The sequence below is a fragment of the Acanthaster planci genome, linkage group LG16, assembly GCF_054643075.1.
Source record: "Acanthaster planci isolate LZ-2023a linkage group LG16, COTS_SCS, whole genome shotgun sequence".
NCBI lineage: Eukaryota > Metazoa > Echinodermata > Asteroidea > Valvatida > Acanthasteridae > Acanthaster > Acanthaster planci.
Window position 1 is genome coordinate 4,309,386 of NC_141792.1, and position 134,188 is coordinate 4,443,573.

General features: G+C 41.0%; 4 protein-coding genes, 4 long non-coding RNA genes and 2 pseudogenes across 33 annotated transcripts; 5 read left to right on the plus strand and 5 right to left on the minus strand.

Annotated features, from left to right (window-relative positions):
- Positions 1 to 19,261: 19,261 nt before the first annotated feature.
- On the minus strand, positions 19,262 to 32,168 carry LOC110984284 (uncharacterized). 20 transcript variants are annotated; one of them, XR_015427936.1, is made up of 7 exons: positions 30,874 to 32,165; positions 29,859 to 29,926; positions 29,134 to 29,474; positions 22,656 to 23,846; positions 21,340 to 22,281; positions 20,563 to 20,646; positions 19,262 to 20,352 (listed from the first exon to the last, which is right to left on the minus strand). It is a non-coding gene; the product is annotated as an uncharacterized LOC110984284 (long non-coding RNA). The 20 variants fall into 20 exon arrangements; XR_015427947.1 differs by having other exon boundaries at positions 22,656 to 22,715; positions 23,337 to 23,390; positions 23,796 to 23,846; positions 29,134 to 32,161; XR_015427945.1 differs by having other exon boundaries at positions 22,656 to 22,731; positions 23,337 to 23,390; positions 23,796 to 23,846; positions 29,134 to 32,161.
- Positions 32,169 to 32,262: 94 nt separating this feature from the next.
- LOC147796413 (uncharacterized) lies at positions 32,263 to 35,070 on the plus strand. Its single transcript, XR_015427949.1, has 2 exons — positions 32,263 to 32,656; positions 33,387 to 35,070. It is a non-coding gene; the product is annotated as an uncharacterized LOC147796413 (long non-coding RNA).
- On the minus strand, positions 34,295 to 54,043 carry LOC110984266 (uncharacterized). Of its 4 annotated transcripts, none has more exons than XM_022244276.2 (12): positions 53,905 to 54,043; positions 51,126 to 51,321; positions 50,367 to 50,494; positions 48,579 to 48,717; positions 47,886 to 47,986; positions 46,214 to 46,420; positions 45,627 to 45,753; positions 44,885 to 45,075; positions 44,238 to 44,348; positions 37,964 to 38,170; positions 36,692 to 36,811; positions 34,295 to 36,118 (listed from the first exon to the last, which is right to left on the minus strand). In XM_022244276.2, exons 2-12 carry the CDS (start codon positions 51,304 to 51,306, stop codon positions 35,900 to 35,902), a joined length of 1,731 nt encoding a protein of 576 aa, XP_022099968.2. In that variant the 5' UTR covers positions 51,307 to 51,321; positions 53,905 to 54,043; the 3' UTR covers positions 34,295 to 35,899. The 4 variants fall into 4 exon arrangements, with proteins under 4 accessions (XP_022099968.2, XP_022099969.2, XP_022099967.2 ...); XM_022244277.2 differs by having other exon boundaries at positions 53,862 to 53,929; XM_022244275.2 differs by having other exon boundaries at positions 53,793 to 53,915.
- A 122-nt stretch (positions 54,044 to 54,165) lies between these two features.
- Positions 54,166 to 69,387, plus strand: LOC110984271 (protein brambleberry-like). Of its 3 annotated transcripts, none has more exons than XM_022244283.2 (12): positions 54,166 to 54,550; positions 57,945 to 58,073; positions 58,660 to 58,845; positions 59,324 to 59,428; positions 59,828 to 59,945; positions 61,788 to 61,904; positions 62,607 to 62,786; positions 64,435 to 64,641; positions 65,836 to 65,983; positions 66,592 to 66,792; positions 67,103 to 67,288; positions 67,870 to 69,387. In XM_022244283.2, the coding sequence occupies exons 1-12, from the start codon at positions 54,269 to 54,271 to the stop codon at positions 68,009 to 68,011; spliced, it is 2,001 nt and encodes a 666-aa protein (XP_022099975.1). In that variant the 5' UTR covers positions 54,166 to 54,268; the 3' UTR covers positions 68,012 to 69,387. The 3 variants fall into 3 exon arrangements, with proteins under 3 accessions (XP_022099975.1, XP_022099976.1, XP_022099977.1); XM_022244284.2 differs by having other exon boundaries at positions 66,682 to 66,792; XM_022244285.2 differs by lacking the exon at positions 64,435 to 64,641.
- On the minus strand, positions 69,359 to 74,215 carry LOC110984272 (uncharacterized). The gene is made up of 2 exons (XM_022244286.2): positions 71,302 to 74,215; positions 69,359 to 69,857 (listed from the first exon to the last, which is right to left on the minus strand). The coding sequence occupies exons 1-2, from the start codon at positions 72,654 to 72,656 to the stop codon at positions 69,359 to 69,361; spliced, it is 1,854 nt and encodes a 617-aa protein (XP_022099978.2). The 5' UTR covers positions 72,657 to 74,215.
- A 78-nt stretch (positions 74,216 to 74,293) lies between these two features.
- LOC110984257 (immunomodulatory peroxidase-like) lies at positions 74,294 to 84,852 on the minus strand. Of its 2 annotated transcripts, XM_022244249.2 has the most exons (11): positions 84,697 to 84,852; positions 83,916 to 84,052; positions 83,015 to 83,153; positions 80,730 to 80,926; positions 80,338 to 80,511; positions 79,721 to 79,957; positions 78,551 to 79,223; positions 78,196 to 78,366; positions 77,726 to 77,895; positions 77,161 to 77,290; positions 74,294 to 75,728 (listed from the first exon to the last, which is right to left on the minus strand). In XM_022244249.2, exons 1-11 carry the CDS (start codon positions 84,708 to 84,710, stop codon positions 75,572 to 75,574), a joined length of 2,199 nt encoding a protein of 732 aa, XP_022099941.2. In that variant the 5' UTR covers positions 84,711 to 84,852; the 3' UTR covers positions 74,294 to 75,571. The 2 variants fall into 2 exon arrangements, with proteins under 2 accessions (XP_022099941.2, XP_022099943.2); XM_022244251.2 differs by lacking the exon at positions 79,721 to 79,957.
- A 5,486-nt stretch (positions 84,853 to 90,338) lies between these two features.
- On the plus strand, positions 90,339 to 98,848 carry LOC110984255 (uncharacterized). Its single transcript, XR_002598840.2, has 3 exons — positions 90,339 to 91,298; positions 96,338 to 96,454; positions 97,257 to 98,848. It is a non-coding gene; the product is annotated as an uncharacterized LOC110984255 (long non-coding RNA).
- Positions 98,849 to 103,632: 4,784 nt separating this feature from the next.
- Positions 103,633 to 106,355, minus strand: LOC147796414 (uncharacterized; annotated as a pseudogene).
- A 4,069-nt stretch (positions 106,356 to 110,424) lies between these two features.
- LOC147796415 (uncharacterized) lies at positions 110,425 to 113,016 on the plus strand (annotated as a pseudogene).
- An 11,941-nt stretch (positions 113,017 to 124,957) lies between these two features.
- Positions 124,958 to 127,280, plus strand: LOC147796416 (uncharacterized). The gene is made up of 3 exons (XR_015428092.1): positions 124,958 to 125,138; positions 125,719 to 125,952; positions 126,352 to 127,280. It is a non-coding gene; the product is annotated as an uncharacterized LOC147796416 (long non-coding RNA).
- Positions 127,281 to 134,188: the final 6,908 nt, after the last annotated feature.

Genomic DNA, 134,188 nt, shown 5'->3' on the forward strand with positions numbered 1-134,188 from the left:
ACGCTTAATACGATCAGACAAAGGAAAGTAAGGAGTCAAGACACAAAAGACGTAAAGGTATGTTAAATTCAGACTTTCCAGGCTTCAACTTTTTGTGAAAGAGTCTTTCAGGATGACTCAACACGTAAACTAAAAAAATATAATAAAAATAACGGCAATTTACCGCGTACTAACGTACCTGCGATGGTCTTGTATCTTGTGCAGTGGGCGTGGTTTAAACTGAAGTGGCGCCACGCTTACGAACCGGATACTGTGTGAACTGTGTCGACGCCGCGGTCGCGCGCGATGAAGTTCAACACAGAGAGCCTCGTTTCGATGCGGATATGCGCAGATGGAGCTAATGTGAAATCTCTCTATGGATATTCGCCGGTTATTCGGACTGAGCGATGCACTGCTGATACAGTACGGTACATGCAACGCACTTACAGTTTACACATTTTGCCGAGATGTACTGTAGTCTAAAAGCCTGTAGACTTTTGTTCTTGAGTTGTGAAGCGAGCATCTGCTCCGACTGTGCATGGATGGATGGATTTCACATTAGCGCTATCTGCGCACATCCGCATCGAAACTGAGGTTCTCTGTGTTGAACTTCTTCGCACGTGCCCGCAGAGTTGACACAGTACATGCAGTTCGTAAATGTGGCGCCACTTCAGCCTAAACCACGCCCACTGCACAAGATAAACGACCGTCGCAGGCACATTAGTTCGTGGTAAATTGCCATTATTTTTTTTTCTTTTGATTTCACGTGTTAAGTCATCCTGAAAGACTCTTCCACAAAAATTTGCCGCCTGAAAAGTCTGAATTTAACATACCTTTGTGTATTTTGTGTCTTGACTCCTTACTTTCAATCGGCTGACATTTAGGTTTAATTAACAATTAAACCTTACACATACAGCCTCGTTTTCAAACGCGGAAGTGCGCAGATCGACGCTAAAAGCGTCGTATTGGGATCCCTCTATAGACCTACGTCAAGTCAAGTTCAATAGGTCATGGATCGCGTGCACGTGTGTGAACCAACAATACCACCACAACTCCGTTTGTAATCATCCGTAACTATTATGTTAATTATGGTGAATGCCTGTACTTTGTACCTTACCAAGTTCAGCTGTATTTGCTCACAGTTCCCACTTACTGCTTTTACTCCAGTTTCTGTCATGAAATTGTATCCCCTGTCAAAATATATTCATATACATATTAGTGACTTAGTTACAGGTATAAAAAGAAAAATAAAATGATTCAGATTTATACTTCTAATTTCCATGAAGAGAATAATCATCTGATTTTATTTGGTAGTAAATCACCTGCCATTTCATTTGGAAATATGCATGTTATCTCATCATTTCGTCGGTGAGAAGAAGATCAGGGCATTTGCAGTAATTTCATGAAAATGGCAGCAGTTGATTTAAAGCCAAACGTTGTCGCAAGAAAGGAATAAATTTTGATTTTTGACATTAAATAGTATATGCAATTTCATTTACTCGGCAACGTACAGTGTGTATGTATTTTAAACACGGCAAAAAAGCGGGTCATTGAAATTTACTGCAAAGGCATAAAACTTGCTTACCACGTCATTGTACCGGTTTGCTGAGTGGAGGCTTAGCTAGAGCGATAAAAATAAAAACGTCACGGGCACGTACTGACTGGGGGCCACAGGTCTATAGTACATGTACTGTACATGTATATTGTAGGTCTTAAGTGCAGCGTGTACATTGTTTCCTTGCTGGAGGGGCGTCTGCGCTGGCGACGTAGTCTCTTTCCAGCGCACTTTTGCAGTTTTAGGGCGCAATGGCTAGGCTGTAGTGTAAAAAAACGCGCGCCGTTTAAGCCACTGGGTAGCCTTTCGTCAAGGCCTTCGCGGCTTTGTTTATGTGTAACTGCAAATTAAAGCGGCTGGACCGTAGACCACATGTACGACGGGCTCAGCCATGAGGCCTGTTCCAACTTGTCAGGAATTTCTTATGTTTTTCTTTATGTTTTCGATTTAAAAAATCCCGAGCAATCATAAGCGAAGGGGTCCGTATACATTAACCTGTACCTATTATGCAAATTGAAAGTACATGTATACGAAAGATGGTGAGCGTGTCAAGTGTGTCGGCGGCCGTGAGTGCAGGTCAGCTGTCTGAGCAGTACATGTATTCGAACAGTTCTTCTGGAAAACTTAATTCACCTTGCCGAGTTTAAACTGTTGCAGTGTTAGGCTATTGAAGTCTCTGTACGCAGACTAGTCTAGGTGGTAGACGTTGTTATCATTTGGGTGCGCGATAATCCCTACACACGATCCGCTAGCCGCCTAGCCACGCACGCACGCACACACCCACGCACGACTTGACTTTGATACAACAACGTCTAGGTGATCTCCGAGTTCCCCCTTCTCCGAAAACGGGGAAATTTCACGCACTCGCGCGCACACACGCCACGAAATTGTACAATAGCCTGGCAGCTGCCTAGTTACGCTTCTGGCTGGAAGTTTCAGAGTAGTTATACACTCAAGCTCTGTTGCAATTTTGCAACAGAGCTTTTGCGGCAAAAATAATGCCGGTGGAGCAGCCAGTGGGCGTTGCGGGCGGTGTAGTGCATGTACAATGTACATGTATATGTACAGAATACTGTACCATGCACTGTGATATAATATCTGTGTATTGTACGCGCGCGGTAAGTCCAGGGATCAGACATATGAATATGCACAGTTTGAATAATTACGCAAGATATATATACGCGCATTCAGCATTATATTAGGCAGGGTAGGTGCGGGGAAATCGGAGATCACGTAGATGTTGTTACCGAAGTCAAGTCCGACGTGCGTGCGTGGCTAGGCGGCTTGCGGATCGTGTGTAGGGATTATCGTGCATCCAAATGATAACAACGTCAAGCATCTAGACTATACGCAAGCGTGACGTCTTCGTCTCTGCCCACGGGATATGGTAAAACTAAGATTGAGCAAGAGCTCCGTGTTTCAAGCACTGCCGTTTTGCTTTGACCATTCGGCCTTCATGAACTGCTACTTGCTAATGTTAATCCAACGTCAGCACCATCCCCACCAACAAGTATCATAGCTGTCATCTTACCACTTATTGCCCTCATGAAAACCAGACAGAACACTGCCTAAGCTTTGCAGTTGATGCCGTTTATTTCGGAGACTCTATGCTTCAACCATTTATAAATAATGCATATAATAAAGCTTATGAATAATTCACCACAAAACCTCAAAATCAAGTTGGAAAAGGCTCTCCTGTCCTGTCCAGTCGCTTTGTAGTTACACACACAGCCACGAAGGCCTCGACGAAAGGCTAGCCAACAGGCGGCCATATTACTGTACCATACCGAACAGCAAGGCAGTTCAAAAGCTTTTTCGCCATCGTTAATCGTCAAAAATTCGTTTCTGGAGTCGATCCATAGTTACATTAATACGGAAGTACGGAAGCGTATAAGGGCCACTCCCCCCCAAAAAAATCGAGATACTGTCTCCCTTCTGGCAGATGGTGAATCCAAAAAAAAAGTTGCAAGTGGCCTTTATCAGCTCCTGTACATTAGCAAGCAAGCCAACAGTCCTCTTTGTTGTTGCATACCAGTACCAGGGTAAACAGGTCCAAAATTGCCTGCGCTGACCGAATCACGATTTGTAGGCTGTCAAATTCTCTGCCATATAGAGCATTTCATGATGCAGAACTACCAGCTTGTATATTACTGAAAGCATCGGACCAAACAAAGCTCTACCAATCGCTCTATTTTTCAATGGAGTGAAGGAATTAATTTTCAAAATGGCGATGGATCTTATGACTGTTTTGAGGGGTGTTTTTCTCTGGTGAGCACTATCTTCAAAAGACATTGGTTAAGCCACTGATAATTGAAAGGAAAATGAAAGATGAGGAAGTGAGCTTTAATTTGATATGTGTCTTGAACACCCGTAAGGCGGGTGAGCATTTTTCCTGATTTTCTCGAAGTGGAAATATTTATCGCTGTTGATTATGGTAGCTTACTTACTGGTCGGTACCCTTATGGCTGCAGACCACAAATTCAAGTGAGCATTTCTGGCCATCTCATTAGCATTAAAAGTGCCCCTGCAGTATCTTTTGAAAAAGGAGACTGTTTGGCCCCCAAAATGGTGAGATTGTGTAAATCGTTGCCAGGATGAACTCTCTGGGTCTTTGAGCTTTCATATCAGAGCTTGATGGCTAAAAACTACGGTTGGAAAATGGTCCTATAAGTGCCCGAGATAGTTTAGGGTTGCCACTTTAAAATGGCTGCAATCGGACTTCGGAAAAAACACTTTTTTGGGGTGATTTTTTTGTGGGAATAATTAAAAATGTAATTGATTAACTCAAAAAAATTAAAAAGAAATTGAAAGATTAGGGACTAGACAATGATTTTATTTGTGTTTCAGAAATCCTAGGGATATTCGTATGCATGTTATTGGGCCCTGATTTTACACTGTTTTCAATGGGGCTTGAATTAGTGGACTGTACCCTTATATTTAGCATAGCAATATGGCCACCGGTGGCTTTGTTCGGTACACAGGCATCCTGGTTACGTAAAATGACGAGGTGTAAACCATTTTCTATAAAGGGGTGTAACCCAGGAAATATTTAAGTCAGTTTACAGAACCAGAATGAAAGGGGTCCTGTGATCTCTATTTCATATGGATTCACTTGAGCCAATATTCCGCAGTAAAATTTGCAAAATCACTGTGGGACTTTGAGCAACAAATTCTTCCCAAAGTTTGACATTTTCCCTACCCACGCCTCCTGCTTACGAAATGTGCATATCATTTTTGCTCAATGAAAAGCCAGCCAATTTGACAGCGACCGACAGTTGTACTTGTTGAAGGCAGCAGAGGAATAACAACACACCGCATATTCAGAGAAAAAAACTACAATTAGTTGGACTGAATGTGTGAGAATCTTGCCAGACTGACATGCAATCTCGATATACAGACAGCGAGTGGAGCCCTGATGATGATGAGGGGAGAATTTCCAAAGAACGCTAGTACTAATTAAGTTGAGTAGATGTCAATAGTAAACTTCACGAAAGCCTACATAATAACATATTATACGTAACACAGAACTTTGAACGATTATCATATCAATGGTTTTCGAACTCGAACGCAAGGCGACATAACATTGTCCCAACAAATCTTCATCAGTGCGTGTAATGACTTTTACGGTCACAATAATATTTACAAATAGGTTATTTGGGAGACATTTTGTGGTAAATTTTTTAGCATTAGGGAGACATCGACTTTTAGGGAGACATTTCAGTGTCTCCTTATTTTCAAACTACAAGAAGGAGGCCGAATTTTGCAGTCCATATTTGAGAGACGATTGTTTAGGGCCTACAATGAAAACATACAAAGTTTCGTTCAGATCAGATTAGGGAATACTGAATTATGGGACAGTAAAGTTGGAAAAAATTTGTGCATGTTCTTATGGGAATGTCTCCCTAATGACCCATTAGCGGTAATCTTAATTTTAGGAGAAAACTTCAAGAAATGATTCACCCAAAACTCATGGATGCCGACAAAAACCTGAGTTGCAGACCAACATGCTGTTTCTCCTGTTAAGTAGCTCTATCCCCGCTCTCCTGCTACATTGCCATGATTGCTTTTGAGGAGTTAAGGAATGTTTATTTTGTCACACAGGCCTAATAATTATTATACACTAGACCAAAGTGGGTTTGACCATAACGAAACCCAAACAAGCGTTCATCTGCTGCAGCTGCTTGGACTCTGACTTCATGTCTTCCAGTTGGGCAAAAGGCGCGATATTTTACATGACGAGAAATACCCGTTTGTACAATCACATTTTAATACACGTAGTTTCCACATCCGACAATGGCTGGTTCCCTGGCATAACAATCCATGACGCATATCGTGACGGCAGGTAACCATCACAATACCATAAATAGTCAAAATGCATGCGTAGGGTATGGAATACAACGGACTTGTGGCTATTTGCCTTTGTTTTTGCTTTATGTCACCTGACCTCACTGAGATTCTCTAGGGAAATTTGAGATAAGCAAGAGAGCGTCATTTATCGGGAAATACAGATAAATGAAAACACAATTAAGCACATTATTGAGTTATTCTATCAAGACTGTCACTGCTTCCACTAATAATTTTACAAAAGTCTTCGCCTCGATCATTGAATGAATTCAGCCTCATCGTTTGAATTGAACAAAAGCTTGAATAATAGCCTATTAAATTAAAAATGACAATTAAGCGTTTGTGCTATGATAACGTGTGCACTGTATCCGATTTCAAGTTGTTCTTATGCAATGCCCCCCACCTCGAAAAGAAGCGAAATGATGGAGTGTATTTCCTTTTGTTTTCTTAAAACATCGTAAACAATAGATAAATCCTGTTTGACAAACCGACGTGGTCTTCATGGTGTTTAAACGCAAGTCAGTACGCACTCTTGATGTCCTATTTTCTTACCTTCAATGGAAACTTAGGCATATCAATGCTCTAGTCCTATGTCTATTTCAATATTGTTGGACCAACCTAAATTTCTAGCGTCTAATAAATTCGACTCAAATGAGGGGGGGGAGCGTCACAAGGGCTTTGCCCTACTAAGCCCCGTTTAAGTCGGTTCTCCGATAGCCCGAGGGTCCTGCACTCCCAGGCGGCATCCCGTGTTACAAATGATAAAGTAGTAACCAACCGAAAATGTATCACGAATTGACCGATAGTGTAGTAAACTTTCTAACCGATAATGTATCACGAGTCGACGGATAATGTAGTAGCAAAAATACTTTAACCGATAATGTACCACCACAGAACAGATAATGTATCAACCGATAATGTATCAAACTATCAACCGATAAAGTATCAAACTATCAACCGATAATGTATCAAACTATCAACCGATAAAGTATCAAACTATCAACCGATAATGTATCAAACTATCAACCGATAATTATCAAACTATCAACCGATAATGTATCAAACTATCAACCGATAATGTATCAGTGCTTATTATGTTCTCTGTAAAACCGCAAATGACTTGAATTGGCAGGGTTTCTTAATCATAATATCATTAGACTGGCAGTTGTTGTGGGGACAGTTTTTAAAAAATCGTTTCGATGTGTTCTATAATCTGTTTTATGGAAATCCATCAGTTTTTCTTCCATGTTTGAATCTTGTCCCATTAGTGTGTTCGTAGTCTAGAAAGTGATAGCCGGCACAGCGTTTAGCTTTTGCTTTTAAGTGCTGTCACGTCTTCAAACCGAAATTTACGCGCACCTAAGAATTTGTCGGTGGGGGGGTGTTCAAAGAAAAATTTACTCAATGGACCGCAAATTACATGAACCAATGGTGACTAACCCGGATTGGTGAACCTCTGGTGTCCTTCTCTAGAACAGTATCATATAATATCACGCGCAGCTGATTACTTGTAATGGTTTAAGTAAGGCCTTAAAGTCCACTAAAATTGGTTGCTGGATATGGTCGTTGTCAAGGGCAGATCAAGAACAACCCTCACACTTGTAAATTGTAAATAAGACCAAGTGATTGGTAAAGAGTTGAAGGTAATAATTTGTAAATTGTTGGTAAATTATCGAAGAGAAAGACTTGAAATAACCGAGACGAAGTGTTCAAAGATAACCACGTTTGGCAACTTATAATTGAAGAGTATAATTTGAATTATTTCAAGTTGGGTCCCTGAAAAAGCCTTGTAATTAGTGGTATATGAAAATTGTCAAAACAACCCCTAAGTTATGATTGGTTGTGTTTGTCGGCTTATCCTACCTGTCTGGTATTCCATATATCATTATTCAGGCTATTTGTTGAGTTTTTAACAGGGATCAGCATTATCGAAAGTAGTCGGGGCGGGTCAGTTGAGCATACTTTGACCTTGAAATATAGCACAATTTGACCTTTGGAGATGGTGGCATTAATATGCATAACTTTAATAATAATATGATATTGATATGAATAGGAATGAGGTGTAGGGTGAAAAATTCTGGCACAGGTTGACCTTTGGTAAGTGGTAAGCATAAGGTCAGAAAGTCTTGCACAGGTTGATCCTGGTGTATGGGATAAAATAGGAATAAGGTATAGCACGGGGTAAAAATGTTTTTGCACAATTTGACCTTGCTTATGATAAAAAATTGTGGATGAGTCGAAGGTGTGGCGTCATGGAAAAATACCGACTGGCCTACAGGGCGGTCCAGAAGTAATTAGGAAATAGGAAGCGATAATCCCTAAACAAAAGGACCGTACGTGCCGCCGTGGCTGACGAGGACCCTATGTGGGGGCAGGTTGTTCCCCCGCCCGCACAGCACCTCACGCATAGCCCGTGCATCCTGCCAGTTGGGAAATGGGTAAATAACGTTCATTATCAGTGTCACAATCTCATAGTCTGTTAGAAATTAACGGCTACCTATGTTCCTTCCGTATGTTTATGGCTTCTTTCTTTTCTTGTAACACGCAGATGCTGCTTATCATGTCCAAGGTTTCGAAGAAGAGGCGGAAGTCATCGATCTGACCCCGTCCGATGACGGTAAGTTTCTTTTTATGTACACGTACGTGTATTTATTCGTCTCTGTTACTGTCTGCGTAACGCGAGCGATGTATTGGAAAACTTGAGTGAAACAGATTTGTGTCGTTTCCTTTTATACGCAGACGATGTATTTCTGCTGCCGTCTCTACCCGTCGTCCCGGCTCCCACTCCAAGCCCGGCAGTCAGCCCATTACCGGACAGCCCGGCTCCGGCGATGCCGCCGTCTCCACCCTTCGCCCTGGCAAGCCCAGCCATGGCCCCCGCGCAAGAGCCACCAGTCGCCCCTCTACCTAACCAGGCCCCCGTTCCCGTCGCCCCAGCCAATGATGACCTCTACACGGAGGTGATCATTTTAACGTACATACACGTAGCAATGTGTATCAATGCAATGTTCAGGGGATTTGTCGAAAGCAGATGTGGGGGGGGGGGTGAGATCGACCACCCGTCACAAATACAGCATAATTGCATTCTGGAGGTTAGAGAAACGTTGTTAGATTGGTACTAAATTGACATGTTGGAGGAGCTCTGTGACAACAGACTTGAAGAGTGCATTGATACCTGGGTAGGCCTACATGAAGTAGAGCAGAATGAAGACTTTACGATACGTTTATAGACCGCCGGACCTTTCGACATTTTTGTGTTTTGAATTACAACAACCAAAAAAATTAGAAGTGCTAAAACAATTTATTTTACATGACTAGGGGTTTTCTTCAGGGCTGTTTTCACACAGTTTCTCCTTTTTTACTTCGTTTTTTTCCTTTCTTTGTTTTTGGTTTGGTTTTCTCTTTATAAGTTTTTAAACTTCTCATTTCATTCACTTATGTTTTGTTTGTAATAAAATGGTTGTGGTTTAAATTTTTTTTTTTCAAACTTCGAATTTAATTAAATTCTGTTTTGTTTGAAATGTTTTCTGTTTTGTTTGAAATGTTTTCTGTTTTGTTTGTTTGTGGTTGTACTTTGGAATTCTTGGCCCTGCTGCGTTGTTTAATACCTGTTTGTATTGTTTCATACTTCAACTAAAATGAAACTAAAAATTTAAACGTAGAAAGAAAAAGTAAAAGAAATTATAAAATAAAGAATATTATTAAGAAGGAAACAAATAAATTTAGGCATAGAGAGAAGGAAATAACATAATAATAAATTTAGACATAAACAAATTAATCTGACCGGGCAGCCCTATTTTCGTTCATTCGATCGTTTGTTTGACCCTATAGCTTGGCATTTTTTATTCTATCTTTAATACGTTCATAATAACACTGTACACTTTCGTTCTTGCCAGTTTTGTAACAGCCAATTTTAATTCCCTACAAACACAACAGACAATCGCCATGACAAACAAAAAATAATAAAACAAACAATTGCTGATTGATTTTTTTTAAATAACATGCCAATGATTCGCTATGGTTCTTACGTGGAATTCTTTGTGTATATATCTGACACTGATAATCCCTTTCACTTCAATTTGAAAATTTTATGCCAACAATTTCAACTAGCATGCTTTAAATTATTGTAACACGCAGTAATAGCTCCTTGGTAAATCTTTTATTTAACCTACAAAAGAAAAGGTTAATATTGCTTTTCGTGCTAAAATATTGAGAGATCATCCATTTGGCACATGTTTTACATTTTATCCTCGTGCCTCCATTCTGCCTAAACAATGTAAGTGTAGAGAGGTCTCAAATCTGTTAAAATGGTAAATGAAAACTAGGCAGCCTTCCATGGATAAACGTCCTATTGTGTTGAATATTTTGTTCCAAATTGAAACGTGTATAAATAAATAAATGAAACCTGTAATGGCATGGGCATCCGTGCCGTCTTTATTTGGGCCCGTTTTCGTTATCCAATCCTTAATTGTAGTCATTCGTAGGTGGCCACTGCATAGCCGGGTATCTATTTCGTCTTTTGTTGGCATTCTTGTGTGCCTATTTTAGTCTTATGCGCGTGGGACTCATTAAATAGATTTAAAGTACCTATGAGAAATGAACAATGACACTACTTTAAACACATAATAGACACGAATAAGACGTAAGAGTTAAACAATCAAAAATATTACCCCATAATAAAACACCGAGAAATAGTGACAACCGTATATAGAAAAATACAACAACCTGCCAGATACAAAAAAAAACAAAAGCAAAATCCTCGACAGTCGTACTTTCAGGTGCTTATTTGTGCAATACCCTCATGTTATACATTGGTCTATATTTACAAATAGGTCATTTGGGAGACATTTTGTGGTAAATTTTTCAGCATTAGGGAGATAGTGGCTTTTAGGGGGACATTTCAGTGTCACACTATTTTCAAACTACCAGAAGGAGGCCGAATTTTATTGTCCAGATTTTGAGAGATGATAGATTAGGGCCTAAAATGAAAACATACAGAGTTTCGTTCTGATCAGTCTAGGGAATATTGAAAGTTGGAAAACATTTGTGCACGTTCGTATGGGAATGTCTCCCTAATGACCCATTAGCGGTAATTATTACCTTTTACTTTATAATCATTGCTATGATATCTTAGTTTTCAAATGTCATGATTTATACATGTTGTTTAGTTTCTTTTGTCTTCATATTTATGCATTTAATTTTTCAGTACGGTTGTAACGTTTGTAATTTAATTTTTGGCAACATTTTGTTTTACTTTTAGTTTGTATTTGTAAAACAAGACTTATAGACGAATACAAAGTTTGCGTATCTAGTATAGAGTTTTGTTACTTAATTAATGTTGTTTACACCCAAGCAAGAACCAAGAAACCAAGTAGATGCATACACACGTTCACCTGTGAAAGTGCGTGCACTGCACTGGCACGTACATCCGTCAATCATTCATTTAAACCCATTACGGTACTGGTGTATAAACTTCGTAGTATCAATTCAAACGTGACAAAATTAAGCCATCCTACAAGGCTCAACCGTGTGCGAGTCTCAAGATGAGAGTTTATACTTTGGGTGTTTTGTAATTAAACAAAATGCTGTTTTAATGTATGCTCCACATTAAACGCGTAAAAATCATATTTTTCCAGGACGGACATTCTGGCTTTCTACATCCTGGTGTCGAATGTCAAATTTGTGGCCATTGATCCGTTGCCGTGGTGACTGACCAGTTTGACCCATGTACAGAGCTCTGGGGCATTGTTGACAACTTTTAACAAACACCACATTGGATGAGTTGCAGGCGTGTGATCCCTTGATAACAAAGGTGGCATTGTTGGGGCCAGTTATATGAGTGCTGGTGTTTATGTGGCAACAAAGCTGGCATCTTGAGATTCTGCGCAGGGATGTTCCATTGTTGGCAGGGGGAGTGAGGCTGCTCTTGACGAGATGGGCGCGGAGATTAGGGAATTGTCTGTTCCCCTTCGATCTGTCTTAATTCATCGTCTTCTTGTAGTATGGGGTTGAGCCTGCTTATGATTTCCTGGAGTGGTTTCAGTTTGAGGCTATAGGTGACTACAGGGGGTGTTCTATCTCCACGGCTACGTGAGTTGTACTGCAGGAGCTCCTTCACTGATGTAAAGTATACCGTTTTGTGATGGTGAAACTCAACCCCTCTTCAGTGCTGCTTTCTGTTGGTTGCAAATTTCTCTGCCAATTCTCCCAAATAGTGTCTCTGTGAATCTGTTAAATGATAAAATACATAGTTAATACAAATAACACATTAAATGCACTTAAAACAATACGTCACATATACGTAAATGAAAAATTGACAGCGCGATGTAACGAAGTGACCTAGGGAAACCTCTACAGGTTTCAAATGTGATGTGTACACGCATAATTCTATTGCGGACGTCGTATTTTGTCGAAATGGTAAGCCTTAACTGCTAATTATTTATTCCACACGTTGTGACTGGTTGAGAGCTATTATGCCAGATGTCACATCAAATCAATTATTGGTGAGGTTTATACGCCAATATAAATAATCATAAATAAACCAGCGTCCAATCAGAATAGAACTCTATATCTCTGCACCATTCATAAGCCGGATAGAGGAGGAATAGCGACTTGTTTTGGCCCTGAATGACTGCCACCCGCGCCCACTTTTTAACTTTAAAATGTTCACACACTAGATTGGACCAATCGGCTGCAATCATGCAGTGTGTCTAGCAATTACCATCCGTTTGCATATTTGATCCAAGTCAACGTCATGATTTTTTTTATTTTACCACGTTTTTAAAACTCTGTGCAGCGTTGTATGCTTGTTCCGCATTGTTATACCATACAGTACTTTGAATTATAATGAAGCAAAACAAACTTCTCGTATCCTCATGACCAGATTCAAGTTTTTAAGTATAAAGTACAACCTTTGGTTACCTTTAAAGATGTAGCCTTTGTTTAACTCGCTATTAACACAATATGCATTCAGTAGGATGAAACACTTTCCTCGTTCTAAGCTATCGTTTCTTTTACTTTCTTTGCGTTAACAATGCATGATTTGCCTTGCACCGATTTTCATGGGAAGTGATAGGAGCGTGATCCTTCAATGATTGGATATTCTGTATCCTTGAGTCATTAGAGGTACCAAATGAAAAGGCACAGCCTTGGAGGTGTAAACGCGTCTTAGCACGTTCAAATGACAAAGATATAACCTAGAGCCTTAGGTTCGTTAAGGTGAAATGCATGGGTGATCGAGAAGATGTGTAATTTGTTAGAGCTGGGTTGTTCGTAGTTCTAAAAATTTAGACTTCCTTTCCGACCGAATTTTGAAGGACTATTATATTTCCAACAATTAATTTGCTTTTCTGTATTTGCCTTTAAACATTAAAAATGTTTTAAAATATTGCGCTGATAGTGAACTCCGTGTGACTGTGGTACAGAACTTTTCGAACGTAATGCTATAAATAATTATATCATTGACTTAGCCAGGCTATAAATAGTGCAATGTGTACGTACGACAGTGTATGCAATACACCAACAACCCGTCATGAATGAAATGGAAAAAAAATAGATTGTCAGTTCATAGGCTTCATTGTTAGTGTTTTAGCCTTACAGCTATAGGATTGCACTTGTCCAGAAAAAAAAACAACTCAGAAAAAGCCGAGAATTGTTTCTTCAAATGACGGCACTTGGGTTCCTCAGAGTTGGCTGCCCTTGCTACGTAAAGGAATAGCTCGCAAGAATTCAGTAACCTCTCGTCGAGAAAAATTCTGTGTGCTAATGGTTGGTTTGGCGATTCTGAACTCTGAGTTCGCACATTTTAGACATTTAAACTTGCAAACTCCGTTGGTATATAATCTGACATGAAAGATACAGATAAGTTCGAGGACCACAGGAAAGTGGACATGGCTGAAACGGGAGAAAAACGCGCTGCCACAACTATAGAGACGTATTTTGTTGTAATCAGTCACTTAACTTCGCTGTATCCCTAGACAAGTGCATTGTAAAAAAATCCATCCTATGCCTGACCTTAATTTAAAATGTAGCGTACATCGAGTTGACGAAAAACACCATTTTGTTCTGCCAATGTGTTTTCTTTTCGACGGCTTTCAAAAGACACAAATGTATTTTTTTCTTCAAACTAATAATTATAACATCTCAGTCCGTTTTTATGATTTCAAATTACATTATTTTAAAAATAATTTGCGAATATTTATGCAATTTTTTATTTCAAATTTACAACGATTTTGTCTGTTCACTAGAATACAAACTACTCTTGTTTCTAATTTCACTACATGTGTACTAAAATATCTTTAGTGTTGTTAATAAAGGTGTTTGATTTTACAGATTAAGAAAGTAAAAAAATCTTTGAAGAGGTTTTTAAGGTTTAAATTAAAATTAAAAGCAATAAACTTCCCCAAAACAATTTTATACAGAATTTAAATGTACAGAATTATTGCATTTCTAAACGATAAAATACATGCAACTTCGAAAAAGGTCCCAAATATTAAAATTGTACTATTGATTTAAAAGTTTAACAATTTCAGGTTTTAAACTGTATTTTACATTTTTTCACATACAGATTAATTTCAGCTTTGTACGTTGATCTGTCCACCGTCGATCATTGAACTCGTTTTTCAAGAAATCAACAATTTACTGCAAAATGATTTTAATACCTCCTGCTTTGATCTCATCGTTATATTCTTTCGTGTGCATGTATCCAACGTTACTTTTTTTGCTTCGCAGTGCAGTGCCAGATTTGTCGCGTCTGGGCATAGTGTCCGGCTAAGCGTGGTCGAATTCATATTACTCCTTTATTGTGTACTTCGAATAGAATTAATTTTGGCATCCACTCTATACATGATTGTTATACGCAACAAACAATACACAAGTCATGAAAAGAATACATTAAAATTAAACCCAAGTACAAAACCGATTTTGCTTTGCCAAAAATGAACGTGTGACCAGCAACATAATTTACAAGGTCATGTCACTTAGAAACGCCCAAAAGAATTCGAAAAAAACCACATGTGATTGCAATAAAATGCAACGATTTCCTGGTGTCCTTTCCTTTCACCCGACACATTGAATATCATTGTACATGTATACGAAGGCCCTATCAAGCCATCCAATGCGTGCATGTCTTGACACAGAAGCAAGAAAGGTCTTGAGCATAGCACTGCAAGTCTTGAGCACTATAGCGGAAGAACCCAATTTTATAAATTTAACAGCAACCATGTTTTCATGTACTTGCACGGTGCATATTACTCGGTCTGAAGTTGGTCATGAACCCATCTGTTGGGGTGAGACTATTGGGGCAAAGATGTCACAGTTACAAAGATAGCAGTTTTGTTTTCCGAAACAGCAGTTTTTAGTATAATACCAAAGGCAACAAGTACAAGCAATGTTGTAATTTTTCAAGAGATGAAATTGTGCCAAAAGGACCACAGGCCATAAGGTAAGATATACATGTACATGTAATTAATCAAAATTCAGTTTTGGGTCTGATTTCCAATTTTCCTATCCAGAATGTAATAGTTTTCGCAATACGCAGTCAGTGGAACCCCTCAAGACCAGCATGACAATTCAAGCACCGTTTATGCAGCATAGTGTAGCCATCTTGGATGTCTATAAACACAGGAGACATTTTATATCCATCACCAAGACCATTCATTACATGTACGCTTTCACAATGAGACATAATTGCTTATACTAATATCTTTAAAAAATCGCTAAATAAAAAGGAATTGGAGCACATTAAAAGATAAGAATACCGGCTGCTGGTTACTGAAAACACGTTCATCATTATGAAATGTTGAGATGAAAAATTATTTTGCAGCTAACATCGAGCATTTTGTGATCTTTACATCCCAACATAAGCTAAGTCAAATTCATTTTACTTATGGATGCGTCAATTTTCTAACCGTATTTCTACTGAAGAGACACATTTTTGAATCACGCACTGCGACTACACTCAACTCGACACTATGACACAACATACTGATTACTCTATGCAAGAGTGTGAGCAAAACTTTACCTTGTGAATTCTGATCCAATCCTCGCCAGATTCCTCACGGCACAGTATATAGATTACAGGGTCACTCCCTCCACTTGCTCCTTGGCAACTCTGCTCAATCTTGTTTATCAAAGCAAATCTTATTATTCCACGTCCAAATGGTCCTGAACACTGTTCCTGTATAAACTTCTTTCCCTTTTCTCTTTGGCAGCCATTTAATAGCAAACATCCGACAATCATACTGATACAACATCGGATTGGATGACTGGTCGATGATACAATCGTGCCTGGCAATAATTTTGTTCATTAACGGCAAAATACGTTTCTTGTGTTGGTGGGTTGTACATGTGATAAATACCAACAAATACTACGCAAAGAAAGAAATTAATTTAAACAAAGAAAGAAAGAAAAAATTGACGGGACACAGACTTTTTAAATAACCGAAGTTATCTTTCGACTAATTTCATTTTCTACGTTCTTTCCGAATAGACCTGTGACTTTTGCAATGTCAGAGTACCACTAAATCTTTCCCTTCCAGGGCCAATGCACACTTGTACACGTGTACGGCCAGGGCTCGTCTTTCTTATTTGGGGGGGGGGGTTCTCGGTGTTTTTAGCAGTGACTCGTGTCCGTTACGATCTTGTGTGTCCTTCTTTCCTTAAGACAACCCGTGGCGTTTGGGGTGAGTGGGCACTGTTCGCCGGTTATGGCGCTCTTATTGCAGAGTGCACAGGCCGGTTTTTGAGCGGTTGGTACCAAAGTTTCACCCGTCAGTGTTGCCTGAATGATGTAGGGTTTCATGACTCTTCAGCCGGGATTATTCTCATTCGTTCAATTGAACTGAAGGATTTCATGGGTGCAATGAACTTGAGGATACCAGGCACGATATGTGGGAAAGGGGGACCCCCTTAAGGTGATGCACAAGCTGTATACCCTAAGGCTATTGTGCCTACTGCACCCCCCTCCAAAATCTGAAAGGAATTCCAAAGATTTCATCAAAACAAAAGAAGACACAATAGAGGGGTCCCCCTTTCCCACATATCTTGCATCATATGGACTTGAAAAACTGCTTCTGTATTTTGCGAGACTCATGTTCACAATGGAAATCAATTGAATTGTCTAGTTTAATGACATCATTGTCAGTGGCCCACTTACCCCATTTCGCTATAGTTCCAGACGAATAGGCCCTATTTAGGTTAAAGTATTTTTGTTGTGATTCAAGCGGAGTTCACGAAATGAAGTCTTTTATCTTAAAACGGTGTCCCCATGCGCTTAAGTGTCCCACTTACCCGCTAAGTAAGGGGTAAATTTTAATAGTACCGGGAAGTCGCATCACGCTCCAATCGTAGATTACCTTTGTAACGACACTGAAAACGCGTTGGCCAGATCATCAACATACTGAAAAGAAATAAACTTTATGAGCAACATTTCAAAGGAGCAAAGCTACAAAATGTAAAGAATGCATACGTAACCCCTCTTGTAATCCCCTTTACAATCTTTAAATCCAATTTACGCCCCTAACACGATTTAAAGGATATGCAAAAATGATAACCTTAGAAATGTTTTACCTATAGTAGCACAGTGTGAACACTAGTTACATATTTTTAAAACTTAGATAGCTAGGCCTAGTTGTTATCAAAATTAATAGTTGGATAAAATTAATTATAAGCAAATTGAAGTCTGCAAAATTAATAACACGTAAAAACAAGCATCACCGTCACTAAACTCTATAGTCTAATTTGATCATGAAACGAATAATGTTCCTTGTTCGGATCTTAAATCAAGTCGGACTGAGGTTACTTTCCCCCAGTCAAACACTTCACTATGTATGCGCACGGTAGCACTCGGCCACTCCTATATTAACTTCTTATACAAGGCGCCCTCATTTTGACATCTAGAACGCGTAACCATAATTCTCGACTCAAACGGTAATATGTGGACATAAGAAGGCGCGAGGCGAGCTTGAGATAGTCAGGTTTCCATCCCCTATGTCGTCTTCAGACGTCTGCTACATAAGGGCGTCCCTTTTTTATTCTATGGCTCTCATTTTTTCACCTTGAGGGAGGGTCGGTCGGTGGAAAAAAATGTGGTGGAAAAAAATCTGGCCGTATACACAAAAACCTAGATGAAACGAAGCGTTTTGTTTTTTATTTTTGTGATTAGAAAATATATCAAAGAAAATAAACAGATCTTCATGGCAAAATGAAATAAAATGGAATGTTGATTTGATGTTGTGAATTGATCCGAGTGTGATGGTTACTGAGCAACACGTCAAGATAGTTTTTTCCTGGAGTTAATCTGCACCATGCTGCTCACGAACGTTTTGATCGTGGTCGATGTGGACGCCGCCATGATTGAATGCAACAGATTCGACTTCGAATTGCTTCCATTCACCCGAATTCCAATCTGTTTGTGCACCAGGTTTCCATATCTTAAGTCCGTGGATTTGGCATTTTTAATTTAATTTAATCCATGCTTGTTCTTCTAATTTTCATAGTTATAAAAAAGAAAAATTTTATGTCCAAGTGGTATCTCTCGCGTCGATCCAGGAAAAACAAAGCCTTTTGAGGACTTTGAACACGTTAGATATAAATTGAAATTGGTCCCACACCTTAACTTCATTGGATGTACACATATACACATTTTACCGGGTACCGGGCGCCAAGGCCTTCTCCGAATGAATGGCTGTGGCAAACACACCTATGGAGGTTATGGAGGATCCCGACTTGAGTCAAGTCTATTGACTTGGAGGCGTACGCGTCTTGTATTCTCGGAATACCGGCTAAAAGCACCTTCATTTTCTACCCCCGACACATTACACAACGACAACTGATCAAAACAAGCCGGGACGTTCCTCAGAAGATGGGTTAAACTTCAATTTACTCCTTTTCGAACGTAGGACGTGCTTTGGATTACAGGAACAGCCTCTCACCCAGTTTACGACCGTTTCAAAGCAGCGTAGTGCAGGGCGTGTCAGTCTACCGTTGATTATATATGTATCTCTATTACACATTTTGGTCACACAATCTCACCGTTATCGACAAATATTAATTGTAAATACCACAGGCGTCACAAGGGGAGACAAGGGGCGCACCCCCCCCCCACGGGGGGATATGAAACAAGCAAAAGGCATCAAAAATTGAAAGGAATGAAAATCACCAAAATGTATTTAAAATAAAACCCCTTAAAATAGCCGCATTCCAATGTTTATCGTTTATCAGTTCGATGCTGATGAATGCTCCCCCAAAAAATCCCCGACAAAATGGCGACGCCCATACATGGATATATTTAAATAACCATCAGCTGCAACAAGAATATGAGAACGGGAATATACGTCACCTGAAGAAGCCAGGTATACATGTAGATCTCAATGCAAGCTGTGGTACATTACTTGACATTTTATTCTTTGGCATAAATACATTTCCAAGCTTATACGATAATACAAAGTAGGCATACAGTGTACTTTCAGTGTAACACAACATTTAAATGGGGGGAACACTGAAACTCAGAGGATGTAGTCTTGCAGTTAATGCTTTTACTCATCTACTAAAGAATTTCTGAATATGAATGTTTCATTTGCATTAGGCAATAATTTAGCACTGTGTCCTTGGTGGATGGTGGAGTAATAAGTAATGGCAGTCAGTGTTGGTGTTAGTATTAAGTGGTTGTGTTAGGGTGAATGAACTTTTGAGGATTGTTGCCTATGTCAAATGTAACATTCATCCTTCGATTTCTGATACTAAGAAATAGTTACGCATGCTTCAATTTCGTCCAAGTTTCATTGTTCCCATCTAAAATCGCTTATACCTATTACTCCTAGTACATTCCTCTAGATGTTTGTAAATCGAAATATATCGGGAAAACCAACTACCTGTCAATGGGTTCTTTAACACAAACTATAAAATAGCACTGCTCATTTTCTAAGTCCAGCATTAGTCTGATTGTTTTGCTATTGGGAATATGCTCATTGATAACTGGAATGAAGTCAGTGCCGTCTTGTGGTTGGCTGATGGAGGCAAACGAGTAGAGCCCTCCTTTCACAAAACTCCGCATCTCTTGAGTCCGACACCACAGCAACCAAGCACCAATCTGACCGAGCCCGATGACCATAAACCTCGGGTGCACACGAAATTGTTTTGGAAACTGCTAATGGTAGTAGAAAGTCTTGAAAACTCTATTCAAACAAAAATGAAATTAAACTGTTTTCATGGTCCATCGTGCCTTTACATTTTAAAAGTGAGTTTCTTTACTTTTGCCAGATCACAAAAGACTCTTGATAATAACATTATATCGCACAATGTGTGTACATCTTACAGTGCATACTTTATGGAAAAAAATAAGTTGGCAACAAAATAAAGCAATCTAACTATTACGTAATGAAATTCTCCAACCATAATGCTCCGATAACTCCAAGATGGAAAGTGTAGACCGATGCGTTGTCTTCGAATGTCTCTATTCTTCGCAAACATATACCCTGGACAAATAGACGGAAAAACAGTACACACAATAAGCATCTTCTAAAACAAATTTTAGATTTGTTTTTTCAAAACCTACAAGCGTCAGTAACAAAGATACACTTCTCACAACAGAATCTGTGGAACCTAGACTACGTTTGCATATCAGTAAGAAACAAGGGACAAGAATGTGGAAACACTAAAAATACAAAACACATAGGAAAAACTACCAATCGGAATGGATTGTCGCATTATCTTCGGTGGTCATGCCAAGTTCACCCACTAGGTAATAACTTGCTTCCTGGATTTAGTCCCTGGAGAGCAGAAAAGAAATGGAAACAAAGTTAACTTCATGTCCGCAGTAGTGTTAATTTGTCATTGAATCAAACTCTTCTGTCCTTTTTAAAAGGATCAAAAAGGTTTCACTCTACGAATAGGCTTTAGGTACATGTTTTTTCTGTTTAGTCTTCAAGTAATTCTGTGGAACAATTGATGTGGTTGAAGATGATCAAGTCAAATAGCAAATTCATCCATGCGAGTGTACAAAATGTATTTTCAACAGCGATGACATTGACTGATGTATGATGCCTCCGAAGTTTGCTGCAGTTATTAAAATGCTTCCATTATCCAGTGCCTAGATATCAAAGACAAAACTCTAGAGAGAAAAATCAAGATCAAGGTAATTCGTTGTCAATTAAATTAAACAGCGATAATCAAAACAATCACGATGTATGATGTCTCCAACGTTTGCTTCAGTTATTAATTAAAATGCTTCCATTATCCAGTGGCCTAGATGTCAAAAGACAAAACTCAAGAGAGAAAACTCAAAATTAAGTTAATTCATTGTCAATTAAAATTAAACGGCGATAATCAAAACAAACAAAAATCAAATGCAAAAAGCCACTTACAAGAATGCAAAACCCACAGGCTTGAAAGCACAATTTAAAGGTCGTCGAATAGACATAATTACACTTCAAAATACGTTTTATTTTTATTTAAAAACAAACCAGTCGAAGTCCTGTGTCCGGTCCTTGTCATTTTACTCCCTGGTCACAGTTTCGGGCCTCAAAAGACAGAAAGTAAACGAGAAAAACCATGAGCACATATCAAAAACTGCGCGAACGACACACACAGCCATAAAAGCTACCATCGGAAACGAACATGGATATCTAAAGCAGAACTCCTTAACTTTATTCGCAGTTCGAGTTGATTGATCAGTTGTCTACAGTCAGCTTCCTCCATCGTCAGAATCGTACATCTGCTCATCGGAGTTAATGATGACAAATGAACTTGTTTCTTTTGTCAAAAGAAAGAAGACGAAAATACAAAAGACGCATAAAAAAGAAACAACCTGCAAAACGACAATCAAACACAAATAGTGGAAGCCAACAATACGCCATGGAAAAGAAAGCACGAAGAGAAAAAAGAAACTTAATATCTCACCTTTCGTTGAAGAGGCCAAAAAGTTTTGCTAAAACTGAAAACTTACTTATCTTATGCACTTTAGTGAGGCACGTCTCATTGTTAAGTGACCAGTCATTTTCCGATCACTTCCTCCTGCTTTGCGCATCCATACCCTATGAATCAATAGACACCATCTTGAAACAGCTAACAAAGTAATTAAATTGAAATCCGCAGGTCAACGAAACAAGAAGAAAACCGAGAGCTAACGAAACGACGGGACGAACGCGACAAAAACGACGGCAAGTAAGGTCTAGCGCACGAACTGCTATGAAGAAAAACCATGAAAATTCCCTCGAAATTAAAGAAAATGTAGCTTCGGTACCTGTTTTGTTTGGGGAAAATTGTGAACAGTTTTGATCATATTTGGATTAAACAAATAAAATTAGGGTGACTTTTTTTCAATGTAACAGTTGTCGTCGAAGCAAACTAACCAGTGTCTTCAGCTTGATTCGGCTATCTGTCCAGAAGCTCCATACATCATTTTTCTGGACATCAAAACACAGACACTAACGAATAAACGACAGAATGCGTTAATTCCACACGAAAATTATCAAACCGAATCCAAGGTTTTGAAGTCTCAGCACAAAAACACCCTCAAGAGCTCGAAAACGACGGTAAAACGCGACGGTTAACGACAATTTAAAAAAACGGTATAACTGTTAAAATCGATTACTTTAACGGTTATCAAAGAAAATAAAGATAAAAATGGCACAAGGACAAGGAACGATACGAAATGGAAACTACTAAAGCAGAAAATGCAGAAAACAAAACCCCCGAACAACTACAAAACAGCAAACACAACATACAGCAAAACAGAAACAAAATGACAACAAAGAAAGTTGACCAAAAATGTGTTTACCTATCAGGTTCTGTACGTTTTTTTTCCTTTGTCGAACACTTGTGTCATACAATCCTGAACCTGAAAAGAGAAAAAACTAAAAAAAAAAAAAGAAAAAAAAAAAAAGAAACGTTACTTTGAAATCAAAATCATGAAACGAAATGCCAGCCCAGGTTACAGTTTCGGACCTAGAAAGATAGAAAGTAATTGAAAAAAACAGAAGCACATATCAAAAACTGCGCGAACGACACACACAGCCACAAAAGCTACCATCAAAACGGAAAACGAACATGGAAACGAAATAATAAGATAAAACGCGATATACACGAGCCACGGAATATAGCGTAGAGTATTACCGGAGAAAAAAAGGAATGACCAACAAGAGACGAGAAGTTTGAAAAAATTCCTAAGATAGAACTCCATTAATTTAACTTTGTTGCAGTTTGAGTTAACTGATAGTCGCCTACAGTCCGCTTCCTCCATCGTCAGAATCGTACATCTGCTAATCGGAGTTAATGATGAACGCGACAAAAAAAAGGTACGTCCGATGAACAAAGATCTAGCCTACCAACTGTTTTTGACGAAAATGCAAAGACGGCACAGATAGAGACACATTTCCCTCAAACTTAAAATAAAGTTAACAAATAAAATAAAGCTGACGTTCATTTCAATGTAGCACTTGTCCTGTCGAAGCAAACTAACCAGTGTCTTCAGCTTGATTCGGCCATCTATCCAGAAGCTCGATACGTCAATTTTCTGGACATCAAAACACAGACACTAAAGAATAATAGACAAAGTGCATTAATTCCACATGAAGAGAATCAAACGGAATCCAAGGTTTTAAAATCTTAGCACAAGAACACCTTCGAGAGCTCGAAAACGACGGTAAAACACGACGGTAAACGACATTAAACGACGATTTGAATACCGGTATAACTGTTAAAATCGAGTACTTTAACGGTTATCAAATATGGGATAAAAATTGGCTATGGACAAGAAACGATACGGAATGGAAACTACAAAAGCAGAAAATGTGCAAAACTAAAACAAAACAGAACCCTAACCCCCAAACAAATACAAAACAACAAACACCACAACACACAGCAAAACAGAAAGCAAAACAAAATGACAACAAAGAAAGTTTACCAAAGTTGTGTTTACCTATGTTCTGTGCGTTTGCGTCATGCGATCCTGAACATGAAAGAGAAAAAACTAAAAAGAAAGAAACGGTACTTTGAAATCAAATTATGAAATGCCAGTCCATAATAAAGACACATGCAAGAAAGTAAACACTATTTATGGGATCGAAAGCAAGCTCAAAAAACACCGACCAGAAGTGTGTTACAAAGACGCTCGTTTATGAATAGTTAATTAAGGGAAACAGGAAGGGGTTAAAACTTGCATTCAAGCAGAATGTCCGTTCAAATTCATTAGAAATACATCTAAAATATAATTCTTTATTCAATAATATAAAAAGTTACTACTAATTGTCGTTTATAGTTTGACACCCCGTGGATCGACAAAGCTTATAGATTAGATTCTTCCTTTCCCTTCCGTTTATATTTATTTAGCACTTCCTGAATGCACAATAATAATCACATTAGAGTAACGATGTCAAAAACATTTGCCAAGCCATGAAAACAGACGGGAGATTTCACATTGCTTGTCTTTGTTACATGTGTATTTAAATAAAGATGACTTTTATCAAGAAATGTTTCAAACCTGACATTCATGATTTCTTTCTGAAAAACTTGAAAACAACAACACTGAAAGTGATTTTCCGGCGGTTGCACTGAGTAAATATGCTTTCGGCTGTCGTTATATTATAAAATGAATAAATATTGGATTTTTTTGCTTGTATTTTTAAAGATACTTGTTTACTGGCGATTTCGAATGGCCAAGCTTACGCAGCTGAAAGCTGAACATGGATATAAATGCTAAGATGCACACTTTTGAAACTGAGTGACCATTTTTATTACATTCCATGGCTGAATTGGACACTTCACGTCTGAACTTTGAAAACAGTTTTTACATCCCTTGTGGTTTGCTTTGAAACTGGACTTTTTCTTGAACAAAGAAATATTTTTCAATCGTTTCTTCACATCTGTTGGTGCCATTTCTGTGACGTCAACCAGGGAGTAGGCTATTTATATTGTGATCCCATTTCTGAATGACAATCAAACTGCACTGACACTGCTCTGCAATAGTTTACCATGAAATACTCCGTAGAAATTGATTTAATTGAACAATGCAGGTACCCTATGTGACATACGGAATAAGCTTGTATGTGCATCAACAAATCGCCCGTATGAGGTGACTACAATACAGTAATCTATCTGGACCTACTTCATAACTTGTGAACATTATAAATATTGAAGAAAAGCACTGAGAAACCAAGACAATCCCAAACGACAATCCGCATAACCTGTAGCACAACTGAAATCAGACTCCAATCAGCCTCAATTAACCGTATAACCTCACCTGCTTGAGACATCAAGATACGAAGACATTAAGACGTCAAGACATCGAGACATCGAGACATCAAGACATCGAGACACCGAGACACCAAGACATCAGGACATCAAAGCGTCAGGACATCATGACACCAAGACATCAGGATATCAGGATATCAGGGAAAAAAAGTCAGAGGTTGAAATGACTTGGAAGGAAGAACTCCAACCAGTCCAATCCAACCAATCTCATCATCCACTTTCCAAAGACATCAGGATATCCAGACAACAAGACATCACGACATCGAGACACCAAGACATCAGGAAATCAAGACATCAGGATATCAAGACATCAGGAAATCAAGACATCAGGACGTCAAGACACCAAGACACCAGACAATCAGGACATCGTGACACTAAGACGTCAAGACAATCAGGACATCAAGACATCAAGGCATCAAGGCATCAGGACATCAAGATACTGAGACATCAAGACATCAGGACATCAAAGCGTCAGGACATCAAGACATCAGGATATCAGGATATCAGGGGAAAACGTCAGAGGTCGAAGTGACTTGGAAGGAAGAACTCCAACCAATCCCATACAACCAATCTCATCATCCACTTTCCTAAGACATCAGGATATCCAGACAGCAAGACATCACGACAACGAGACACCAAGACATCAGGAAATCAAGGAAATCAAGACATCAGGATGCCAAGACATCAGGACACCAAGACATCGGGACGTCAGGACGTCAAGACATCAGGACACCAAGACATCAAGGCATCAGGATATCAAGACACCGAGACACCAAGACTTCAGGACATCAAGACGTCAGAACATCATGACATCAAGACACAGAATATCAGGGGAAAAATTCAGAGGTCGAAGTGACTTGGATGGAAGAACTCCATCCAATCCCATCCAACCAATCTCATCATCCACTTTCTTAAAACATCAGGATATCCAGACAGCAAGACGTCACGACAACGAGACACCAAGACATCAGGATATCCAGACATCAGGATGTCAAGACATCAGGACACCGAGACATCAAGACAATCAGGACATCAAAACGTCAGGACATCATGATATCAGACATCAGGATATCAAGATATCAGGGGAAAACGTCTGAGGTCGAAGTGACTTGGAAGGAAGAACTCCCACCAATCCCACCCGACCAATCTCATCACCCACTTTCCCAAGACATCAGGATATCCAGACAGCTAGGCATCACGACATCGAGACACCACGACATCAGGACTTCAAGACATCAGGATATCAAGACATCAGGACACCAAGACATCAGGACACCAGGACACCAAGACATCAGGACGTCAAGACATCAGAACACCAGGACACCAAGACAATTAAGACATCAAGACATCAAGACACCAAATCATAAGGACATGGAGACATCAAGACTATAGAATATTAAGAGACCTGGACATCAAGACACCAATACGTCAGAACTTCAAGGCCTAGAGACATCATGACATTAAGACCATGCGTAGTTGCAATTATTTTTTCAGACAATTTTCTTCAACTTTCCATTCTACTTCAATGTACAACAACTCTTTTACTTTCCTAGTTTGTTAATTAAATACATTGAAAATCTGTATGCTTTTCAACAATTAAAATTGTCCATAGTTTTTCTGACAACTGAGGGCGCCGTTGCTTTGAAGTCATTCAGGGAAGACGTGGTTCAGTGGACAAATGTTTCTGTTCGAACTGTGGAGCCAAAATTTACCAACTGAAAACATTTCTTAGGGAGGGATTGGTGCTTTTTTATTGATATGCACATAAACAACAATTAATCAGCAAAGAAGAAAGAACCGAGTCCAGGACTTTTTGTGTTCAAGCCAATGTAACATTGAAGCTTTCTCGCTGGAATGACATCACAGTTTTGTGGAAATGCTTATAAGCATAAAACCACAAAAGTAGTGTACAACCCTTTGAAATAGTGGAACAACACTTGAAATAAGGTAGTAACTGAGACACATCAGCACAGAAAGAGGCCCGGGGACTTTGGAAAAGAAACTCCAACGAATTTTTACAAGCATTTCAGTATTTCCTTTGGTTACTGTACAAGACATAGGTCTAACTCTAAATGTTTAATGAATTATTTAGAATCTTGTTGGTCTGGATTTGAGACGGTTAGGGTTGAGAACGGAATAAATAATTTGATAAATTGTGAAATTGATCAGCCACTTTTTGCTCTTATTCAGCATTCCGTTTCAGCATTTTCAGTAAAAAGTCTTTCAACACCGTAAAATTTGCCGTTCGAATTCGCCAATGGCCAGATATTGAAATATCAGCAAAAATATGAAAACTGTGTCAAAATACTTCCGAATTAACTTTCCTTTTTGTTTGCAATTTGTGTCTTTTCTTGTCATGAATCTTTACCTTAGTAATGGAATAAAGACTGTGTACGAATGATGAAATAACGATTTAAATGTAATATTAACCATGCAAACTAAACTAAATATGTTTTGTAAATTTATAGAGTTTGCATTCTTTGTTTCATTTCTGTATATCTCGTCCCCATTTCATTTCTTTTTTATATTATTATAAAGAATTTGACAACAAGGTTTCCTAAATAATATAGTTTACGAAACAAAGAACTTGTAAATGCATATCCTATCATCTTGCCCAAGCTTGCATCCCTTTTTCCGATTCAAAACTTAATTATCAGAAAGTGTGAAAATAAGGATTTTAAAATAACTTTCCACTGAACGACACTTAAAAACACTGAAAAGATACAAATGTATCGAATTTTCTTAAATGATGCCTTAAAAGTGAATTAGAACGCATGAAATTTAATGACGGATCAGCCTCGGACACGTCAGTACATAAATTCACTTCGACTTGGCCACGACAAAAAGACGTTTTATTTGAAGGGTTTGTTTTCAAAATGAGCTATATGGGTCATTCCATGTCAGACCAGTGCTTCATTTTTAAAATGGGGCCAAAGGTCACAGATGTGTGTCAAAGGTCATGCAGCCCTTGATTCTCAAAGCTAAATCTTCGCAACATCAATGCAATAGTATGTTCTGATTATTTTGAAACCAAATTTGCATATATTTGATAAAAAAAAGAGACGGTTATGTTCAGTTGCACTAAAAGGGCGAATTTTAAGTGAAAACTGTCCATTTTTGTTGATCTTTACCCCGACCACATGGAAGGGCAATTTCCGCTGATAATTGGTACGTATTTATTATTCATTGATCTCTGCATGTACATGCACAGCAATTTTTATCAAAATCTCAAGCCCTAGACTTAAAAAGGTGTGTTGGTCTGACATGGGATGACCCATATCCATTTGAAAAACATACATTTTTCACAATTATGAAAGCAGTGTATATTTATCTTTAAACTTCTTTTCACTATTTTGACTTACTTATTGAAGTTGTGTTTGGCTGTATGAAAGCTGCAGAAACTGGCTGTACGCAAATGACAGAGGGTAGGATTCGGAAAGGTTTTGGCGCTTATCGCATTTGGGAAATAAACTCCTCATTTATTTTATAACGCATACAATAAGTAAAACGTTTATAACTCATAACATTTACAATTACGGTCATCAAAATACCATCAAGCAACGCCCAAATAACGCAAGATTGCTGTGGTATAGGAGCAGTATTGAAGGGGCTGTAAACTGTGGCCCCACATGATTACATGTGCCTACAAGGTGAAATAGTCAAGTTTAAATAGTGCTGGATATTTATTTCCCTGTTGTTGGATACGATTAGATTACTTAAATGCGTCTATATATTAGCAAATCGTGAGCAAAATGTCGCCAGCCAGAGTCTGGAGTGTTGTCAGAACATGGAAGTAGGAATGTATTCGTATATTCGGGTGAGTGCACATCCGATGCCGTCGACCAATTTATGACACTCGGCCACATTTTCTCCAGCCAAAACTAACAAAATTATGCACAAAATATCTGAACAGAACTGTCTACTCCTTCCCCCACACTTATAGCTGCACAACCACAGGGGGAGGAAGGCGATTATTCACCGTTCTGCGAAATGTTAGCACTACTTACGGGAACACGACACCATTAGGTGTCCATTTCTTGTGGTGGGCACATCTCTGACGCTCAACCTGTCTTCACTACACGTACTCCATCCCCCATACTGCTAACAACATAGCACGCCGTATCCCTCCGATGATGCTACAATAGACTTATTCACACAATCACCTGTTCGCGAGCGCATGGCTGCGCAGTTGGCATTCTGGATCAGACTTGTGATTGTCTTCGAAAACGCGCTGCTTCTTCAACGAAAACAATGTGGCTGTTTCCCAGGCAAAATTGAGTCCAATCCTGTGTCTGCAGCTCGGTCAACGTTTTATGATGGAAACTCTGATTCAGACTAGGCCAGTACCCTTGAAAGAAATTTTCAGAAATTCGTATGTCAATGCTACCGGGCTACTTGCACTTCTTATACTTTTATTAATTTCAACTTAACTGTTTCGAGTATTTTATGTTTTGATCTTAACTTGTTTCCGTGGTTCGTTTTTTTATAATTAATTCAAATTTTTCTGTTTTTATAGAAGTATTTATATAAGAACAATTTTAACCACGTTTATGCTCAGATTTAATTCCCACCCCGTCCTATCTTCAGCCCTTTTAAATCTTAGTTTTATAATTGCAGGGATCCAATGGAAATCAGCTTCCGCTGTTTGGATTTTCCCTAAAATAAAAGAATAATAATAATATAGTAGTAATAATAACAATAATAAAAAAGGGGCTACAAAATTAATTAATACCTCAGTGCGCGAAACTCGTCTTATCTTGGAACTCATAAACTAAAGAGGGAACAGGAAAAAACATATATCTGCAGGGAGAGGTAGGAAAAAGGAAGAAATTGTGTGACCTTCTCCAGCGTGGCGGTGTCTCATCTGGCACAGTGTGTCTAAATTGCACTGCGCGTTAGAACCTTCACGATAAATGCACGCTGTTTTACGACATGTATCAAGAAATCCAGCTAGAACTTTTGGGTAAGTCTCCAGGTGTAAATATTATGGCTAAAAAGAGGCCTTCAGTTGGAACTCCGGTTCGTACGCTCGGAAATCCACAGCCTTCTCCGTCAAAAATTGCAATCAGATACGTGCAGTCTAATTCACCAGTCAAATACTTCAATCTGGATTATCACCCCGACTCCTCAGCTCATCAATCTCTCATGAAATGCGTACAGACATGGCCAGAAATACCCGAATATCAACGGTGCTATCCGAATGTGGACGGGACGAGTTCGGAATATTTCGGTCACGTTGGCATTGAGTGGTACCGAACTCTTGACTCGACGAGAAAAGTCGGAATTATCGGGTCTAGTATTCACACTGGCGTGCTGGCCTCCGTCCCAAAACGACCTGTGGTGTTTGGTAAATGTACGTGTTTCGCCAGTGAGGACTCCTCCAGATAAAGTGCCTGCAACTACTACACCCGGTTTAGACAGGCGTTTTAGGGTCGCGCCGAACCAAATAGGATTAAGACCGACCTGGGTCGACCTAATTAAATTTGGATTCAGACAGACGACCTTAATACATACATTGGGTTCCAAGTCGCTGTGACTGTGTCATTCCGAGTGCCACAGTCGATCTTTCGCCTGCTAGCACGCCTGGTCGCTCCTACTTGTTTTAGACAAACTTTGTTTTTCAGGGTTCTGCGCGACTGTAGAACACCTGTCTGAAACAGATGTTAGGTAACTTGTGTATGGAAAAACTGTCCAGATAAAGAGTCTGTCTTTATCCGCACGATGTCATGGTCATTCGTTTCCTTTACCATGCAGATTAAGTCGTTGGGCATTGCTGAGGAAAAGCCAGATGCAACTATCTCTGCAGGAAATCCCGATCAGTGTTGCTATTCACCGATTGTTGTGTGCCGTAGGCAAGTGTCGACGGGAAAAGTTAAGCCACCAGTAATGTTAGCAACCCCTAAATGCGAAACAAGACGACTCTAGAGATTAACATTTTATCTTTTTCGTCGTCAAGTTTTCACCACTGATATCTAAAATCTCTTTTTTGTCTAAACCAACCTGTAAACCTTGAGACACAAAAAAAATGATCCTGACTGGGCCATATCCCTGATCATAATTAATATTAACCTCGGAGGTATTATGTGCCCTCCGTTTCAGGTTGACCTGTAGCTATTTACGTCTTTGGTTTCACCACTAAGTGTCAGAAGAAAAAACCTGGACTACAAAACATTTAACCACTCATCATCAGCATTTTTCAAGTCATATCATTTCCTGCGTTCTCCGGCTTTCCGAATCGACTTGTGATGTTTGAGATTGTTTTTGCTATTCAACAGAAAACCTCGAACAAATGAATTTGACAAGTGAACCTTCGAAATTCAACCCACAGTTCTACATGTCCAAGGTCAGGGTTCGTCTTCCTGTTTGCTTTTAGGAGCTTTAGCACTTACGCATTATCCAATCCGATTTTGTGACGAGGCGTTGCTTTAATGATTTCGTGGACCTTATAGGCTTTGACGAATCTTGTCCGGGACTATTCTTGGTCGATAACTGAACTGGGGAACCTTTTGTGCAAGGAATGTGGACTGTACAGCTTGTACTAAGATCTATTTTGCGAAATGTGGGCCTACCTGTTCACAATGGAAATACGTACGTGTGTATTAATTGTTGGTTAATGTCCTATTGAAGTATATACCCCATGCATTCAGACGAATGGGACACAGTTTAGGTCATCATATTTTTATATTTAACTGTTTTTGTCAGGACAAAAGTGTGATCAGCATTTAATCTGATGATTTGAAAAATGAGAATAACTTTATAGTTGATGGAATCGACATTTATCTTAAAATGGTATCCCCAAACGTGTCCTACTCACCTTCCTCACTAAATTTCAATTTCAATATAGGGAGACAAACACTCCACTTGCAGATCGGAGTTAACCTGATATAATGATATTGTGACGACCCTGCTGTATGCGCTCATCCCTTGTTCATTATGTCATTGTAGAATGGTTATAAATGTCGTCGCTGTGGTAAACTGTGCATCGGAGAGACCAAGCGTCGCCTTGGTGACCGCTTCGCGGAACACTTTCGCAGTGTGCGCCAACAACTGTCTCACTGTTGCGCAGCACTTTTGCGCGCTGCCACATTCCCTCGGTGACGTAACCGTCTGCATTCTGCGGAAAGTGTCATCTGATGTACCGCGTCATTTTCGAACTTGGAACGCTGCATCCAGGAGGAATGAACGGGGATTTCTCCGCGTTCATTCTGAACTGAATCTGCTTGTCGTGAAGAAGTTACTCAGTTACCGAAAGCTCGGCAATCATATATTTCAGAGCACTGATTTCATATTATATTCCTGTCGATATTCTGATCACGGTGCTACGCAGCCCTTTCATATTTCTCGGTTATAAATAGTCTTTGCGAAGCCCCGGGGATGTCCGTTGACGTCAGTACGCATGTTCGTTTGGTGCGAGTCGTGCACTTTTCCACCCGTGGGAAATGGGTGTGGCCACGCGTGACCCGGTACGCGTACAGTACAGTGACCAGCCGGCGCATACCCGTACGGCACACAACTTTCAGCCAACCAGGGGTAAGTGTATCAGGCGAGTTATCCAATCGCTTTTAAGGGGCGGGGTTCAGCATTACTCGGGATAAGTTTCCTAGTTAAGAAATTGTGTTGAATTTAATAAATCTAGAGAACTGGTTTGGACTTGAAACGAAACAGACGTGTTCAATACTGAAATAGTGTGTAGTAGTATTGGCATTAACTTACAGTTTGATGATGTCACAACACTTGGAACAACGCTGAGTATTGTACCGGCTATAACTTTTTAGGCTACGAATATAGTAATGGGACAAGTTTCAAACATGGAAGAAAAAATAATAGATTTCCATAAAACAGATTACACAACTCGATCGAAACGAATACAAGTCCCCACAGCAACTGCCAACAACAAGTCATTTGCGGTTTCACAGAGAACATAATAGGCACTGATACATTATCGGTTGATAGTTTGATACATTATCGGTTGATAGTTTGATACATTATCGGTTGATAGTTTGATACATTATCGGTTGATAGTTTGATACATTATCGGTTGATAGTTTGATACTTTATCGGTTGATAGTTTGATACATTATCGGTTGATAGTTTGATACATTATCGGTTGATACATTATCTGTTCTGTGGTGGTACATTATTGGTTAAAGTATTTTTGCTACTACATTATCCGTCGACACGTGATACATTATCGGTTAGAAATTTGATTACACTATCGGTCAATTCGTGATACTTTTTCGGTTGGTTACTACTTTATCAGTTGTGACATCCCACCGTCTGCTGGTCTCTCCTGGAGTATTTTTTCTCGTACCCTGCTGGCAATGAGAACTGGGACATCCCATCAGCCGGCGGAATCCCCTTGCAACAAAGGAAAGTGTGCTCCTTTTCGTCAGGAAAGAGACGCCCTTTTTGACGAAGAGTATATAAGATTGACATTAATAAGCGCTCCCACAAATTGTTCCCCTATGCATGTAGATTACAGCATACACAAACGTACTTACCCGCAGGCAGTTATGTGGTACTGGAATATGGGGTACTCCTGCATGTATAGAATGTCCTTGTGGGCCGAGGAATATGGGGTACTTTGTTATACCCCACAGGATTTGATTTTTCTCCCATAAAATACCCCAGAAAACTACTTTATATGCACATTAACAATTCCCCACAGGGTTAAATCACAAAATGCCCCAGAAGGCATCTGATACATTTCTTACACTCATGAAATTATGGTCAAGATGTAATAAGAGAAATGTTTATAAAGGGGAATCATTTTTATTGTTCCATATTGCCCTGACATATAAAGTTCAAGTTTTGGACTGGTTACAAGGTTGGTATATTTTTTTGCATCAAAACCAAAAATTCACAGAACCGATTTAACTGTACAGTCAAGGGTGAAAGTCAGTTGCTGATTATCACTGAAATATGGAGCCCATCCAAAACTTACAGTGTATTCTGTCAACTTACATATAACAATGATACTGCATGTCAACGTGCATTCCTAGAAATTATACTTCCTATCTCATGTCACTGCACATTGCATACTGCATGATACTGAACATCCAAGGGAAATGCAATTTCAAGCTGCTCATCACTCTCAACCCTCACCGGTACTCGTTTTTTGTTTGCATTTGCACTGTGTAAGAAGTAGACAGAGAAGATGCACACACATTTATATGCTGCTTCAAGAAACTCTTTTAATACAGAAATCAGAATGGAAATGGAATTAAACAGATTCCTAATCAATAGGCAAGACTGTAAGAATGAAAAGTACCCTGTTTGAAAAAGGTACACCATTTAGAAAAAAACAAAAATGAGGTACCACAAATGTTTTGTGGAAGCACTCACGACACATGAAATTGAGGTTTCACCTTAGGAGCTGGCAGTGTTTGCATTTTTAATGGTCACTGTTATAAATCTGAAAGAGCACATATTTTGAAAATAGTGAATTTCGTATTTTGCATTGCTACCAGCAGCTTAAGGTATAAAGGCCTACAAAGGGGAGTTTTTTCAATGGGATCGAAACCTATTGCTTTTCTTTGGTAAATGAGATTTGCCATTTTACAATATTAACACCAGTAAGGCTGAATCCTCTGGTTGCAATATTATTTCACACTCAACCTCAGAACTACAGTTAGTATTAATTATGCAATCATGTTTTGTAAGATTTTAAGTTCAATCACTTTGAATATCTTACATGTACATGTATCAGTAGGTAGACAGCATTTATGTTTTATTATGAATTAAAAAAGATTCTGCAGTCTAAGTTTTTGTCTATAAATTAAGCGAACAAGTAAAGTAAAACCCCCCAGATTTTTCAGGATATTATCTTGAGTGTTTATAACCTACAATGCTGGATGAGGTTGGAATGAAAGTCTACATGGATGATGTACTGATCAAATGAACTCAATAATTAAAGAAAATACATTTTTGGAGGAATCTGTTAATCTTCAGTTGTTTAATGAAGTTATTTATGCTAATTCACCTTGTCATATGTTTTCAATTTGCTTTTTATGATTAACTAATATTATGGATATATTGTCTCTTCCAAAAGCAGGTCAATTTTTTGTTTACATGAGCATTTTCTTTTTGAAGATTCAAATCCAGCATTCCGACCTGGCTTCCATAGCAATAGGTGCATGTTCACAAAGTCTGACATCATAAGTTTATTGGCTAACTACAGCCCTGATGTCACACCTCTAGAGGACAAAGCATTACACTTGGTCAAAATCACATTTCAACTGGCTGCTGCTTTGTTAATTGTGATTGGGATAATAATTAAAAAAAAAACTGACTTGGTAATTAATGTTGAGATCGTTCTACTGTCAATCTCATCCCACTGAATTAAATTCATTCTAGGAACTGGTGGCAGGTTGACAATCACTGTTTGATAGAGCTTTGTACTGCATTGCGTATGATAGACACACCAACAAAAGGGCAGGTATGATATGGAAAAATCCAAATCCCTGTTCTGTTTTCTGACAGATGAAGTAATTTTGCAACAAATAAGTTTTAATGATATATGCTTATAAATAAAACACGTCAACTAACAAAAGCCACTTGGAAGACCCTTCATTATTTGCCTGAAACTTATACTTTGCCTTGTACAAATTGGTTGTGGAATAATAACAGCCACAAGTGATTGTGAAACTGCCAAATTGCTAAGGGAGATTGACTTCAACTGCCACAGATTCACTTGTTCCTCATTTTAACAGACACACAATTACCTTTGTGAGGTCAGCTATATTTTGGGGGGAGGGGTTGGTTTGATGTGTTTCATTCCACCTGCCACTCCTTGAAGAAATCATTACCCTTGTCATCTACCACAATGAATGCTGGGAAGCCCTCTACCTCCACACGCCAAATGGCCTCCATGCCGAGCTCTGGGTATTCTAACACCTCCACCTTCTTGATGCAGTTCTGGGCAAGGATAGCTGCTGGACCACCAATGGAGCCCAGGTAGAAGCCACCATGTTTCTTGCATGCCTTGGTTACCTGAAAAAGGTGAAAGTTAAGCTTCAAAATCTCTATAAAACAGGACAGATCCCAAATATGCAAGAATACGGGGGAGCAAAAGATATACATGTACTAGAAGATGAGTCATTCAGAATCTGATCACATTGGGAATCCAGGCCTTGAAAAGCCCATGTTCTTTCAAAATATAAATTGTAAGAAACTGTATAATTTTTTTCGGGGGGAGGGGGGTTCTTTTGTAAAATTTGCTAGAAAGTAAAAAAAATGCAGTAAGCAGTGTGCTGATTTTTGTAGCTGGTAATTTCCAGTGATATTGTAACTTTGAAGACAGTCACCACTTCAGTGATGGCTTGCTGCAACCAATCCTCAAACATGTCCACACGTCTCAGTGGTACCATGACACTGGTTCTGTCACAAACGGTTTCAATGCAATGTTTTTTACCCAGGTCCATGCACTGTATGTTCAAGTACAATTCACCATATTCTGTGCATGCAACAACAGCTCAGCTAAAGGTCTTGGTTTATACTAGTTGGCAAGAGTACATGTACATTACCTCTGAGTTTGCCATGCAAGTCTATTGACATAAACTGTACCTGCTGACTCCTGTTGCCCTTAGCTAGCATGACCAGGGAACCACCAGCGGCCTGGAAGGACTCTATGTAAGAGTCCATCCTACCTGCTGTAGTTGGGCCAAAGGATCCCGAAGCATATCCCTGAAATAAACAAAAACACAACAATTCACAAACATCACAATACACTGTATTCATGTGTTGGCCATCCTGAATTGAAAATGAGATAAAACTTTTCATTTCGGGAACATAAAGGTTAAAATAATTGTTGAATGAAAGTTTAAAACAAATTCATACTACTTTTTGTTTAGACTCAATAAATATTTGTGACCAATTATATATAGTGGAACGTCACTATACCGAACACCACTATACTGAACATTCGGCTGTAGCGAAAATTGTCCTTGGCTCCCAATATTTTGTGCACAAAACCTACCAAACATTATGCAGGTGCAAATCAACCGAGCTTCGCCACAGCATGCATTAGAGCTTTTAGGATATACTAAATATCAATTTTGTAACTCAAGATTTAATAAAAAACAAAAATAGTAACAGATGCATGTACATTTCTAGAAACCTCGACCATGAATGCAACAGCAAAACATAACGAAAACAGCGAATCACAATATCACAAGAATATCTTCAATTAGACAAAAGAGGGTGCTATTTAACATGGCAACGAAATGTTTGGCAGTTAATTTGGCTATACCGAACAACCGTTGTTCCGAACATTTAGCGTGGACCCCGTCGTGTTTGTGATAGCGGCATTCCACTGTATATGTTTTAAGCCACATAAAAAAATTAAAGGGAGGTTTGGAACCCCAAACTGGTATAATTAAACCAGAATACACTGAATGTGATACATGTAGATTCAGAGAACAACATAAAAATGGTTTCCCAGTAAATGACGTCTATTCCTAAACATCCACAGACTTTGAGACAGGAACAAAATTTTACTACCTCCCATCCCTTTCTCAGTGCACTAATACAGTTCAAGTGCACATGACGCGTCAACTCCAATTATTCTTTTTGATTGTTGGTATATTGCACGGTTAAAAACATCACTTAGTTTCATTAGACATGTTCGTTAAAAACTTTTAAATACGCAATAAAATTGTTAATTGTACAAGATTAGCTAGAGGCTTGTTGTTAAAGCAGGTTTTCAGGGCTTGTACAACTTTCTACTTTTGAGGATCACTGCCTTTGTGCCCCCAAACCAAAATAACAACAAGCTGTAGAGAAATAATGATAATGATGACGATGATGATAATGATCTTGATTATCAGAAAAAATTACCTCAGGTGTCTTAGCAGGTCCTGCATAGTACAGCGGGTGATCCTTGATGTACTGTGGTAAACCTTCCCCATTGTCCAACCGTTCCTGGAGCTTGGCATGAGCAATGTCTCGAGCTACGACCAATGTCCCAGACAGGCTAAGACGGGTCCTGATTGGGTAGGCTGTAAGAGTCTGTAGGATGTGACTCATAGGCTGGTTCAGATCAACCTGGTCATGCAAACAAGCATGTCATTTTGAACAGCCAGAGAACAGATCAATTTTTGATATCTTTATGTCACTGCTCTTTCTCACACCCATTCCTATTGGTCGAGAGCCACAATTTTGAAAAGATTATAAAAGTAACAACTGGTTTCAAACACTATACAATGCATACAGAAACTCACAAGACTAGAAAAAATGTTTCAATTACAAATTTCAATGTTTCAGTGTTTCCATGTGAAAATGGAGCGTTATATCGGTAAGAGTGTTAAATCAGGGAGCGCCATAACAGGAATCTACTGTATGCCCCTATTCTATGATAATGCCCCGGCAGCTTTTTTATTAAGAACATCCGACGTTAACTGGTTAATTTTGAAGTTATTGCCAAATTATTAAAGTCAGTGACAGGTTTTAGGCTTACAACTTCCAACATAGTACAATTAATATTCGCAATCGCACCGTGATATTGTGGAAAAGCATGCGGAGTGCGATCAGATTGTTAGGTCCACTCCCATATATGTTTCATGGTCATCATGGGACAAGTCTCGGATCTTCACCGTTTCATGCATACTTTTCAAGGTTGATCTTATAAAAAGACTGAGTTGCCTGCCTTTTTGCCAAAGTAAAATACTTTTGAATAGCCAATGTAAGTTTGCAACGTACACTAGTCAATGATTACAGTGGAACTACACAAGGGTGAGTGCCCAGAAGACAGCAACCAGGGTGGTGGTACTATAGCTAAATATTGAAAACAGTCACAGGTCTACAGATTTATCATCGTAAACCATCAAGATAGACTGAATAGTTTGTCGCTAAAACCCGTTTGTCACCTGTCTTTCTGTGTGCAGGCGGTTCGTATTCATGAGTTGTCCCCACGGCTCATGTTTATTCACAGCTCCCTTTGTCTGGATGACAATTACTGTGATTAGTCCAGCCCCGGTTCAGCTCATTAAACTCTGCCATGCTTGAGTGGGCGCTCCCATGCAGGACATGTGTTCTCGCCCTCCTTGACAACGCCCGACCGATCGAGAAGAAAAAGGCAAGTCAATTTTGCGTTCCCGTCTTAATCAACCCGATTCTTTGGCATTCAGTGAAGCTCATGCAAAGCTTTTTTTTTTTATTTGATATAATTTACTTGCACTTGCAGAAGTTCGTCTTATGCCGTAAAGTTGTCTTTTACTTAGATTTGATATTTAGTTTGGTTTTGTTGTCTTTTGCTGATTATTCGTTTACTTTTGCTTAGTTCCATGTTTAGTTTCGTTTAATTTGGGGACAACCAAATGCTGCATTGTGTTTAACGTGCTTTGTGTATGGATGCTTAAGCTGATTTGATTTTGCCAATTATGCAAGACCAATGGATTTAATTTGATTACTTTGTAAATACTTGTAAATGTTTAATTTCATTTCTTTAATAAATTTATATTTGCATTTTTTAGTTCAAAGAGGTTCTTCCCTGCTTGCTTTATTAAGGTCAAGACAGAGCTAATTTGGATATTTTGGGTATTTCTGGGGAATTACTTGACACCTGCAACACAAGTGGTTCCAATGTGATGACTTGAAGCAAGGTCTTGCCGTGAATTTTTCATTTTTAAACGATTTGACAGTGTGTTTTGATCGGTGTCACAAAAACTTAGAGATAACTGGATGTAGTGTTGTGGACAGTTACAGAGGTATTTTTCACATAAAAGCTTTTTTTTTGGCAAGAAATAGTCGGCCTATGAGATAAACAATCTTTCTTCTTAACCGACTTCGAGTAAAACCTATCAAGATTTTATTGTATGTTCCCAACTGGATAACTTTTGCTGCCAACTGGAAAAAAGGGCAAGATATGATGCATGGCCTGCAAAGGACAATCATCCAGCCCACAATAATTATTAAATTAAAGGACTTAAAATTCACTTTTTATGGTTACACTCGTCTGCATTTCTCTTACTTTCATGAAGACTGCATGTGAAGTGGAACCATTGACGTACTGTACATGGTGCATTGGCACTTCAGCATGCAGCATGATCACCTTCATGGGTGGACCTTCAGTGCTGCTGTGCGGCTTATATGCCGGTGTGGCTTATACACTGACTTTAAATCTTAATTTGTTGATATTAGCGTGCTGCTGCTTATACACTAGGCAGCTTATATTCACAAAATTATGGTATTTCTTTCATTTTGGGTAATCATCCTTACTCACTGTAGCCAGGCTGAAGTATAACTAAAGACTGATTTATATGGAGGGAGGAAACCAAAGAATTCCTTCCCCACATTAAGTGTGGGTTGGGTCAACTAGAGAATACCTACCCAAACAGTCACTACATATGCAAATTTCCCATGCGCGTATTATTCAAATGCTGAAAAGATTTCATCACTAGTGGTGCACCCTGACCTCCAAGAATGAAGCTCGGCCTCGCCGCCATGATCATCCTTCTTTTTGAAAGCAACTCAAAAAGATTGGAGCCAGAGTGCGGAGAACGGGCAAGAGAGGACTGTTTGGGTAGGTATTCTCTAGTAGACCTGACCTACATTCAATGTGGGGAAGGAGTCTACAGCACTCTACCTACCCAAACAGTCACTACATATGGAGAGTAGCACCGGTCTAGGTGAGGGGTTGGCGACGACACATCTAATGCCGCAAATACACTTTTACATATGAAGTAATATATCTATTATAAATATATCTAGAGGAATGTATAAATTTAAGAAATGATAAAGGAACTTCCTAATGACTTGTCCATCCTTCAGAGGTCCCTTTGACCTCTGCACTGCGGACAGTAGGATGGTCCTACCATGTGCAATGTCACTCTGCAGAACATCCCTCAAGTTGCAGGAGGTAGAAGGAGACTTCCAACATGAAGTTTTGCAGATGTTTGCAATGGAAACATCTCGAGAGTATTACACCACGGTCGTCGGCTTGTAACTAGGGATTGGACAAACAGGCGGTGACTTCGGTCAAACCGCGGTTCAACCTTTCTGCAAAGCCGCCTAAGACAAAGATGCAGATCCTGCTCTTACATCATGAACCCTGATCCATCATGCGTTTGCCATCAACAGTGATGTTGTATATGGACAGCCAGCGATGAGAGGCATACTCTTAAGGCATGGTGCATTTTACACTATCATGCATAGTTCTCCCAGATGCTTCCTCAGGTCAGCTGAATACTGCAGATCATTGCGGATGTCACGGAAGACATGTTCCACTTCACTGTTGAAGTGAGAACAGAATTTTTTTTGCAGCATTGTGAGTGTGGTGACATGAATCACCATCCACATCAAGCAGATGCGGGGCCTTCCCTCTAAGTTGAACCTCTACACCAGTCTTGCTGCCCCTCATCACCGCACATGAATCCATCAAAACAGAAATCAGATTCTTCCATGGAATCCTTTTTTTGTGAACAGATCATCAATTGCATGACAGATGGTCTCACTGTTGACCTTTACAAGAGAAACAGATGCGAGATGCTTCACAACAGTTTCTTACTGTGATGGAGAGTAGTAGCTCACAAGGATATTCAGAACATGATGAAAGGTTTTGCTGGTCACTTCATCAATGTTCAAAGAAAAGTAAGCCGACTGGAGATCCAAAATGATTTCTTCTTCCATAGTTTTGGCAACTCCATATTCCATCTGATATGCAGCGGTGGTTCTGCTCACCTTCAGATTATCTAGTGCTTTCTTGTCTCAGTTTACTTCTTTTGCAAAGTGGCAACGGTTGGGGGCAATTGCGAAGGGTAGGTTGTTTTCTGCCATAAATGCAACAATGGAGCAGATGTGGCTGCAACCCGATCAGTCAGCAGTGTGTAAGGTTGTGGCATCTTCTTAACAGATACTGAGGTCGCAGAAACATTCTTGAAAAAGGGATGTAGGCCACACAGAGTTCTTGATGAGGCACTATCTGCTTCTGCAAAGATGCATGAAAAAACCAAAAAGGGTTGTATGAATATAAAAGTGATAGGTGTTACATGTTTCATAAACAAAACTGGATGGCAGGCCTAGACTTTATAAGATTATGAACAAACCATGAACGTACTTGTACATCAGTATTGCAAACCTGCAAAATCATGATAATAGCCTGCATAGTTATGATAGCACAGCACGTAAAACATTAACAAATAATTTGTAATTAAAATATGTATTCACCAATGCTAAACTCAGCAATCACGATTTTGACTTAAAAAATCAATCTAAAAAATTAGGCCTGCAACAAGTTTTAATCAATTTGTATTTTTAATTAAAAAAAATCCATAGGCCTAGGCCTATCTTACCTTGGAGGCGGTAGTTTGTTTTTCGTAGCTTTATCAGTTCGCGATGTTTTGATACTTTGCAGTGATCGGTCAGCGTTACGAGTCCACGTCTGCTGTAATTCATTTCCTTTTTGCATACCAAGCAATATGCCATGCCTCGCCGATCCAGTTTTCAGACACCTTCAGCTAGAGGAACAAAATCAACTGCTTTTTCCAACCAGTCCCACTTCCAAGCATTTTTTATGCCTTTATCTATGGTTTTGATATCCTGTCCATCACGTTCAGTGATAACCTTCCTTTTGGAAGTCATTTTGAGTTTTGACGCGTGGGTGATCGACGATCACGATGCACGTTGACAACAGCGTTTTTTTCAACATTTGCAGCCCGCCATGGAAGCGGTATAGTATCCATTTAACGACGTATTCATTAAAAGTCAGGAAAAAAATGCGGCACCGGACTATTGGCTTGTCGTAGACAGAGGGCGCTTGTGCATACAGTGCTTAGTCTGTGTCCTGCACTTTTTAGTGCATTTACGCGTGCACAAAACAAGGGGATAGACAAGGCTTTTGTGCTCATTAATGTGTACCGAAAAATGGAACTCCGTGAGCGCTACACTGGCGCGGCCAGCGCCGCAGTGCGAACAGAAACAAGCCCGAAACACGGATATTATTTTTGTGCGGACGGATTTTTAAAAAATGCGGAAATCTGCAGATCAGTGGAAAAGTTGCATGCCTGGTAGATTGTTTTGAATTTTGGGGTATTTATTTAACAAATGATCTGAGTTGGAATACTAATGTTATGCGTCAAGAAAGTACAGAAATGGATCTTCTACCTCAGACGCCTGAAGAGTTTCCACTTATCCAGTGATCTGCTGGTCAAGTTCTATCGACCAGTGGTGGAAAGTGTGTTAACACAATCCATCATTGTGTGATATGGAAGTACCACCATGGCTGACCGGCAGGCACAGGAGGGAGTGGTTAAGTTAGCTGCACATATTATTGGTATAAATCTGGTAAGAAATGTACAGATCTAGAGTGGAGAATAGGACCAGCGGTATTATTAATGAGGAATTTCACTCAGCTAATGAGTTATTTGAGTTGTTTAGATCAGGGAAACGTTACAGAGTAATTAAGTGTAACAAAGAACGGTTCAGAAGAAGCTTTTACCCAACTGCAGTCAGGGGACTGAATGAAACCAAGTAATTTGTCACTTTGTGAGTTTTGAGTGTTATTAAAATTAATTCTTTCTATTGCTTAATTATTTTATTGTTATAAATATGTATTTCTTAACTTTTAGTACTTATTGTATTTTAATGCACAAGAACCAAAGCAATTTCTATTGTATACGTATGTATATAAATAGCAATAAAACAATCAAAAAAAAGAAAGGTGATCAAATCAACACAGAACCGTGTAGCGAAAACGGAAGCTCGAAAAATCGAAGATGCCTCGAAAGACACATCTGCTACATTACTGCACTGAGAAAAGGACGATCATGGCGGCAAGGCGGCGCTGCATTCTGGGAGGTCAGGGTACACCAAGGGTAATCACATCTTTTCAGCAAATGAATAATACGCGCATGGGAAATTTGCATATGTAGTGACTATTTGAGTAGGTGGAGCACCGTAGACCCAGGAAATACCCTTGTAGCACAGAGAAAACTCTACAAATGACTCTACTTGCACATTGCCTGAGCCTAGAATCACACTGGAGTCATGCTGATGTGAATTGAGCATTCTACGACTTTTATCACCTTGGTGTATTAGTCTGCTATGCAAATCAGCTAGTTAAAGAACCCTAGACAGAGTGTGTTTGGCTTATTGACAACCTAGCACACTCTAGTACCTTGACTACATCTCCTTCCAGGTCCCCTGGTTGGATCTCAGGCATATACTTTCCAGGGTCCGTCTCCAGCTGTTCCAGGAATACTCCATTCTTACTAATCTTGCCAAGAATCTACAGGTGATATGAATAAGAAATGCCGAACAATCTTCTCATTTATATAATTGTTTCTACAAAATCTTAATAAGAACTTACCTTCCTTAAAAGACAGTTGCATGAATTTCCTATTGTGGGAATTTACAAGAACTAAATTCTATGTGGCGAAGGCCTTCCAGTACTACAACATAATATAACAAAATGTGTTTTCATACAATCATCAAACAAAAAAGCTTTTCTACCAACAAATTCGGTACCCAATGGATGGCAAAATGTGAAGAGCAAGCTCTTTAAAGTCTTTCAAGTGAATGGAGGACCATGATCAAAAAACAAAAACGCCCCCTTCCCACCACATGATAAACTGCTTACATTTTATAAATAAGCATGATGCTATTTTTCATAAAGGGGAAGGGATTAATAGGACGCAAATATCAACAGGACAGAATTTCAGAGGTTAAGTCTAAATTTGGAGGCTTAAGAATAGAATAGGGTTAATGGGTTGTCTGTTCAAATTGATATGCAAGTCAACCATCCGTCAGTAGCATGGCCCTCACCTGCCTGTCTGCAGAGCAGGACACCCCCATGCCCACGGGGCAAGAGGCTCCATGTCTGGGAAGCCTAATGACCCGGACATCATGGCAGAAGTACTTGCCGCCAAACTGGGCCCCAATACCAGTCCTGCGACACAGATCCAACACCTGCTCCTCCATGTCAAGGTCTCGGAAGGCTCGCCCATGTTCATTACCTTCAGGCAATTTCAAAGAGAATACATACACCTGGTGAAAGGAAGAACTTCAACAATTCCTGAAAATAGACCATTGATTAGTTGGAAAGACCTTGTTCTCAGGCTGAGTATAGGCTGATAGTTCTCTTTTTAATTTGAAAAGCAATGGGGCAATCCTCAAATAAGCTTTTGCTCGTCCTATTTTTGTCCCAGGAAAGAATAGAATAAGGCCATACAAATGCATGCAAACCATTGCAAGCACACAACTACAGAGAGCTGCACAGCAAGCTATGAGCAAGCTGAACCATCGTATTGCCATGCACACATCGAGCCAATGAATGGCCATGCCTACAAATGTGAATGTCATTTGCCAGTTATCTGTCAAAAGGCACTTTGTGGGGTTGGCAAAATCCAAGGTTAATATCTCTGTTGATTTTTTCTTCCAGTTTTGGACAATGGGGGCCTCGTGGGACCTCGGCTTATCTTGAGTCAATCACAGGTTCATTCACTTCATACAAACACCAACAGGCTCATGTTTGTTCAATCAAAACATTACACTGTGCTTCATGTACCTGTTGTTGGCAGGTTGTCTAGGTATTTGGCAGAGGCAAGTTTCACTGTTTTCAGAGTCATTTCAGCCGACAGTCCTCCGATGACAAAAACAAGATGGTAGGGTGGACAGGCAGCAGTTCCAATCGTCTGTGGAGACACAATTTGAAACCTATTTATGTTTTCTATACTTTTCGGAAGGCTCAGGTAAGAAAGGCATATTGCAGTATTGAAACCAATGGAAAAAAGAACAGCTAACAACTCCAAGTAACAATCTCATCTTCCAATTTTAATTTTAGTGTAAAGTAATGGCTTCAACTCGATTCCATCTGACTTAAAATCACCATTCTTTAAAATGTAACAATTTTGTTACAAAAACATGGAAATAAAATATAGTTATTTTAATCAATGAATTTTAATAATTTGTCAGGATGCAACAAACGCAGCAACTGATACTCTAAGAAGTTTCGGAAGGTAACAGTTACATGTCTCCATGCAATTGCTGACACAAAGGACTTCCCTGGTACATACAGAAGGGCCCTATAACCTGTGTAAACATGGAAAGTCCCATTTCAGGTTGAGCCACTGTGATGGTCCATTTTAATCTTACTTTGATCTTCTCATCAACAAAGCTTGCTAGCTTCTTTGGGCTGAGGAGGGCCTTGGTTTGTTGGTACAGGAAAGTCTTATTGGCTGAGCCGCCACCTTTAGCAATGAAGAGGAAGTTATACTGATTGCCAGGTGTGGCATACAGCTCCACCTGGGCGGGCAGGTTGGTGCCTGTGTTGACCTCTTTGAACATGTCTAAAGGTGCTACCTGGGTTACAGAGAGGACAGGAAGTTGTCATTTACCAATACATACATGTACATGTAAGTGGTAGTAGCTGAGTATACTAGTATGTGTCTTATATTAATTTTGACATCTACTGTACTGCTAACCAAGGAGTGTGTGCTGTGGAGTCAGGGCACAAGGATCCAGTTCAGTATTCTAATAACGACACATCATGAAGCACATTATAATCCACTGAGGCGTGTGCTATAGAGTCTGCACAAGAGGAACCAGTTCAGTATTCCAACAGTACGAAAGCCCTGGAGTGCTGTCAAGTATATCTTTTCAAAAAGTGAAGCATATTCTTACAAACTTGTTTGTTCCCATAAGAGCTATAAATAGAAATGATGTTTCTGATTTTTGAAACAAATCATTTTTATGAGATTTATTTTCTAAGTTTGTTTTGGGGAGATTTCTTTAAGTTTGTTTTTATGAGTTACAGTTTTTTTGAAGTTTGTTTTTGTGAGGGAATAAATCCAAACATGAGACTGTATATATCTCCTGAAAAATAACTTGAAAAAACTGCATCTTGTTAAAAATGAACTTCATCAAAAAATATTATCTCATAAAACTATTTGTTACTAAAATAAAACCATATTTCCCAATATACATGTAGATCTTATTAGAATGAACTGGAGAAGGTGTGTCTTGACCAAACAAACTTTGGAAGAAATAGAATTTATAAAAACAAAGCTGGGAAAAATATATTTCCTGAAAATGGACTTCAAAAAAACTATACTTCACTTTTTTAAAATATTATGCTTGATGGCACTATGGAGCTTTTGTAGAACAGTGATACAATATGAAGCACATTATAGACCATCCACTATGAGTAAACAAGTTTGAGATCAGTCTTGTCAACATATAGGGCTACACATTAAACTCGTATTCACAGAATATGTTTATGCCAGAATGAATGAAGTTGATTTTTTTCCTCCAGAATGACCCTGCCTCATTGAAATACTGACTTGCATTAGACCCCATCCCTCTAACAAGCCAAGATTTGCAAGTCCAACACCATTTTCCAAATCTTATTTTCATCTGGGCCCTTTGCTTCACCTCAGGCTTTAAACTAACTTGAAATATTTCCTGTTCCAACATAGTGAAAATATTCCAAACCTTTGTCCTCACGTTAACCATGCACTGAACTGGACAGGTCTCATTTCATAAGCCTAATGAAAGTCAAGCCTGAGGTTGGGGACAGATATGAATTTGAGGTTTAGAAATCTCCTTAAAGCTGTCCACAGAATGCAGTAATGTCAATAGAGACCAAACTGGCTGGGCCATACACACACTGTAGACTAAGACAAAAAATACTTAGGAATTCAACATCAAGTTTGCATTTGTGACAAAGTTCATTGCACTAAGATGGACTTCAAGTACGTCTTTCTGACTATAACTACTTAGGTCTTACACCAGGAATGGTCTACCACAATGCTTCTACTTCATTTACCTGTGAATAGCGAAGGTTCCTCTGTGTGTATGCATTGTAAACACCCCGTGATAAGTGTTCTTCATCTCTCTCATCTGTCCACACTTTCTGTCCCCTCTTCCCTGACAAAGAATTTTTAAAATGAGTGCTTTGAAGATTCCATCATACACAACAATATTTAAAAAATTTTGAACTTTTCAAATGCTTTTCCTGTTGTCACGTCTATGACTTAGAAGTTTTGGACTATGCGCTGAATCTTGAGGAGCACCATGCCTTCCTTTTCACGAGATTACATGCAAATTACCCTGAAACTTAGAACAGGGCCACATTTCATCATTAAGTAATGTGTGATCTGTGTGTATGAGTTTGTCCAACATTATGAGTCTATGGATGTGCTCTTCTCCAGTTAAAAACCTGCATATTGCCGTCATCTTCATGAAGACAACTACGGCTCCAAAACATCACATTTTTTAATTTCTGGGATTTTGGCAAAATCAAGTAGGAATCTGGTGGAATCACTCAGGCCAAACTTATTGAAATAAACAGAATCACAATGATCTCTGAAAATGGTACCAATATGGACCCACCCATGCACACTGTTATACAGCAAGAAATAAGAGAGCTACAAATGATCTGAAAGGAGGACATTTTCCTTCTTCCTCATTGCTAAGGGAAATGCCAGTGGATCTACAGAACTAGGCATTTATGACTTACCTATTACAATAGCAGTTCCTGTGTCCTGACAGCCAGGCAGCACCATACCAGCAGCTATGTTGGCATTCTTTAAGAGTTCCAGAGCGACAAATTTGTCATTGCTGGAGGCTTCAGGGTCATCCAAGATACTTCTCAATTGCTACATGAATAAAACAATGATCCTGATCCTCCTGATAGTCCACAGTAACACATGAGGATTTGGCCAGACTGAAGCTCAGCCTAAGCCATTTTTTCATTGTACATGGTATCTGAAACCCACTGGAAATAAGAGTGTTCAGACTGAAGTCACAACACAGCAGTAGTTTGCCAGATTGAGGGAGGTCAAGCTGGCCCATTAGTACATGTACTTACATGTAACTCATCACTTGAAAGACTTTGAATGTTAAGAGAAAAAGAGTGAAGCCCTCTGCAAGCAAGCAGGGCACAGTTCCACAAATACATTGAAAATGGTGATGGGCTAAAAGAATGATTTTTAATTAATAATCTGGGAACAAGGCAAGATTAGTTCAATAGGCCCCAGGTTCCAGTTACACATGTATGTGTAAGCTCTATTCGGTCACACATATACATGTACATTTATAGCACCAGTACATGTAGTAAGCACTGGAGCCTAGTACTTCATGTGTGTTGATGCTAAGCTGCCCTAACAGCCTAAAGAGTTTCAAGTACTAGTTTGAAGCTTTTTCAAAATCGCATATTAAAAGACAGAAGCACACTGTGGTATCTAACGAGGCCCCGAATTTTTTTGTAGGCCCTAGGCACAGAGCCTACTGCGCTTGTCATTATCTGCCAATGTCTCAGGGAAGAAAAGATAGAAGAGATTATTTTTTGATATTTCAAAATGTTTAAAATTCTGGGAATTCTTGTATGTAATTTTAAGTTCTAAAAGTCAAAAACACAAGGATTGTGGGTATGAGTTCACCATTTCAAACTTCAGGCAACATGCATGAATGAGAATGGTTTGTTACCTTCAACAACCCCTGTACTGTGATGAGTAGCCAGGGTTTCTTGGCCTTTTACATATTTTTTATCCTATTTAACCCATTTTTACTTTCCCAATGTTGAGGATCAGCATTCTGATTTTGCTTTTGAAGATCTCCATTTCAATGCAATCTGCACATTCACCCCCCTCCATTACACAATATGGCTGGCAGCCCAAATGCAAATTTGTTTGCATGTGTATGGCACTGAATATGCACAATTTGAATTTGCCCAAACCAACAGCATCTTCACGTGGGCTCTGGTTGGACAGTGCCAACGGCTTTTAATGCCTGCCAAGCCTTTCTCTTCATACTACTAAGGTGAGGAGACTAGTTCACAGTCCATACAGATCCACTCTAAATCTCTGGATGAATTACACCGGGGTGATTCCAGAAAGTAGGGGTCCGCAAGTGCGACCTTTTCGTGTCCCCGTTACATATGACCTTTGTTATTTGACATGGACATATCACCGAAATTGATTTCAAACTATTACTACACGTATTTGTTTGGCAGGTAATTTGCATTAATTCATCACTCTTGTAAATTGGAAAATGTGTTTTGAACTTCCAAAATCATACATCAGATGTGACAGGGACACCAAAAAAACATGGACCCCTAATTTCTGGAATTACCCATCAACAAGTACATGTACGTTGCATTAATTCAGCAATGTCCATCATTGTCACATAAAAGAATTGATAGGTGCATGTACATCATATCTTAGGTGTGGAACAATACACGACTCAAGCTACCACTGTGAAGGTGCTGGACCTGTGTTATAACAGCAGTGTTAAATCGTGATCAGACCTGTAAATGTTTAGGCCTGAGCAAGTGTGCCACATCAATCATCGCCTGTGTTGAAATTGTTGTCAGTGCCTCTTGTTCAACTTTGAGAATCTTTCTGCCCTGGACCTCAAGGGTTGACACGTGGTCTCCTGTGCAGAAAAGAACATGCAAATATTCGTTTTGAACTTTGTTAAAATATTTAATATGTGATATTGAATTGTCAAATGTTCAAATTGTGTGCAGACCTGTAAATACATGTATTTGGGCCTGAGCAAGTGTGCCATGTCAATTATTGCCTGTGATGTGTACCAACAGGTTTGAAAAGAAGTATGGGTTGGTAAAAATGGTTTAAATGCTGATTACCTAATGGATCTTTGATGTTCCACAACACCTACACGAACCAATTTAATACCACACACATCATAAAACTTTGATATATAGTCCGAACAACTGGTCTCCTACATTATAAATGCGCAATGGTCAGAGTGTAAATATTGATCAACTTGGTTCAACCTTTTACATACAAGTACTGTATATCATACTTGACTGTAAACAGATGCAGGCCTAACAAAGCACTGCAATGCTATATTTTCAAAGCACAGCTGGTGTGTACATGTCAGTTTTGATATGTAAAAATAAATCAACAGACCAACTGCACCCAAACAGAATTAAACTGCAACTAAAGTGGTACTTTGCACACCCAAGACAAATATATTACATTTTATTACTGTACCTACATGTATGTGTACATGAGCTTCTTCTAAATTCTGACATGCTCACCTGTCAACTTTTTGTAAGATATGTCAAGTGTTGTGTCTGGCTTCATGATATCCTCATAGTGAAATGCCTTGACTGCTGTTGGTGCTGCTTTGGTTGCTGTTGCTTTGCTGCGATGCAGTGCAGTCTCCAGCAGGCATCGTTGGTATAGCAGCAAGCCTCGGTAAGCTGACTGTGTCAACATGGTCTAAAACGCTGACTAAAGAAATCAGTAATGAGCCGTTTTATAATGTTATGTGCAGTGCATACATGTATGTGACCCATCACGACAAAATGTATGTAGGATATGCATATTTCATTGCAAAAAAATTAAAACACTTTGATAAAGTGAAAACACTTGGACAGCAAAGTACTGTAAATATTAAATTACAAGGAAAATTACTGATTGTGATATCCTAATATCGATGTTTAATTTTTTTTGGGGGGGGGAGGGAGGACAGAGAGGTCTAGTCTAGTTCACTGGAAAACCTGGGATTCATAAGGTGCAGTGTGACTGTTACAGTGGTTCAGTGTCCCACACATAGTGCACAGCTGTAATAATTGGCACGTAGCCAAGGTAGCGCCACCACAACTATCCACCCTTGTACATGTACCCAAGATTACAACGCAGTGGACATGATACAGTACATCAACTGTGGGAAAGATCACTATTATCCATCATTTTATGCATCCCGGTAACATCACCAGTGCGCTCTATGTGTGAATGATATATCAAGCATGCTGTTTAACCTTTGTCAACAATTTCAGCATGAAGAGATTTAGTCTGGAATTCAAAACAGTGATGAAATAGGGTACAAATTCTGATGAGTGCACTAAATCCCACACTAAACATTTAACATGTTTAAGAATTTCTTCAAAATTAATAATCTCTAGTAATTACCTCCACTTACACTACTGGATGTGTACATACATGTACATGTACATGCCCAACAAAAAGTTTGTAAGAAAATGTACATGTACATGTATTAGCTTATAGGAATGGAGGAAACTGCAGTTCAGGCAAGTTATGGATCTGCAATTGGGTGGACATGGGGAATGAAGCCATATCAAAATAAGGCTCAAATAAAGGTTTTTAGCAAAAAAGTAAAAACTTTTTTCAACTTTTAAGCCATGTTTTCCCGTAGCTTAGGCATAGGGCCAAGGATACAGAGGGTAATGTTCATATTTAGTTTGCCAAGTACAACAGCAGAAGGTAGAAAGTACATGTACATGTAGGCCTAGATTGGCCCGAGTATAACGTCAAGGATGGATGCAACTTTATCTATTTATCTAGGAACTCTGAGAACTTGAATTCACAGTGAGGTAAAATGCACCGTTGAATTATAATGTAGTGATTTGGTTTCACCACAAAAGGCCACAAAGCTCCTGGATGTCACGGAAAGTTGTATCTTCCAATAGATACATGTATGTGTAAGGCTACAAGTACATGTACATTATAGAAATTCACTTTTCAATGCTCACTTGACTTGCCTCATAGTGTTAGCCAAACCTTTTTGGCCGGGTTCCCATTGGACTTTTTTTAGTTATTAACGTGACTTTCCTGTAGAGTTACAGAATGAAATCCGACGGAAACGCATGGGAAACTAGAGTTCCTGTTAATTTACTATGGACTTTATGAGGTAAAGATATTGCTCCTATAACCTACATTCATGTACATGTGTAGAAAATTGGTATGCACACACATTTATACAAATGCAGTGTATAGCTTGCAAATGTATATGTCTGTTCTAGGACACCATACTGCATGATGGGAAAAGGCATGATGGGATAGGTCATCAGGGTTTTTGGTAAAATGGCGTCCTGAGATGTGGTGAAATCATTAAAGTTGTGTTATATTATCGTTATCAAATCCGCCTAATCCTGTGGAATATTGTGTGGACTGTCAGTCTCCGCGATCCTAAAACAACCTGTAGTGATCGGCCCATTACACATGTACCTCCACAACTGTAGGGTCTGACGTCTGCTCCTTCCTCACCCAGATGGCTGTTTTGGGGGTACTTCGAGAACTCGAGGGGACTAACTCCGTGACGGAGTATCACAGAGTTAGTTCCTTCGGGTTCTCAAAGTATTTTGGGGGTACCCATAACCTACATGTATACACTAGAGCAGTAGAGACAAATTGTAAGTCAAATTTCGCCACGTTCTGGATTGGTAAGGCCCACATCATGTACACCACTCGGCCAATGTCCAATGTATATGATGTACATGTACATGTACATGTGGGCTTAGGCCCTGATTCTACCTCCATGGTACAGCTAGCCTGTGAATATAATTTTAAATCATTAGGGCCCTGGGGGCCCCATGCCCAGCCACCCAGCCGTGGCATGCCCACACGATCGTAATGCCAATGCCGGGCCATAAGCCAGACGCTGTAGGCTACCCCCAGAACTGTTTGTGAGGTTCGTCATCTGTCCGGGCCGGGAGGGCGGCGGACGTGGGATAATAGCCCCACTAGAAGCGTGGCACGGACACTCACACCCGCTCCAAACATACCAAAAGGATGGAGCAGGAGTGAGGGTCCGTGCCACACTGTACTGGTACTAGTGGCTAGTTGAACGGCAAAGTACAGACTGTGACTGGCCCCAATTCTCCCAAGCTCCTTAGGTTTCCTCACGGAAATACAAAATCAATCTCTGGGCTTTAAATTCTCGATAATTATTATACACGTACATGTACATCTGACAAGAATTAATTCCCGTTACTTTAGTATCAGTGATCACTGCACTGCTAGCTACTCACCAAAGGTTGTATAGCGCGGCGCTATACAACCTTTGCTACTCACTTTCACAGTCGACAGCAGTCACGCCGAACGGTGTATCAACGTTTATCAACATTATATGCGCTATGCGTATATCAACATCAAAGATCGTACCAATTTAGTCTTATCCCCTGCGTCAACACCGCTGTTGTTGTGTTAACGAGGGACTAGGGACCAAGTCACTTTAAAGACCGGAAATTATATGCAAAATTAACCCAATCAGAAAACGTTTTACAAAGGGAGTTGAGAAATTGTCCAATGAAATCATGTGAGTGATTCCAGGGACCCGTGGCGCAATATTTTAATCTGAGCGGTTGTGGTCGGTCATACACGTTCATGTACTATCGGACGCGGAAGTACGACTGTTTTAGGGCAAAATCATACAGCAATGAAATTGCTTTTTCTAATAGGCATAATCCATTTTCTTCTCTTTGTAGTCGATGGGTCATTTATATCGTGGATCTTTGGCGGAGGGAGTTCGTCTGAGTCGAGCGAAATTTCTGGAGGAGAGACGGCCCCAACCATGTCAACAGCAAACAACATGGCAAATCCTTCGGCCGCGAATTTTGGTCGGGTGCCTTTTGAAATGAAGTCAGCGGAGCAAAGGTTTTTGAGGGGGGGCGAAGAATATATGGCAGGATTGTCTGAACTCGATACATGTCATCACAGGGTATGGCCTGCAACTTAATTACGCTTTTCCCTTCGAATTTCATTTATAATAATGACGTGGACATATAGGCCTAACGTTTTGCCGTGGTAGCCTAAATGGTTCCGCATTTTCCCACTTGCTGACGAGGCACTTGGCCAAAAGCCTGATTTTACAGCACTCTTATTGCTTATCTGAAGAAAACATCAACGTAAAAGTTAGCTGACACTGTGACAGCATTAGCCTATAGATGTACATTCATATGTACAATATACAAAAGTGACAATGTGCACAAATGCTACTTACATGTACTTTTGCCTCTCCTACAGTGCGTTTGTGATGAAAAGAAATGGCATGAATAAATAATAACAAGCTCTGACAGACTAGTAGTAACTTGGAGTTCTCTAACATGTCTAAGTATCCAAATGCTAACATGGCTAGGGGGAATTCAATACTATGCTACTTACATGTACATGTACCACCTGCGGTGTCTAGGAGACTCAGTCTGCGCCCCCTCTGGTCGGAAGCTCTTCCCCATCAGTAAAAAGCATAACCATGAGAGATGTATTTTTCTCCTGTGATGTGACCTCTTTGGATAGCTCTGCCTCTTGCAATAAGTATTTTTACACATGTACACTTGTAAATAGTAAAATGAATGTATCTAGAATAATTACGTTATTGAAAAACCGACATGTACACTGCCCCCCAAAATGTCACATTTCCTGGAAGCTGCTGCCTGGCGTGCTTTGAGCTCATCTTACTGGCCAGTGGCTTTTAGGCATTGTCTGTATCGTGTTTGCTTCTCAGCAGATGCTACAGGCATATTGTCTTTCTGTGGGAACTGAAACAAAATATCATCAGTTTTTTTTTAATTTCACAAGAGGTTCAGTTTATATTTGGGAACATTAAAGCAAGTTAAACTCAAAATCTAATATAAATACCATAATCATTTCATTAAATTTGTAAAAATCATTATTCGACTTCATTCATTCACAGTTGCAACAAAATAAGGTGTAAGTCCTACAGTAAGTATAGCTCCGGCATTGTATTGATTGTTGCAAGTCATTATTTGAATAGACCTAATGTCTTTTGTATGGGGGGAGTGGGGACCACAAGTGGCGTCCTACACATACATACATGTACATGTAGCATCATGGAGATACATGTACATGTAGCATCATGGAGATACATACATGTAGCATCATGGAGATACATGTACATGTAGCATCATTGAGATACATGTACATGTAGCATCATGGAGATACATGTACATGTAGCATCATGGAGATACATGTATACATGTAGCATCATGGAGATACATGTGTATGTATAGCTCCATGGCAGCACACATTCAAACCCTTAGGATTGAAAAAAATCATTGCTTGCAGAGCGCTGTGAAGTCACTAAAAATATTAAGGTCTGGTAACTCGCATTACACTTTTTGATGACATTTTAAAACTTATGGCACTATTTATTTTGGCAAACATCTGGCTTACTGAATCAAGGTGTGATAAGTTTAGAAAATAAATTGAGGTCAACAAATTCCCTCTCATATTTTCTTCAGAATGAAAAAAAAAACTATTGTTTTTGTAACTCGCGTTACATGACCAAAATGTTCTTTGTGTGATGATAAAATAAAGACTGAAGTAGACCTGTTTTGCTTCTCTAAATTGAACTGATTGTGAAGTGCTAGTATTTTTTTTCTATTTCCAAAATACAAATTCAGTTAGCAGTTTGGATGGCTAAAAATATCTCTTCAGCATTTATAACTAGTATTTTGCAAAATATTCCACCAATTGATATAATTCTTTTTGTTTCTTTAACTTCAACATATGGGTAAAACATAATTACTACTTTCTTTGCAGTTTCATAAACTTGAATTTTGGTGTCACAGTCTACCATCCCATATGTCCCATGGAATAGCCCCCAGAACACCTGTGGTGTCTAGGATAAACAACCGGGCCTGTCGGGGGAGGGGGGCAAGGGGACTGGACCCTCTCTGGTCGGAAGCTCTCCATCATCAGTAAAAAACGTAGCATGAAATATTTTTTTTTTCCTGTGATGTGACCATCCTACAATGTACATGTACAGTACTACATGTAGCTGACACTGTGGCCCCCCTTAATACATACATGTACCTGAAGCTGGTGATGGGGCTGTAGACAACTCCTGCAGTCATGACAGTGTAGCGAACCTTTCTAAAGTTTTCTCTAAACACGCAGAGTACACGTAGGTTTTTGGGACTTGCTGTGTTTACAAGCCTTTGTCTGTCATGATAGCAGTGACATGGTACATGTACATGTATGGACAAGATGGGATTCTGACCCATATGCATAAGTTTGTAAATGTGTAGTAATACAACTCCGACCCTAAGAGCATGATATTGGGAAATTTGCCTTTACATTAACAGTGGTATCTGTAACTGTATTGTAATTGTTAGACTGTCTCTACATTTTGCCATTTACGTTAAAAACCTACAGACTTCACAGTAGGCAATGGCAAAATTAGGGACTGACGACTAATGTCATTGATGTTAAGGACCAATCATACTTCATGCGAAAGGAAAAACAAATGCGGCTGTGTGACATCAGATCAAATATTTATGTTGTGAATTCATAAAATTTGCACACACTTCAAGTTGAGTGAAATTTGGCAAATGTTTTCATGTCGTCACATTTGCTTGACTTTCTCATTTGCCATAAGTATGAACTGGCCTTTAGACAACCTCCAGAGCCATGAATCAAGAAAACAAGAATCTTCCCCGAAAGGCGAGCCATGCGTGTACCTTACAACACCAAAGTTTGATCCCAGCACATGTGGCATGTACATGGTTCCTACATAGTATACAAAACTCATCCAGCATGTCACATTGTTTCTCAGTATCTTGGCATAATGTACTGTACATGTACATGTATCTGAAACAGCATTAGACTAATTGTAAACACTCTTTAGTCTTGAGATCAATGTACAATGTCGCTTCAGAGCCAGCTTTTATGGCAGAATAAATTCACAACTAGGAAACAATTTCATTTACAGGATGCCACCAATTTTTCCTTGCAGGGACCTATGTACATGTATTAGCCATCTGGAGGCAGCAACATGTCCTATTCAGATAGTCACTTTGAAAATGCTTAAAACTGTTTCAGACTAGTCTTATGGGGTTTGTGCACATGGTGTCAAGCCGTGTCTGTACATGTATCTCCCAGGACCATACATGTATATCTGTATATTATGGCAAAATTTATACATGTACTTCAATAAACTGCAAGCATGGTTTAAGAGTGTTCAAACAAGTTGAAGCAACAGAATTAAATTTTTATATGCTACATTCGCTTCAACTACCGGTACTTTAATGTTTTCCTGTCATCAAAGCGTTTTATTTTTTAGCATAAAAACAAAATGTATTTCTTTTCCCCAGGTCATTGCTGAGTTGGAGACATCTTGTAATGACATCACAGAGGAGGAGCTGGGTAAATTAGGTGTGGCACTCCTGAACTGTCAGTCCCAATCCGAGGGGCGTCCAACATTCACTTGCACCAAAGAAATGGTAAATATATGTAAGAGACACAGAAATATGTGAAATATAATACATACATGTACATGTACATCCTCATTGTTGTGCTTTTGGACTAGTGGTTACACATGTAGTTTCTTTTCATGTAATTTGGTGTAGCAAGCTTCATATCTTTCCTTGAAGCATGTACATGTATAGTGTACAATAAAATGCATTAAACCTGATATCCCCAAAACCTTTGCTTCTTAGCAAATATTTTTTCTCGACATTTTCTAATTTTTCTCAAGTTACACATTTTACCCTAAAGTGTTAATAACTTAAAAACTATAAAATTACAGACTTTTCATTCTTCAAGTCTTTTCAGCTTGCCCCCTTCTTCAAACCACTCTTCATATCATTCTATTAATTGTGGTGAAAGTGAGGGCTAACAAATACATTATGTTGGACTTTAAGGTCTTGGCGAATTCTTTGAAAAAGTTATATCCAACCCAAGGATGAAAGAGTTTCATCACCTTAATGTGTGTGATACATGTACACTGTACATACACTGTACATGTACTGTACTTGTACTTAAGCATATAGGCCTGTGTTACTGTGTATGTTTATGCGTTTTTTGTAGACTTTGGCTGAATGCACCAGAGATATGGATGCCACAACATGGAACACCTATCATATAATCAGTGACCGGTCACGATCTGTCTGCTATGGTGTGCGACAGCAGCAGTTTCAGCGACAGACTCGATTTGCTGTCAACCAGCTGGCTGCGACTGCATCTGATCAGTTGAATATCATGGAACATCTAAGGGTATGTATATGTTTCAGCAATTACGGTAAATGTACATGTAGTATTTTCTGAAGATTTTCAAATTTGCAAAACAAATTAGAGATTTACACTTACAAACATGTACAAATGTGCCTTTGATTTACATGTATACTGTGTTGCACAAACTTTTACTTCAACCTTCAGGAAGGTAGAGATTACTATCGTACATGTACATGTACTGTACCTTGTGTCTGTCTACATTACATAACCCAAAATGCGTCGTTACGTGTGGAACAAATTTCAATCTGTTGTCAGTAGGCCTACATGTGTAAATACATTTACATATACATACGCATGTATATGTTTTTTTTAAAAACGTACCGGTACATGTATCTTTGTGACAAATAATGTCATGTTTCAATTAGCAGTGGAACATTTTCATCTACAGTTCTACAGTACTCAGCTTAAAAGAATAAATTTGTGCATCAATAAATGGAGAAACTGTTGACTTTGGCTGCAGGAAGGCCAGACTGAACTACAAAGTGTCACTACTGACACTCTCAAGATTATGACAGATGGACAACAAGAAATACTCCAGAAGCAAGAATCCATGAAAGACTCACAGGTGCATACACAACGGGGCTTGGCTTCCACTGTAGATTTTGGAAGCCTGTGAGAAAAAACCTTATTGACTTGTTTGGATGAGACTTTAAAAACCTGTGATGATCACCTGCTTAAAAATAGAGATGTTTCAGCCATTCCTATGCCACAGAGATTACCTGATTCAGTCGGCTGATTTTAATCAAAATGAATTTGTGTTTAAGATTGCATTCGTATTTCACACAGAGGATTAAAAAGGAAGTGACAGGAAATTTGAAAGGAGCATCTGTGAGAAGTATTCCTCTCCTTTGCTGCACCTTCTGCACCAGTATTTTGCGCCAGCCAAGCTGACAACATCAAACAACCGTTGATAAGACACAAATGTCATGGATTCTGATATTCCTTCTTAACACTGCATGTTTAGGGTGAACTTCAGGAAAGTATTGAAGGTAATCTTAGAGATCTGACTAGTGAGAAGGCGTTGATAGCAGCTGGCCACAAAGAGCTGGCTAGTATGACAGATAACATCCGACAGCAACTAGGTGAGTCAATGAGTTGAGTTTTCCTTTTCATTTGTACTCTCTAGGGGGATTAGGCTAGAGGCCTAGAAAAAGTACTTTCTGTACGCCAAAAACAGATGACAAAAATGGATGGCCTCATGCTCAGTTTGCCCTGCACTGATTCGCTGATTGTGCTTTTTTGAGCAAGTATGCTACATTAAGTTGAGCACTCAAATTCAGGTGAACCTCATTACTAAGTGCACTGTTAATACAACATTCAGCTTGTAACAAGGAAATGTTTAGGTCCCAATTCTTTGTTGTTCATTGCTTTTATTATTAATAATATAACATTCCTGTTATAATAATGTAATCTACTAAGTCTGAAGTGCGTCATTATTAATAAGAGAATAAATGTGTGCTTGGCCAGTGCATTTAAGACCAACTCTGGAGAATGGATGAGACTAATGCCCGAGCTGTAGGCCGTCCACGTTCAGTCTCCTGAACCAGTCTTAAACTAACATTAGACTGGGCAAGCACATATTTATTCCCATTCATACATACATGTACCCTTTTAGTCAGAGTCAAAAGAAGTAACTATATGACAGATTTCCAGCGATCATGGCGATGTTGCTCTAGACTTTTACTTTCATTTTCCTGAACTCCCCCTTCCATTTTATGGAACATTCCTTGTGCAAATTGTCCATTTGGAGTGCACATGGCGAGCCGCTTGCACACAGACTCTTGACCAATCACAATCAATTAAACCATCTTGTATCCAGGTGCCAACGCGTGATTTACATGTACAGTGTACATGTACTCAGTGGGCATTATCACATCTCATTATTATGCATTATTGAATGTTAATACACGGTCAAGTTGCGTGTTGTTGAAAAGAGAGACTGTCTAGGTATTTATCAATGAGCTGGATGTACATGTATTAACTCAGTGAATGAATCTATTGTCACAATCTTCTCTGATTGTTGCTTTGCATGGTGTAAACTAATTTTTTTAATGTAGAATCTATAGCAGGTTACCTAGATTTTATTTGCGGTTATCTATTTTTTCATTGTTAGTGTACACATGTAGGTCACCTCACATTTGTCCAAATTTATTTGAATGTGTCACAGTAAACGTAATCTTCCCAGTTCCTTCTGACATGTCTGAGATGAACACCGTGGCCATTCGAGCCACTTCCTGACTTGTTCTTCCTTAAAATCTTTATTTGATGTGTTTAGACAAAAAATGATGTTATACATGTACATGTACATGTAGCAAGCCCAGGTTCCTGAATCTTGCCTGTCTGTCCATACCACTAGCCTGCATGTGTTGCTGCCCTCCAACATACATGTACAATACGTGGCTGTTGATTAAATCTTTGACCCTAGGGACCCTCCTTCTCCAGCTGCATTGCTGTTGGCACTTCAGGTCTCTCCATGAACTCCCAACTTTCAAAAGTCTTGTTATTCACTGAGAAATTTTCTAGGTTTTTGAAGAAGCAAGGTACATATACATAGAAGGAACAAAGCTGTTCGCAGTACCAAAAGGTACTGTACATGTACATGTAGCTTGACTTCCTTTGAAAGAGCCACATGTAGCTTAATTGCAAAGAATTGACAGCTGGGTCTGTGCATAATGTACAAGTTGGATGTTATCAGAGGAGTGAATTGCAAGTTGACAGCCATACTGGTATCTCTGCCAGAAAATAAGTGACATTGTCATTGCATCATACAGGATTGGATAATTAACCAGCAAATCATTTTATGCACAAACCTATGGGGTTAAATTTGGGCCTTACATGTAAACTAGTAAATCAAATATATGTAAAATGCTATTTAACATGTATGATTTCGGTCACCTGATGGTCACTCCCTTTTTTTATTGTAGATAATGCTACCAAGCAGTTGTTGAACCAGGATCAGGATCTAAGACGGAACCATGAGGAGCTTCAGAAAGACCTGGCCAGCATTCGCTTGAAAGCTAAAGAAGTCTGGGACAAATTAGGTCAAGTCACTGTTCATATTTATTATTACCACATTGTTGAAGTCAACAGTAATAACAGTCAGCAGTAGCAATCCTGTTGATATTACCAGAGTTCAGACTGTCTTGTCCAGTTTTGCTCTATAAATTTGAGATACCTGCAGCATCATCTTTGGTCTTCGTTTGATTGCTGTTAGAAATCAACAGATTCAACAGGCTCCCAGTGAAGATGGGTCTGAAAGAGGGTAGTTTTGTTTAGAAATCCACAAATGACTAACTTTCATACATGTAGGTTCCAATGTAATGATTTAATATCATTAGGACCATCTCTGGTTCAGCACATTCAGAGACTGATTTGGGAGATCTCACCACTGTCTCGTGAGTCATAACACAAATACCCAGGATACAGCACGTGCCTCTGTGGATCTCTCTCATTAGATGTCATCTTTGTAGGAAAATAGCAATTGTGTAAACACCAACATGTGCGTTTGCACGCAGTGTGTAAAATGTTCCAAACTCAGGCTCGTGCTGATCCAGATATATTCAAGTTATAGCAGAGCTGATGTGCATCATTAAAATTGAAACGAAAAATACTGATGCACATGACGCAATTTGAGCGAGACCTACATGTACATGTATAGAGTCACTGTTTGAAACGATTTGCAATGCTGCATATATGACCCGGTAAATTTAATCTGATGTAATGTTATGTAATGTTTCTTACAGACGGAAACATGCAACATGTGTCATTTTTCCAAGATGAAACTTTCCAGTATTACAAGGAGACCATTGATAACCTTAAGAAGATGAACGATACCATTAACTATCTGCTGAACCTTGTCAATGACATGCAGACTGGAATTGACCTGCGTCTTGGCTGGTTAACTTCCCTTGTTGGAGGTGTTGGTGAGTGTTGATTGCAGGCATGGGAATCTTTCCAGTTTTACCGGAATTCTGTTTTTTTCCCTTCAAATTTATGGTCTTCGAGTTCAGTGTAAAAATGGAATAAACCTTGAGGGGTAAGTTGTAAGGGGGGTAAATGTTGATTGACTACGCAGTGCTAAAAATTTCCTTAATTCCCAGTGAAATTTGTACATTGAAACAATTTGATTTACACGTCGCTTCAGGACAGTATAAGCAATGCCCTTCGAAATGTACAATGTACGTACATGTAGGAAGCAAGGAGCGAATTTCGCGGATTCCCACAGACCTAAATTCTCTTTACGTAGCCAAAGGAGGGAACCAGTGACAAGTGCAGTCGCTTGCGCTTCGCTTTAAAGCTGACTGCCGTAAAAATCAGACTCTTACCTGTTACTGATTAATTCCTCTCACATGACCGGCCATTCTCCTAACTATCATACGTACGCATGCACATTACTCCCAATGGGTCCTTGTTTCATAGAGGCTTAAATTCATGGCAGCGCTGCTGCCTTGGCATGTGCAAACTGGCTTTTGGAAGTCGGTACTTGTACAAGTACGTGTGTACATGTACGTATACACGTTCACAGGCAGTCAGGAAAAAAGTTCGTTGAGCATGGAGTTGCCAATTTGAAAGAGATTGACAAATCAGTAAGAGTAATCAATTAAGAGTAATTTTAAAAAGAGAAATAACTTTATTATTGAGAAGATTTTGCTTCAATAAATTAGAGGCAGAGGGGCCATGAATTGCCTCAGATTACACCACAGAGCATCCACAATCCAAAATTTTCCCGGGGCCCTTAGGTGGGCCCCGGACCCCACACAATAAGGGCTTCGTGTGCTGCACTCGCAGTATACATGTATACTCTTCCCATGATAAATGTCATCACAAATTGTTTTTAGGTTTTTTTTTTTTTGTTTTGCCCATTCACATGCCTGTAATTGATTGATTGAATGATACCATCAACTACCGTATTTGCTTACCTGGTCAATGACATGCAAACCAGGACTGACTTGCACCTTGGCTAATTAGCTTCCCTTGTTGGAGGTGTTGGTGAGTGTTAAGTAATGGCAGACTGTCTCTCCTGTTGCAAATTTACTAACTTAATCAAAAACTACAAATTGTAAAGGTGTATGTTGAAGTAAATTGTGCCAAAGTTTTGTGATTTACCTCTGTGCATTCTACCCCAAAATAACAGTAAAACACTGCCCTTAACTGGTCTTAAAGTTAACTTCAGGGTTTGACAACTGTTAATGTTGTCACTGTTCAAATGTCATGAATGTTTAAATATTTAAACAAGTGTCCAATGGTCAAAAAATGAATCTTGTATTATGTTGCCTACATGTACATGTATGTGTTGTCCTGGCTTATTTCACAGAATTCAACAACGTCTGTCAACATTTTTCAAACCTTAAAGGCACGTCACAATGTGTGATCATATCTCAATATACTTTTGTTAACGGTTGAAACGTCCGTCTTGTTGATCTTGTACAGTTAGTTTCATATTGTGTCCCATTGCATTTCACATATTGGCTGATGTTTTCAGAAAAATCTTGAAAGTGTGTCTGAAACAACTGTCACTAGAACAAATTACCCAATGAAATGCAGATTGCCGTTCTTCACTGTTTGTTTCAGGTGAGAACCTGACTCTCTTGTCCACCTGTGTGGCCCATTGTGCGTACTTCTTGCTAGCTTCCCTCTGTGTGACCTTCCTTCACACTCCTACCTTTTCCCGGATTGTCTTGCTGCTGCTGGTCCCACTGAATGCCATCTCAGAGATCAAACATGGGGCTAGCCTAGACTTCTCCGGTCTTACCATCCTCATTGTAGGAGTGGTTATGGGTAAAGTGAAAGAGCAGTCATTCGTTTTCTTGATTTTTCCTCTTGTTTCCTCAACAAGGTCAACTTACAAAGCTTAACCACTTCCTGCTGGGAACTCTGGGATCAGAGACGTATGGTTTATATGGGTGGCCGGGGTCTCCGAACTCGGACAAAGGAAACAGGGCCCTGTAACAAAAGACCGTACTCCGAACAAAAGACCAGGCTGCTGGGCATTACCGACATTTTTCACTCTCAAAAGTGGTGATAATCCAGCCTAGTTTTGAAACGGAATACCAGGGTTTAGGGCATTGAGAGCGAGCGGATTACCACCGGGGACAAAAGCGCTCCACCACCGCAGCGATGAGCCACACAGCACCGCTGCACGCTAATCTGGCCCCTATTGAAAAGAGGTCAGCAGCGCACTAAGCCAGGTTCGTGAACAAAAGACAGTTATACAACACCCCACAATCTGGGCTCTGTTTATAAGGCTGCTGGCCTGGCTGAAATACTCGGGCGTCAATGAAGGTCACCTGTCAACTTAGAGTAGTGCCTAAAGATTACTTGGTGTGGCTATAAACGACCGTTAAATGAAATGATGAATTTTTGAAGGATTTTGAAAACGGAAAAAATGATAATAGTCATGCTGGCCCAGCATCATCAACATTGAAAAATGCCCCGGCGTGAAATGGTTAAACTACATGTCTTCCAACTCTGATGGATTTTGCTTACATTAGAGATTTACACAGTACATGTATGTTAAGGTTGCAACTGTTCATGTGACTTTTTCCCAAACTAATCCTTCTAAGCTCTCCTTCATGAACATGTACCTTGGTGTCTGCCTGAAAGATCTTAGATCCATGAAAAACATTGTGCTCAAGTATTGCACTGTTGCAGCCCAAGGGCAGTGTGAGACAGCCAACATTAGGAGAGTTGTACCACTAACATAAGTAGTCCAAATAAGATGTGTACAGTGACGATTGATAGTAAAGGGCAGGAACGTATGTTGAATTTGTATTGATTGTGGGGATAGTGTCACCAATGATGACCTTTTTTGACAGTGCTTACCTGTTTTAGGTGGATAGCGATTAAAGTTACATGTACAGTATATCATCTGATGCTTAACAGCAAAATATCTCATCCATTTTTGTAGATGAGCTTTTATCAACTTTTTGCCTGCATTAAGATCTGACATTGCCATTTTTGGGTAATTTTCAGCCAATTGGACCATCTTGCTCATCTTGCGGTATTGGAAACAGGGCCCAAAGTCACTCAGACAGTTTGTACCTACATGTAACTCTCCCTGTCAGTGTAGTCACTCCAATCCCAGATTCATCATGCCACCCACTGTGAGCAGATCCCCTGGGTAAATACCGTTCTTTTCTTGGAAGATCAATATTATGCACAGGTATCATTTGACAGATAAGGCCATGACTAGACGCGGTGCTACGGCCGTGCCGAGCTTATGAGTGCAGCAATAGCTCAGCAAATACAGCAGTAGCAGAGTAGTTGCACAAAACGGCAAACTTAAATAGAGCAGTGTCATGTCACTGACATTTGGATCACCAATATTGCAGCATACCCTGTCAAGCTGAAGGGCTTGCCATGTCAAATTCAATTTATCAAGCTGAATTGTGCTCAACGCTGTGTTATTGCCATGCCGACTTAAAAAGATTGAATTGCATGTATTTTAGTTTGGCACAGCAGTAGCACAGGGTATAGCCTGGGCTTGATTGTGTGCAATACTGTGTGTAATTTGTGTGTCATTCTCTCAGTATAAGATTGGAGCCAAGTAAGGAGAACACTCACACTTGCTGCCCCCAAATTTGGCTCTGGATCTGCCTTTGTGATTGGCTGGTGCTTATTGGTACAGTATTCAGCTTAAGGAAGCCTTGTTTGATGAATGATACAGACTTACATGTAAATTGACTCATGTGTGTGATCAATATTTTTCCTTCTTTTACCTATTAAAAGTCTAAAAGACTTTTCTGACGATGAAGATTACACCTTACCCACTGACCTGTCTGCCATTACTGGCGAGATTTCCTCCGGTACTTTCAACAGTGCTATGCTGTCTGACTCCAGTGCCTTTGGTAATGACACTACACTGACAGGCTCTAATGTGACAGATGTGTGGTTGAGAAGACTCAACAATGAACACTCAGTCAGCAAAATGTAAGTACATGTACACGTGTGCTGCAGCTGTGATGCCTGTCAGGTATCTCTGTCATTTCTGCATTTTGTACATGCCAATAGCATGAATGTTTGATTAGCATTTGTAGATTATTTGTCACTTCTTGAACACGGAATTTATATCTTAACACTCTCTTGTAATCTCATACCAGACAAGTTGATTCAGCTCGTCTGCTGTTGTTCCCAATTCAAAATTTAAAAAGTTGAACAGTTGACTGTTGGAAGTAATTTCAAAGAGGACATCAGAAAGGATATCCTTGCCCCATTCATTTATCTCAATTCTGTCTGTTAGCAATGACATCATAGGCACTCCCATTGACTCTGCTTCCAAGACTCCAATGCCTTCCTCTCCCTCCATGCTGGGCTTTGGGGACTTAAAACCCACCAATCCTGCCAAGAGACACCTAGCTGCAGCCCTGGAGGATCTACCCAAGCCAGTGCCATCACCGTGTAGCCAGAGAGGGGGTACCCCCTCAAGGTAGGAAGGATCTAGCCAACATTCTCAGCACTGATCTGTTTATTTAACCAAAAAGCATCCCATGTACATGTATATGCATGTACAGTGAGAGAGTTGAAGAATAATTTTTCTTAAAATCACAAGCCAGCAAAATCTCCATGAATCGCCTGAACTGTATAGTGTAGTACAAAAATAAATTGAGATTGGGTGTCACTTTTCTGTGAACTTCAGTCAGAATCCATCAGCGTGGCTCTAGTGTAACTGTAAGATAAGCAACATAATAGGCTAATTTTCAACTTTCCTGGGACAAGTTACCAACATGTCCATGCAAATGCATGTGCACGTACATGTATACTGTGTAAAGAAGAGAACCGTTGAACTTAAAATACATTCTACACCAAAGTCAGCAACACTGCTCCTTATTTTTAAAACTACAAGCAATATACGCTAATATTCTCAACAAATTCTGCCTTTTTAGTACATGTTGTTTGACCGAAGTTGTGCAGTAGCACACCTGCATCCATCAGATGGAGTTATATGGCTATGTTGGATTTTATGAAACTGCAATACACGAAACTAGAAACTTTATCACTTTTTTTTAGTTCTCGACCAAGCACACCAGGCAGTTCCAGAGCTGGCACTCCAAGCAAGCGTCTTTGTAGTGGCACCACCAAGTCAGGTCAGCCATGCCGTTTAGCCTGCTCCCAGGGATTAGACTACTGCTTCCGCCATGCTGACAACTGAAGCACATCAGCATGGGGCCATTTTAAGTTTTTTTTGCTTTTGTCACTAAATTTGCCAAGCCATTTTTGCTGCGTAGTAAGTCCCTGAATCCATACTCTAGTACTGCATTAAAATCTGGCTCAAAGCTTGCTATAAGTTTTCTATCTGCCATAATGCTTAATGTTACCGTAGTAGGCCTAGTGTGCATGTACGGTGTGGATTGGGTGTTCATACTGAATGCAGATTACTGTATGTTTATTCAAAAACCTTGTTTACATGTAGTTTTGAAAGTGAACAGAGGCCATTAATCATATATTATGTGCAAATATACAAATATATACATGTATATAAAATCAGACCAAAAAATTTTGTAAAGGGTTACTTCAGCCCGTGACTTTAGAATTGACGAAATCTGTACAGAATTAAATTGTGACAGAAAACAACATCAGCACTTACTGTTTAAAAAGCTAAGCATGAAATTCAAAACGTTCAAAGTAAAAACCTCAGAAAGTTTATTTCATAGACCTTGACAACTTGTGTTACTGTAAACTACCTTGTGATTTGTGGTATTGTTTGAAGTATTTGTTGTTTGAAGTACTGAACTAAATAAGATTAACCTTAACTCCCAAGGGTGTATGTAAAATAATATTGAAATCGGAGAATTTGGGGACTATTAGGGCTGTGTGTGTTAATGATAATTATCTTATGGAAATTGTTAAACATTTATTACTAGTTCACCAAAATGGTGCAAAAAAAGAAAGCAACATTCAAAGATTAGTCTTTATATGACTATGTACATGTATATCACAGATAAATATGAACTGCGTTCATTTAGTATCAGCTCTAGCTTTGTGTGTGTGGAATAAGATAATGCAGTTCAGGGCACTCCAGCTGCAATCTAAACTAAATTGATTAAGACTTTATATTCTGTAAGATCATGGACTGTATCAAATTAATGTAACATTTTCCTTTACTGTATTTAGTTGATTTTGTTCAATTATTTATGAAACTCCACGAAAGAACTGTAACTTTGCAGCTGGAAATTGACCATTTCACCCATTCCTATCATCAGTGCACAGGCTTACATATAGTCTGTTGATGAATTAAGTAATTTTAGTGAAACTTCTGTCTTTTCTGTCATTTGGTTTCATGATTACTGGTTTAATTAGACAAGCAATTGTGGTTGGGGATTCATCCTTCCAAACAGAATGGTTGGTAAAATGTTGTACTCATTTAAAGGTTCATACATGCTGTAGTAACCAAATTGCTTTAAATGCTGTCCTTGTTTTTTAATTTAAAATTTGGGAGTTTAAAATGTGTAATAATATGCTAAGTTGTGAAACAATAAAACTGAGAAGAAATGTGTACTTAAAGTAAAACACACGCCTTGGACTGTACACGCCCTCTTGTCACCTTTTTGTCGCTGGTGTCTATCGCACTCCTCACAGCGGCTTGTGGAATAGTATCCGGGTATTGAAAATATGTTTCTTTGGTGTTTGTACATATATTCGACTGGGTCTTTGGGGACGTTCGACCCACCCATCCCAATCCAGACGGGCCGGCCAGTTCTGGGACACCCTTTGGTTGTCCCTCGCTCTTGGATCCATGGCTGCTGCTAAGCGTCCCGTTCCCGGAGTCGGTCTCCGTGGAGGAGTCTGCAGACGACGCCCTGGGTCCGCTACCGTCCTCGCTGGAGTAATTACCCTCGTGAGATGACCGGGAGTTGTCGCTCACCTCACTGCCCGAGTTGCTGGAAGTGCCCCAATCCAAAGATGAATCTGTGTCCGAGGACGAATCGGAGAATGAGGATCCAGAGTAATACGAAGATGACCCCGATGATGAGGAACTGTAATCACCGCTGCTGAAGCTAATAACAATAATGAAAAAGAAAAAAAATGTATTGTTCAATCTTCAAAACATCCGCAAATACAGAAAAACGTGACCGCCAACATTTTTTCTGGCCAAGGTCATAAAAATAGAATTCACTGTTATCTCTAAGTGCCTCAACTGCAGCGATTTCCTCGCTAACTGAGGTTCAAGTGTTCCAAAGGGTTAAAACAGGTGACATTTTAAACAAATCCACCAAACTGGAAGGTGTTGAGTAGCTCATTCGTGTTCACCCTATCATAATGGTCAATTTTCAAGGGATAGAAATTGATGGGCTTGACTGCCTTCAGGTAGACTTCTGTCTCTGGCGAGTTGACCACAAATAACTCATTTCATACCTAACTTTGTTGGATCTGGAGCAGACTAGAAAAGATAATTAGTCTCCTACAAGTTGAGACTACTTTTCTCCCCCTTATTTACTTCCAAGTCACAAAAACAATGCATCAGAAAATGTATCCAAAAAGCCAAAAATCCTTGCCTCTCTTTCGTTCTATTAGTCTAAAAGGAGGATTAGAACAAACCCCGGCTTGCTGACATGGCAACGAAGGTTGAATTATATTTTGATGCCAGAACCAACAGTGCGAAGGCAAATAAATGGAGGCTACCCATTGTAATTCCCTGTTTCGAATATGATTGGTATTGTGGTTGTGTTCATGAATTTTCATGGATTGTTTTTAGACGTAACTTTTTTCTTAAAGACTTTGTCTCTAGCTATAATTCTGTGAGGCTACTGGCTGCTATTAAGAACTATTTTTACATGGCAAACTACAGATCTCTGAGAAAAAAATGTGACATAAATGTGGCCGCTCTGACAGGTTTTGCTTTATACATGTACAGTTTTCAGAGATGAAGTGTCCTGTTCAAGGTCTTTTAGTTGGAAGGGGTGTTCAAGTGCTTTTTTTCCTCTGCACTTTAGACGGGTGAATCCGTAAAGGTTTACTGGACACTTTAGAATACGAAGCTGCATCGTCGATCGCGGGAGTTCGTATAGTGACGAAACCAGACAGGGTGGTCACAGAGAACAGGAAATGAAAGATTCCAGCGATTTATGAAGTTTTCGTTTAGACATGGCATGTAGTCACTGAAATGTCTCCCAAATGACCTATTTGTAAATATAATAATAATATCTTGTGGTACATTTTCAGCATTAGGGAGACGTTGACTTTTAGGGAGACATTTCAGTGTCTCCCTATTTTCAGAACTACCAGAAGGAGGCCAAATTTATTGTCCAATTTTTGAGAGATGATAGACTAGGGTCAAAAATGAAAACATACAAAGTTTGGTTCAGATCAGATTAGGGAATATTGAATTATGGGACAGTGAAGTTGGAAAAATTTTGTGCACGTTCTTACGGGAATGTCTCCCTAATGACCCATTAGCGGTAAATATAATTCATATTATTATTATTATTGCTTTGTACAAACCTGTTGTAAGAATCAGAGTCCTCACTACCCCGTCTACCTCGGTCAGCAGGCATGCTACCGATGGATGGCGCACTGGCTGGCGATCCTGCGACACTACTCCGCCGGCGGCCACCCGCTAAACTCCCTCGACGGTAACTCGACGGCCTCGCAGCATCTTCCACCACAGAGAAGTGCACTTTGGAGTTCAGTCTCTTCACCATCTGCCCCTCTTTGATCAGCGTCATCTTCTGGTGCATATCTTGTATCGAAGAGCTTATGGATAATCGCCTTAGATGAGTGTCCAAGGATGCTGTACTGCCCCTGGCGTGGCTCGAGGCAGAGTCTACGGGTTGAATTGGAGATGATCTCCTTAATGAGGATCTTCTCGCGCTGAAGCCTTCTTTCAGGCCGTCGCGAGAGTTTCTCCTCGCTGCTTTCTGAAGTTTTGCTAAGGCTTTTTGGTTCTTGAGTAATGTTACGGCATGATGCATCTCGTGGATGGAGGCGAGAGAGGCTCTCCGCAGTGTAGCCTCGTAGCTGAGATCTTCCGTGTCCGCCATGGATCCTTCCTGTATATCCCCTGACTGCTCACCTTCGTGCTGAATTGCCACATTGTCCATGTCCGGTGGAGGGTAAGACTGATATGCTGGACCTGTTGACCGATGATATCTGCGAGATGTTGGCTGAAGAGGTGGAAAGGACCTTCTTCCAGTCACTAAACTGTGTCCGTCGGCTGAGACTCGCCGATAGTGCTCAGCGTACCCGTCGGCGCTACCACGCCGCCGTGACCTGGCATTTTTCCGTACGACTACAGCATCAGATACTGTAGATAGGCGTCTTGCATTCAAATCAAGCAGTGAGGAGGCTGTAGAGTCACTTCTTTGAAGACTAATGATGGAAACCCTACGTCGAGAAGGTTTGCCCAAAGACGAGGAAAGAGAGGAATTGTCAACAAGGGAAGATGAAGATAATCGCCAATTAGTTAGTAAAGAGGGTGATGCTGTAGGAGCTGACGAGAAGGACACCCGTCTACACGGTACCTGAGGGTAACTTTGCCAGACATCTCCTCCGAAGTCATTGCATACTTCATCCTCTGCGATAGTTGCAAACTCTGAGGCAACCGATACCCGGGATATATTTGAGTCACTCCGCTTCATCGGGCGAGGATGGGGCCACACGGTCGCCGGCGACTTGGGCCGAACGGCCGGCATGTCTTTCCGCGTTAAGGTGATGCTTTTCCGGCGCTTTCCTCGCTTGTATCGCACAGGTTCCTGTTCACTTTGATGCCTCTTGTTATTGTTCATGTCTCCGCTGAACACAGCCATACCATTGTAAGCCTCAGGAACCGTGCTTCCCAAATTTCTCCTTGAATTCATGGTGTAGAAATCTGTCCAGTATTCTGTATCGAGAACTGTATCTGTATCACCAGTTTTCTGTTGTTCGAAGTAGCCTCCTGTGGGTATCTCTTCATGAAAAATTGCCACTATACTTCTTTGCTGCAATTGTGACTTCAGATAATCAGTCGAAGTTTATAATCAGTCAGATACACAAAACTTCCCCTGACATCTGAGTCATCAATGTGTATGTGTAACCCGTATCAAGCTTACTCGTTGTGGAATATATTTTGGCCGTTGTTAGGGGGACAACGGGGTCGGTCGATACTCGAAGCCCCGTCGATGCCGTGCCAGACACACAGGCAGCACAAACAAGCATTCAGAGCCGCTAATCCGCAAGCGCTAGCGCCTTTGCTATGCGGGAGGGCGTCGCGTTGAGAGTGTTGACAATCAAGCATGCATCTGCCTCAGATTGTGTATTTCATCCGGGTGACAGGATTGACTTCAAAGAATACCACCATAGAACTAATTGGCTATACTTGTATAGGTTAACAGTTTATAAACCTCCGGGAAAAGCATTTCGTCCACTCAGAGTAGTTTAAGTATGAAACCTATATAGTATAGGCCTCCATACATCAAAGAAGCGCAACTTAAAGGATCTATGCAATTGATTTTTCTTAGACCCACTTTTTTATGTGTCTTCTTCAAAGTATGGAAATTACAGTATTAGAAATCTTTTTGGAGTTTAACATATGCAAAAACACTTTTTAAAACACTCTAATAATTTTGCAAGTTTTTGGACAAGTGAGGGCGTTGCTTCTATGTAAAATAAGAGAAACATGTATTAGGTTTACATGTTTTCATGGTTAAATTTAACTCATATTTACTCCTTGAAAACAAGGAGAGAAAAAGTTGCTCTCTTGCTTAATGCCACATACTTATACGACAATAACTTGCTAGAAAAAAATATGTGGCAACAAAATACAAAAAACCTCCAGCAGTTTTTGTGAACAAATGAATGTAAGACCGCTTACAAATCACTTGGCTTTGGCTTGAAATTACACACAATGGGAACTTGCTGCGGCCACTTCCATACACTCGCGCGTAATTTTTAAATTTGGCCGCAGGAAAGTTATTCGGAAACGGCCCACAGTGAGGTTCAGTGCCTTGAATGACGCTACAGTTCTGATAATGAGTATTGGTGTGCATACTTTCACATAAAAAACAAGTACTGATTAAAATTGAAAATAAGGTTAACAGAAACAGAACGTGTAATTTGAAGGGTTGAAGTAATAACTGCATTTCATATCAAGTCGACACAAATTGTTTGCAATAGACTAAAAAACACTTCAGCCCTAACAAATGGAAACCTTTGTTTTTCTTTCTTTTGTGTTGTGATCGGCAGGCTCTATATTTTTTCATGACAGAACTGTAGTGTCGTGTCTCATCGTTATTTAGAGTTTAATGCGAAATTATTTGCTGTAACATGACCTTCTAAATCGGACATTTTTGTTTTTGAAGTGCATGTCTCTATTGGCAGTTCTACTATTTCCAAGCCAAATTTGGAGCTTTATATCCATCCACCCAGCCAGCCAGCAGGCCACCCACCTAAACTACCACCCACCCACCCACCCACCCACCCATCTATATATCTGTAGCTACAGTCCTTACACAGGTCATCATGTACTAACATTATGCTGTTATTATTATTTTGTTATTAACGGCTCGACCTATTCCTGCAGCCCAGAACAAAATACAATAACGGTCGATAACCACAGCAGTATACTGACAAAAAATCACAGATAAATGGCGACTTGAGAAATCGTCAGTGTAAACCAACTTAGGCAAATAACCCGGTAATAACTCCAGCACAATAAGCGAATTGATCCTCGAGGTGTAAATCATTTGGAATCAGGTTTCACGTGACAATAGGTATCAGACGAAAGCCACACTTCTTTAAAGAGAAAACCGAGAGACTGCTTTGCACATTGAACCTTCAGTGACCGCTTGAGTATGGCTAATCTTAATAAAGGCTGGCCGTCTGTACAGAATGAACATCAGAATAATCTACTAAATGCAAATATCTCATGTAGCTTTCAAACCAACAAATAATAAGCACTGTATTGAAACCATAACTAAGTGATAATGGAGAAGTTGTACGTGTGTTGTTGGGGAAGAAGGGGGATGGGGAAAGATGGGGGGGGTGCCGACTGGTGGGGCAGATGACTTGGCCATGGAAATTGAAAGGGGGGAACCATATACACTACATATAAGGGGGCGATGTTCGTGATAAAGATGTACGCCTGTAATACGCATTACATTCATGCAGGATCTTACATCATAATGGCCTATTTCTACCTTTTAAGAATTATTTCCACTCTTGAGCAACTCAAATTCTGGCTTAACGACAAGAATTTGGTGTAATTAATACATTTCAAAGTCAGTCGTTAGATTGGCGCAATATTTCTGAGTTGACATTTTTTCCAAACGAAGTTTTAAGTTCTTTCGAACATAGCTTATATCTTAAACAGCAGAGTGCTGTGGCAGAATAATTCATATTCATAAAATTTCATATTGCGTTTTTCACCCCTTTTTTCTGTTAAATGACCTTTTTAATTTGTAACTGCTTCTCCCTGCTGGGTTTGGCTTTAACATTTTGTATAGAAGTATATCGATCTTTTTGATTTTTATTGTATCTTTTGTAATGCCTTTGTGTTGTTAGTAGTCGTTTGGGGCTGTGTGCCTGCCGGCAATAGTGATTAGGTTCACTGTTTCAGCTCCTGTCGTCTTGTGCTCTTCGTGTATTTTTGTATCGTCCTTTTTGATGATGACAAATAAAATAATAACAAAAAGCAAAACGAAACAATACAATAATTGAAAAGGAAACAACTATATACCAGGGAAGAAAATTTTGAGTGATTCTATGTTAGCAGCAATCTGTGTCAAGTTTTCTTTGCCTAGCGTTCTGCCCACGCGTTTAGATCCATCCTTGGAATTCTGGACTCGTCTTCACAGTTTGCCCTTCGATTGGAGAAGTTCCTCAGTTGACCGTTGCGATCAGGATAGCGATGATATTTACTATATTCGACGAAGGATTCGTATTCATATTTCTGCCTGTAGATGAAAGAAAGAAAATGAAGTATGCTTGATGAGAATCGGCAAAGGCGGTTTTTTCTGCTTCCACTTCAATTAAAAGACGAATATCACACGGTAGTGCACCATACCAACAAATCCAACTTCATTAAAGCGCTCTTTGTGCACCATGCGCAGTGGAATTTAGGCCAAGAAAAACATGATTAGTGTTCGTGATTTAGAAAAAGGAGGTCTCGCTTCATTCCTTTCAAAATGGCCGTGATTTTCGTCAACACTGTTGACAATCACTTGGTATTCCACACATATTTGACACATTTTCAGGTAACTTGAATAGTTCGAGTAGCAATTTTGCAGCCTGGTTACACCAACATTTTGCAGTCGCTCCTGTAATGCGTGACTATGCAATTGGTATGCAGTTTGAAACAAAGACTGTTTGGAGATCATCAAAAAGACTTAAGTTAGAAATTCTCTCTAGCAATAAACTATTTTGTGGACTGATTGCCTTTCTTCTACATAATTGTTCCTAATGTAAAATAACAACTAACAAAAACAAAAGAATGAAAAAAAAACTAAATAAACAACCCCTCCAAACCACGCCCCAAAGGTACACTGCTGTATACAAGGAGTGGGCGGAGACGCTATTACCTCGCTTTATGAACTGTTTAGAGTGATTGGGCAAAACGTTGGCACACGAACCAGCATTTGGCGGGCAATAATATTATCTAGTCTGGTAAACTGACTCGTGATTTTCACACAGCGTCATCTTATTACGTGAACGGTTTTTCTCGAAATCTGTCCCCAGAAAGTTAAATCGTACCAAATACCATGAATTGACTGAAGTGTGCCCAGTCGTATTGATGAATCTAGCACAAAACGTAACAGAATGACAAGCAGAAAAGAAATGTAAGGCAAACCTCTGTGGAGCCTAAGAACCTCCAACTCAGGTTCCAAATCCTGCCAAATAGATCCTACATCGGTTGCTTAAAACCTTTCTTCTGAACAACCGTCTCCTGACCCCAAAGGCAAATTACTGTCCCCATAAAAATCCCCATACAAGTTGCATAAAATTAGAGCATTACGCTGACAGACTTTCTGGAGTGCTTTTGCAATGGGAAGAAACTGTTTTCCTCCCTTGTAATACAGGCTCGGTGGCAGCACTGGAATCTGTGCATGACGAGAAATTCGACCAGCGCATGAAGATCGATGTTTCTCTCTTGGTGGCTACAAGTGAATAATCCTTTCAGTGCTTTGTCTTGCTAAACGTGTGTGTCGTTGTTCCACGCATGTAATTGACAGAATTATGTGAGCGAATTTTGTTGAAGGCAAGTCAGTATAGCTTCGCACAGACGGCACTTGAAGTTCTCTGTGTTCCTTTTGCTTGTGTGATAGACACAATTCCCATAATGCAAATTTACTTATGTACAGTACCGTATCTGACGTCTTTGCTTTTTACCTTCGGTACATACTCCACAATTCATCGTCATCGGGCATCAGGAATGCGCAGGGTTGAATCTCCAGCAGATCATCCGTATTATCACACAACACACGGGCCATGCTCGACTTTTGGATCTCCTCTCGCTGTTCTGCAAAGCATGAATACCGTGAGGAGTTGAGTACGATTCTAATCTTTTTTTTGTCCACCAAAATCTAGTTGTAGGCCTATGGCAATTTTAAGCCAAATCTGAAGCTGTAGAAAAATTCAACTGAATGGGCACATTATTATATTAAAGCGCACTTTGCAGCGTTTGAGAAATGTCGATGCTTTCATCTAAACTATGCGTTATATACTGTTGATATAATCAGCAGCGGAAAACTGTTCAATCCCATCCTTTGAATTCTAGTGACTTGTAAAAGGGCAGAAATGAAAGAGGTTATTGATATTGTCTTGCATCTTATCAACAACTCTGAATTATCATTCGTTGCTGATAAACCTGAACAACACAGAATGATTACCCATAAATATGAAACATCGAAAATATTCCTCTTTGTTAATTGTAAGAATCGACCAGTGGACTTACCACTAGTTAATGCCTGCTCCCCTTCTGTATTTTCATACCAGAAGCGGTCCCCTTGCTTAAGGTAGCTGAACTGTTTGGCGAGCAGGCAGGCGAGAGTTGGTCCTACTAGCGCGCCTGGCAGATGACGCTCGGCGAAGAGCCCGACAAAGGGGTCGATATCTTCTACGGATCTACCACCCACAAGACCAAAATGCTTAACTCAGATTGAATTACGTTGTTATTCATGCGTCAGTTTGCAAAAATAAAACAAGAAATTACAAAGGTACAAATAAGGTAAAAATAAACTTATTTTTTTGAAAAATGAAACCATCTGATGAACTGATAGTACGGTGCATTTTTCTTGTTTTTCTTTCCCCCTCTCCCTCTCTTTAGGCGAAAAACAGTTCTTCGCTCGCACAAGGAGAAAAAACAATCTTGGACTAAGACTGCTTGCCACATAGGCCTACATGCCCCTTTTAGTTTTCCTTTACCTATAAATTCTTCTCAGACGTTTGGCAATTCTTCGTGGTAATGCGTGCTCCAAATCCTCCCAAGTGGTGATTAGGCCAAATCCACACACCTCCGCTCTGAAGCGAACGTACCCAGGGAGCCCGTGGTCACGACCTCTCTGAATGTTCAGTGCGATGAGATCAAGACCAAACCTCCGAGGAAAACAGAAATCATTTGCCTACTTACTTATCCACAGATGAGACTAGCAGATTTATGTGGTGGAGATATTAGTTCTTAGAAGGTTTGCTCTGGCAGCTGTTGGTTTAAATATAATAGCCCGTGATCATTTATGTTACCGTGAATGGCCCGGTACAATTTAAAATTAAAGGTGATTACCCTTTAACCGGATCCTCAAACAGATGGCTTCGCACTGCAGACGAGAAGAATCTATCCACTCCATCTAAGGGTTGAACAAGCATTCCCCTCAAAATGGCACCCGATCCGCCGCCCTGAGTGTCATAGATATGAGTGGCATTGAAGAAGGCTTCTCTTGTCTTGATGTCGCTGAAGACTCGCTCAAAATGTTGGTCCACTCGCCAAACGGTGGCCGATATTTGACTATGCCCAAGACGAAACGCGGCCGTAGCAAAACCATTGCGGATGGTGGCGTCCACGCTGCCATCGTACGCATACTCTGCACCCGTCTGTAGGTTCACGTCGAGCCCATACAGCCTTGCAACTCGCTTGCCGATGAGAAGTGGAAGGTACTCGTTATAGACAATATGCTGCCATTCCGCACCGACGATCTTCCGCGCCTCGTGGAAAACACGATCTCCGTTCCAGTGGTAGTTGATGCGAGAGAGCTCCCGGGCGATGCGGTTGTGTTCCCTCAACCAAACTGTGTGTAATGCAGTGAGACCAACCTGTTCGGCTGTTCTTGAGTCGCCTGATTTCCCGCAGGTGATGTGAGCGTCTTGTCCGGCACAGTTTGAAATCTCGTTATCCGGGGGAAGCAAGTCCATTTTGGAAGGGTCAGGATTCGGTGTCACGCGTAGCAGACCCTGAGGATCTAAACGATCAAAAGTATAATACGTCAAAATTAATTGCATGCATGTGACTTTAAATGCTTTTATGGCAAACAACTTAAAGAACTTATCGGTTGATTGGTTTTCCGTGCTCTCTTGAAAGTGAATGAATCCCTAGAAATTTCGTCCCGTTTGCGCCACATTTGAGACAAAACTTACGATCTGTAATATACCAGGTAAGATATGGGACGGAGGGGTACCCCCTTACCTGTCCAATCCCTATACACACTCTAGACTATTGTTACCTAACACATCCCCCTTAGAAGTCTATAAAGAATTCCTGAGATGCCGATCAAACAATGACCAACACAAAGGCGGGGGGTTCTCTCCGTCCCATATCTTGCTTCAAATGATCTGTAACGATCAGAATAAAAATGGTTCAACAGACTATCCACTGTGCACTAAAACGTCAAAGTTATGTGTCACACCGTGTACTCGCAAAGAGCAAATGTTTGATGACAAATTTGAACAAGCTCGGTACCACTGCGTATCCTCAGTGAATCCATGGTCTTCAGACTGGACCCGTACACGAAAGATGCATCCAGGTAGGATGTAATCCTGTTGGTCTGCTGACAGGCCCATGGCTGGTCTCCGTATCGAGATGGTGTACCAACCGACCGTGAAAAGTCAAAGCACTTTTGATCAGTGAACACTGGGTCGTTGGTAGGAATCGGAATGGGAAAACAGATGTCGGACATCTGACAGTCACTGCATTTACCTGGAGAGAAAAAATTGTCTGTGCCTAAGTTTCTGTTGAATTTCTATTTTTATTCCTGGGTCTTTTAGGCAACACTTTTAAAACTACGTGACACAAATTAAAGCCAAATCGGACCGAAACGGTTGTGGTTAACTACAGCCAGTGAAGTAACGAAAAACGATCATGACACAATCTGACTGTTATACTAAACCTGAACTTGCAAAGGAACATTTAATTTTTTTTACTCTCACATAAACTTTTATAAAATAAATGCTATGGAGAGTTGGTGCTAGAATTGCTACAAAGGCGCGATATAGTGATACACTCTCATGAGTTGCAGGTGTTCTTTTTCTTTCTTTTGCAGTTAGAAACGAGAGGGAAGATGACATTTTAAAGACTACCTGGTATCTGTGGGACTTGGCTAAGGTCATGGCTGAGCAGCTGACCAAAATGGACGTTGAGAGCGCTATACCCACTGGCTAACAGTTCTCTGACTTCATTAGTCGCACCAATGGAAACCATCCTCGCACTTGGTAAGTTGTAACCACTAGAAGATTTACGTGGGGCTTTTTTGTCTGTGAAAAAAAAATTATAAAGTGTAAATGCATATTTAATGTAAAAAGCGTCCTAAAGACAGCACAGGCTTATACTGAGCTGTCGTTACTAATTGAGAGCAACATGAATCGTATCATTAGTATAAGTGAGATAGCCTGCAGCAACTGTTCTGTTTCTGAAGTCGTTGTAATTAATAATGAATTCCAACTCTTTGTTGGGGCCTGTTTTTTTTTTTTACCATCGTCATACGATGACGGGAGGAATCTCCTTAGCGGCAGGTTTGCCATCCCCCATTCCGGGTGCTCCTGGTTATTGCAGGTACCGTCCGGCGTCCTGTATCGTCGGGTCGAATCACTGCATACAGTGGAGTCGGTAGCTGGTTGGAGTCGGTGAATCACCTGATCGATAAGATTGTTTGCCATTGCCGAGTCAATCCTATAAAGATGACATGAAAGACTCAAGTTTTAAGATTTTCCAAATTGGCAATTCGTAAACATGACCGATAGTTCATTAGAATTGCCAGAATGACATATAAATATTCATCATGTTGGAAACCACTATAATTCTGGATTTCTGCCCGGCGAGTAAGATATAGTATTGTAAATGTAATTAGTTCACAAGGTCACTTCTGGCAATAATATCGTTGTATTTAAACACTGTTTTAATTAAAGTCAACAACAGGTATACGACGCCAGTAAAGTGCAATGTCTTTGCATACCGAAAGCGACAGCAATATGAATGTTGGTAACCACCACCTGTTTCATTATGACGCCCTCTTTTGTATGACACCCTGAAATCCAAATTTCCGTCACAGATGACTGAGCATGCAGTGGTTTAATGGACCGTGTAAGAAATGGTTTGCACCAAATAAATGTAGCTGTTTTGGTGTTGAATTCATTCCATCCAGTGATAGCTTTTTGTCAGAATTACATAATGTTTACTGAATCTCCAAAATGCACAATACCATTTAAAAGCGAGAACAAAAGCAGAAGTATGCGTTGAAAGAAATGAGGGGCATGTTGAAAGACACAGTGGTTAGGCTTCTTAAAGAATAAGCCCCTAACTGTGGTTAACTTTGAATTAATACTGTTTCACGCTGTGCAAATCTGTGATGCATTTGGTGGAAAGCCATTTCTAACACGATCCATTAACCGCTGCATGCTCGGTCATGTGTGACGGAAATTTGGATTTACTGGTATCATACGAAAGAGGACTTTATGTATTAAAATAGATTATATTTACAACAATTATTGGTCACATTCAAGAAATAGATAAATTAATTTCGGTTTCCTTTATAAAACGACATCCTGTCTATAAACCTCCAGCAGGGGGGAGCGGGTTAGCGTGGTGGCTCTTTCCTCGCTTTGCACCAATGAGGCCCGGGTTCGAGTCCCGGCTTGGCCCAGGCTTTAAGTGCATTTGGTTTCCAGTCAATAGTCGCTCTCGCAGGTTTTCTCCGGGTACTCCGGTTTCCTCCTGCCTCTAAAACTGGACCTTCTTCCTAACTCAGTAATGTGATGCTGATTAATAAAGTGTATGAATAAACGTACAGTTATTGGCGCAAATAGCCTGAGTTGCTGAAAGCGCCATTAAAACAAAACAACAACAAACCTCCAGCACGAGCTAAGGGACACGGGCACTTTGTGAAATACATAAACAAATTATTTTTAATCAACCACTTGCTGGCGGGTACTTATAAAAATGCAGTGCACACGTACGGGCGTTTTTCAAGATTTTCAGTTTTCAGAATTCTTCACAAATTCATCATTTCATTTAATGGACGTTTCAACATACAGGAAGGATTCTTTGGGAACTACTCTAACAGACAGGCGGCCTTCATTGACGCCCGAATTTTTCAGCCAGGCCGGCAGCCTTGTAAAAAGATCCCAGATTGTGCGGTGTTATGTGAGATTCTTTTGCTCCCAAAACCGGAACAGTGCGATGCTGACCTGTTTTCAATAGAGGTCAGATTTGCGTGCAGCGGTGCTGTGTGGCTCATCGCTGTGGCGGTGGAGCGCTTTTGTCCCCAGTGCTAATCCGCTCGCTCTAAATGCCCCAAACTGTGGTAAACTATTTCAAAACAAGGCTGGATTGTCTCCACTATTGAGAGTAAAAAATGTCGGTAATTTCCAGCTGCCTGGTCTTTTGTGCCGAGCACGGTCTTTTGTTGCAAGGCCCAGTTCTTTTGTCCCGGTTTCGAGCTCCCCGGCTCCCTTCCTCGAAAACGGGTCACTCGGCAGGAAGTGGTTTAAGTGCATTGGGTGGGAGAGCTGGAATGTTTGGCTCCAAAAGGTAAAGCCGATTTGAATTTATCATATGAAGACGGAAATCGTTCTCTCTTTTACACGACAGTGAAACATTCGTTATTTGATACAAACTTTTTTCTTTTGACCGTGCATTGGGACGTTTTATATTAGCTGCACATTTATCAGAGCAGTATATTTTTGATCGACAACGCGCTAAATAGAAGATATGGATTTATTCAAGCATTTTGCAACATAATGCAGGTAGTTGTAACTGAACCTGGTTATGAAGTCTGCGTCGTCAGATTCCAAGAAGGTCAGCAGGTTTGCTTCACCTACTGAGACGGACTGGACACTCTTGAACTGACCAAGGACCTCGACAGGATCTCTGCTACTCTCCAATGTTACCTTAGTTGCACCTTGTATCATTAATGCAAAATGTGAATGTACATCAAGTTAATTGAGCTCAGCGATGAAGTTTTTCAACAATGGAATGTGAATGTCATGTAACAACAAATTGGAAATCCCACTCAGCGTTGTTTTTAACAAATAAATCATGGATGTGATAATTGTTTCTTTGCCAGTTTGTCTTCCTGGACTCAAACCAAGGGTGTAGGTTTGAGTCTAGAAATGGTAAAATGACATCAAAATCAGAAAATTGCTTGCAGTAGTCCTATATACATTACTTACGCCGCCCGAAGATGAAAACATGCCACAAGTAGTGCATACATGGTGCAGACGGCAAAATCTGCATTTTGGGGTATAAGCCTCTGGCTAGACCAAGACAGTGCGCAGTTTTCTTGGCAACGGAGGGTCCTTCGGTCAGAATTGAACTCTGCTAGTTCACGAACGACTTTGTGAATGCATGCGTTACGGTCGCATATCAACAAATTGAACACTCTCAACCATAGAGTGCCTCTTTTCAACTGATGTGGGTTGCTCCTGCTCGAGGCGGGTAAATTAATACAATGGCACTGCGTAACCAACCTCACCACCGAAAAAGGATCTACGCCTTTGATCACTGACTCCGATTGGGTGATAACGACTGAACTGACACTGTATGAAAAGAACATGGTCGCTGGGTGCTTTGAATGGAAAGAATGAAACCACTTCAAAGGAGATATTTCATCTTGGAAGATGCACCAAGGTATCGCCCCAAATACATTTTATGTTTGACGCACCTTTATCGATAACGGTAGGTTCCAGGTTTGTCCAATCTTCACTCGTGATGAGATCTTCCAGGTAACATACCAGCTGTGTGTCATTCAACATTTCCGCCTGGCATGACGTCACGAAAATTAAGACCGCTAGGATCATCCTGTTAAAATAACGAATAACTGCAGCTGCACAAGGTACCCTCGAACTTTCACAGACAGTTAAAATTTCTTGAGTGTCATGACGAATTGACAGCTAACGTATTATACCATGATTTGGGCAGATTATAATTTCAAAAATCTTTTCGTCAAACTGGTTTACACAGAGACTTTAACTCTTCGTTGATATCACACCAAGTAACTCTCGCAAATGTGCCTGATATTTGATCTTAAACCATTAGATCCACGTGTACACAATTAGATGCCTGGGAGTGCAAGGACGGTAAATCAAAATGAGTTGCAGAAAAATGGAACGAGCCCAATACGCCCTCTTGACATCGACCAGTGGATCTGGATAAGCTGTGGAGTGTAGCTCAGACAGAGCCGCGTGAATGGGCAAAACCTTTTGTGGAAGGGCCACCCAGGGTGAATACGTTTTTAACGGGAAACCGAAAATAAATTATTTTCTTATCATTTTTAACATTTTGAAGAAGGCAGGGGGTAGACATCCATCAAAGGAAATGTTCTTCCTACACCACTGCTCATAGATAACATAAAACTGGATAGGAGGATGACCCTGCGAAATCTTTTTGTAAATGGTAATTACTTTGATGGCTACTTAATTTCCGGAACCTTTTGCTTGACTTACCTATTTGCATGCATGGCAGCCAAGAGTTCTTCAGTCGAGATAATTTGTCCAAGTAAAACTCCAAGCTATATACTACATGGACGGCTTCAAGACGAACTTATTTGTCACCGCGTTTTGCACTCGAAGCACAGGGAAAAATGATTACATAGTGAGGTGATTCCATATTGGAGGGGTGGTCGATTGTTATCCATAACAACATTTTCTACGGGAACATAATTATCGGCCTCAACAGGGTGTTTGCTTCACAAAACAAACAAAAATTGCTCTTTACATCATAAACGAAGAAAGAATTACTCTTTGCTCCATTTCTAAAATATTTTTAAAAAGAGTGAACCCCTCTGTATTTTTGATAGGAATCTAGCAACAGATTATACGAAGTGCCGTCACACACCTTACGGCTAACCATATGCTGTGGTACGGGTAAAATATATCAAGAGGGTAGATGCGGCATGCGACCCTCATTCAAGAACTCTCAACGATCCTTCTGTATGGAAGGAACTAGCAGCAATGAATCAATTCTGCTTGAGTGTGCGATATTCATTTTTTTTATGGAGAGCCCTGATTATGAAGGACAAATTATGAATTTTACTGGAGCTAATCGTGAGAATAATTTCATGAGGCGACAGACGGGATGTTCCCTTCCGCGAGGTAAAGCTAACCGGGATGCAATAGTTAATACGTCACCGAATGAAATAATGAAATTATTCTTTCCATTGCACGAATTTGAAACATTCATTATTATTTAATGAATCATAATTCCAGAATAAGTCCATATCTATAAGTCGCAGTTTTCCTTTCCCAGACAGGAATGGAACAGCTACACGAAGTTGTCATGTTCTGAATCAGTTCATGCTTCACTAGATGTTCCTTGGTGCCTTGCTAAGTTCTCTCAAGAGAATTCATTATTTTAAGAATGAACCACACTTACAGTTCAACATTTTTTCATTGGTAAAAAGAAGAAGCGGAAGTTAGCCTTTACGTTAGCCACCTACCATTTGGTGTTCAGTTTTAGTATGAAATGTTTCTCGGCAACGAATGCTGATTACAGTAGTTACAATGGTTGAGGGTAATTACAGTGTGCGTTTTTATGAATGGCGGGCACTAATGTTTAGCCACGGCTTCATGACCACGCCTGTTATTACGATCCGAAAAAACTCCAAACTATTTAAGAATAGTATTTATTCCAAAGCTTGAATTCTCTCCAATGCAACAAAAAAGAAAAACAAACAAACAAAACAAATCAAGGAAGATCACACTGATACAAGGAACAAATAAACAGTTATTATTTAATAAGAATATAACACTTAGCAAGTAAAAAACAAGGATAACAAAGAAGACGCGGATTGGAACGGGTTCACAACGATAAAAAACATATCTTGTATAACAAAAAAGATATTCTTACGGACGAGAGCTTGACAGGCCCTACAGTGTGAACACTGGACTCCACCTGTCCACAGATAGCGAAATAGTTCAGTCCTTGACGGTGCAAAATTACCTGCGACGGTACAACGACCACGTCGAATATAAAAAATGACATGGCTCGAGACGAAACGGCGAGGGCGTGATGACCGTCGCAAATACGGGAACTTGATGATCCCACAAACTGGAACTGGATTCAGTTCTGCACTTCACTTAGTCTGGATGAACTTTTCTTAGAAGTGTCGCTCGCTCCACAGACGACTCGACCTCCACCACGGGTTGAAAATGGTGCAGAGGTCAAGTTAAATACTTCTCACAGCCCGTGTTCAGAATTGCTTTCCAAAATCTCTCTTGAGATGTGTGTCTCTCTCTGTCTCTCCTATCCTTCTTTGCCAGAGCCTGTATTTCATAGTCTGCAATTCTTCAAGAAATTTCTTCTCGTTACGTAAGTTTCTTAAAAAAGACTTTTTAGCATTACTTAATCTTTCAAGAAACATCTGGACTATACACCATGATAACTCGAAATATCGCGAGCTTACAGGAAATTTCCCGGACGCATAACGAGAGTACTCACGATCTGTAGCGACCGCGGATGGACAGCAAATTGCAAGTCAACAATAAGGGTGCACCACTACAAATAAATTCCCATAGACAGCCGTGATAAATCTCCACACTACAAAAATATTTTAAAAATACAACTCTCACAGGTGTTCAGACTGCACAGAAAAATGATGTTCCACATGTCCTCTTTCATTTTCCTTTCAATTTTTAGTGGGTTGACAAATGACTTTATGAGAAATTCTCACCCAAAGGAGACCACCCCTTAAACGAAGGAAATTTCACTGCCCGGAAAAGTAGCCATTTTGAAAATGCATCCCTCTGCAAAATGGCTCAAATAGTGTCACCTTTGGACCCGATTGGATCCAAATTGCTCAGAATTGGAAGCCCTGAGTCAGGCCAAGAGGTTCAGTGCCACATTTCTTAAATTACCCAGATCCATGGCTCTAGGACCCTCTAATATAGAATATTTTGAGTATATAACTTTTATTTATGAGCTCGGCAGACACATTTCTAGCCTTTTTGCATGGGTGTACCCATAACAACGTTTATTGCAATATGGCGGAGACTTAACCACCCAAGCCCTAGGAGGGCGCTATAACTACACAACATCTCCCCCTTCTTAGCTGGATCCATACAACTGTTTTCAAGTGTGAGTCAAATGAGTAAAATGGCACAAAAGTAAAATCTTTGTTCTTGATTGGCAATTCTGTAATGGAAGTGTGCATGCATTGTGATTGTCAATGTAACAATTTTAGAAGGTAATGGGGACCATAAACTTATACAATTTGAAGTCAAAACTTGCTGCCTGCATTGAAATTGAGCAGATTAAAAGAGTTCTTTGAGTCCATGAAAATTTCCAGATTTCCAAATAAAATATGCTGTAGAAATATCTAAATATTGGACTGCGTTCCAAGAAATGATTAGAAAATTAAGTCAAAGCTAAGTGTTCAAGAATTCAATGACCTCACATATGATAGTCCCTAGTCCAGACTGGCGGGGGTGCGTGTTCTGGTTGAATGTTGCGTAGGAACAGGCTGGTTCGCAACAGACTGCAAGTTGGCATGCTGGCTGTGATTGTCCAGTAGGTGTCATGAGGGTGGCTAGACATGCACTCAACTTGGATGCGTTCCAAACATGACCGTCTTCCAGCATGTATGTGAATGGTCCCTTGGATTTCACAATGTTCTGAGGATCAGAAAATTTCCGTGCGCTCTTTGACTGAAGATCAATAGGTGTTTTTACGCGACCATAATCACCCACACGAAGTTTCGGCAACTTTGCATCACGGTTGCGATTAGTCGTCTTACACGATCGTTCCTGTTTATGCGCGACCCGTTTGCGAACCAAAGAATCATCGGCGCGTTAAGGGGTATCACCGCGAATGTTCCTCTATGTGACCATTTTGCGACCATGCAACAATTCAGACGGGGATCTCCCTGTAGTCTGGTGAGGTTTGGCATAGTTTTTTCTCTGATCAAGGCGCCCGTGGCGAGATGGATAGTCGCTCAAGAGCGAGGCCTAGGAGCTGGAGGAGACTAGTCTTAACACGAAACCAACGCACAACGAAAGACTACATGACGACCCGCACGCCCGCGCACAGTCCACGACACACACAGCACGGCTACTGCATGCGCGTGCATGGTTAATGTCGGGGGCTTGCATGCGGTTCGTCGTGTGATCTTGACTATCCATTTCGCCGCGGGCGCCTTGATCAAAGGCTATGTATAGCAATAAGTCGATGGTGGCATGTTTCTATAAGGTGTGTTATAGCGTCGCAAATTGCAGCGTTTGTTTGAGGACTCTGTTCCAACGATCTACCTCACCACTCACTCTTGGGAAGTAGAGTGAGGATTTCCTGTATTTTATTCTGAAATTCTGAGTGTTGTTTTCCAAATCAGCAGACACAAACTGAGTTCCCTTGTCGGTAACAAGTTCATGAGGCAAACCTTCACGAGCAAAGACTGACGAGAGCATGTTGATGACTGTGGTAACTTGTTAAGCGAACGGGACCTCGAGGCCACAGGCCATTTACTGTAGTGTAGCGGTCCAGTCCTTCTGCAGTTGTCAGGAGGGTGGAGATCCGTCCGCCAATTAAGGGGGGTAGAAGGCGCAAAGCCAGGCAAAAAAATGGACTCAAGGCGACTGTGGCTTGATTCCCTTCGATTTATTCCCAGGTGTCAATAAGCAATGAAATTGTAACCAAAAAGAAGCCAAGAAAAAAGCCCTAAAGAAAGACAGAGGACGTACTGTTACTGAGTGGTGGCTTACATGTACGTAGTAGTAAACGTTACATTCGCTATGTCCATTACAAATTCACACTACGAAATGTCTCTGTACAATCATGAATTCTCTCACCATGACGTCTAAAAGATTGCCTAAATTGGTATGAACTCTAAAGCCAACGGAAATTTAGGGCTTAGGTTATCCGACAAGGAGCCATGATGCTGTGAATGCCAGCTCACCAAGGTGCAGGTCTCAAGCGTGGGACTGTCACTGAGAAAAGCCCAGAAACTTCTCAGGTCCCGCCAAAATGTAATACAATGTAAGCAACTTCCAGCCGAAGGGCGTGGCTTAGAGATAATTTAGTCTGCACGCGCAAGGGACGCTCATACTCACGCATTGATCTCGTGCCAGAGACCGGCAGGTCAGAGTTCATATTCGCATCAAAAGTAATTATCTCACCGGGGAAACCCCCAGATCCCTACAGTAGCAGTCAATCAAACGCTAACGTAGCGACACTCGTGGGGTGCATTAGCAAAAGGCCCAGTTATGTCAAGTGCAGTTTTCTGCCATGGACCCTCCAGTAATGGAAGTAGCTGGAGAGGGGTGTTCCTAGAGCCAGCTGTCTTGTCACTGGTTTGGCACGGCAAACAACTGCTGATTGTCTCTTCGACCATGCAATCCGTCGTTGGCCACCAGTAACAATCACGTTATTGCTCTTTACACCGAACAGTCCTTGGTGTGTCTTCATGCGGGTCTCTTTCTGCAAGTCATGTTTACTAGTGGTGCTGTTTACCAACAGAACATTCAAGGACTGAATGATTATGTCATCGTCATTATCCTGAAATGAGTCTGTTGCAGCGATGGGAAGTCGTGACATGGCGTCCGTAGCAGCATTACGGACACCTGCACAGTATTCAACAGTGCAGTTGAAGCGCATGAGACGTGCAGCTCATTGAGCGTGAAATGCGTACTGACTGGTGTCTGGAGCCACGAGAGGACAGCATTGAAGTGAGGGGCTGGTGATCTGTCCTTAGGATGAAATGGCGCCCCCCAAGTACTGAAACTCGCATGCCCACACACACACGAGAGAGCTTCCTCCTCACCTACGGAATAGTTGTATTCTGCAGATAACAACATGCGAGATGCGAATGCAACAGGATATTCGCGACCTTCTCTACCTGAATGAGGACAGCACCAAGTTTGTAGGATGATGCATCAGTAGACACAGTCACAGGCAGTGCAGCGACCGATCAGTTCCTTATTTGTTTCAAAACTTTGCAGTGCAGCAGAAGACCACTCGAACTCGATCAGCTCCTTTGCGAATGATCATGACACGTAGAAGTTCAACTACTGTAGAGAAGGTCGGGCACAAAGCGGGCGTAATACGAAGCGAGTATAGGGAAAGATCGCAGTCGTGGATGCGTCAGTAGGATGGGTCACGTGCTTTGTTGCATCAACATGGGCCCTTGTGACGATGCAGTATGTCCGAGAAGCGAAGGGACGACAGATTGAACTGACACCTGGCCGCATTACGACTCATTCCCACATCCCGTGAATGCGCTTCAGGACGTTTGTCATGTTCAGCATGGTTTCGGCTACACAACAATGTCATCTTTAAGTAGGCCTGCACATCTGGTAGCCCACTAAGTACAGATGACGTCAGTTTCTGGAATGCTGCTGGTGCTGAAGCAAGACCGAAGCAAACCCGTCGGAAGAGAAGCGGTCCTTCGTGGGTAATGAAGGCAGTGTAGTCGCGAGATTGTTTTGAAAGCTCAATTTGATGATAAGCTAAATTGAGATCAAGTGTTCTGAAAACTGTTGCATTACGTAGTTCTGCGAAGAGTTCTTGTAGGTCTGGAATTGGGAAAGTGTCAACGACGACAGTGCGATTAACTTGCCGAAGATCCACACGGAGGCGAATGTCTCCTGATTTCTTGTAGGTAACGATGATTGGCGAAACCCATTCTCATTCATCAATACGCTCTATGGTGCCAGCTTTCTCTAGACGTTTCAGTTCCACGGAAACCTTATCCCGAGTTGCAAAGGGTAGTCTGCGTAACCATTGTTGCACTGGCGGAACATCAGGTTTGACTTTGACACAGTGTGCGAACCCACGAGCAGTGCCAATATTGTTTAGAAACAACTTCGGAAACTCAGTGCAAAGGGAATCCACATATTTGGTAGCATTCACAGATGATGTAGATGTATTGGGATCAGGAGGTTCTGGGGACAACTGACGAGCCATTCAAGGTGAGCTGGAGTGACCGGATAAGATCAAACTCAAGAACTGGATCACCGTTGTCCACAATGTAGAAATTTCCTTTCACCACAGTATCAGTTTTATCAGAAAGACGAACCATGGTGCCGATGTACCCGAGCACGGTAATTGGTTCACGTAGGTAAGTAGTCAGTTTTATACATTCGAAGCAAGATATGGGACGGCGAGAACCCCCCCCGCCTTTGTGTTGGTCATTGTTTGATCGGAATCTCAGGAATTCTTTACAGACTTCTGGGGGATGTGTTAAGTAATAATCGTCTAGAGTGTGTATTGGGATTGGACAGGTAAGGGTGTACCCCTTCGTCCCATATCTTGCCTGGTATAGTTTTATGGGTGAAGGCTGCAGTGCTTCACAAATACTTGTCAAAGACTGACACTGGCAAGAAAAAACTGGAGACTCGTATCAAAGATTAATGACAGGCGCGCATCTTGGCCTGGCAGAATGTCACAGGTCAGATTACGGGCTTCGGGGAGAACCAATGGTGAGGATTTGAACTTCATCCTCCGAGCCAGAGTCTAAGTGGTCAACTGTGATAGTCTTAACCTTAGTAGAAAACGATAACGTTCGGCGACTTTGTTCGCTGCAGGCTGAAAATGCACCAAAGTGTCACTGTAAGAAGGGGTTGGAAGCACTCTCAGGTGGCTTTGTATTCGTACCATCCGACCTAATGTGTGAGCAGGCGGAAATGTTGCGTACATGTATATGCGCTGCCCTTCTGGCCCTAAGCAAAGAAATAGAATGGCGCATCGGCGCTCATCGGTGTACGTATCCGCGCCAGATGCAACAATACAAGTCTTGCTACGATCCGAAAAACTCCGAACTATTTATCAACAGTAATAATTCCAAAGCTTGCATTTTCTCCGATGCACCAAAGGAATCAAGATCACACTGATATAAGGAACAATTAAACCAGTATGATTCAATGAAAGTATTACACTTAGAAAATACTAACAAAGAAAAACTGTGAAAAACGCTGGTCTCCACAGAGGGCGAAAAATAGTTCAGTCCTTGACGGTGCAACAATAAGCTGTCACGGAGACGAAGACCACTTCCAATAAGAGTAACGGGCTCGAGACGAAACGGCGAGGGTGCGATGACCGTCGCAAATACGGGAACTTGATGATCCCACAAACTGGAACTGGATTCAGTTCACAAACTGTCTCTTCCGGAACAAAATACAGCTCTGCACTTCACTTGTCTGGATGAACTTTTCTTACAAGTGTCGCTCCACAGACGACTCGTCACCATAGGTTGAAATGGTGCAGAAGTCAGCAAGTCGAAGACATTTCACAGCCTGCGTATGGTCGAATTGCCTTCCAAAATCTCTCTTGCGGTGTGTGTTCGTGTTTTTTTTCCCGATTTTATAGTCTTCAATTCTCCCAGAGATTTCTCTTATTACGTAAGGTTCTTAAGATTATACCTTTTAGCATTACTTTATCTTACAAGAAAACTCGTTCTGAGAATACCGTCAGCTTTCCCGCACATACAAAGAGAATATTCACGACTATTTATTTATTGTGGCTTGAGGTCAAACGCGGGTACCATTACATCATCCGCCACACGTACAGATATCGTGCGCGTAACGTAAACATAACTGTCTCGAACAGACTTCTCCACTGTTTCGGAAGAATTGGAAGGTTACCTGGAGTTGAAAGGAATGGCGGAGGTGCAGTAAGGTGGGCCATGTCGAATCTTCGTTGCCAATATGTACCGGTAGTGACCAGGGATGGATAGCAAATTGTAAGTCATCAATAAAACAACGTTTAATGCAACATGGCGGAGACTTATCCACCCAAGTCTCAGGAAGGCGCTATAAGGACACAACACCACTACACCGAGGTCATTCGCTGTGGCTTGGGGTCGAACGCGGGTCACACACAGAGTCGTGGGCGTTAACATTACATAAACTGCTACACGTACAGGGACTTTGTGTGCACATAGCAGCATTTAATGTTTTAGAACTTTCTGGTGTGCGGTACCTTTTTTGTGAACTGAGAAATGCCCAGCTCGGGTAATTTTTTTTGGGCTTGACGTGGTTAGACCATCACCGGCAAACTTAACTTCAGAACTCATTGCCATTACTGTCTGAGCCACCACATTGGGGGTTGCGTTGATGTGTAAAAGAATTCTCGAGTGTTGAGATGAGACGCATGAGTCATCAATTAAAATAAATATTTGACTGCATGTCCGGTGTTCGACTCAATCATGGGGGCATGTACTCGGTAACTCATCATTTAACACTGGAGGATGGACCTACCATTCCAACACCAGGGGCGGCCTAGAATTCAACATCTAGGTAAATTAGTGTAGGGATCTGGGAATTCCCCATCTCATTTAGCGAATTGTGTGACCTTTGAACCTTGTGCACGTCTTGAAGGCGTGGTTAGGCCCGCGTGGGTGCACAGAATGTACATGTACAGTACAAGTATTTTCTGTAAGTCTTGCCTGTCGGCCGGAAGTGGCTTACAATGTGATAATATTTGGCGGCACTGAAGTTGGGCGGGTTACCAAGGTTTTTTCGCGAGAGCAGGGGTGTGCTGTGCGAGACATCTGTGTGGATGGACGCTGTGATGGCTCGGCCGGGAATCACGTAGATTAGCACCGGTTTAATTGTCCAAGCAGTTGTGATTATAAAAAGAAATTTAGTCAGCTTGAACACCCTAGTCTTTCAGTGCCTCCTGAACTTTCTTTTTGTCTGCCTGGCTTCCAATTCCCCCTTCAGTGGCGGACGGACCGCCGCCCCCGAGTGATCAGCCAGGGGCCGGACCGCTACATTAGCATTGCGAGCTGTGTAGGCCTAATATGGAATTCCATATCTGCCGTCGTGCGTCGTCCGTCGTGCGTCGTCCGTCGTGCGTCGCCCGTCGTCCGTCGTGCGTCGCCCGTCGTGCGTTGCCCGTCGCCCGTCGTGCGTCGTCCGTCGCCCGTCGCCCGTGGTTTTTTTTGTCATGATTGCGCAGTGGTATTTTTAACTTTGACCCTTCATCGTTTCACATGTACATGTCCTTGTTCGATCGATCCACCATGCCTGACTCTCATTCTAGCAATAGAACTAGAAGATGTACATGTATTCGTTTTTGCAGTTGCGCCAAACTCCAATTGAAAGAAGAAATAATATCCTGACATCGGCTAAGTAACGTGTATATGAAATAACACCATTTTGGTTACATAAATAAATCAACAAAATAGATTTTTGTTACGGTAGATTGTTTTTCTCGATAACTTAGTTACTCTAGACGTAACTTTACTCGTTAACAGCCAGACTTTAGGTCTATAGCCTATGTGATATTTCTGTCTGTCCCTGCATCATATCCCACAGAACGGAATGTAAATAATAGATTATTTACAATGTTTGATTCCCAATAGTTTTCATAAGAGACGAACTGATTCAACATTATTTTGAGGGCGGGTATACCTATGATGAAATCTGCTGTATACTCCAAATTAGACATGACTTTAGTTGCAGGTTGGCTCACACAAGTCTTTTAAACAGTAACGTTACCTGTTAGCCCCATAAATAATGCTGATGTGCTGGACAACCTGTTCTCATTGGTCTATCCACCATGGCATACACACCCACAAAAACCAACACGTCATATTTTCTGAATCTTAAACCAAGTGGTAATTGCCCCTTAACAATACATTTAATAAACAGTTTGTTATCCACAGCACGTCTAGTATTTCTAGATTTCAAGGTGAAATTGAGAGCCTCGGACAAGATAGAATATCTGTATCGGCGGGCAGATTTCTTCCTGGAATTTGATGAAAACAAGTCGGCACATTTTTACAGCATGTATTTCTAGATTTCAAGGTGAAATTGAGAGCCTCGGACAAGATAGAATATCTGTATCGGCGGGCAGATTTCTTCCTGGAATTTGATGAAAACAAGTCGGCACATTTTTACAGCATGCAAATTGAAATAACACTGTGGATAAGTTGGCCAGAACAATTTTTGCTGAAAATGTTTTTCCCCCCAAAACACTTGGTTGAATTCTCAGAGAGGCGATATTTTCTTGTCAAGGGGCAGGGGTAGTCTAGCATTATTGGAATTAATTATGTGACTAGTATATGCTTTGCAGGTGGGATTTGTACTTGCCTTATTCGGAAAAGATCTTTAGAAGTGAATGGAATCATCACATTGTCATTTGTTAAACAACGGCTTTTGCATGTCCTATGCAGCCCATTTGATGGGAGACGCACGACGGGCGACACACGACGGGCGACGCACGACGGACGACGCACGACGGGTGACGGGCGATGCACGACGGACGACGCACGACGGACGACGCACGACGGAAAATGGCATGTTTGGAACTGGTAAATGGCAGAATTGGGCCACAACAAAAAGCAAAATGCGACGGGCGACGGCAGATATGGAACAATGCATTATAATGTTCAATATCGCATATACATTATGAGCATTACAAATTTGTCAAATATTGCTCATACGCAAAAGATTGCGAACAGCGCAAGTATATACCCAACGCATTGAATTTCGTAAACTCTGGCGTGCCGTAACACGACGGTTACGGGTATAAAGCGGTAAGGTAGTACGGTGGCTCATGATGTTGCGCATGACCCTTTTTTCGGCTTTATGTGGCCGTACTATAGCGTTATAACGCTGTACTGTTGCGTTGTATTGCCATATTTATGGCGTTATATCGCCATACTTTAGCGTTATAACGCCGTACTATTGCGTTATACCACGTACTCTTGCGTTGTAGATATCTCCACACTACTGCGTTATATCGCCATAAAGCTGACAACCAAAGCAGTTTATCAAGACGGGAAGGCTACGAACGCTATGCTAAACTTCCTCTTACGGTGGCTCGTATTTGCCTATTCGTTGCGCATGACCTGTTTCCTTTCGGCGTTACATCGCCGTACTATAGCGTTATATCGCTGTACTATAGCGTTATATCGCTGTTCTGTTGCGTTATATCGCCGTAAGGCGTTATATCGCTGTACTATATAGCGTTACAACGTTGTACTAATTAATGCGTTATATCGCTTTAACTCTATAACGCTCTATAATGCGGCACTATAGCGTTGTAGCACCGTACTATTGCATTTTATGGCTTACTTTTGCATTATAACGCCGTACTATGGCGTTTTATTGCTGTATTATTGCGTTATAACACTATACTATTGCGTTATAGGGCAATCTTTTGCGTTATATCGCCATACTCCCCCCCGAAACGTGCAACAACTGAAGCAGTTTACCTAGACGGGAAGGCTATACCAATGCCATGCCAGGCTTCTTCTCCCACCTTTAGGTGAGTTTAAAACATGTCTTCGGTAACTAAAGCATGCCTTTATCAAAATATGTAATACTTTTTTGTAGAAAATTTTGATTACCTGGTGTACTATGAAACGTTTTGCGTTAATATTTCTACATCAACCATCCCTTCCATCCTACCTCCTCTTGCAGGGCCCCTGAAATTCCCCAATCTTGTGGATTGTTTACACGGGCTATTTCAACCATTCAGTTGAAAAGAAGATGTTCTCGGGAAAATGACGCAGTGATATCCGTACTTGAATTTCCTCCCGTCTTGTAATTGGCCTGGTGAAACTTGCGTTTTTCAATGTCATTCCCCGCTTATTAGCCTCGTTGGTGGCTCTTCCGTTTGTTTTTATACTCGCCATTTTCTCTCTGTACCGTTGGTTTTTATTACCCGTGTTTCTTGGTCGGAGATTGTAAAACATTTTAAAAGAACATGTGTGCCACTGGAATAAAAACTAGAACCCAAACTGCTCAATTGTAGGGCTTCAATACGTGATGCATAAACTCAGTTCTCACGCGTGTGTAGCAAGCCAAAAAATGCAAAAGTTTTCAAAAGATGTAATTGTGTAGATTTCAATGCTCTTCCGATTAACGTGGTTACATTGAAATTGTATGTAGTCCAGATAGGCGTATTACAGGACGGAGAGTCCATTGAAAGTGTTACTATAGTTGCATGCAATTTTGTAGAAAGACGTGTGCGCAACTCTGAAAGTATTGCAAATATAGAACTTACATTTACATCGTAATGCACGAACTTAATGAAATGTTGATCTACATTTTTTTTGCTGTTTTAGGCATCATGAACATTGACGGCCAGATCACGCGTTACTTCAGACTCGGCTGCACCCATCTTCAAGTTGCTGCAACTTTAGCAACAGTCCATGCATGCTATGGAGTGAGCGCACCCTACAACGAAAGCCTGAGGCATATTGGACTGTATCGTCGGAAGAATTAATCTGACTAAGCGGATATTGTAAGGTTCCTTCAAGAAAGGTTTATTCATCTTAGATTACTTCAGGAGGGTTTCGTTGTAGGTAGACGTTGTAGACATAGAGTGCGGATATTGTTACACTTAGCAAAAGGTGCCGGCTGGTGCGTCGCAGATACAGTGGGCGACGACCAAACTTTATTTGGCACATAGACTCATAATTATGACAAACTCATGCCATACGGAATGGGCATCAGTGGGTGTATTGATGGTTTCTCTCGAAAAAATAATTGTTGGAAACAAACATCACTTCGAATGACCCTCAATTTATTGGGGGCTTTTTCATTCAATGCCATCTAAACATTATGGCGACTGCCTGTCTTTAGGACTGATCTTAAGACGGAGAATGGACATGTACTTAATTTTCAAAGATTCCTTAGGGTCGATGGGGATCGGTCTAGCGGTGGACGTAGGTACAGCTTCATTACTGGGAAGAGTACTGCTGACCAATGCATCTAGTGTTGGTAAAAACAACTGAAGAAAGAATACACCGAGTTCTGTTTTGGGTGACTTTATTTCGATGCATAAAGGATGACGGTTACTTCTTTGGGAGACAGTTTGGACAAAGGGCTGATTTGATTCACATTCATGAGAATGATACATTATTGGTCAATCCATTTTTCGATGTAAATGTCAGCCAAAGTCATTTTTGTCTTACGAAGATTAAGAGTTCATCAACTTTTCTTCGGCGCAAAGGATTCAAATAAATTGTTTATTCAAGGTTACTTCCTGTAAAGATAGGATGATCTGGACAAAATAGCGGAGCTGTGACCACGTTTGAGCTTCCACAGTTGTGCAATACCCCAGACAGCCTGAAACCAGTGAATCAGGGTAGAGTGGATGTGGGTAAGGAGGAATCCCTCTTCAAAGACAACTACCCTTGCGATGAGGACCTCTTCTAGTTTGCATGTTTACTGATGAAAGCCGCTGGCCGCAGGGCCCCAATACCCCAGAACAGGCTGTCCATTTGTACATTGATCTAAAAAGACACCTACGAAGAGCTTAAGCGTGATCCTGTGAATTAATACCTCATGTTCCATCTGAACATAAAGGACTGAAAGGCGCACTTCTATTAGAGCATGACTCTGGCATGACAAGTCTCTAGCAGTACATGTATAGTAGGGGGCAAACAGAATTAAGGATCACTGTCACTTGTGAGACTCATCAGATAAATAAAGAAGGCCAATGAACATAAAACTTTAATACTCAACAAACCTTTAAGAACAGGAAGATGTAAAGGGAACCCTCCGAGGAAGCACCTGTGTCAGTTTTTAACACAGTTAGGCATCTTGTGACCAAAGAGGTTCAAATCTATTTGCAGTTAATGATCTCATGATTAAATGTCTGTTTCTTTTAAAAATAAATCAGACGGGGCCTTCCTAGGAAGACTTCTCAGTATGTTTTGTGGGGGAAGTATCCTTTTTGAGGGCGTGGTCTGCAGTGGGGTGATTCCGTGGAGGCAACTACCACAATTTCAGTGCGTTGTGACCAAATTGTCTCGGATGTGTTAAAGAATCCCTATTCAACGTTTTTCTCTTTCTTCAAGATAAATCAGACGGAGACCTTTCTAGGAAGACTTCTCAGTATGTTTTGTTGAGGAAGTGCCCTTTTGGGGGACGTGGTCTGCAGCTGGGGCGCTAAATTCAACAATACGGAAATACATCGGCAATACTAAAAATACACGGGAAATTCCTGCTGTACATGCTTGAATCACCGTGACTCACTTGTCCAGGGCCTTTATAGCACAACAGCTGGGCCTAGACTATGCAGGACGAAAAGTGGCCATCTGCTTTTCTACTATCAGACTAGAAGAAAAGCTGATTTTATGTTTTTGTGACATGTGATATTCGTCTTTTCTACTACCTGAAATGCTGAATGACCATTTTATTGTAATGTATTTTTCACTTTTTTGCTACTACAAAAGCAGCTTTACTTTTCCTCTTTTTCATGGCGGCCAAAAAGTGGCCATCTGCATTTTACCTGTCAAAAAGCAGGAAAGTGGATCGAACGTTTTGACGACAACCGTGAATTCAACTTTGGTGCTTTTGTGATAGCGGAGAAGCATAATTCTTTTACATAGGTGGCCGAAAAGTGGCCATCTGCTCTTCCGTCCTCAAGGGTGCAGACCACTAATTCAAGTGAGAGTTTCTGGCCTGCTCATTAGCGTTACAAATGCCTTCACAGTATCTTTTAAAAAGGAGATTGCTTGGCCCCCAAAATGGTGAGATTGTGTAAATCCTTGCCAGGATGAACTCTCTGGGTCTTTGAGCTTTCATATGAGAGCAGAATGGCTAAAACCTACGGTTGAAAAATGGTCCCAAGTGCCCGAGAAAGTTGAGGGTTGCCACTTGAAAAATGGCTGCAATCAGACTTGGGAAAAATCACTTTTTGGGGGGTGATTTTGTTTTGTGGGAATAATTAAAAATGTAATTGGTTAACCCACAGAAGATTGAAAGGAAATTGAAAGATAAGTGACCAGACAAGAATTTCATTTGTGTTTCAGAAATCTCAGGCGTGCATGTTATTGGGCCCTGAATAGTGCTGATTTTACACTGTTTTCAATGGGGCTTGATTTAGTGGACTTTACCCTCAATGGGCAGTGAATGGGGTCATTAATCTCTAGGTTACGACCATTTCCGTTCTGGGGGAGTGAAGACGTACAGAAACCAATACCTAACCATGCCTTCTGCAGATCAATTCCATACGGCAGTATCAGTGTCCCTGTGAGGCTGAGAAAGCGGCATCTTAAAGGAAATACAGTTTTACAACTATAATTCAACAGACACACGCTTGCTAGGACCACGGAAAAGAATGAGGTGAATCTTTCATTACAACAGACAGGGTGGACTCTAATTATTGCTTTATACGTCTTCAATCCCCTAGAAAGGACTTGGTCGTAACCTTAGGTTGGCGACCCCGTTCATGGCCCTTGGAAGGCAGAAAATGAAATGGCCATTTGTGGAAAAGTAGAATTCAAGGTTGTTGCCATAATGTCCAATCCTCCTTTTTCAGTTTCTGCGTGTTCGGAAGGATAAAAACAGATGGCCATTTTTCGGCTGCCAGCGAACGAAGAAAAAGCAGAATCTGCTTTTCGTGAAGCAGAAAAGCGGGAAATAGAAAAATGCATAACCAAACAATGTTCGTTCTGGTTTGGAGGTGGCAAAGTAGAAAAGTCGAAAATTGCATGTTAAAAAACGTAAAATCAGCTTTTCAACTATTCTGACAGCAGGAAGGCTGACGGTCACTTTTGTCCTCCACACCCACGAAGTGTAAATAATTCCACGTGGCCAACGTCTCTAGACCCGGGTTCGCCCTTTCAATCACAGGGGCTTATTCAGGTCTCCAGGTCAACACACTATCTGTTTTACTGCGCTGGGGCCAAACACAAGCTTCCAGACACATTCATATTGTGCGCGATATGCAGCAAAGGGGACCCCCTTTATTGTGACTTCTTTTGCGTTGATGGAATCTTTGGAATTCCTTTCAGATTTCTGAGGGCACAATAGTCTTAGGATATACAGCTTGTGCATCACAGGGAGTCCCTTTTTTAATTTGCCGCATATCGTGCAGGGTATCCCAGACAGTGGCCTGATACATTTTCCAAAGGGGAAAGGAGTATAAGAGTAGGTATTGCCTGCATTAACATAATGCAGTAGTGTTTTGTACACAAACACATGAAGATGGATATGCCGCTCGTTTCAGTCACTGCACGCTAGTGCGATCCCATGATTGACACCCCTCTCAAGGTAGGTGGGGGAATGTTAGGTTCTTAACGAGTCCATGACACTTAAAAATAGGATACAACTTTGGGAGGGCGATCGACAGGCATGCACAGGTAAAGAACGGGACATATAATAAATTCTTAGCCATTGACTGGTTATTTGCTGATAACTCTATAACCTAAGGGATTCCGTTACTTTAAACTTGTTTGTCAGTGCTTCTCCAATGTACATATCTTTAGCAGTGTCTGATGACCATCTTCCATGCTTCTTAATCAATCTATCACGGGTACCGGCCCTCGCAGCTTGAGTTGCGCCGTCTGAGCGCAAGCTGTGCAGCCCAAACGTTTGAACATTTGGAACGATATCTTTAATTTCTTGAACCTGATCTAGATATCCTCCAATTATAGAGATTTCTTCGAAGAGTGTTTTGTGATGAGAAAGATATAAAACATCAAGCATGTGAATGAAGACTTCTCTCATTCTAGAATACGAAATAGGCGTATTAGCTGCTCTGAGGATATAGCCCGCTCTGTATTTCGTAAGAGGGCGAAAAACGAATTCTTCAGAACCTTCCATACAACTACACATTAAAATCTAACGTTCCATGATTTTTACTGGACATGTGCCAGAGTATGTTCTATTTATTATAATCCAGGCACCGTCTCTATACTGGTCTGTTTTACTCTTCTCAATAAATACCCATGTGGGTATCAAATATTACTACATCACAATATTTTTTATTTGCCAACTCGTTACATCTAAGGAAGCCCGCAAAACCCACATCAATTAATGCAAGTGTCCTGATATATAACAATGATAAAGTTCTAGGGGGTACTTCTCACAAAATCTCTGGATATTGTTAGGAATTAACGGTTCTTGGCGTTTGGGTGCTCTGTCTAGTGTCCTCTGTGCCGCTTCCAGCACAGACTTTGGCAACTGGTCGTCGGTGGGAGACTGCAGTGATGCGACACGGTGTGCCCATGCTATACTGTAGAATGCAGTCTTGACTGGGCCTATGGGGCAGGTGAGCTGCATGTCTGCATGATGCTCAGCAGGTACAATGAGACATGCAGAGGGGATTCTAGAAGTACTGGAACCGGTTGCAAATGAGCTCTTGCCCAATTGAACCATCTCTGGAAACCAATAACGTATTGCTTTGTCGTCGACTCTGCTCTGTCTTGAAGCACCGACGTAGGTAACTTGGTAAAGCAACATTCACAATATTCACATTCACAATAAGCCTTCAAGTATTATCGAGGCTCTGCAGCCCACAGTAACGTTGTAGCCCTGCAAAATATTGTCAAGATTTTGCAGCCCTTGCTTATATATCCAACATACCAATATGTTCTGAATTCTCGTAGCATTATCTATCTTGATCGTTCCTATGCATGTGTGTTAAAATTCAAGGTACATGCTCAACCAGCTTCCATTTTATTTGTCTTCGCTTATGGTTTAACATGCCTACACGTAGGATAATCTCAAGGCCAACATGAAACATGTGAAATTTGGGATATCTCTATGCAAACAATGGTCTCCCACTTCAAAAGAGTCTAGATATTTTCCGTTGACTAAGTAATTGCTGGCTGTTTTGAGGTCTTATACTTTACTGATTGTTTCCATACATGAAAATCCACCTTTCGCAAGTCCAAAACTGGCCTCTTTTTGCCACTAGCCTGGACCGAGACCGACAAACGGCTAACAACTGTGGGTTTATCCGCAGACTTTTCAATTCTGCCTTCTGGTTATAGCCGATGAATTGTTTGCGTTACAAATGATCACTAGCGGAATGATTTTGCTTGAAAGGCAAGTAGAATGCGCTCTGCAGATTCCGGAGCGGGCGCTGCCATGGTTGGTTAGTTCACAAAAATATGCTACGATGAAGTAATGTTTGCCTGCCGGACCGCAGATGGCACATTTCTTCCTCCATGCTTCCGGAAGAAAATAATTTTCTTTTCTATATCTTCCTCATTTAAGAAAGAAATCAAAATACAAAATTAGACACTGGACACAAATTTGGCGAGCACATTTGGCGAGGTCGAGCTAACTGCCTCGCACACACCATATGATAGTGATTTTTATTTTCTAAACTGCTTAAATTGAGGATGATAAGCATCGAAGTTCATATCAATAACAATTTCATCTTGAAAAGTTCCATATACGGAGGTCACTTGACTCCCTGCGCACAAACCCTAACTGATATAAAAAATTTTCGCAAAACTCACTGGTGAAATAACGTTTTGGAATTGTTTCTATGGCAAAAAGGTAATACAGAGAAGAATTAGTGATGTCAGCATAGGGAAATCTTCACCTTAATGTAAATAAAGCTCAATACACTATCCATATCCGAAAGTCGTTAATTCGGCCAGCTTGGAAAGCAAATCTTTGTCTCAGATAATACAGTATTCAACATGGAAGGAAAAAAAGCGCCAAGTGGCCTTTGTCTTAAAGACTATATACTTTCTAAATTCCTAAAGCGGTTGAAGGGAGCAAAAGGGCGTCTTGGTTTGGTTTAATATAAGCGTTTCTGGCCTTTTCTGACTTCCATCTGCCGTGCATGGATATCAAATGAGCAGGAATCTGAGCGTTTGAGGCAGCTGACGCTCCTCCTGACCTGAGTCTGCGCAAACCATATTTGCGGATATCAGACACGTAAGGACTTGGAGCTTGCAAGAGTAATTCCCTTGTTCTAGTGTAACTACGCTTGTACATAGTGGGGACAAGACCGCTTGGAACGAGTGAGTCGACGGATGACTGGCAGGTGGAATCGTTGGGGTCACCTAGCGCGTGGACATACCGTTCGGAAATGCCAAGTGGGCACGTCGGCTGAAAAGTTCTAGCGATGGTAACGTCAGTGCCTAATCGAAATTGATCATTTTTTTTTATTTATCCAGGTGTATGGTAAGCCTGTTGCATGTAATGGTACAGTCCACACGCCGAATGTTGCTGATTTCATTAAATCGGAGGAAACCAGCGTAAGAAATGAAACATGAATAGTATAGCAAAGATCGTCCAAAGTTGCCTGGAACTTTCCGTGATTATTGTGAAGCTTAGCTAGGATTTCTGGAGTTATAGGTCTTTTTCTGTTGGGGCTGGAAGCTGTAAGTCTACCTGTAGCCTTGCAAGGTAGCTTTAACCATGGGATGGTCCGTAGGTGATGGTATGCGCCTTGCGCCCATTTAGCCACTGCTGCGGCCAAGTCAGCTGCAGACTTGAGCCCAGTGTCGAACAGCGAAGAAATGTTACAAAGGGTGAAATCCGTTGGATTGGCTGGAAAGACCTGAACGTTAACCTTGGATGAAGCCCATCGTTCCCACTGTCTCCAGGTGGCGCTGTATTTCTTCATGATGGAATCTGCTTTTGCCGAAATTAGAAGTTTGGGTAAAATCACACTGGCAAGTCTGCGTAGTCCTGGGTCACCGATGGAGTGTACCAGTTTTTCCCATCTATCTGAAATAGAGAACCGAAAAACAAAACAGCAGCAACATGTGCTAATTCTGTGGCACTTATCGGTCGCGAAAAAATTCCGCCCGACACATTACAAACAAATTATGTGAAGCGACCAATGGCCGGGTGGAAAGAAAAGACACCGCAGTGATTGAATGCTCGGCCTCGCGCCCATGACCACCACTTTTGTTTCTGTTTTGAGGTTCTGTGCTTGTTTGGTGCCCGTCGTCTGTATGACTTGCGCCATCACTCGGTAGCCATGTGAAGGAAACGTGGGCGCGACTAGGAAGACGGGCGCTCTTTCAAACCAATCAGTTTTAAAGTATCTAAATCTAAAGGTCAAGCCATGAAAATTATTGGACTGCGTGTACTACGGGTGTGAGGGCTTGGGTTTGCGAGGTTAAGCTGCTCAACGGAGAATGAAATCAAGCGTTTATTATATGAGAGAAAACAGGAATGTGTTATGTAAGCGTACGCGCTGTAAAAAGCGCCTTTTACCTGTCGTACAATAACGAAAAGAAACATAATATCTTGCCACACCCCGACTTATATGCTCGAGACTCATAGCACAAAACACCTCTGCGACGCGGAGTGATACATTCCACAGTAAGAACTTATTTCGTTCTAATTCGGTACCCCGCTTAACCGAACGAAATGACATATAAGTGACGGGAGTTCGATCAGGTGATTAACAATCAGATCACGTGATTTCCGAGGTTGTTTAGTCACACGCTCCCATCTCAGACCATCCTCAGCATTTTACAACAAATGTTTTGGTTTTAACTTTTCTTAATAAAACTGAATTGAAAATGATTCGACTGTCGGATTTAGGGAGAAACGCTTTTCCACCTTTGAGGCTAAAATTTAATTAGATTTAGAATATCTGTCAAAGGTCATGGATATGTTTTTTAACGAGCTGAATAGATTCGCAATCATTTTTCAAACTTTACAGTATAACAGCAAACGTGCCCTGCTCGATTTCAGGTGGAATTTCAGCAATTTGTTTGACAATCGGACAGCAACAACCATCATCTTTTTACAATGATCCCCTGTAAACTGCACAAGAAGAGAACTGTTGTTTGGATGGTGCGTTGATTCGTAGGAAACTCAGCCGTTGGAGTAACAGTATATCTATCGCTTCTTTAATTTGTGACCATACCCCTATCCATCAGAGTGAAGTTGTTTGTTTTACTGAAAAAGTACTACGCAAATATAGAAACAGCCCTGCCAGTGAACTTTTTCTGAACAATAATAATGCAACTAGTAATAACACTGTAGCTTGCCGGCAAATCTGTGGATGCAACGGGTCAAATAAACACCCTAAGCGTACGATGTCCATGACCCGCACGTGATTCTAGGACTTCGTTTAATTCACTGCGATAGCCCATGACGTTTTTGAAGTCATAGGCATGTTCGAACACGCATCTGCACGTGTGTGGGATGGGACACCTTTTTGAAGTAACTTTAGACAAGAAACCTTACGGTATCTTCTATCCCTGCAGCAGCAGATCGGAACCTGGAAAAGAATAAGGTGGAACTTAACGCCATTATTATTTACGGCGTGGTTCTTGGCCTATTAGATACCTGTTCTTACATAAGCCTTCATCAATAGTAACGCAACGCTGCATAATGCAAGCCTAGTCCAAGTAAATATGGCTGTAAATGGACGACTTATACAAGGGTAAATTAGACGGCACACCGTAGCACAAATGCTTACCGTTCATAATCTCGGCCTCCATGTAGAGTACGTTGCACTTGTCACGGCTTTTGTCGACTTGAATCTGGATGAACTGCAGCAACGGTGTATCAAATGCTGAATAGCATCACAAAATGGCGACGATAGTCTCGCTGTCTATTTTCAGCAACGCAATAGTACGGCGATATAACGTTATAAACACGCCAATATAACGCAATAGAACGGCATGATAACGCCAAAAGAAAAAGCGTCATGCGCGGCGAATTGGCGACTACGAGCCACCGTAATAGAATCTACTTATGTACGCATATAATGAACGGGTATACGCCCCATTGAAAACAGAGTAAAGTCAACGTTCTTCAGGGCTCGATAACATGCAAGCCAACATCCCTTAGGTTTGTAAAACAAAAATGCAATTATTCCTTGGTCCTTAAACTTTCAATTTCTTTTCCAATTTTTTTTGGGGGGGATTAACTGATGAAGTTTTTAATTATTCACTCACATACACACATAGTAGTGTGTATTTGCCTGCAGCTGGGGACCCCCTATTGTTCCTCTTTTGTTTGTACATGAACTTTTTTAGAAGACCACCCATATGTTTTGTAAACAATAGTCAATCGGGGACCTTCTGTCAATTGGGGACCTTATTGTCCTCTGTTGTCCGGGGTCCCCAATTGAATGCAGAAACAAACTCACACACACCCTTACACAGCTATACTTGTGGGGTATTTCCTTTGTTCTCGTGTACAAAACTCCGACACAACATGCAAAAATTTCAAATCACTCCAATTTAAACCAATTTTACTTTTCTTGGTTGAAATTCCGACCGCATGTCCCTAAAATACAACACTTCAACTTATGACGGATTTTTACCCATCAAAAATTTCCCCTTTTTGAGTTATTTCCAAATATCAGTTTCGTGAAATTCTTGTGGGGTACCAATTTTGTAGCAATGTCACGTGACTTGTCTCCTGATGACGTCATCATCAGGCAAGGTCAATATATTTCAAAGCGCTCCCTTTTCAAGAAATGTGCAAGATTTGAAGCCGATCAGACATGTACTTCAGGATATATAGGGCCTTGAAGTTTGCACCTTTTAATATCAAGTGACTTGTCTCCTGATAAAGTCATCATCATGTTGAGTCAAAATCCCTCTAAACTACTCCCTTTTCAAAATATCTGCAAGATTTCAACCCGATCAGATGTGTACTTCAGGAGATATGGGGCCTTAAAGAGTGTACCTTTAATGTCACGTAACTTGTTTCCTGATGACGTCATCATCACATAAAGTCAATATACTTCTAAACCACTCCCTTTTCAAGAAATTTACAAGATTTAAACCCGATCAGACATGTACTTAAGGAGATATGGGGCCTTAAAGAGTGCACCTTTTATGTCACGTCACTTGTCTCTTGATGGCGTCCACGCACACAAAAGTGTGTATTTGCCTGCAACTGGGGACCCCCTATTGTTCCTCTTTTGTTTGTACTCTAATTTTTTTAGAAGACCACCCATATGTTTTGTACACAGTTGTCAATCGGGGACCCTCTGCCAATCGGGGACCTTATATTGTCCTCTATTGTTCAGGGTACCCAATTGAATGCAGAAACAAACTCACCCACACAAGCATATGCACAGTATTGTGCGAAATGGGATTTCCGAGTTGGCAATTTATATTTTAGGGGGGTTTTTCGTGCTTCAAAAACGTGTACAAAGTTAATGGGCTGAAAAAAATATTTAAAAATCAATAATAAATCACTTAATGACGTCATCATGACGTCATGCCTCGTGGCTCATCTTTGCAATAGGGTCTTTGCTTCAGGCAACTTTGATGAAGATTTACCATTGCAAAGAGACTAAAGTGCCGCGAAGAAAAATGAAGTACAAAGGCATGGGCACAAGAAGAAAAACAAGAGGAAGAAGAACGAGACTTTTTCGCGTTTCATTGAAAATTCCATCGTCGTGATTGCATATCTGCAAAGTTTCGTCCCGCTTGGACATGTACTTTTGGAGATACAAGACTTAAAAGGATACACCTGTAATGTCACGTGACTTGTCAACTGACGACGTCACAATCCCATGAGGTAAATTTTCGTCTGTCACACCTTCCTTTCTAGATATCTGCGAAGTTTCAACCAGCTGGGACATGTACTTATGGAGATAGGGCTTTAAAGGATGCACCTATCATGTCACGTGACTTGTAAACTGAGGTTAATTCTCGTCTATCACACATACCCTACCAGGCATCTGCTAAGTTTCAACCCGCTGGGCATACTTTTGAGGATATAGGGCTTCAAAGAATGCAGCTTAATATCATGTGACTTCTAATAACGTCATTATCACGGGTCAATTTTCGTCTGTAACAGTTCCGTTACTAGTTATCTTAATGAGTGTCATAATTAATACACAATATTGACCTCCATCAAGTGAAGGCCCACTACACTCTTGTCATAATACAGATACAAATTTAAGTGACAACAGACTCCACAAACTTTAGACTTCAGTTCCGTTCAATTTGTACGCGAAACAAAAAAATCAACATCTCTTCAATATCTGTTTGGAATAAGATCACCTAGATTGCGATCTCAGAAACAAACCCAGTATGTTTCCTTTGCCTACTTTAAAGAATAATGGGCAAAAAATGATTTCATGAATAGTTGTTTCAAATGCGAATGCTTAATTTAATTCACTGCGTACTTAATTATATATAATGGGTTTTCCCTTACCCAACGTATATTAATAAGCACTGTATTCTCAGTGCTTGTCCGAGAACTTGCGAAAAAACCTCACAAGCTCGATCCCTCGACCTCCTGCTTAATAGTGCAGATGTCTTAACCACTCGACCACCGAGCTAGCCGGGGTCGGCTGGCAGGTCCGAGTCAAATGAAGCAGCGGGTACCGCGAACTATTTTCAAGATGTATTTTTTTTGCGTACTTTTGCGCACTGCGTACTTCCTTCCCTCTCGAAACTATGGTCAAATGCAGGGAATCAATCAGGTACACGTAACAAAAACATGGAATTTCATCACGTGACGGCGCACTTCAGTTTTCTCGTAAAGGGGTTTGATGCACAGATTGCCCGATCGGGGATTTGCTTACTTTTAACAACTGTATTTGCGAGTGCACAGCAGTGCACTAACTCTCTTACTATACTAAAAATATTGAACAGTGAAACTGTTCCAGAAGTTTAGGGATTATCAGTTAAAGAATATTGAACTGTCCTTACTATGTACAAAGGAAAAGAGAAAAACTGCATTTGTGCTTTAGGGCATTATACTACTGTATGTTATATAAATACCGGTATCGATTTTTTTTGCCTTAGATACATAAGAAGACATGCGAATACACTCAAAATGTCAGGATCTTGTAACCGCTGAACACTTTCCACCATGCTCCGAAACCTGTGTTCACATTTTCTGCAGTAATCTTGAATAAAACATGCCGGGGACATATATACGTATAATTGTATATCTCAGGTCCTATTGGTTGCAGTCTTTTTTTTCTCCTTAGATAATCATGGTATTTTAATTAAGTCCTTCTGTAGAATAGTGTTGGTATGAAATGCACTTCCATCGACCATACCAACGTGTCAAAAGACTTCCTTCGTGTGCTGTGCTGGTAAAAATTCTTCTGTCATCTGGTGATGAAGGAACCATTTTAATATGACGGTGGTACATGGATGTACCCCCCCACACTCAAACACTGAAACAAACTCACAAACCCTTGTCAGAACTTGAACACGTGCCAATACAGCATCATGTGCACATGTATTCATTGGCACACCAACCTTGCGTTCTCATTAATGATGTATGTGGGGACCTGAATGTTAAAGGGGGGGGCAGGCACGTGGCTGTTCATTTATATTGGTGGTAGATGGATGCACCCCCACACACATACACTGTACAGACAAACTTTGATTCATGACTGCATTAATCAGAACTAGCAATCTGTCTGTATGTCAATGCAACAGTAGGCCTTTCACTATCACCTGTAAATTTCTTTCCTTTGTTGTGCAGCAGGTTCCTTCAGTGTGGATCATAGCCGTGCATCTGATCTACGTACAGTGTTGTAGTTAAGACCACTTAAGACCTTCACGATGTAGTGATATGGAATTGTATAATACCAGCGGCTGGGGCCGAGTCTATGGTGCCAGCGTGCTATTTTTAGTTACATCTACCCGGCATTAGTGGATTCAATGTTTTACAATGTATAAGATGGGGACTAGGAGAGGCGCGGGAGAAAATGGTGAGGAGAGTGGGTGGAAGGAGGATGACGGAAAGGAGGAGAATAAACAGGGATTGACTGGTCCTTCCAGAAGGAAATTTTGAGCCTGTGCAAGACTTCTCATTTTGAGTCTGTTATAAGGTAACACGGATGGGGTTACTGGAAGGACAGAAGAGAGTTAATAGTCAAACCTGTGAGTGAGGAAACTTCGTTAACTTGTTGATTTGTGAGCGGTACAGCGATAGACTACAACGGTGAGCAAGGCTGTGAGTGACTGTACCGAACCACTTGAAGTACTGGTTAAGACTCCTGCAAGGCAGAACCTAGAGTGGACTGAAATTGGTGTGAACCGCATGCTCGTAGCGGTGTTAGCTTTTGAATTCCCGTTCTCCAAGCTGTGAGAAAACTCCTACGAGCGCCAGGAGTTACTCGGAACTGAGTTCGGACAGTGACAGTCAGCTATATCTGGAGGAAAGGGCAAGGAATGAACCTGTCGTCGTGGCTAACTGGACCATTAAAGCGTACGAAAATAGAGGAAACTGGATCGGCTGGGGATTGTAGTGGAAAACAGGCTGTCGCCAGGAGTGAGAGGACCACGGTTTGGCCGAATTGACTGTGCAACTGACAGCCAGATCAACGGGGAAGTACGAGGAGGCTGTCGTCGTGGCTTGAGTGGCTTAGGGGACGAGCACCGCCTGGTGAGAGTGAATCCTAGGCCCCTATATTCAATATTCGCTCTGGACGTTTGATCGACCTTTTATTTTGACAAGAAGGCATTGACTTTAATGAAAACATTAGAAGATGTGTTAAAAATTATTGATTGAAAGTAGCCTGTCTTCTCGGTTGTTACTTTAGAGTGAATGTCGATATTATTGTATTGAATTTTTTTTGCTTATGTTGCAAGTCGTGAGCTTTTTGTGGCCCTCAAATGGCGACCTCTGAATCTGAGACAGATTTGATTTCACAACTTGTGAAAGGCCTCACCGATGCATTGAAAACAGGCCAGTCTAAAGGAGGGGAGCGTCCCATGAAACTCTCAAAGTTTCATGGAAAACCTAGCAAGTTGGGTGACCCTACAGTTAGGGAATGGCTTGAAGAAGCCGACGTATATATCAAACAATGCAAGATTCCTAGTGACGAGCAGGCACAGGTTGTGTTTAACCACCTTACTGGGTCTGCTCGCGAAGAGGTCAAATGTCACCCGGAAAGTGTTCGTTCCAATTTGGCCGCACTAAAAAAACTGTTGCGGCAGCATTTCGGGGAGGTTGAAACTGTGCAGGGTTTGCAAAAGACCCTGTATGAAAGGAATCAGCAAGAAGATGAGTCTTTGGTGGATTTTTCGAGGGCACTCATAAGAATTCATGACAGGATATTAGCGGTTGCCACTGAGGCTGAAAGGGGAGCACTGGTTGCTTTGCAAGACAGAGTTCTTATAAGGCAGTTTGTCGCGGGGGTTCGTGCTCAATCTGTAAGGTTGGAATTGAGGCGGCTTGAATTGGAAAACCAGAGCAGACATTCAACGAAATGAGAGATGCAGCGCGGGAACTCTTTCGAGATATCGAAAAGGTTTCTAAATTAAAGCGCTCTGCGGCAAACACAGTTACGGCCGTGGCTCGTGATGAGGGTTTTGATCCAACCGAATATACGAAAACCTCTGATCTAGCGGACACCAGCATTAATAGTGCCCGAGCAAATGTGGATGGGCAGGGTTTGCCAGAAGGTATAGTGTTGCAATTGGAACAGTTAAGCAAACAACAAGGCCAAATTGCTGATCTTCTGCAACGGTTAATCGCACGGGAAAGCCCAGTCGCCAAGTCTGAAGCTAGGGCTCAGGGTCGTTCGCAATTACGGTGCTTCTACTGTAAGCGCCTTGGGCATGTTAGGGCTGATTGCTGGAAGCGCAGTGCCGACCAACAGGCCTCCGGGGCACCGAAAGCGAACAATTCTCAAACAAATCCACCTGCAGCTGGGCAAGGGAGTGCCAAAGCGGTAAACTCTCAACCTCCTCCACTGTAGGCCAGGTGGAGGAGAGGGAAGATATTTTGGCCTCACCCATAGAACCAGTACGTACGAAGGAAGAGCTAATAGATTTTTCAGCTGACGATGCTCTGATTTGGCTGGTGGGACAGACTCCCAAAGCAACTGTAAATCTAGCAGGTGTGCAAACGTCATGTTTGTTGGACACTGGTGCTGAGGTTTCGATGATTAGTTCTTCCTTCAATGAGAAACAGTTGTCAGATAAAATACAAAAAGTTAAGCCAATTGGTTGCCATATCCGTGTATCGGGGGCAGGGAATGCTAACATTCCAGTGGAAGGCTACGTGCAGTTACCCATTGGTATTCAAAATCTCAAGATTGACGCACATTTTCTGATTGTTAAGAGTTCTCATGAGGGTGAGGTAAGCAGCTGGTGTGGTTGTCCAGTTGTGTTAGGCTGTAATAATCTAGAACGTTTGACAGATTTGGCCATTGACCCTAAGCACAGTGACGCACGCGCGTTAAGTGCGACCATGAAATGGTATCGTGTGTCGAAGGAGCCAAAACCCAACAATAAATCGGGACAGCAAGGTTACAAGCCAATAACGGCTCGGACGGGTCGTTATGCTGTCATGGTTTTGCCAGGTGAAGTCCGTAGTGTTACTTGCTACGTACGTTCGTCGGCTTACATGAAGGGTAATTCTGTGGTTGTTCAGGGCACGTATGAGAATACTGTTGGTTGGGTAGGACATGTAGAGTAATAGATACACTTCAGGATATAAGTAGTAATGCCGTTAATGTCCTTGTGGCGAATGCTGGGATGCATGCAATTAAAATCCCGCCTCACACCAAATTGGCTACTATCGCTGAAGTGGTTCCCAGAGTGACTCTGGAAACCGGTGAAGAACCTGATCTTTTTCATGTAACAGTGAACCATGTCACGATTGGAGAGGATAGTGGGGGAGACCCAGGCGTCAATAGCAGAGCTCCGAGTGAGAAAAAGATCAAACCTCCCGTTTCGGAGGTTTACACGTTCCATGACGGGACGCAGTACACACTGCCCCCTGGGCTGGAGCTGGGACTATCCGGATTCGAAAAGGAGGATCAGGATAGGATCGTTGGGGTTATACGCAAGCATGATTTTGTCTTTTCAAAACACCCATTTGATGTTGGCTCCTGTGATAAGCTGGTTCACAAAATACACACGACTGATGAGACCCCTATCAGCGTATCGGCGGATATCCCCACAGCACATGAATGAGGTTCGCAACTTGGTTCAAAAGTATCTTGACCAAGGGATTATTCGAATGAGTGCTAGCCCTTACGCAAGCCCAATCGTACCAGTTCGGAAAAAAAGACGGTTCACTGCGCATGTGCGTTGATTACCGAAAACTCAACGCACGCACCGTGCGCGATTCATTCCCTTTGCCGCGGATTGAGGAGTCCCTGGAAGCCCTACGTGGGGCTCGGTACTTCTCTTCCCTTGACCTAGCACATGGATACCATCAGTTACACATGGAAGCCAATTCTATAGGAAAAACGGCATTCAGAGTGCCTTTTGGCTTATTTGAGTTTTTGCGAATGCCATTCGGACTGGCAAATGCACCTAGTACATTCCAAAGAGTGATGGAACAATGTTTGGGGGATCTTAATCTCACTGAACTGCTTGTGCACCTGGATGACATCCTGGTCTTTTCATCAACACTGGAGGAGCATGAGTCGCGGCTAGATCATGTTTTTGCGCAGCTGGCTGAGTATGGGCCAAAGGTCAAGGGGAGTAAGTGCCGGCTCTTTAAGAGCGAAGTAAACTATCTCGGTCACATGGTCAGTGCAAGGGGAGTCGCAGTGGATAGTGAGAAGATAAAACGGATTGTAGAATGGCCTGAACCGAAGACAGCTGAGCAGCTGCGTTCATTCATGGGCCTCGCGGGATATTATCGTCGGTTTGTTGTAGGCTTTGCAGCAGTCGCTGCACCCTTGCATGCCATTTTACCGCCGGTTAACCGAGTCAAGGGGAAGAAATCACATGAGGTAACAGCGTTTGTTTGGAATCCGGAAGCTCAAGCAGCTTTCGGCAAACTGAAGGAAGCACTAACGCGAGCCCCTGTTCTGGCCTATCCTGATTTCACGGTACCATTTGTCCTTGAAACCGACGCTTCACTGAAGGGTTTGGGGGCATGCTTGACGCAAGTCGGTGAGGATGGTTGCAGGCATCCGATAGCGTACGCGAGCCGCGGGTTGCGGGGTGCTGAGGTAAATTATCCAGACTACAGCTCCTTTAAATTGGAGCTTTTAGCCCTTAAATGGGCAGTGGTGGATAAATTCCGCGATTACTTGCTAGGCGTTCCCTTCACTGTACTCACGGATAATAATCCGTTAGCGCACCTGCAGACGGCAAAACTAGGTGCTTGTGAGATGAGGTGGGTAGCACAGTTAGCCTCTTTCAGTTTTGGGGTTAAGTTTAGATCAGGCCAAAGCAATCAATGTGCAGATGCATTGAGTAGGTACCCTGGTCATAGCAGTTCGGAAGTGAAAAGTATCATTCAGCACACAGTCCCAACCAGTGCAATTCCATTGCGCGCAAGGGTAGGATTGGCCACAGCTAAGCAAGCGCATGGTGAGGAATCTTCCTTTGGCTTGGGACCTCCAGGGCTATTTCCCTCTTGGTCTTCAGAACAGCTTGCCGCACTACAGCGCGCAGATCCAGAACTTAAGGTTGTTTGGGAATATTGGGAGAATGGTCTAGTCCCGGGGGAAGTGAAGGGCGGACCGAGGTTCCCGCGGGAAGTAAGATTGTGGTTATGGCAATGGCCACGAATTGTGGTTCGTAGCGGCGTTCTTCATAGGAGGGTGAATGATCCACTCCATGGTGAGATACTCCAAGTCTTGCTACCAAAGGTCCTTCGGCATCGCGCACTGGAAGGCTGTCATGACAAATGGGGTCACCAGGGTATTGCACGTAGTGGTGCACTTTTGAGAAGGCGTGTATATTGGCCGCGCATGACAGCAACAGTCCGGCGTCATATCAAGCATTGCGAGCAGTGCACCGTGGCCAAGGAGGCGCAGCCCCAGCCTAGAGTGCCAATGAGGCATCTCCTTGCTTTTAGGCCCTTGGAAGTTTTAGCGGTTGATTTTGTAAAGTTTGATCGGGGAAGTGGGGAATATGAAGATGTGTTGGTGATGACAGATGTGTACACCAAATTTGCCCAGGCAGTCGCATGTAAGAATCAGCTCGCCGTAACAGTTGCGCGCGCCCTCCGAGACCACTGGTTTACCAAATTCGGGATCCCAAGCCAATTGCACAGCGACCAAGGTAGAAATTTTGAAGGAAAGGTCATTCGAGAACTATGCGCGTTGTACGGAATAAAGAAATCACATACCACCCCTTATCATCCTGAGGGTAATGCCCAAGCTGAAAGATTTAATCGCACGCTGTTCGGTCTTGTCAAATCTGTTGATCAGCGGACGCGACACAAGTGGCCGGAGTTCCTTTCCAACTTGGTCTACGTCTATAATGCCACCCCACATTTTACCACGGGTGTAGCCCCGTATACGCTTATGTTTGGACGGGAACCTCTGATACCCTTCGACCAAATTCTTGGCCGCACAGATTCAGCATGGGAGCAAGACTTCGTAGAAGCTCAAGCGAAGTTGATTGATAAGGCTGGGGAAATGGTGAAGAAAATGACCAAAAAGTCGGCAGAGCGCAACAAGGCCCGCTTTGACTCAAAAATAAAGCATTGCAAACAGATAAAACCAGGTGCCAGAGTACTCTTGAAAAGAGGCGCATTCAAGGGTAGACATAAACTTGAAAATGCGTATCATCAAGAGACATACATTGTAACCGAAGTAAATAAAGAAGGGGACGTGTTAAAGATCCGTCCTTCTCAAGGGGGAAATGAGCGCACTGTAAATAGGAAACGTCTGAAAATGCACCCATCGGCTGGGTCAACCTCGGAGAGTTCGGAAGAAACTGACTCTGGTGACGATCTTCTGCCTCCCTCCAGTGCGCGTGCGAGTTAACATAGCCCTGTTAATTCCAACGAAAAAGAAGGCGTAAGTGTCGATCAAGTATGGGAGTCACCCACCGAACGTAACGGGGGGACAGTGCCTCGCAGGAGGTCAGAGCGATCCACAAGGGGCGTGCATTCGAACCCTTATCACTTGCCACGGTCTGTTTTAAAATGATAACGTCAGTTGGCCAAAGGTCTGAGAATTTACTGCGAGATTGAGGAACTTCCGGCAGGAAAGGCTTGGGGTATCCAGTTTTCTCCGGGGTGAATCAGGCTCGTCGTGCTCTGGACCGTTGACCGTAGGTTGGAGATATGTACCAAAGTGCCCTTTTGTGATTATTTTCCAGGAGAATAGCGTTGAAAGAACTCCGTCGTGCTGATCGTGTCACCAGGTTCTCTTTTGGGGGAGGCTTGGGCAATCCAGTTCCCTGAGCGAGAATCTGACTTTGTCTCAGTTTGTTTTGAATGATGCTTTTGCTCTTAACTATATAGTAGCCTAGAGTTTTATGATTGTTGTGTAACTTAAACTGATTCTTTAAGCATTGTTGGCAAGATGTCCTATGTTCTTTTTGGGCACAGTTTTGTTAAGCGCCTGGGAGGCACAAAAGAGTTTGAACTTAAATTCAAGTTTGGCAAGGAATCTGTGTCAGTCAGTTGTTATGGGGAAGGAGGCCTATCTTTGGCGCGGATTGAAGCAAAAAGGAGAATTTATATTAGAAAGCTAAGGAAGCTAGCACCAAGAATTTTAATCGTTGACTTGGGAACTAATGACTTGTGTGCGCAAGATGCTTCCCCTTCTGGAGTTTATGATAAACTTTGTAAATTTGTGCAACGTATCACAGATGAGGGGATAATTCCCGAAGCTATTGTTTTTCTTCCTGTTCTTCCAAGAACTAGAGGGATGTTTCGAGAACAGGTGAGTGTGGAGGTTTTCGATCGGCGGGCAAGCGAATTCAATGGCCTTGTCGAGGCAAGATCATTTGTGGAAGATCGTTGGTGGCAATGGTCGCATAGAGGCCTAAAGAACCCAAGATACAATCTAGACGGGGTTCATCTGAATGAAATTGGCCGCCGACAGTATCAAAGAACACTACGCCGGGTGATCGCTTACTTCCACGCACATCTTTGGAAATAGGTAAATACGTTAGCTTTCCACAGTTGAAAAAGTTAAATCGAAATTAGTGTTAACAACTTTCATTATAAGGGTTTTATCCAGATTTGCATGTTTATGTGAAAATGCCGAGATTTTCATGCCATGTTGCGACAATTCATTTATAATATCGATCTCCGGGTGAAGATCAGCCAAGTATGGGAGGATGTAGTGATATGGAATTGTATAATACCAGCGGCTGGGGCCGAGTCTATGGTGCCAGCGTGCTATTTTTAGTTACATCTACCCGGCATTAGTGGATTCAATGTTTTACAATGTATAAGATGGGGACTAGGAGAGGCGCGGGAGAAAATGGTGAGGAGAGTGGGTGGAAGGAGGATGACGGAAAGGAGGAGAATAAACAGGGATTGACTGGTCCTTCCAGAAGGAAATTTTGAGCCTGTGCAAGACTTCTCATTTTGAGTCTGTTATAACAAGACCACTAGAGACCAGCACAAGACCAACACAAGACCTCCAGTCTGAATTCAGGTCACAAGTTATTCAAATGAATTGCAACAAAAGATTCCTTTGTCATTGTTCACCCTCTTATTTGTGACTGGTCTTGTGCATGGTCTTGAGTCTGGTCTTGTGCCTGGTCTTGTGTCTACGGGTCTTGCGATGGTCTCGACTACAACACTCTCTAAATCATGTAACTACAGTTATGTTGAATTCCAAAAGTGGGTTTCACTTCAGCAGCGGTATGAAGCGTGCCTAGACACATGAAACAAATAGGGAATTGAAATATTCAGCTGATATCAACACATAAATAATCAACCAATGTGTAGCTTTGTCTCTTGGGGGAACAATGAAATATGCACATTGAGTGTTTTGAAATATGAAGCACAAATCTAGTCTTATGTTTTAGGGTGAAGGGTCGTCATTAGAGTCAGTATTGGTTCAGCGTTGTCACCAACATTATTCGGAAGATTGACCAAGAACGTTGCAATAGAATTGTAAGCTAACTATTGACTGAATTGGAGAATTGAAAAGCAGACTATTACTGCATAATGGATACTGAATCTGGATTCTGGATCTGGATACTGAATACTGAAGCTGTGCAGTGATGCAGGACTTATATACAGTTAGAAACAAGATGTTGTTAAAGTCACAAAACGTAAGAAAGGAAAGTCTTAGTCACATGTCTTAGCTGGATTCTTAGAACAATGACTGTGAATGAATAATTTCACCTTAAAACAAAGTCCTTGATGGATGATAGCACAAGCTTAAATGAAGCACGCTGAAGTGTGCCACAGCCTCTTGGCTAACAAGGTCAAATAGGCGGAAGCAATATACACTGTACAAGACACTGTGTGGGTGTACTCTTACAAGGAAAATGCGGTGAGTAATGTATCTAAGAAATGGCAAACAGGATATATACACGAAATGAAAAAATTATCAAAGTTAAAAAAGAAAATTTTGAATGCTAAATTCACTAAAAGAAATAAATGCAAATAATTCAAGTGATTGTGCAGAAAACGCTACAGGAGCCCCCTTCCAGTGAGTTTGCAAAAGCTAACGAATGAAAGTGACAAAGCGTTTTGGCCAGTGGACATGGCAACCAGAACTAGTTATGCGAGTATTGTCAGGAGATTGGTGTGGTTGGTTCACTGGAAAAGAATTCTGAGAAGTTGGAATAGGTAGAATTGTAGGAGTGTTGAAGTGAGCACTGTTAAGTCTATCTATGCTGATAGCGTCTTTTCGATTGTTAAGATCAATTACAAAGTGCTTCTTGGAACGACTGAGAACTTTGTACGGTCCATCATATGGGGGTTGTAAGGGCTTACGAACAGAATCGCGTCTAACAAAAACGTGGGTACATGATTGTAAATCATCTGGAATGTTTATGCTATTCCATTATTGTGTCCAAGTTGTTGGTGGTTGTAGTTCTTGCATAGTTCGTTTGAGGTGGTGAACGTAATTGGCAGGATCCAGCTCAGCAGTGTTTGTTGAACTATCGAAGAAATCTCCCGGCAAGCGAAGAGTTGTACCATAGACCAGTTCAGCAGCACAGTGAGGAAAATAAGATTTAACGGTTGTGCGGATCCCAAGGAGAACAAGCGGTGATGTTCCTGTCCAGTTGTTGGGATTTGACTGAGCTTTCAGGCAAGTCTTAAGCTGACGATGGAATCGCTCAACTAGTCCATGGGCAATTGGGTGGTATGCTGTGGTACAAATGCGTTTGGTTCCAAGCATTCTGGTGAGAGCGGAGAACAGAGCGGATTTGAACTGTGTACCACGGTCGGTTGTGATGGTGGATGGAACACCAAATGCAGCAACCCAGCTGGATATGAATGAGCGGGCTACTGTTTCGGCTGTGATGTCAGGTACCGGGACGGCTTCTGGCCATCGGGTGAAACGATCAATTCAAGGGAGGATGTAAGTGCATCCACTAGAGCGTGGCAATGGGCCAACTATGCCAATGTGTACATGATCAAATCGTGCATTTGGGCCTGTGAACTGTGATAGTGGGTGCAGAGGTATGACGGTGAATCTTTGCGCGTTGACACTGAATACACGATTTTGTCCAATTGCGCACATCACGGTTGATGCTGGGCCACAAATGATGAGTCGTTGGGTGGCACGAATGCCAGGGTGTGACAAGGAGTGAAATGAGTCAAATACGGCACGTCGTAAATCTTTGGGAACGAATGGTCGTGGATTTCCCGTTGACATGTCGCATGTCACAGTCTGGTCACATGATGGGAGAGGAATATTTTTGAGAGAGAGTGAGGTTGCGGAGTGGTGAGGTTGTTGTTCGTCACACTGTCGTTGCAATTGTGCCATCAGGCACAATTTACACAATTTGAGCAACGACAAGCTCGTTTGTATTCCAAAACCTCGGGTTTGTAAACCTCGGGAAAATTTATTTCTTTTCTGTTTGATTGACTAAAGTTTTAGATTCGTTAAAATTTATGGCATATTCGCTCAATGCGCTTGTGAAAGCTTATCCTCGCAATGCCTTCAAACTACTCCGAAAATAGTTCCCGAAAAACACAGAACTGCTTTTAGAAAAAGGTGATTATGCATACGAATACGTGGAATCATTTGAAAAATTTGCTGAAATGCAATTACCGCTGAGACAATCCAGCGCGTCTAGCAGGCCTTCGGATGTAGTACTTTAGGCGACTATCACGATCTGTATGTTAAAATGGGCGCGTTTTTATTTGCGTGCGTTTTTTAAAACCGTCGAAAAGTCTACAGAACGCATTACGGCCTTGATCCTGCGAATTATTACACGTCGCCTAGCCTTGTTTGGCATGCATTGTCGAAACATCTATTTTTGAATTTGCGAAACGCGGCGGCATGTCGAGCGTCGGAGTCGTTCGTTACGCAAAAGCAAATACACATTTATTGGATCACAACCCAAACAAGCTCGAGACGTAATCGTGTACTTTGATGCAAACAATCTATACGGATGGGCCATGAGTCAGTTATCTACCCGTAGATAAATTTCATTTGGAACGAAACTTAGACAAGTTTACTTCTGAGTACATTCAAAAACTTGGACATCAATTTAGAGGTGGCTATATTTTTGAAGTGACTCTCAATTAACCCCGACACCTACATGACTTACACAACGATTTTACTGTGGCACCTGAGAACATTCCGATACCAAACGAATGACTGTCAAACTATTCAAAAGAATTGATTGATCAAAACGGAGTAAAGACTGCTTCAGTAAACAAACTTGTGGCCACGTTACTCTGAAAACAAAAGTATAAATTACATTATTCGCTAATTCGCAACTCAACCGCGAATAAATTATTGTCTATCGCGCCATCGGCCTTCCGCCCCCCCCCCGTGTCTCCTCCCAACCTGTGAGGAAAGAACATGTTAATAATGCACAAAATTTGGGTAACATCGTTCTTCGGTGACGAGCTATAAAGGCGGATAGCAACAGCTCCGCCAAATCAAGTAACAAAGAACGGGGAGGCGTAGAAATACATAATCAACTTGCACTTTTGTTTATTGAGGAGGCAACTGAGCCACAACTCGGTGCATTCTTCTGGCACAAGCAATACAGAGTATCATTCAACAATTAGTTTTTGCAAAGCTGAAGAAACGCTGGTACCATATTTCGGATATATGCAGTATTTATTCATACGACTTTTCCGTATACAAGTCTTTGGGCAGATCCGACTACCAAAATACAGAGATAGTTGTAAAGATAAATAAATTAATTGTTTCTAAAACCAGTGCATGTACATGTACCTTAAAAGAGAGTTTGGCAGGATAGTATGTTGCATACTAGGGGTGAATTCATGTTGTGGGGGGGAGCTGTCCGGAATGAAGGTGTAACAACCGTATGTGTTTTCTCATTTATTTCCATATTTTTGCACACCTCAGAGGGGCGAAAACACCTCATTCCCGCTCATGGCAACGCACCCTCGCTCTTAGCAAAACTTCAGTTCTTACGTATAGCATCAACTGACTGATAAACGCACTACATAAAGGATGGGAAAATGAAAACAAAAAATCCCATCAGGTAGGCTCGATCCTAGCGTGTTGGAATTTCAGAACTGTGTGTGTATCGATTGAGCTATCGCAATCCGACAACCTGTATTAACCAGGTCGACAACCAAGGCTCGATATAGCGACTTTGCTATATAGACCCTGCATACGTCGCCTGATCAAGCGACAATAACGTCATTATAATGTTACATTTAGATCACAGCAAATGCTACTATCTGCAGCAATTAAAGTACTGAGCACGTGCAGTTCTGAATCATCCAAATTTCCGTCGGGCCGATGGAACACGAACACGTGTCAAGCGACGGCGCGGCGTCTCTAGATTGATACCTTGTTCCCAACGTGGCAACGGGGAATAGAAACGTCATTTAGATTGGCAATAATAATTGTGCTATGCCGTAACTATTAGGGAGACATCGGTCTCAACAAAATTCAACATTAGGGAGACATCAGTCATTATTCAACTACCAAAAGGAGGAAAAATTTTACAGTCCACATGATGATAGACCAGGGTCTGAAAGGAAAACATGCAAAGTTTGGTTAAGATCAGATTAGGGAATGTTGAATTATGGGACAGTAACGTTTCTATGGGAATGTCTCCCAAGTGACCCATTTTCGGTAATAATAATATCCATAAGTATAATAATTATTATCATAGAAATATGAATAGGAATGAGGATAGGGTCAAAAATGACAGTACAGATTTACCTTTGGCAAGGGATAGGCTTAGGATAAGGTCAGAAAGTCTGGTACAGGTTGACCCTGGTGTGTGGGATAAAATAGGAATAAAGCATATAGCGGGGTAAAAATTTTGGGTACAATTGCTTATGATAAAAAATAGTGGATGAGTCGAAGGTGCGACGTCATGGAAAAATGCCCACTGTACACTGTGGGTGAGCTGTGTCGGCGGACTATTGTGTTAATGATTGCATTGTGTACGTTGGAAGTGAGCGCTGGTCCGACTTAACCTTTGGACACTAAAGGAGAGAGGGTGCCCACGTGCTAACGGTCTTGCGTTTAGCTTAATATGGCTACCAAGATTTGATCGATATGGGAAGGAGACTCTGTTGTCCCTTAATGAATTTTTACTCCTTTGAACTAGAGTACAACAATGAACAATTGGGGTAATAAATGAATGTGCCTTGCGTTTCATTTAAGAGGATACAAATAAGTGATTGGGATTTCAATTTGACGTAAATGTTGCCAATTGTAACCAATGTGCAATCTTATTCACCGAAAATCTGTTTTTTTTAACGTAAGCTGTCGGTATCTTGAATTCATTTACATTTACTGTAATTCAAATGTGCGTTCGATTAGAATATACAAGGTTAAACAAATCAAGACACCACTTTGATAATGAATGTAATGTTACTCATGAAGGATTATAGTGTGTTTGTTATCAAAGTGTATATAAACCAAGGCCTTTATAACAGTGTACACAAAGGAAATGTTACAAAACAGTCTAATCAAAATGAAGAGATTTTGTGAGGATGTTAGTGAAACGTAACTTGTCGTGGTTCTTGCAAAGGGAGTTTGGGACTTTTGAGGTTGTTTTTTTATTTCTTAAAGTCCTCTCTCATTTTATCATTTTTATCCATCAATGATCTGTCTGGTAAGGCATTGGGGGAGATACGTCTGAGCCTGGTTGTAACAGGCTGTGCACTTGTGTCACCTCTCCAATGTCGAGTGCAGCCACTTCCTGGAGACGGAGGGATCTCTATCCTCGCAAGTTTACACCAGCCTGCATGGACTTAAGTAGTCTTGGCCCCTCACGTCAGTGATCGATAGTTGTTTTATTTCTGTTGAAGAGTGCCCTCACACAACTAGTTTTTAACTTACTCTCACTAACGTCTTCATATGCAGCAAGGTATGAGACGGAAAAAACCCCACCTGCTTTGTGTTGGTCATTGTCTCGCAGGAATACTGGGGAACTCCTTTCAGACATCTGGGGGGATGTGTTAAGTAACAATAGTCTGGAATGTGTATGGGGATTGGACATGTTGGGGGGTACCCCTCGGTCTCATTTCTTGCTGGGAATAAACGTCTTGGCAATCTTGCAGGAAAGGGGGTGCGGCAGTTGTATGCAAATGACCGATCTTTTTAAATATTTATAGCCTTGGTAATATAATTATGTACATAGTACTTCGAAGTTCGAACAACATGGCGGCTTCACGCGAGCAAGTACCCTGTTGATAGCGTCTGGTTTGTGGGAAGGGATAAGTGACATGTAAGACGTATTTTTCACTCTATACTAGACATGAAATAGCCACTCTTCTAAAAAATATCGTTGTCTGACATCACGCAAGAAATACGTTCTGGTTTTTTTTTTTGCAACTCACAATGAGCATGCTGCCTGAGGCCAAATTACTCACACAAGCGGCAATAAACCTACACGTGCAGCAAGAAAAAAAAAACAACCAACTTGCAGTCCGGGTACTCCGTCCTCGAAGGTTAAGGTCTACATGGTCTCTGAGGACGCTTTAGTTAGCTGGGGAGGGCATACTGACAGTACATGGTTATGGGTTACCAAGAACAGCATCCTCTGTCATACCCTAGGCCTAACTTAGTCTGAGTATCGACCGTTCTACTCTGTGCTAACTCCGTACAAACATCTGTGTTGACGGGACTGCAGACAGCCATGATGCATGTGACCTTACCATGGTGTATTATTGAGGTCATCGAAATTTTTTATGCATGCAATTTAGCGAGTGCTGATTGGTTCCCTTGGAAAGCCGGGGGAAAAATAAAGAACATGTTAAAACGCTGCTGCAAGATTCCCAAGACGTTAGTGCGAGCTGGCGCACAGTCTAAATATGAGCAGTTAGGGGGCGCACTATGCACGGTGTCCGCTATCAAGCACTAACGTCTTGAAACCAAGACTAGGACTTTGGCGGCTTCGTCTCCAAATCTGTCCTGCCATTCAGGTAAGACAGTGTGCACTTCACATCCGCCTTCAAAGCTGAGTGTGCTACTTCTGTCGGATTCAAAAATGGTGAATATGGGGGTAATTGCCGCTCGATGGTAAAGTTGTCGGTGTGAGGGGGTAGTTCGGCTCGGATATGAGGCCGAGCGTTGTCATATATCAGATATAATCTGTTCACCAGCAGGGAATAGCATATCGCATTCTTGTACAGTATTGGTGTCGCTAGGAACTCCTCAAATATTTCTTTTGTCACAGTATCCGATGATATTCTGTGAGCCACAAGTCCAATTTCACCAGAAATAGCAAACGTGACATTGAGTCGTATGAATAAAACCTATCAAATGTTATGAAGTTCAAGCAAACAGCAAAAGCATTTACTGCGAAGTAAAACCATTAAGAATAAGCAAATGCTTTAATCTGTATGAAAAAAATGTTTCTTTTCCAATTCAGCATCTACTAGTATGAATGTTAGCAAAAGCTTTATGCTTGTAGCTGACTGCACAGCTGAATGGTTTGGCACAATAGGGCTTCCGTTGTCTGCACGTACAGACGCACACAATACAGCGCGGTGCTGTATCTCGAGACCGATCAGCATGGCAGATAAGTATGGTGTACTACATGTGTTTACGACACACATTTCTCTCTCCAGCATCCCTCCATTAGACGCAACTACAAGACGGGACGGCACGACGGCTCCCTTGCGTCGTGCCGTCGGGTCGCACAGTCGCCTTCTTGCCATTACGTTTGTACACACGCGTCGCGTCGTGCAACGTTGTGACGCGACGGGTGACGGAAGGGGCGATGCTTAGGCAGAAAAATGTGACATGGAAAGGATCTAAGACAGCACAACAGCTGCAAAATTTCTTAACCTTTAATGGAACAGGTAAATTTTAAAGTATGCACTGTTTGTTCTATTTTTAACTTCGCTATTTGATGTACATATATTTTGTCTGTGGGAAATTTAAAAATGACGTCAACCGTCCGTATTTCTTTTGTTTCTCACTACTAAAATGTAGGGAAGGGATAGGTAATCCCTTGGTCTAAAAATGTGGGGTCTACCTCCTGACAAAACTAATGATATCATACAGCACTTTATACAAAGACTAAATCCCCGCCATCTGCTCGCTGATCACGTGTCATGAATTATTTGGTACACTCAAAGGTGGAGCATTGATTATACCTATTTGTGGTGTTCTTAAAACGGACAGCCAAGCGTTTTAGTTCAACTTTGTAGGCGCCGAGGTCCAAGTTTTAAAAATTAATCTACATTTGTTTTTGATAGGGACTACTTGTACGTCAGGTCTTACGCTACACTACTATCTACAAAGACTGAAGAGTCCGATCGCCTTCCCGGTATTACAACTTTCGTCTGCTGTCAGTGTGAGGATCGCAACAGGCACGTCTTTGTTAACACGAAAAAAAAAACCATTTGCAGTTCACTTGAACTAACTTGTGCACATTCAGGTGTGCTATTACAAAAAACCCAAAAAAGTTTAAATGTCAGAGAAATCGAAAAACACTTAGTGTATGTATTTATATTCTATATCTGAAAGGGTTGGTAAAAGTAATCGATGAGATTAGATTTATAGAAAGCACATTGGAACACCCTTTGCTTTGAGAGATCTTAGTATGGTTTTGAAGAGAAAAGTGGGTTCAATGTTTTGAAGTACATCCTCGTTAATTATGGTTAGAAGCATGTTGTGAAAAACAGACAAAAAATCACGAGCTGTTCCTGTAAATTGCTACACGCCGACTGCAAAAACGTTGAAAAAACGCTTTTGAAAACTGTGAAACAGCTGATCGTCTGAGAAGCCGGCCAATTCCAACCTGTAGAGAATATGAGCACCGTGTATGTGCTAAAAAGCAGACGATGTTCCCAGGTATGTTTCGAGTTTTCTCAGCTCGTAAGATTTAGTAATGCTAAAAAGTGTATTTCAAGAAACTTACGGAATGAGAAAAATTTCAGGAAAAATGTAGACTCTAAAATCGAACCCCCCCCAAAAAAAACAGAGAACAAAACACACACACCGCGAGAGATATTGGAAGGCAATTGTACCGTACCCGCCGCACCGCTGTTTCGGCACGGAAAAGCGGTTGTGCGCATGCGCAAGATTTACGCCATTTAAGTGCGCCCTCTTGTGGTAAAAAGTACTATGAATATTAATGAGCTGAAAGGATCACCTTAATTAAATCCTTTTTGAGAGGCACTGTGTTAATGAATATTTATAGAATACGGCTTATTAAAAAAACACAAAATTGGCCTTTTAAATGTCAGTACGTTCGGCCATTTTGGTTGCCGGATACGCGTGAGAAGAGTGTCTAAAAGTTAACGTCTGTTTGTGATTGATCGACGATTACGGGATTTCTGACCGTTGTTAAAGCCTCAAAAGCATTGCTCCTAGAGTTTTGCCAGTCTAGGCTTGACATTCAGCGTGAAGAATGGACCTTTTACAATGTATTTGCGCTCTGTGAACTGTGCAAACCTAACAGTACGCATTTGCAAGGCATTACACGACACGCTGATTTTTGCATTGATACACTACATCTTGGAGGAATATCCACGAGAGGTCTACGTGCGTGATGGTTTCATGGGCGCCCTCACCGTGAAAGAGTTGCTCCGAAGTACATGCCGTCAGGTACCTATCTTCAAATAGCATTATTTTTTAGCAAGTTTGACAAAGACAAACATATACACAACAAATATGCCTGTGTGTTTACTCCATTGCACAGTACATGTACGTTCATTTATAAATATGTCGGTTTTTGGTTTATAGATTATGTTACTATTATTTGCGAACCGTGCTTACAACGTAGCTAGGGCTATGCATGCCTTCACACATCAAAAGTTACTGCATGGTTTAGAATATCTCTTAATATCTTCTCATCAACAGGTGCTGAACTTTGTGGATTACTGCAGTCATGTCTTTCTGCATTTTTGAGCCAACTGCTTTGGTTGCATTTCTTGCACTTGACCCTCCCATTCATGAGGACATTCACAAAGTAGTGCTTGGCAGGTTGGATATGCAGAAGGCTGATTTGCTTCTTACATACTGGGCAAAGAACTGTTGAAGATGACGATTTGGAAAACAACTCTTCTAGGCATTCCAAGCAAACAATGTGCTCACACTGTGTTTCAGTAGGTCTGTTGAAGATTTTGCAGCAGTACTTGCAAATGAAAGAACTATCATCTGACTGAAAATCCTACCCCATTGTCGGAGTCGTTGTTTGCCAAAGACACTCGAAGTTCCTCTGCACAGTTGCCTTGGCTTTCTCCTCTTCCCTGTCAAGAGTCATAAGACGAGCATGTTTCCCTTTCGAAGGACGACCACCTCTTTTGGAAATGTTCACCTTGTCACAAATAAAGCAGGGGCCTGTTGGAGGGTGGGGGGCAATCATTTGGCACAGGATGTGTCTTTGCAAGATAAAGATTTGAACTGCAAAGATGTCACATGAAGGGAGGGTGGCAATGTGGCTCATTGGTTTCTACACTGATTTTATACTTTGCTTGTATCTTCTCTTGATTTTCTGAGCAAGGCTTAGGTTGCCTGTTATGGATTTTCCATAGATTTACTCTCTCAGCACATATTCTGCATAATTTCTGGAGATTGTGTATGTGATCCAAAATCAAAGAGCCACTTTCCAATAGTCTGTCAATTAAAAGTAATAAATTTACATGCTTGTATCCTTGAAACTTTTGTCAAGAGTAGCTTTGTTCTTTCCTTTTTGATTGGTATGTAGTTCCAGAACTATTTTTTTAATTAAGGTATTAAAAAGTGACAAATTAAAACAAACGGTTTCAGTGTAAGAAAACAATTTAAAATTTTCTTTCAAAGCCTTTCAAGTAAAAGTGATCCACATGTTATGTAGTTTTTGAAAGTACATCTGAAAAGAGGACTATTTCATTTATCAACCTCTGAGGATGTTATTTAAAATACCAGTCATTTAAAAGTTTTGACAATACCGCACCCAACCTGTTTATATACCAGAAGGTGGAGGTTATTTTGCACTGCTGGGAGGTCATAATTTACCAAAGAATATCGAGTTAAAGTGCTTGTCGCCCCGCATTTTTTTCCTACTCAGACGGGCATGCAGTATCGGGCAGATCGCCCGCGCGTGCATGTACATGTACATGTAGTCTGGCACCGGTACCGCGCTTACGCGGGCTACCGAAATGGCGGTTCAGGCTGAAAATATCACCCATGTAAAGTCCACATTTCTCGAAAACCTTGGGGTTTGCACAGAAGAGAAAATACAGTTTGTAAGATGAAGAGATGTTTTGTGATATTATGTGTTGTTTTAGGCTAGGAAAACTCTACGTCATATAGAATTTTCATCTGTAAATCTTACCTCGCCAAAAACACAAAATCGGAGCAGCTCAGTTTAGCTTTAAATTTCGCGCTTAAGAAATCCATTTCAGTTCGCTTCTCCTGTTGCACTTGTGAGTAAAAAGTTTAAACGTGTGGGAGTTGTCGAAAACATTCATCAAAATCGTGAATATACAGTATTATCATGACTTTTAGGCAGTGTTTACAAAATGAGTCAAGATTCATGAATTATGCAACTTGCCCGTACTCGTCAAAAAACTGACGCATGCGCACAACCGGTCTTCCCCGTTTAACACAGACGGAAACAGCGGTGGCCGCAAGCTGTGAGACGCCTTTGGCTTGTTGACTTCTGCACCATTTCAATTAAATTCATAAGTTTCTAAGCATTAATGCCATATGGGACTATTTAAATACTGATGGAATTCAAAGAAGAAGCAAACAAGCACTCAGTGGCACATTTTAACACCTATGGACCTGCAAGGAAAAACTTTAACATTTGAGGGCGGACGGCCAGACAGACGGACGCCGGGCGGACGCCGGAGGGACGGACAGAAGACAAAAAATCCTTATTACATAGGCTCGCACTTGCTTCGCAGCTCGCCAAAAATCAAGCTGTTTGTGAATTTACAATAACAAACTGCCTGAACTTAGCCTTTAGCGTCAGCAGTTGCTGCCCTCAACGTTCGCTTTTACTTAATTCGTTTCTTTTTGTCCTTTAATCATTTGGCTCTGTCCTTTGGTCGTTTAGTATTGTCCTTTGATTTAGTTTTGTCTGTAGATCCTTTGGTTTTGTTCTCTGATCATTTGGTGTCGTGATTTTCTATTTATGTGTGTCCTTTTATAGTTTCATTTTGCCCTTTGATCTCTTCCTTTTTTTACTGATCGTTTAAGGTTTTCATCGTTTATTTAGAAAATGTTGAGCTGCTTTTAGGGCTCTGCTTCATTTTTCTGTTCTTCGTTTTAATTTACCTTTTTCACTTTCTCCATGTCCTTTGTTTATGCAGTTTTTCTTTTATTTTTTATGTTGAGCTTTATTTTTTGTTTGCAGCATTCGTTTTGTAACTGGAAATATTAATTTTGGCCCTGTTGCGCCTCATATTGAATAAAATCTACCTTTAGTGTAGTCCCGCATCTCAGGTTTTTACAGTGGAAGAGAGCATGACTACTCTCACCGACGTGGCTGTATGATGCCGGGATTTGACTGTGACGTAATTTCGGGAGAAAGCAGGAGAAACCTGTTCGGAAGTACGCAGGGCAATATTCTACTCACTTGTTCGCAGAGCGAGCCCTGGAAATTCTGGAAAACCCACGACCAAGGAAGGTATCACAGCTTCACTCATAAAAATGTGGAAATTCGGATGTCGATAGGTAGTCACTAACACCGAAAGAACATTGCAATTTTAGTCGTAATGTTGGGCTATTCAAACTAGCCATAGCATAGGCTTGGTTTGTACTACATCCCAATTAAAAAGAGATGTCAAACGGCAACAAATGACCTGCCCTCTTGTATCAGGAGAGATCTTTTTTTAAATTGGTCCTCGGACGCGCGAGAGCACTAAAGGTAGAACATTGTATAAAAGGAACCAAAATCAAAAACAATGATTCTTCCGACTGTATGGTCAAAATTTTGTTGTTGCGATCCGAAAAACTCCTGTTTCTGAACAGTAATTATTCCAAAGCTTGCATTTTCTCCAATGCAACAAAGAAATTAAACAAGATCACACTGATATGAGGAACAAATAAATATGATTAAATGAGAATGCTACTCAGTAACAAACAGTAACAAAGAAAAATTTTGATGGGAACTAGTTTACAATGATAAGGAATACAAGGTGTTCTTACTGGCGAGAACTTGGTAAGGCACTACCAGTGAAGAACGCTGGTCTCTAAAGATGGCGAAAAACAGTTCAACTCATGACGGTCAACAATAAGCTGTCACGGGAACGAAGACCACGTCCAATTAAAGAGTGACGGGCTCGAGACGAAACGGCAAGGGCGTGATGGCCGTCGCAAATACGGGAACTTGATGATTCCACAAACTGGAACTGGATTCAGTTCAGTAACTGTCTCTTCCGGATCAAAATGCAGCTCTGCACTTCACTTGAATAAGTAGGAGATGGATATGATGATGGGGAGGGGGCGGAGTAGGAGATGGATAGGATGATGCGGAGGGGGTGGATTAGAAAATGGATAGGATGATGGGGTTGGATACAAAGTGCAGAACTGTACATGTACCCGGTACTTAAGAAAAATTTTAATTATACACCATGAATATGAAATCTTGAGGGGCTCCCACATCAATTCTCTTCACATTTGCCGATCTCCCAAAACACGTTTCAAACTGTACGCTGCTTTTCTAATATAATGAGATAGGATTGTGGCAAACGATTCCTTGTTAGTGATGCATCGGGTTTATCTGAGAAACAAATTCTTATGAAGGACTCCTCGATTCCTCTGTTTGTACTCATAAGCTATTGGCAATTTCGTAAGCACCTTGTAAGTGCCTATCGGAGTTAACTGCGACCGAAGGACCCGGTTTGCCACTAGTCCAGAAACAGGAACATAGAGCGTCGCCGAACATGTATTAACGTCAGCAGCAGGAATCCTGCTGACGGGGCAGCGGAGCTGTTGGTCAGGTTCTCACAATATACCTACATGTACTTCAATTCATCTTATGGCTTTTTTCTTGAGTGTTTATTATAAATCTCGCAACTCCTTGGGTTAAATTGTCAATCCAGCTCACAGTGCACGGTCCACAGTCCTAGTGAATGGTTGCATAGTTTTTTAATTAGAGAAATGTGATAAATCGTGGGTCGACCCTATGAAACTTGACCCGCTGTTCATATCTGCGTTGCAATCACGATCCCTGGGTTAATATAAATTTCCTATGCAAATAAACCGGCCATCAAACGTAGCCATGCTGTTTGCACAAACTAACCGGGAGTTTCTTCCCTAATGAAGTGGACAAAATGTGTCAGTTGTAGTTGGCGAGATATGCGGCTCTCACGATCTCGTTCCAAACCACGCAAAACACTTTAAACACATGGGGCATTTCATTTCCTCTGTCTCTCCGTGCAACTTTACGGCTACTCCATACAACAAATCAAAGCAGGCCTTGGTGGAAGAACAAAACTTGAACGTTTGCAGACAGCTAGCCGGCTCGCGGTTCAATCGACGCATTTTCCAGTGTCAAGCATGGGCCAGTTTCATAGAACTGCTTAAGCACAAAATCTCCTTAAGCAAAAAACCTCGCTTAAAAAAACAAAGCTTACCAGCTTAATTTCTGTGATTGTCATGCTAACCAAAAGACAGCTAAATACCATTCCCAAACGGTATCACATGTAGTTTGGGCGAATTACCTGATTTACCAAGCAAGGTTATCTCAAGCTTAAAACCAATTTTTGTGCTTAAAATGCTCTATGAGATTGGCCCAAGATATGTTCAAGATTACTCCCTACAGAACAACACGATGCTGATAGTCGGAGTCGCTAAGTAAAACGGGATTCACTGCAACTTCTTGCTATTTCATAGGCAACAGTCAAACACAAGTACCACAGTCAAGCTATTTTTTTTAACTAGTCTTCAAACTCTCCAACAGTGCCAACGGTTATTATCACTTGTCGTTTCTCAATCTTTAAGCACGATTCCACTTTTGTCGCACCATTTTATTTATACATTATCAGTCTAGAAATGTCGAACACAGATGAGAAAACATCCACTCACCGTACTCTTTCGGGAAAAGACAAGAAAAGAGAGTTAATAGTACTGTGAAAAGGGCATTTATGGTGTACCTTGAGCCCTGACTTCATTCATGGGGTCTGTGCTAGTGATTACTTCATGTGGCCGTTCGCGTTTCAGTTGGCGTAGACCGATGAATTATAAATGGCTTGTAATAGATATAACCTGTATTTCATCCTACAGTTTTAACAGTCACAAGAAACAATGTCTGGTGTCTTGAGATTATAAACAAACCAAGCCAAAATGTGTTCTGGTGTTTTCTCGAAAAGGAAAGAAAACTAAAACGTTAAAATTAATGTGACAACACACATCTTTGCGAGCTAGCCGTGCTTTAGGCTTTCACTCAGTTCCAACTGGATGAGCCAAGGCCCCCCTTGTATTAATAAAATAACAGGGCATCCAGACACGTTGTTGTATGGTAATGGTATGTTTGAAGAAAGAGGGAATGTCTGATTCGACAGTTTAAAAGTGTGAATTACAAGTTGCGTGTTTATAAGTTATTGTCAAGCACTCAAAACAAACAAAATGGTCTACATCTATCAGGAATAATTTGTGATTCCTGTTATTTTTAATGCAAAATAATTCTTTGTGTACAGGAGAATCTGACGTTCAATAGTTGCTGCAGATACTATATATATAATGTGGTATTAAATTTCTGTGAAACTAACGTCATATTATTGAAGTTTGTTGTTGTTTTGGATTGTTTGTTGGTTTTTTTTTACCATTTAAAATAGACTTTTCCATGTTGGCATTTTCTTTTGTGATGCTCTTTCGTTGCTCTGATTTCTTCCTGAGCATGCCAAACACCCTCCGCATTCACCATGCAGACCTGGTTCTCCTCTTGCTTTGGCACATACAACGGAAGCATAAAACCTGATCAGCACTCCACTTTTTAGCTTTTTGTTAGGCCTTTCTGTTTTTGAAAAAAAAGTAATATAGATTTTCCTGCACATCTTTTTCTCCTTCAAGTTCATAAACGGTTAACTATATTCTCGTCTGAAGCGGACTGGAAGGCGCAAATGCTACAAGGTATTTAGTTATTGCTCATTCCGTCAC

Excerpts from the sequence above, each read along its gene's own strand:
- LOC110984266 (XM_022244276.2), bottom strand. The coding sequence starts at position 51,306 with ATGTTGACACAGTCAGCTTACCGAGGCTTGCTGCTATACCAACGATGC. Across the intron at positions 45,076-45,626 it reads AGACAACCTGCCAACAACAG|GTAATGAACATGGGCGAGCC; the intron begins GTACATGAAGCA and ends AATTGCCTGAAG. Across the intron at positions 36,119-36,691 it reads AGGGCAACAGGAGTCAGCAG|GTAACCAAGGCATGCAAGAA; the intron begins GTACAGTTTATG and ends CACCTTTTTCAG.
- LOC110984271 (XM_022244283.2), top strand. The coding sequence starts at position 54,269 with ATGAAATTGCTTTTTCTAATAGGCATAATCCATTTTCTTCTCTTTGTA. Across the intron at positions 61,905-62,606 it reads AGAAGTCTGGGACAAATTAG|ACGGAAACATGCAACATGTG; the intron begins GTCAAGTCACTG and ends TGTTTCTTACAG. Across the intron at positions 64,642-65,835 it reads CATTGTAGGAGTGGTTATGG|CCAATTGGACCATCTTGCTC; the intron begins GTAAAGTGAAAG and ends GGTAATTTTCAG.
- LOC110984272 (XM_022244286.2), bottom strand. The coding sequence starts at position 72,656 with ATGAATTCAAGGAGAAATTTGGGAAGCACGGTTCCTGAGGCTTACAAT. Across the intron at positions 69,858-71,301 it reads GACTCTGATTCTTACAACAG|CTTCAGCAGCGGTGATTACA; the intron begins GTTTGTACAAAG and ends TATTGTTATTAG.
- LOC110984257 (XM_022244249.2), bottom strand. Across the intron at positions 83,154-83,915 it reads ACCTACCGTTATCGATAAAG|GTGCAACTAAGGTAACATTG; the intron begins GTGCGTCAAACA and ends TAATGATACAAG. Across the intron at positions 79,958-80,337 it reads CCAAGTCCCACAGATACCAG|GTAAATGCAGTGACTGTCAG; the intron begins GTAGTCTTTAAA and ends TTTTCTCTCCAG.